The sequence below is a fragment of the Vipera ursinii genome, assembly GCF_947247035.1.
Source record: "Vipera ursinii genome assembly, chromosome: 1".
Classification (NCBI taxonomy): Eukaryota; Metazoa; Chordata; class Lepidosauria; order Squamata; family Viperidae; genus Vipera; species Vipera ursinii.
In genome coordinates this window covers 204,730,862-204,875,040 of record NC_139512.1, presented here as the reverse complement: position 1 = coordinate 204,875,040, position 144,179 = coordinate 204,730,862, and the positions used below count along the sequence as shown (strand labels likewise).

Sequence of the window (144,179 nt, the reverse complement as noted above, 5' to 3'; positions counted from 1 at the left end):
CATAAAATTATATATCAATGGAAAGATAATTTAATCAAGAATGTAATGCAACAAAGTTTGTTCACTTATTTGTACTGTATTCTATGAAAAGTTATAGCCAAATAACCAGAAAAAGGAAGCACAACTTGCTTAGGTTGATATCAGGTAGCTTTCCTTCATCTGATTGTAGCCAATGCGCATAAGTGTTTAGAGAGCCAATCAGCTGTCATCTTGTTTTGGCAATGAGCCAATCAGATCACAGTAGGATTCAGTTATTGATGTCATGTATTGAAGCTGAGAGGAGGACATTTGTCAGTGTGTTATATGATCGCTATCAAGTTGATTGGGGTTTTTTGTGTTTTTTCATTTAGTGAGCTTGTAAAACATAGTAAAATTAAAGTAATGATGCAAAGAGTTGACTGGTTGCCCAGAAAGCGATGTGAAATATTAAGTGAACAAGGCTACAGTTATAAAGAAATTAGAAGAAAAATTGGTGGAAACTTAACCAAAGGTGGCATTTCCACTGTACACTTCTCCCAAAAGACTTCCACAATTTTGGCCACTATTGTATATGAAACATAAGCAATTGAACACATATAATGCCTCTTCTATTGCCTAAAGATGAGAAACCCCAGATTATAGGAAATATTCACACTCTTCGATTATGAAACTATAATAATTTTTTTAAAAGTTGTATGTTTAAGTTGCTAGTAATTAAATTTTAGATTATAAACACAATTTTACTATTGAAAAGAATAAAAAATGCTTACTGATGTCCATTCTTTGTTGAATAGGTAAAGGTGTGGTTTTGCATACAAGTTTTGAGAGACATGTTGCTGCTAACAATTGCGCATAGGATGTCTAGACAAAAATATACACAATTGAAATGGTAATAGTAACATTGCATAATACTAAAGAGTTTTAAAGCAAACAGATAATCTTGCAACAAGAAATTTTTTTCCTAACATTTTGCTATTTAGCGAACCATATCTATTCTGACACAGAGGTCCCCAATCTCTGGGCCACGGTCCACTAGTGGGCCATGAGGTATTTGCAACAGGGCCATGGAAATGGTGGATTAGCAAGCATGAGCATCCCCCCTTCTGTGAGTAGCGGGCGAGCATGTGCATATGTGATTAATTACCGTGTGCGGCAGGCATGCACTCACACTGGAACTATGCGTGGACTTGCTGGCCATTCGCGTGGAACCATCCCCTCTCCCCACTGGTCCGCAAAGCCAGAAAGGTTGGGGAATAATTCATGATTCATTATAATAAGCAAAGAACCCAACACTGTATAAATAATATTAAAAGAACTATTTTTATAATTTACTTATAGTCCTTCACTTACAACCATTTGTTTAGTGACTGTTCAAAGTTATAACAGCATGAAAAAAGTGACTTATGACCAGCTTTACATACATACACACACACACACACACACCACTACCTTACAACGGATAACACTACCTTACATCCATGGTGTATCCGAAACCACAGCGTGCATATTGGCCCCCCATAAAGTCAGTGTTGCCCACAAACCTGATCAAACTCTGCGTGCCCGTGTCATGCGTCCAAAATATCCACTCCCCAATGAAGAGAAGTCCTCAGTTATATACAGGACAGCATGTGAGAACTACCATTGCAATTATACTGGGGAGACGGCGAAACGGTTGGGGACTAGGATACATGAACACGAGCTTGCAGTTAAAAGACAGGAACAACATTCGCAGGTGTGGGCATATATGGCTACAAAAAACCATACCTTTGATTTGGCGGGGGCTGAGGCAATTGCCCAAGACAACACCAAGGGCGGCCGATTATTTAAAGAGGCCTGGTTTTTGGACCATTCCTCAATTAATCGTCATATAGATCTCCTCCCTGCATACCAAGCCCTTAGGAGTTGGGAAGAAGGATGGCGCAGACAACGCGAAAACTCACGGATTATACCGCTGAGCCAACACCAAGATCGCATGATCACACAGCAACCCCGCACTACAAACAGTAGAAAGAAGGAGGAGCAATCTCCAGGGACTTTTGGCATGAGGACAACATGCTCAATGACAATGGCATCGATCATAACTGGAAGAACAAATAATGATCCCCCATTGACAGCAAGCACTCAGAGGCAATCGCACTCCACAAGAACAAGTGCAAAGCAGCTCGAGAGAATACAACCAGTGATGCGCTCCATAAGTGGAGCGCAAAAGCGTCAATGATATAAATGTAGTTTCACCTCTCCAGCAATTTTATCCTGACAATGTTGGCAGTTGATCAAAGAAAGCTCGATTTTATTAAAACTGCTTTGGTTTTTTATCTCATCCCGGTGTTCGTACTTTCGTTTCAATACATACATACATACACACATATATACACATACATATATGACAGCAGCACTATCTCAGGATCATGTGATCACCATTTGTAACCTTCCCAACCAGCTTCTGACCATGCAAAGATTTGTTCAATGATTGCATAATTCACTTAACAACTGCAGCGATTCACTGAACAATTGTGGCAAAAGGGTTGTAAAATAGGGCAAAACTCACTTAACAACTGCCTTGCTTAGCAATGACAAGTTTGGGCTAAATTATGCTCATAACACAAGGACTACCTATATTTATTATTTTATCATTTTAGTAACTTACCATTTATTTATCATTTTACTTATAAAAGAGCCTTTCTTATTTTTATAATTGGTTTTTGTAAATAAAATAATTGCAGGCACCAATAACTATTTTTCAGAATACTGTAATACACTCTGCTTTACATAGCCACACAGACACCATGTAGCAATACAATACACAATTAAGTTATTGTTATATGAATATATTTATTATATGGGTATACGATTACATATAACTAGTATCATTATTTCCAACATGTACTAGCTATATCTACATTATAGATAAGGCTTTTCAGGCATCCATACACATCTGCACGTATCTTATAGCTTCATTGGTACCAACGGGGTTTTAACAAATGAAATGGACATCTGCTATTTCTTTTAATGTCCTCAAGTTTCCATCAAGGAATTTCCAGCTGGCAATATGCCTTTGATTACAAATCCCAAACTAAAAGGGAATAAACTTTGTAGTCCATCAAACACATAAATAAAATACCTTCTAAGCGCAGGATTTTATACTATTTTTTTTAAGTCAAAAATTCAAGCGGTCACTGAAATTTTCTATAGCATATGGAATGCTTTAAGACTGTAACTGAATCCCAAAAAGAATTTGATAGAAGATATACAAGTATTCTAAATTCTAAACAATGTTTAGCTTTCCTTAATTATCAACAAGGTTTTTTATGTAGTTACAACTTCCCACTGATGTGAGAAAGTGTCATTTATTTGTTGTCATTTCATAAAAGGACGCTTACAAAATAACTTTTTTTAAGACAGTCTGTGACACACACAGGACAAACAGTGCTGTACTTATAAACAGGTTATGCTCCGAGAGGCTGCAAAACCATTCTGTAGCAGGGATACTCAACCTCTGGTCTGTGGCCTGTTGGAAACCAGGCCACACAAGCAGTCGGTGAGCACACACAGCCCCATATGCTCATGTGCGGGATTAGGTTGCGCCTGCAAAACCAACACAACCACCTCACCTGCTGCTGTTTCTGGTCTGTGGAACTGGAAAGATTGAGGACTGCTGCTCTATAGCAATAAACGGGTTTAACAACCACCGCAAAAAGGTCATAAAATTGGATCTGGTCACGGGACCTGTCAAGACTTAATTACTGTAATTGCATGGATCAATTACAGTTGTAACTGAGGACTACTTTAAAGTTCCTTATCTACCACATGGTCAATATTAAGCTGACTTTGTAATAATGCCGCTTGGGGGTTGTGTGAAAGCCCTAACAAGCAGGCATATACATAGAATGAAGGCTACTGCTAAGTTTGTAAGCCACCCTGAGTCTTCGGAGAAGGGCGGGATATAAATGGAATTAAAATAAATAAATAAAATATAAAATATACTATCCACCAGAACATCAACAGATTATCTCCTCCCAAATTATACGCAGGTAATCCTCCCTTAATGAATGGTTGCTTAGCGACCAAAATTACCAGACCTCCCCACAAAGGTTCTTATGACTCACATCCTGAATTTTAACAACCGGATCTCTGCTACAATCACAGGATCACATTGTGAGCATTTGATAACCAGCTCGCATTTATGGCCATTTGCACCATCCTGCAATCATGTACTTTCAGCTTTTTTTGCCAGTATTCACCATTTACTTCCAGTTTTTGGCAAAAAATTTCCCACTGGATAAAACGGCTTTGTTTAATGACCATGGCATTCACTTAACAACCACGGCACAAAGGGCTGTAAAAGCAGGCATAGTCACATAGTGACCAACTAAAGAATTTACAACTCACGACTTACAACCATATTTCTGGGCTCAATTACAGTTTTTAGTTGAGGACTATAGATATAGGTCACATCCGTGAACTCATGTAACCTTTTTGAAAACAATATTGAAATAGTGTACAACTGCCTTCTCCCAAGATATTTTCTCAATTTTCCAGCCTAGTCTACAGCTTTGGCCTTTCCTGGTATCTACCATCCAAACACCAACCAAGTCTGACCTTGCTTAACTTTTATCAAGATATACCAGGGGCTGCAATCTACTCTGGATAATATAATCTCACTTGAGGATATATGTCTTTGTTTTGTTTCCTCCTTTGGTCCAATGTTGCAAAAGCTTATGAGTTCTTTATCTATGATCACTAATCAATTTTACTATTGCTATTATAAAATATAGGGATGCGGTGGCTCAGCGGGTTAGGACACTGAGCTTGTCGATCAGAAGGTCGGCAGTTTGGCGGGTCAAACCCTAAGTGCCGCGTAGCAGAGTGAGCACCTGTTACTCGTCCCAGCTTCTGCCAACCTAGCAGTTCGAAAGCACGTAAAAATGCAAGTAGAAAAATAGGGACCACTATGGTGGGAAGGTAACAGCGTTCCGTGCGCCTTTGGCGTCTAGTCATGCCGGCCACATGACCACGGAGACGTCCTCGGACAAGCGCTGGCTCTTTGACTTTGAAACGGAGATGAGCACCGGCCCCTAGAGTCGGAAACGACTAGCACCCATGTGCGGGGGAACCTTTAACTTTACCTATTATAAAATATAACAAATGTACAGCTAAAGAAAAATCTGACAGTCAAATGTACCTTGATAATACGTAGTTGTAGACAGTCTTGGTACCTGGAAGAAGATTTGAGCAAAACTGCGTAACAGATATGTACATCGATAATAAAGTTTAAAGTGCTTACCGTTCCTTGTTCCAGTAAAAGCTGGCACTGACTGAGACATTCAGGACTGTTAATAAGCTCCAAAAGAACTTTTTCTGCTTGTAATCTTTGGGCTAAATCTGTGCCCTCATATAGCTGTTTACAAAGAACTTCTAATTCTGCTAAACTCTGTTGGGAAGAATAAAATGTCAGATATTAAAACTACATATATATTTTCCCTGAATGTTCATGCAAATCCGTATGTCATTAATTTATTCATTTATCATTCAGATGAAACACCTTGGCAAAAAAATGAAACATACCAATATTGTCCAATGGCAAAAAATACCGCATTTAGCATTTAAATTTCCTTAATAATCTGAAATACATGCTTTTTCCCACTTTGCCATCCATGAAGTGAATTACCATAGATCAAACACTTAGGCTAAGCTAGTAATGAGTATCAACATTTTCAGGGTTAAGCTGAATCTGTGCCACTCACTTCATGGATGCCAGGTTCTAATTTTAATTTATTTTTCCCTTAATTTCCTGTTCTATGACAATATTAAAAGTATAAGATCCATTTTCCCAAATATTATCCTAGCCTAGATTCATTTCTATTCCTGACGCACAGGATAATAGTAAGAATAGTTAGAACAGTTATGTCCATTCAGTCAAAATACATTTATTTACTCATCTCAAAAGATTACTAATGCAGTATTTATGTAAATATTGATAATTAACATAAAAATTAATAATTAAGCACATCAAGGCATTAAGTCAAAACGAATTAATTGTAATTGTTTCGATATAGTTACAATTAAGTTATGTTTACTAAACTGCTTCTGACCAAAGACCTTCATTGCAGTTGTGAAGTTAGTGTAGTGATTGTTAAAGAGAATCTGCTTCCCCATTGGGAAAGCCGCAAAAGATGCTCACATGACCCTGGGACAATGCCAGTTGCCAAGCATCCAAATCAAACTGAAAATTTTAAGATAAAATAACAAAAATGTAGAATAACATGGTTGCATAAAGTGTGCACACTCTTAAAATTTTGTTGAAATGCCTTTTGGTTTTATAATAACATTCAGTTTTTTGGAGTAGGAGCCTATCAACATGGCACATCTTGCCTTGGGAATCTTTGCCCACTCTTCCTTTCAAAAGCACTTCAAATCTGTCCCATTGCCAGGGCATCTCCTGCGATCAGCCTTCTTCAGGTCACCCCCCTCCAGATTTTCAATTGGAAAAGGTCTGGACTTTGGGTGGGCCATTTGAAAACTTTTAATTTTCTGGTGAAGCCATTCTTTTGTTGATTTGAAGGTATGCTTTGGGTCTTTCTTATGCTGAAAGGTGAAAATCCTCTTCTTCTTCAGCATTTTAGCAGGTTGTATGCCAAAACCGATTGGTATTTGGATCCATTCATAATTCCTTCTACCTTGACTAAAGCCCCAGTTCCAAATGAAGAAAAGCAGCCCCAAAGCATAATGCTGCCACTATCATGCTCCACTGCATGGTGTACTAGTGGTAAAGCACAACGTTGTTTTTGCACCAAACATATTTTTTGGAATTATGGCCAAAAAAATTCAACCTTGGTCCCATCAGACCATGACATATTTTTCCACATGCTTTCATAAGACTTGATAAGGTTTTTGCAAAATATAACTGAGCTGGGATGTTTTTCTTTGTAAGAAAGACTTGCCACCTACCCCATAGCCCATATATATGAAGAATATGGGAGATTGTTGTCACAAGTATTACAGACAGCACTTGCCAGAAATTCCTGCAGCTCTTTTAATGTTGCTGTAGGCCTCTCTGCAGCCTCTTAGACCAGTTTGCTTTTTGTTTCTTCATCAATTTTGGAAGGTCCAGTCAGATGTCAATGTGGTGCATTTTCTCCACTTGCTGATGACTCTTCACTGTGTTCAATGATATATCCAATGACTTGGAAATTTATTTGTACCTTTCTCCTGACTAACACCTTCCAGAGATCCCTTTGATGCTTTGTAAGCTCTTTGCAGACCATGTCAGAAAAATCCTACAAGAATTGTTGAATTTTATATGGGCTTAATTAGTCACTTTAACTGATGGCAAGTGTGTACTGACTGCTATTTAACATCAGTTTTAAGAGATTGGTTAATTTTGAACAAAGCCACATCCCTATTTATAAGAGGGTGTCCACATTTATTCAACCATATTATTGTACATTTTTATATCCCCCGAAAAGATTTCAGTTTCTTTTGCGATTTGAATTTTACAGCTTATATGTTATATTAAAAGTGAAAAAAAATCTGAAGTGATTTATCGCTGATTTTTTTACATCTCAAAAACCTGGTATTTTAACAGGGGTGTATAGACTTTTTATATCCACTGTATATCCACTGTATATCCATTTTCATTTTGTCCAAAATATTCCTTTTTTCAGTAGAAAACTAGATTTTCTTTTATTGCTTCAAAATGTTCAGGAAATTTTTTATCTCTAATTATTTATACAATGTATGGGTAATAGGAACTCTTCTAAAAGTATGTAGGAAATTATGCTGTCTCAAGACAGTTCAATATGGTCTGTCTTTTAGCAAAACTCAAATCCCAGGTAAAATGGATTTCATCTCCCATCACAAATCTATACCAGAGACCAGGTAACAATTCATGAACATTTCATTTGACACCTCACCTTCTGGTTTTACAACTTCTCCATCTTATGGATTGAGTTGCAAAATTTCCCCATTATTCATACAAAATTCCTATTTCCTTATTTAGTCAACAAAAAGAGCTTTTCTGCACCTTGGTCCTATGATATCAACCATCCAGTCTCTTTCAAAAATTGTCTAATTATATTAGACAATATAATATTATTAAAACTTCCTTCCAGAGGTCATAGGAAGCCATCAGACCCAACTTTTAGAAGAAAAAAAATAACTTTCATTCCCACTAAGGTAAAATAACCAGATGATCTATGGGCAATGGAAGAATAATTATTAACTGCTATGCCTTTTTCCACAAACTCAGATCAGATGATTTCCCCGGGGAACACAAACCAATCAACTACATTTTTGAGGGCAAGCCCTGGCCATGTGGTCAACTGCAAGGAAGCGTCTGAAAATAGGCTAAGCAGTAAGAAATCATCTCTCATTTATACATGTTGTGCAACTCCAACCTGGGTTGTTGAAATGTAGGCACCAATTTGTGCTAGTCATGGGATAATGAACTAGCAGACCTATCTGAGCATCTAAATTCTTGGAAAAAAATGTCTAAATTTGTCTACAAATTCAAGTTATTTTTTCTGTGGATTATGCTCTGCCTGAATCTTCAGTACAGCAGATGAAGAACACATGCTGTCTGTTCACAGGGCTAAAGAATGGGAAATGTTTTTTTTTTAAGAAAGAGTTCTTAATTTATTTCAGCATGCCGGGGAAGAAGAAAACACATTACCACTGGATGCTGTGAATACAGCCATAGGTTCTTTTGCAGCTGAATCTCGGCAAATACTCACACTACAAAATCTTCAGTAGGTCTCTACCACCGCACATGCCACCTACACTCACACTTTGCCTCAGTCACTCCTAGCTTCTACAACACAATTTCCCACCTGCTCTACAAGATGCTCAGCAAAGCTTTCCCCTAGGGCACAGATCTGCAACCCGCGGCTCCGGAACCGCATGCGGCTCTTTCAGCCATCTCCTGCGGCTCCCAGTCCTCTGCCATGTGCAGTCCAAAAAAAAAAAAAAAAGTGGGACTAAAAAAGTTCAACCAATCAATTCAAATATGCAGGGTAGGTGCATATCTCGCCTTGGCTCCACTCTTCAGTCAAACCCTGTTCTGCGCATGCACGCATGTACGCGCATGTGCACACATTTTTTGCGGCTCCCAGTTTTTCCTTTTTTGAGGGAACTTTCACTGTTTCAGGTTGCTGACCCCTGCCCTAGGGGCTTGAAGAAACGGTTCTAGGGGTTTGCACCCAGGTTTTGGGGTTCGTGTCGATTGAAGCTCTCTGTAAGGTCCCCTTTCCTCTGCCACTAGTTCAGACATCCTCTTATCTCTGGGACCAAGCCATCATCACTTTCCAACGAGCCATCACTTTTCGAAAGACCACCTCCCCAGGAGACCACCCCCTAGTTTGCCACCTCTCCAAAACGGGAAAGGGGAGAGCCCCACCCACCCACCCACCGTCCCAAAGGACTGGCCTTCCTCTGCTTCCACCCTCCTTTTTGCAACGCCTCATTTGGGGGAGAGGGAGAGAGATGGCGGGGAGGACGGAGAGCCACTTCTTGCCTCCCCTCCAAACACAGCCGCCACACAGCCCTCCGCCCCCCCCCCCGGAGGCACTGCCTGCCCAGGAGGATGCGCTTCCCTCCTAACGCCCTATTCCCCGGCTCCGGGCGCCTTTCCTCCTCGTCCCGCCCTGCCTCTTCTCTCCCGGCCTATCCGCCCAACGGCCTGCCTGGGCGCCCAACGCCCGCCGCCCAGTTCCCAAGCACACCAACCTGGCCGCCCAGCGCCATCTTCCAGGCAGGAGGGTGACGCCGAGAGGAGCCAGGGCGGGGGGGGGGTGGCGGAGGCGCAGGCTGCTGCGGTGCCCGGGCGGGGAGGAGCGAAGCGGAGGGCAGCGGGGCCCGCCGGGAGGAAATGTTGGCGCTTTGCGGCGGCTTGGGGCGAGCGGAGGGAGGGAGGGAGGGAGGGAGGCCGGGAGCGAGAGAGTTTAGGCGGGAAAAGGGAAGCGATGCGGGGAGCCCCCTGGAAGGAGGAGGGCGAGCCGAACCTGCCCCCATCTCTTTCCTTCCGCTTTTGTTTTAACTTTAGGCGGAGGAAATGTAGCGCGACACCTGGTGCAAACGCTGCCCGGCTTACGAAGCCAGGGCACACGGTGCTGGCCCGGGGTTGAATGCCAACCCCAGTGGAATCAGCCACAATTGAGGCATCCCGCAACCCCCCTTAGCGATAAGCTATTGATTGCAGTCGCGGCGGTTTGGTTGATGTAAACCCTGCACCAAAACACATTATGGCTTAAGCATGGGGCATCAGAGCAGTCTCGTCCGTCGGCATGTCCTCTCTCCTTTCATACCCATAGGAAGAAGCTGGGAAAGAAAGCGAGGGCCGGAGGAAATATCCGTGGCTTTTTGCAGTTTACAGGGACAAACTACTCCCCGGAAGTAAGCAGTCCCTGACGATTCGTGCCATAAGCATGCACAGAATTGGATTCATCTCTCTTTAATTATCTTATGCACTGCTTATCCTACGTTTCCTCTCAGGACTCTGGAGACCTATTTATTTACTTATTTATTTTTCGCCTGCCTTGAATAGAATAGCTGGAAGGGATCTTGGAGATCTTCTAGTCCAACCCTGCTCAAGCAGGAGAACCTGTAGTCCTATACCACCTCAGACACATGACTGTCTAGCCTCTTCTTAAAAATCTCCAGTGATGGAGCGCCCACGATTTCTGGAGGCAAGTTGTTCCAGAGGTTAATTGTCCTCACTCTCAGAAAGTTTCTCCTTAATTGCAGATTGCTTCTCTCTGATCAGTTTCCAACCAGTTTCTTGTCCTGCCCTCTGGTGCTTTGGAGAATAAAGTGACCCCCTCTTCTTTGTGGCAGCCTGTCAAATACTGGAAATATCATGCTATCGTGTCTCCCATATTTTTCTTTTCTTTAGACTAGCCAAACCCAAGTCCTGCAGCCTGTTTTAGTCTCCAGGCCTTTGATCATCTTAGTTGCTCCTCTGAATTTTTTCCAAACTCTCAACATCTTTTTTGTGATATGGTGACTAAAATTGGCTGCAGTATTCCAGGTGTGGTTTTACTAGGGTTTTATAAAGCGGTACAAATACTTTGTGTGAGCTTGATTCTATGCCTCTGTTTATACAACCCAGGATTGTATTAGCTTTTTTGGCTGCTGCTGCACACTGCTGGCTCATAGTCAAGTGATAGTCCAGTAGGACTCCAAGGTCTGTCTCACAGTTGCTGTTTTTAAGCCAGGTCTCGCCTAATCTCTGCTTGTACCTTTGATTTTTCCTGCTTAAATGTAAAACTTTTTCTCCACATTGAAACTCATTTTGTTGGACAGGGCCCAATTGTTCAAGTTTGTCAAGATCTTTTGGATCCTGAGTTTGTCTTCTGGGGTATTGGCTACCCCTGCCAGTTTGGTGCCATCTGCAAATTTGATGCGTTCCCCTTCAATTCCCTCGTCTAAGTCATTTATGAAGATATTGAAGAGTACTGGGCCTAAGATGGAACCTTGTGGTACTCCACTGCTTACTTCATGTGGATGTACAGTAGTGCCATTGAGGACTACTCAGTGAGTAGTTTGCCAGCCTACTGCTTGGTAAGCTAGAAAAAGGTGGAGTAGATTGTGGTCTACTTTATGAAATGCCTTACTGAAATCTAAGTATACAACGTCCACAGCATTTCGCTGGTCTACTAGTTTAGTTGCTTTATCGAAGAATGAAATAAGATTGGTTTGGCATGATCTGTTTTTAACAAATCTGTGCTGGCTCTTTAGTGGACCTACAGTTTCCTTAACTTTTTTCTTGTTATTAATATGTTGGAAGAATTTTTTTATTATCCTTGATTTCTGTTGCAAGTCTTTGTTCGTTCCGAGCTTTTGCTTTCCTGACTTCATCTTTGCATGTTCTGGCTGTCTGCTGATAATCGACCTTAGTTATGTGCCCCTCTTTCCATTTTTTGAACTTGTCCTTTTTGCCTTTCAATTTGTCAGAAAGATCTTCATGCAGCCTTGCTGATTTCTTCTTGAATGTCTTGTTTTTCTTTTTCAGTGGTATTGTGCTGGTCTGGGCTTTTATGATCGCATTTTTTAGAGTTTCCTACGCTTCTTGGGTTGTTTTCCCCTTTAGGATTTTCATCCATGGAATCTTTCCTAGGTTCTCTCTGAGTTTGTTAAAATCAGCTCTTTTAAAGTTTAAGACACTGGTTGGATTGTTTATTTATTTATTTTTAATTTATTTTAATTCCATTTATATCCCGCCCTTCTCCGAAGACTCAGGGCGGCTTACAAGCTTAGCAGTAGCCTTCATTCTATGTATATGCCTGCTTATTAGGGCTTTCACACACACACCCAAGCGGCATTATTACAAAGTCAGCTTAATTGCCCCCAACAATCTGGGTCCTCATTTTACCTACCTGGGAAGGATGGAAGGCTGAGTCAACCTTGAGCCTGGTGGGATGCGAACCTGCACTAATTGCAGGCAGCTGGTGTTACTTAAGGAGGCATTAGCCCACTGCTCCACCAAGGCTCTATTACTATTGCTAGTGTTCGCATTATATTAAATTACAGTATGACGTGGTCTCTTTCACCCAAAGTTCCAGCAACTTCAACTTCCTCTATCACTTCTTCTCTATTAGTAAGAATTAAGTCCAATATAGCTTTATGTCTAGTTCCCTCCTCCACCTTTTGGATGACAGAGTTGGCTAGGTTGGTTAGGAATCTTTTTGATCTCCTGTTCACTGCAGAGTTTGTCTCCCAGTTGATATTTGGATAGTTGAAGTCTCCCATTACTACTGTGATATGCTTCCTACATGCATTTGTTAACTGGTTGGCAAAGAGTTCATCTATTTGTTCTGATTGGTTGGGTGGCCTGTAATATACACCTATGGCAATGTCACTTTTTTCTCTTTTATATTGACCATATACATTCTGGAGAGATTTTGTCTTTGATCATGTGCATTTCTGTAGATATGTAGTGTTCTCTTACATATAGTGCAACTCCCCCTCCTCTTTTTGTAGTTCTGTTTCTTTTGAACAATTTGTATCCATCCATCAGACCATTCCATTCATGGGTTTTGTCCCACCGTACCCACCCTCGTGTACTATTGCTTCTGGTTTGCCCTGTTTGTTCCCCAAGCTTTGAGCATTTGTATATAAGCATTTAAGACTTTTATGCCTCTCTGTGGATATGTTTCCTGCATCTCCTGGTGTTTGAGTTTGTTTTTTCCCCCTCATCACTGCCTACTCCATTGTTTGATTTGTTTTCTTGGGATTTATGATTGGTTTGGGGTTCTAGAGATTCTAAAGATTGGTTGACCTTCCCCCTTGTTTTTAGTTTAAAGCCCTCTTGATAAATTGGGCTAGTCTTTTTCCAAGTACATTTTCCCCTCTTTTCGTGAGTTGCAGCCCATCCCTTGCCATGAGTCCTTTGCGTAGGAAATGCAGTCCATGATCCAGGAAACCAAAGTTTTCTTGGCAACACCAACCCTTTAACCAATGGTTTATTTCTAGAATTCTTTTTTCCCCTCAGTGGGTGTTGGCCTTTTGTTGGGAGTACTGATGAGAACACTTCTTGTGCTCCTAGCTTCTTAACTTTATTGTCTAGGTGTTTATAATCTCTCACTATTATACTCCGGTTCTTTGTTGTGTCATTCATCCCAATGTGGAGAAGGAGGATTTGGGGTTGATTTGGGGTCAAGTCAAGGCCAGATACATACAGTACTTAGTGTTCCTACCTCTTATTATCCCCACAATAGCAACTTTGAGAGGTAGATTTTGCTGAGAGAGACTGGCCCAAAGGCACTCACCTGGCTTTCATGCATACGAGAGGACCACAACTCGCCTCTCCTGTTTCTAGCCCAGCATCCTAGCCATTACACCAAAGTGGCATACTGACCTACGCTGAATGGACTCTATATTGCAACCAGGAGGTGATGTGGCATAGCAATTAAGTGTTAAAAGAGTATGGTGGGGAAAGGGGGGTATGTTTAAGCCCCCCACCCCACTTCTAAGAAGTACCCTGGGTGACTTAGAATCTGTCACTTGCTCTCTGCTCAACCCAATTCACAGGTTTGTTGGGAATAATTCAGAAGTTCGTAGTGCGGATGCTGCCTTGCACTGACCAAAGGTGAGGTAGAAGATAAATAATTTGCTGAATTAATCTATTTTACATAGCAGAGTAAACTCAAATAACCATAAATGCACATCATACTAGAGTAAAATGTGGCTCACAAAGGGACAATTTTACTCCTACAACTCTGCAGGTACAGGTTAGGCTAAAATCGGAGGCTGGCCCAAAGTCTCGCTGTGAAATGAATGAAGGTTAAATCTGCATGTAACCCATCCTCATTAAAAAACAGTCCATTAATGTACATCATAGCTGCCTAGGTTATTTTGGCACATCAGGATAAAATCATACAAGCACTTCTTCCTGTCAGGAAAAATACAGCAATTAATTACATGCTGCTCTTGCACTTAATTTCTGTTACCTGAAGTGAGGGCCTTACATCATTGCAGATTCTGTTGCCCACCTATAAGAATCCCTGATGCTGATGTTGCATATGAAAAGCTTGAATGCCTGTACATTTTTATTTATTTTATTTAGTGTATGGCATCCACAGAGGTCACACAATCACTGAAATACATCATCAGCACACAGACACACAGACACACACAGGTACAGGTATGTAGACAATACAACATAGGGGATAAAATATTGAATTAAGATAAAACCATAATAAAATCACCATAATATAGATCCATAAAATTGCAATAGGATAGATGTTATAATTCAATGTCTAAGGAAGCTAACCATCTAATTGCTTCCAGTGTGGCTGCCATGAGGTCATCCCAGGTGCCCTGAAAATTCCCGAAGGGACATTCGTGAACTATATGTGTTAAGAGTTTGTTCCAGAGCACCACAACTGCATTGCAGGCTCTCAACCATTCCCCACTTAAAAGGCTTAATGCCTGTACATGAGGGAGGGAGAAAATATGGTTGATTTTTGACTTGTGTGTTTCTTAGTTTAAACCTGAGAGACACCTGAAGATGGAAATTATTGCAAGAATGTGCTCATAAAAGGATGTACATACTATCCTTAACAACTTAATGAATTTATGTATTTATTTATTTGACTTGTCTGCTGCCCGTCTCATCTAGAGGCAACTCTGGGCAGCTTGCAAACATTAAAAGCCAGTTAACAGTAATAACAATAACAACAACAACAATTTACAATTAAAAGATGGCGAGGAAGGGAGCAAGAGGCATATAGGTAAAGGTAGGATTATTTCTTAATCCAATAGCCACCTCCAGAATGATGTATCCTCTCTTGGAGCCCCAGGCCAGCTGAGAGAGCCAGATCTTCAGCACTTGGCTGAAGGTCAGTAGGGTGGGTAAAGATCTGACCTCAGGGGGCACGATGTTTCAAAGGGCAGGAGCCACGGCAGACAAGCCTTTTCTCCTGGGACCCTGCCAGCTGAAATTCCTTGACCAATTGGGTTCACAGCATTAATTGTTAATAATATTCCCTTTTAATTCTACTCTACTTTAAAGCTTTTCCCATGAGCTATTACCTTTTGTGATGTAGTCCCAGGATGCCAGTTTAAGAGGGTTCAACCCAAAGAAAATTGCATCTTATTGCACTGAAGCCCAAATCAGTCATGTTTAGCGCTCTGGGTGAAGCCAACCAAAGGCATCCAAATCTTGCTAAATATAAGAAGGCATTATATTGCTTTAGTCACAGACTTGAGATGCATCAACATGGTTAACTAATGGTGATTTCTGTTCCCGTATCAGTTCCAACACAATTTAATTTAATTTAATTTAATAATATTTCTATACCGCCCTTCTCCCTGAGGATTCAGGGCGGTTCACAGGGCAAGAATAAAATACAAAATCACAAATATTAAAAGGAAATTAAATAATTGCCCGAGTTTAAAACAATTGATATATTACAATTATAAAACCCCAAGATAATATTAAGAATACAAAAATAAAAAACCCCACCAATCCCCCATCAGGCTAGGCCGGCTTGTACAAACAAAAACGTCTTGAGATCGCGACGAAAGGAGCGAAGATCGGGCGCCATCCGGAGCTCTACCGGTAACTGATTCCATAGTTCCGGAGCGCCCACAGAGAAGGATCTCCCCCTGGGGGCCACCAATCGACATTCTCTGATCGGTGGCACCCTGAGGAGGCCCTCTCTGTGGGAACGCACAGGGCGCAGGGAGCTTGATGCCGGCAGCAGGTGTTCCCTGAGGTACTCTGGCCCCCTGCCATGGAGGGCTTTGAACACCATTACTAGTACCTTGAATCTCACCCAGAAGGCAACTGGCAACCAATGCAGCTCACGGAGCAAAGGTGTAACAAGTTGATAGGTTATGTCATTTGACATCAAATTGGAAGACTAAATTACATTGGCTTTCTAAAACCAGCCTTCTGTTTTGGCGTGGACAAAGTCATGAAATTCTTTGATGGGAAGATAATGATAAAAAGGAAAGTGGCAGACATGAGGACCAGAAAAATGAAGAATCAATTTGTTTGTTCGGAGCAAAATGGGAAAAGTAACAGAATGAAATGTGTCCTGAAATCCAAAATATTTCAGATTTAATAAGCTAAAAATACAATATTGTAAGTTGTGGTATTAGAACAACAAACATACAAGCAATAAATGTTAAGGAAATGTTGTGAAATATAATTGAAAGCCATCAATGGTATGTAATAATTTCCCTGAGAGCATAGATACGTTCTGTTAAATTCAGTATGCCCATATATCTCTACCTCAGTTGAAGCTTAGATGGACGTGGCCTAATTGCCCTGTTATCAGAACAAGCCAGCAAACATTTTTGGAAGACAAGAATGGGAGCGGTGGGGCGGGGGGGGGGGGGGGGGTAGGAGGGAGAATATATTTATTTAAATAATTATATTGCTAGTGACATACAAAAATCTACAATTGGATAAAGATAATATGGGAAGATCCTAAATATTTATAGTGATGAAGTGAAATAAACATAACTCCCACAAAAATAATAAAAGGAAAAGGTCCAATGTAAAAAACCCTCATAGAATTTAGTTATTGAGCCTAATGTTAAATTTGGACCATATACCAAGATAACATACGATCTTCTCTTCTTCAGAGCATAAAGACTTTTAAAAATAGATAAAATCATTTCCTGGATCTATTCCTGGAAGTCAGGTTGCAGATAAACTTAATAAATTAAAATCAGGAGAGTAACTTCCTTTCCATTTAAATAAGATTATCCTCTTTGCTTTGTCCCAAGCTCAGTCAAACCAAAGCTTTCCATAATTTGACAAATCCTAGAGTCTAAAAATATAATTCAACTTGGGATCTTAATATATAATATCTCACCCCAAAATTATGCTAACAATTTTTAATCTGAAACAATGCAATACAGAACAAGACCAAATCAAGTGAATTAAAGAACTTTTGCATTTCTTCTATTGCCAGGATAAGAAATCTAATGTCCACCTGTTTTAACATTCTTTGAGGAATCCAATAAACTCAAAATAATATTTTCAGATGAATTAGTAGCCACTACCCTTCCATCACAAATGTGCCTTCTGAATGTAATTTTCTGCTACAGTTTTAAAATGTTCTTTTCCACCTTATATCATCTTTAGCATTCTTGTGTATTTTGGCTAGTGTACTGTACTTTATTTGATCACAGCCCAACCTAGTAGTTCATTGCTCACTTTGCAGAGGGAGGACCATCCCCTTAAATGGCAATCAACACTAGTAAACTAACCTCTGCATTTTGATCCAATTGAAGTTTTTAAATTTGGGGTTTTTTAATCTAAGGGAACTTTTTTAATGTGGCCTATAATATTCTTAGACAAATAAAGGCAAATATACATGTCCCAGGATAATGTAAGATCGAATCTGGCTTTGTCATTGGAACCAGAGGTTTATTCTTCCAAGCTTTTGGACTTGTGCTGGAGCCCATCTTCTGAGATAGACAAGGAGACCCGAACTCATTGGTAGCCTCACACTGCAACAAACAAGGACATACATTCAATTTCACAGCTACTAAGATTGTTGGCTGTACAGGTACAAAAATAGCCAGGGAAATGATTGAAGCCTGGGAAATGCACCCCTTGTCAGTCATCAGGAGTGCTGATTTACCATGATCTTACCAAGTACTTTGGAGCCAAGAGCTTGGCAGCACAAGTAAACAACAGCCAATCACCAGCCATCAACAAACCAATCAACCAATAGGAAGGCATCACGTAAACATGACTCACAAAATAGCCCACAGTACATATTCCAGTAGAGAGAAGTTCCCCGAAAATAGACTCCAGCATGAAAGTTCAAAAGAGTAAACCTCTGGTCCTGGTGTCCGAACCATATTTGATCTTGCAATATTCTCAGAGATTCCTGAAAATGTTTTTTTCCAGTCACTTGAAGTAGAAGTTAGAAGTGTTTCATTTCTGCTCCCAAATTCCACCACTGTACCCTGTGAACCATGAATACAGAATTCTTGTTAGCTGTAGGAATCTTCCTGTACATGTGAGGGCTTCCACATGAACTGAAATCCCAATGCTACTCAATTCTAGCTTGAGAAGTTGTCATGTGTACACCAAGGAAAGGCTTCTCATGCAGCTTGTAGTACTCTACCCATGTCTCACTAGGTGCAGTAGTTCACTAATCTCACAAGCAAAATTTAGAAACTGCTCCTCATGAGATAAACATGATATTCAAAGGCATCTCCTAAATGGAGCTCTAGTGTCCCAACAAGGTATCTCTTGTTGGCTTTGATGAACCTATTAAGCGAAAATGTTCATCTTTAATATAATAAAGCAAAAAGAAAGGAAGGTGAAGATTCCATTGAGCTATTTGATTCATGGCCTCACTTTAGCCTCTTTCTTTGAAGTAGGCCATTCTTTAAGACTAGAAAAGGAAGGGACTTGATTGTTCGGCAACTGTCTATTCACAGAGCAAACAAGAAAAAGGAATTTGGACATCCAGAAGAAGATTCACTTTTAAAATTAACATAAGGTTATCTTTCCCATTCTCATGTAAGTAATGAGGCTTCTTTAATGCTTCAAAAAGAGTTCCTTCCTAAGCATTCCTTCTTGTAAGCGATTTGTATAGCTTATTCTTTCTGTGTATGTATGTGCAACCAGAAACAAAAATGTCTTAAGCTGATTCTAACGAAGTACCTTGTGGTGATTCCATCTGGGTAAAAGTGCACAGGCAAACAACAAGCTACAAAGCTCTTGTAACCTTTTATTTAAAGCCTATACCCCAAAACCTATTTTTTGCGAAAGTATCATAAACAATTATATTATGACTATTGTTGTTTAATAGCACAGGTTCTGACTACGTATCCTAAGCCCATTGTACTTTTTCTTTAAAGAACCCAGAATATACGTACTGTAAGTAATCTCACAATATGTCTGTTGTGGGTCAAACTGAGGGAGAATATGAGGGAGATGATGAATATTTTTATTTATTTATTTATTTATTTATTTATTTATTTATTTATTTATTTATTTATTTATTAGATTTATATACCGCCCTTCTCCCGAGGGATTCAGGGCAGTGTACAGGGCAATTAAAATATAACATACAAAAGTTAAAAATAGATTAAATTAAATTTAGCCCCAAACAAAATAAATTAAATTATAAAATTTAAAACCCCAATCCCTCAGTCCAGGCTGGCAAGCTCGAATAACCAGGTTTTCAGGTCAAGGCGAAAAGAGCAAAGGTCGGGAGCCATCTGGAGCTCCACAGGCAGCTGATTCCAGAGGGCAGGCGCGCCCACAGAGAATGCTCTCCCCCTGGGGGCCGCCAGCCAGCACTCCCTGACTGACGGCACCCTGAGGAGACCCTCTCTGTGGGAGCGCACGGGGCGATGGGAAGTTGACGCTGGCAGCAGGTGCTCCCGTAAATAATCCGGACCCATGCCATTTAGGGCTTTATAGGTCATCATCAGCACCTTGAATCTCACCCGGAGGACAACTGGGAGCCAATGCAGCTCGCGGAGAAGAGGTGTTATATGGGAGTATCGGGAAACCCCCATCACAACTCACGCAGCCACATTCTGCACCAGCTGAAGCCTCCAAATGGTCCTCAAGGGCAGCCCCATGTAGAGAGCATTGCAGTAGTCTATTCGAGAGGTCACGAGCGCATGAGTGACTGTACGTAGGGCATCTCAGTCCAGATAGGGCCGCAACTGGCGCACCAGGCGAACCTGGGCAAAAGCCCCCCTGGCCACAGCTCCTATGTGATCTTCCAAACTCAGCTGTGAGTCAAGGAGGATGCCCAAGTTGCGAGCCCTACCTACGGGGGGTAACACCTCACCCCCCCCGTAGTTAAAGATGGAATAGGCTGGATTGTCCGAGATGCCGGTATGTACAACCACTCGGTCTTGTTCGGGATTAAGTCGAAGCCTGCTCCTCCCCATCCAGACCCGAACCGCCTCCAGGCAGCGGGACATCACGTCGAGGGCATCACTGGGTTGGTTTGGGGTGGAGATGAAAAGCTGGGTATCATCAGCATACTGATGATACCCCACCCCAAAACCACGGATGATCTCACCCAGCGGCTTCATATAGATGTTGAACAGGAGGGGCGAGAGGACCGACCCCTGAGGAACTCCACAAACGAGAGGCCTCGAGGCCGACCTCTGCCCTCCTGCCAATACCGACTGCGAACGACCCAGGAGGTAGGAGGAGAACCACTGTAAAACAGTGCCACCCACTCCCAACCCCCTGAGGCGCCGCAGTAAGATACCATAGTCGATGGTATCAAAAGCCGCTGAGAGGTCTAATAGAACTAGGACAGAGGAGAAACCCCTGTCCCGAGCCCACCAGAGACCATTCACCAGCTCATGAAGTTTGGAGTCTGAAATGAAACTGAGTGGGCCATCAGTTCAACATCCTTTTGCCACAGCACGACCAACTTCATTTTTAAAAACTTTTTCCTCCAAAACATTATTTTGGTTCTTGATACCTCTGTTCTGTGCAATGAAGCAAAATATCCCATCTGTTTCTAAGCATGCTTAGATCCCCTCCCCCCCACCCATGATGGCTGTTAATTTTGAACCCAGCATGAAGGACAGTTATAATTGTAAACTGTGTGATTTGCTGCAATTCCACTTGGGCACTAAATTCTATTTTATAACTTTCATTTTGATCAAGCTATTAAAATCATTATGTTTGGGGAGGACACATTTTAATTTAATCACTATGCAGATTTCAATCACACTTTCAGATTAAATGTGTAAAAGACTGGGGCACTGCAATTACAGAGAAATGGAAAAATAAATATTTTGTGGGAATATTTTTCCTTTGAATATTTACAAAATCTATCCTCTTGCCATTAATCTGGCTCCAGTTGGGAAAGTGAACATTGCAAAATGAAAATATTGCTGTGGTCAACTAGGTAGGATATACAGAATGAACATAGTTTGTGTGGAAGCTATTATTTTTGGATATTGTTCCTCCTGTCTCCTCCAAAGAAGCTGCCTTGCTGCAAAGCAAAGGGCCAGGCAGGCTTCAACATAATTTATCTTGATTCCCAAGACTGTTTCTGAGCTCCACTCATGGCTTGAAGAATCAGCCCTTTTGTGGCAGCCATTTTATGACAAAATCCACAATAAGGAAGGGAAGAAACATCTTGTATAGGGCAAGTGTGAACCATGAAAGAATAGAGGCAGGAGTTCATTTGGGAATGAGGTTTTATATTCAGGACAAACGTAAGAGTTTCAGATATTTTTTATTATTGTAAATTAAGTTAATATTTATTAATGGCGGTCTTCAGACAAGTGTATAAATAACCTTCATGATATGGCCTCAATATTTAAATGATATCTCCAGAGAATTGCCTATCTCATGCTGCGAGCAATTCATGGTTTCTCCAAGTATTCAGTAACTCCAGTAGTTGTGGGTCCTTCAGGAGTACATATTAGGGACTGTATGCCATGGAGAAAATCTGTTAAGATCTGACACCAGTTTGATAGCATACAATCAGTTAATCATCAGTAAGTCAGTCAACCAAAATATTTCAAGAAATGGGTTCTTCCTAGCTCTTTGACATTGAGTATTTATTTATTGTATGGGGAGGGTCTATGTTAGGCTTAATAACCCACCCCCATGTGTCCTGATAACCACTCTTCCAAATAACAAGTAATGAGATTCACTTTCAAGCATGTCATGTATAAGATAACTTCCAGAGTCTATTGCTTGAAAAACTTAGCTGTGTGAGGCTCACTGCCGCCTTTAGGCAGGCAACCTGCTCTGGAATTGCTGGAATGTGAGAGCCTTGGGGGAAGGAAAGACGTATTTCCTTTTTCTCTTTCTTGGACTCAGAGCGAGGCAAATTAGGCCTGTATCTCTATGTCTACATGTCGGGCCTCGGGAGCCCGACACTCGAGGGGGGGTCCCTCCACCTCCCCGGCAACCCCCGCCTGCCGCCCGCTCGACCTGCCTGCCTCCCCGGCGGACTGTGAGGCTCCTGGGATCGTGCCGCCGCTTCAACCGCCCTCGTCCGTCGCCGCACAACAGCTGACTTTGCCTGGTGGCGCGGTGGCGGCCCGGAAGGCTCAGGAGGCTGCGCCGCCGCTTCAGCCGTCCTCCTTCCCCGCCGCACAACAGCTGACAGTAGATTTGTTCTCGAAACAAGCCCACTTTATCCCCTGCAAGGGGTTGCCTTCAGCCCGTCGGCTGGCCTGGCTGTTTGTCCAACATATATATCGTCTCCACGGGGTGCCACGACGTATCATCTCCGACCGTGGGGTGCAGTTCACGGCCCGGTTCTGGAGGGATTTCGTGCGTTATATTGGAGCAACACAGGGCCTGAGCTCGGCATACCACCCAAGCACAAATGGAGCTGCGGAACGTGCAGACGCGGCGGTGGAGCGATACCTGCGTTGTTATGTATCATACCAACAGTCCGAATGGGTGGACCTGTTATCCTTCGCGGAAGTAGCCTACAACAACGCAGTACATAGCAGCACCGTGTTCTCCCCCTTTAAAGTGGTCTCTGGTTACGAGTTCGTTCCTATCGCGGGGTGCGACCAGGGGGCCCCGGAATCCTGCACACCTGGGGAGTGGGTGCACCAGTTGGAGGAGGTGTGGGGGATAGCTAAGAAAGCGTTAGAGCGAGCTGCAGGGTCTTACAAAGAGCAAGCAGACAGGAAGAGACGGCCGTTTGCACCTCCTAAAGTAGGTGATCTTGTCTACCTCTCCACGAAATACCTACGGCTACAAGTGCCATGTAAAAAGCTAGGGCCCAAATATCTCGGACCCTTCCGGGTTATACAGGTAGTAAATCCTGTCACCGTCAGACTTCGGCTACCTCCCCTACTTGGAAAGATACACCCCGTCTTCCACAGTAGCCTGCTGAAGCCTGCTACAACTGCCTCTGTGGCGGCGGGGGAGGGCGGCCCAGGGCCTGTGCACGGCGACCACTATGAGGTACAGGAGATCCTGGACTCCCGGAAACGGAGGGGGCGGGTGCAATACTTGGTGCTCTGGAGGGGGTACCCCATGGAGGAGGCCACCTGGGTACGGGATGGGGATGTGTGTGCACCATGCCTTCTCCGCGCTTTCCACCGGAAACACCCGGGGAAGCCGGGGGAGACCCAGGGGGGAACTGCTGATCATGTTACAGACTGCTCACCTCTCTCTCCTTGCATTCCAGGTGGGCCCTTGGTAGAAGGGGCAGCATGTCGGGCCTCGGGAGCCCGACACTCGAGGGGGGGTCCCTCCACCTCCCCGGCAACCCCCGCCTGCCGCCCGCTCGACCTGCCTGCCTCCCCGGCGGACTGTGAGGCTCCTGGGATCGTGCCGCCGCTTCGACCGCCCTCGTCCGTCGCCGCACAACAGCTGACTTTGCCTGGCGGCGCGGTGGCGGCCCGGAAGGCTTGGGAGGCTGCGCCGCCGCTTCAGCCGTCCTCCTTCCCCGCCGCACAACAGCTGACTTTGCCTGGCGGCGCGTCAGCGGCCCGGAGAGCTCGGGAGGCCGCGCCGCCGCTCCGGTCGTCTTCTTCCGCACAGCTGACCGGCGGAGGTTCGGGCCCACTCACGGCGGACTGGGGGGGTTCAGGACCTACGGCGGGTTCGTTGGGAGACAAGCCCCTTCCCGCCGCGGTGCCTGGGTGGCTAGGAGCTGCGGGTGTGGATGACCACAGGGGGTTTCAGAGTTGGGCACGGCAGGGAGGTGGTGAGGGGGTGGAGCACGGTGACGGCAACGCACGGGAAGAGGCTTACCTGGTTGGGCGACGGGCAAAGGGACTTGTAGGGGTGGGGTGGGGAAGTTATAGGGAATGGGAGGGCGTGGGCGTGTTTGGGTGGAGTATGGGTGGGGGTTTCAGGTGTGTATATAATAGCGTTGGCTGCGGATAGCGGCCAACGCTGGCTTTGTTTCTTGTTGCGGCTGTTGCTCTGAAGAATAAAGTGCTTCTAGACTGCAGCAGAAGTCTCTCGTTCCTGTGTTCGGCACCTGCCCTGCTTGTTGCAGGACGAGTTTTGACACTAAGCAGGCAATATAGGCAGAAAAAAATAGGACATTATTCAGAAGTGGTCTTCTATGGAAATCTATATGAGGCCAATGATATGGTTCTATCTAGTCACATTCTCTCCTTTGTCTTCTCTTTCTACTGAAAACCAAACAGGTAAATGCCGTCCCTGGAACATTTTAGAGGTAAAAGAAATAATATTGGGTCTCCCAGCTGCATCATAACTAGATTGGAGCCATGACGGAGGAGAAGCTAGTGGACCCTCATTTGTGAAGGGACCAGTTCCTAAACCATAGGAAGGAAATCAAAGCTTAGCATGCTGAAATAGCCAAGCTGAAGGAACAGGACAACAGCCATGTGATGAGTTGAGCAGTTCCTTGCTAGGCGAACAACCAGACTAGATAAAACAAGAATGACTATTTGATGGGAAAAAAATCTTGCCAACAGATTTTTGTAATGGAATAATGCACATCTCCCTTGCAAACCCTGGTGACCTTAAGCCATTGTGTGCAAACATTACTACTACAATATATTTGGACTAATTATATTATGTGACTGCTGCTGTTTTTAACTTTTTAAAAAATAATCCCATAAACTTTTACTGTTCATTGTCCCATTTATTACCCAGGGTTCTCAGGCATAAGACTCCAAATGCCGCTGAGACCTTGTGTAGTTATATCACCTTCTGTCCTAATACATTTTTTTGATAAGAACATTGATGGAAAATATTGTGCAAAACATTGGAAAATAAAAAAAATGGAAGGCAATGTCCTCCATTCTGACAACTTTGGGTACTTCTAGATAACTTTTTGGCTGCGTGACTTTGGGCCAGTCATTCTCTTACAACCCAATCTACCTCACAGGGTTGTTATTGTAAGGAAAATAAGAGAAAAAAAGGAGTATTAGGTATGTTCACTGCCTTGAGTTATTTATAAAAACAAAGGCAGTCCAATCCATTGCCCAATTCTTCCATTTCCCCTTGGAACTTGATCAGGGTGGAATTGAGTTGTTTTAATTGTTTGCAGAGAACTATAACCACTCAGGGATGCGGTGGCTCAGTGGGTTAGGACACTGAGCTTGTCGATCAGAAAGTCGTCAGTTTGGCGGGTTGAATCCCGAGTGCTGCATAACAGAGTGAGCGCCTGTTACTCGTCCCAGCTTCTGCCAACCTAGCACGTAAAAATGCAAGTAGAAAAATAGGGACCACTACAGTGGGAAGGTAACAGCATTCCGTGCGCCTTTGGCGTCTAGTCATGCCGGCCACATGACCACGGAGATGTCCTCGGACAAGCGCTGGCTCTTCGGCTTTGAAACGGAGATGAGCACCAGCCCCTAGAGTCGGAAATTACTAGCACGCATGTGCGGGGGAACCTTTACCTTTACCTTTATAACCACTCAGCCCTTGCCTTAGTACAGGAGGCTGTCAATCAGTCATGGTTGAGCCACTGGAATACTGTAACTAATGCCCAACAACTCTCTAAAAGAATGCAAATAACCAGCTGTCTGCAAGGAATATAAATCCTTCCATTCCCCACCATCCAGTCAGAGCTGAAGAACCTTTTTGGATGAGAAGTGAAATGTCCTCAGAGAAAAACAAGGAAGTCCAGTTGCCTCCTGAAAAAGCACCTTTGGGACAACCATGACCCGGATGACTGAGAATCTCCATAGACATTTATAAATACTAGTGCACATATATTAGATATTTATTGCTGTACTTCCTTATTTTTATACAAACATATAACACCATTCAGAGCTGTTCAAGATATAGGATACCATGAATTCTAGCAAGGCAAATGATGTTTTCAAAATGTTGTCACAATTTACATAATGTACAGTGTTGTTGTTAGTTGCGAAGTCGTGTCCGACCCATCGCGACCCTATGGACAACGTTCCTCCAGGCCTTCCTGTCCTCAACCATCTTCTGGAATCCATTTAAGCTCACGCCTACTGCTTCAGTGACTCCATCCAGCTACCTCATTATCTGTCGTCCCCTTCTTCTCTTGCCCTCAATCTTTCCCAGCATTAGGCTCTTCTCCAGTGAGTCCTTCCTTCTCATTGGGTGGCCAAAGTATTTGAGTTTTAGCTTCAGGATCTGGCCTTCTAAAGAGCAGTCAGGGTTGATCTCCTCTAGGACTGACCGGTTCGATCGCCTTGCAGTCCAAGGGACTCGCAGGAGTCTTCTCCAGCACCATAGTTCAAAGGCCTCAATTCTTTGGCGCTCAGCCTTTCTTATGGTCCAACTTTCAATGCCATACATTGCAACTGGGAAGACCATAGCCTTGACTATACGCACTTTTGTTGACAGGGTGATGTCTCTGTCTAGATTTGCCATGGCTTTCCTCCCGAGGAGCAAGCATCTTTTAATTTCTTGGCTACAGTCCCCATCTGCGGTGATCTTAGAGCCCAGGAAAATAAAATCTGTCACTACCTCCATTTCTTCCCCATCTATTTGCCAGGAATTGAGAGGGCTGGATGCCATGATCTTGGTTTTCTTAATGTTAAGTTTCAACCCAAGTTTTGCACTCTCCCTCTTCACCTGCAACAAGAAGCTCTTTAGTTCTTCTTCACTTTCTGCCATTAGAGTGGTATCATCTGCATATCTTAGGTTGTTGATATTTCTTCCGGCAATCTTAATTCCAACTTTCGATTCATCTAGCCCTGCCTTTCTCATGATGTGCTCTGCATATAAGTTAGATAGGCAGGACGACAGTATACAGCCTTGACGGACTCCTTTCCCAATTTTGAACCAATCAGTGGTTCCGTGTCCAGTTCTCACTGTTGCTTCTTGACCCGCATATAGGTTCCTCAAGACAAATAAGATGGTCAGATACTCACATCTCTTTAAGAATTTGCCACAGTTTGTTGTGATCCACACAATCAAAGGCTTTAGCATAGTCAATGAAGCAGAAGTAGATGTTTTTTTAGAACTCCCTAGCTTTCTCCATGATCCAATTTGATCTCTAGTTCCTCTGCCTCTTTGAAATCCTGCCTGTACTTCTGGTAGTTCTCGATCCACATACTGCTGGAGTCTAGCTTGTAGGATTTCAAGCATAACTTTACTAGCATGAGAAATGAGTGCAATGGTGCGATAGTTTGAACATTCTTTGGCACTGCCTTTCTTTGGAATTGGAATGTAAACCGATCTTTTCCAATCCTGTGGCCTCTGTTGAGTTTTCCAAATTTGCTGGCAAATTGAGTGTAGCATTTTTACTGCATTGTCTTTTAAGATTTTGAATAGCTCAGCTGGAATACTGTCACCTCCACTAGCTTTGTTGTTGCTCAGCTTTTCTAAGGCCCACTTCACTTCACATTCTAGGATGTCTGGCTCGAGGTCAGTGACCACCTCATTGTGATTATCAGGGACATTAAGCTTATTCTTGTATAGTTCCTCTGTGTAATTTTGCCACTATATGAAACCACTCAACTTCACACAAAAAAGCTTACATTATTCTATAGTCATTTATTTTCATGTCTCAATGCAGAACTGCACTATATCCTCTTTGAGATGCCTCCCAAGGAGCTTGTCATATTATTTGGAATTCTAGTTGCTAAAAAATAAATCATTTGCACATCAAGCTATAAAGTTGGCAGCAGATTAATAATTCATCTGACCATTCAGTTATCATTTTGTTTTTCTCCCACATGCTATAAAGATGCATGCAGAGGGTTGTTTTTTCCTGATATAATAAAATAAACTTCATCCTATTGTGTGGTCTAATTAATTCTGCCTAACACCATAAGGAACTTCAGAGATCTTATTTTGTAAAATTAATCAAAGTATATACTATCCATCTATCTAGGGCCTCAACCTTTCTACTACATAACTCTCCCTATGTGGCCCTTGAAAGGTAGTCTAACCATAATTGCTGAAAATTAGTGATGTTGTTTCTTCCGTTTTTAAAGTCAGAAATAGATGGAAACTAGGATATGCCCCAATAGAGATGTCATAACATTTTTAAAAAAAGAAAACTAAGCCATCCAAAGCTTCCCTGTGGCCAAATTTTTTAATATATAGACATGCAACAATCTTAAACTATTGCAAACATGCAAGATTTTGTATCATTGCTCCACCAACAGCAGCCCTTGGTCCCCTAACTGGGGTTCTGAAAGTTTACCTACCCCAGCTTAAAATAATTTCTACCAAAAATGAATCGTTACATACAGGTAGTCCTCAATTTACGAACACAATTGAGCTCAAAATTTCCATTGCTAGGCGAGGCAGTTGATAAGTGAGGTTTGTCCCCTTTAGGATGCTTTTTGCTGTGGTTCTTAAGCAGTTCATTGCAATTGTTAAGTGAATCATGAGGTCGTTAAGTGAACCCAGCTTCCTGCATTGACTTTGCTTGTCGGAAGCCAGCTGGGAAGGTTACAAAAACTGATCACACGACCCCTGGGACAGTGCAGCTGTCATGCCAGTTGCCAAGTGCCTGAACTTTGATCATGTGACCATGGGGATACTGCAACAGTTGTATGAAAAACCAGTCATAAGTCACTTTTTTCTATGCTGCCGTAACTTTGAATGGTCACAAAATGAAAGGTTGTAGGTCTAGGACTACCTGTATTTGCTTTCATATTTAAAGCTATCTACAAATGGGGGAATATACAGAAACAATGACATTTATCCTAGGAGTTAGATAAACTTAGCAAAGTTTATCTAAGTGATGTGATTGCAAAGAAAGCAAACGCCATTTTAAGCTGCACCAGCTGAAAAATAATTTCCAAATTACAGGAAATAGTTGTCCCACTCTGTTCTGCTTTGGTCATATTGCACTTTATGTCCAATTCTGGGCCCTTCGTTTATGGACTGGAGGAAGAAAATAATGAGTTTGGGGAACTAGAAACTAAGCCCAGTGAAGACAGAGGGAAGAAGCTGGCTGTGATTAACCTTGCAAAATGATATGATATCACTTTTTCTTCAAAGACCTGAAAATATATTATATAAAAAGCAGCCCAGATTTCTCTTTTATACTCAAGATGGACATAGCCTAATGGATTTAAGTTACAGGAGGGCACATGCTTATTCCCAAGCTGTAAGAGGAGCTTGATTGGAACCAATTGTTCCCAAAATATGTTGGAACTCTTTTTCACTGGAAGAGCTAAATTCTAGGATTGCCTATTGCTAAAGAGCACCATAATCTTTTAAAAAATAACCCATTCATCCTTGGGCCTATGAATTATGATTGCTTCATTGTAAAGACGTAACCTGTTAAAGTGACTCTGTCCATATGTTACATGGTACCAATATTTCATGGTGTGGTGTCATTTTACTTTTGAATCCCAGGTATTTCAATAACTGAAAGAATTTCTTGAAGAAAATCTCAAAGGTTATCCTGAAGATGCTGAAGTTGAGAAAACTTACCAAAAGCTTGCCTTGTTTGGTTTTAGTGATTTTGCTTTGCTTTAATGCCACTATAAGCATTTTGAACAGGATTTCTCATTGCAGCTGTTTCTTGTTTCATATGATTGTCATAATTTTTGGTTGTCCTGGATAGAACTTCACGTTTTGGAAGAATAAGAACCAAACAAGAGGGTGACAATGAAAAATGGATGAGATGAGGTCACCTTTATATATGTTGGACCAAAATTGTCTATCTTTCTCCATTGTGTGGGGACAGTTCTTTTATAAGCTGAATTAAATCTGTTTCTTGAATTATATTTCAGCGTTCCTATTTAAATGAAAAATCGTAGTAAACCATGTTGCCAGTGTTTTAGAGATTGTACTCCCAAATGTTAGCGGTATGATCAGAGGATTCTGGGCAACACAGGAAAAGCAGTTCCAGGTTACACATTACACCTCCCTGTTTATGGGAATTTTTATTTAAGAAAATGTCAGCAAAAAAATCAAATGAGAAAGCTCTTAGAATTTGGAACAATTATAAACCTGGAAAAGATTGCATTTCTGCCAATCCCTTTGGACAGTGTATTCTCCAGTTTTTTGACTGATAAATGACTGTAGCAGGTGAGGCTGATAGGAGTTGATGTCCAAAACATCTGGAAGGCATCAGATTAGCGATCATAGCCTTAGGTAACTCAAACTGACAATTTATTCTCCAGTCAAATCAAAAACTGTTCTGCCATTTATAAATGGTTTATCTACCACAATCGTCTTTGGAGATTCTAAGTCATGCAGGTCATAGTTGTCCCAAAGGTGCTTTTTCATGAGGCAACTGGAAAACAACAACAAGAGGAAAGTCCAGCTGCCTCGTGAAAATGCAACTTTGGGACATGTACCTCAATCCCAGTAATAGGATGTAATGACTGTCAGGTTGTTCTGTTGCACACAGACAGAGATTCGGGGATACCCAATTAAAAAAAATCAATGATAGTATATGTTAAGTGTCATGATGCCTTTTCTTTCTTACATTACAGGAAGTCCTCAACGTACAACCATTTATTTAGTGACCATTTGAGGTTACAATGGCAATGAAAAAAGTGACTTATGACCATTGACTGTTGCAGCGCCCCCCTGGTCACGTGACCAGAATTTGGGCATTTGGCAACTGGCATGTATTTATGAAAGTTGCACTGTCCCAGGGGTCATGTGATCACCATTTGTAACCTCCTCAACTGGCTTCCGACAAGCAAAGTCAGTGGGGTAAGCCAGATTTGCTTAACGACTGCATGAATCACTTAACAACTGGAGCGATTTGCTTAACAACTATGGCAAAAAAAGGTGGTAAAACGGGGCAAAACTCACTCAACAACTGCCTTACTTAGCAACGGAAATTTTGGGCTGAGTTCTGGTCGTAAGTCGAGGATTACTTGTACAGGATCCTTTATTGCTTCAATCAATGTTTCTATCCTTTCGGTACACGAAACGTAGAAGAAGGGAGATGTTGCAAGGTTTCCCCTCAAATTCCCCTCAAGGTTTCCTCCGTAAATGTGATGCTTCCCACATCCATTTTGAGCAGTGGATACAGAAATGATTCTCTTTGTCCAACTTGCAGACCTGCTTTTCTGTGCTGCAACATTCTGGACAGCAGCCAGATTGATCTAATATTGTCTCAGCCTGATCATTTGTTAGGCCCAAAGCATAATTTAAAACAGCAGGATCCTTAGTTATCTTCTGAGCTGCAATGACACCAGGTGGGGAAGGGTTGAGCAAGTTGCAGTAAATTACCAGGACAGCTATATCCAGCAGGGATTCGTCCCTTTGGATTGAAATAGCAATAGCACTTAGACTTATATACCGCTTCACAGTCCTTTACAGCCCTCTCGAAGCGGTTTACAGAGTCAGCACATTTTTGCCCCAACATTCTGGGTCCTCATTTTATTGACCTCGGAAGGAGGGAAGGCTGAGTCAACCTTGAGCCGGTGAGAATCGAATTGCCGAGCTGCTGACAGCTGGCAGTCAGCAGAATTAGCTTGCAGTACTGCATTCTAACCACTGCGCCACCATGGCTCAGAAGGTGCAAAACAAAGCTTGTCACATTCCAGCTGGTTTTGTGAAACCGGTTGATAGAAGACCTATAGGCTTTTTAAAGTGATATTAGCATCAGATTTCTCCTGATTCCAAGGTGTGGGGATTGAGCTCGCACCCCATTGCCTCTTATAGGACTGCTCGTGCTTACCAGCTCTGCAGCCCCCAATGGCATCAATATTGCAAGTAAAGCACAGTTTCTGCTTTGTTGCCTCGTAAATGCCATCTCTTCTAGGCTCTAGTCTGGGAAAGGAAAGATTCCCACCCATTCATGATTGGCTTGTCCTTCATAACAGTGCTTCCAGTATATACAATCTTGTGACTTGAAAGAATAGAATAGAATAGAATAGAATAGAATAGAATAGAATAGAATAGAATAGAATAGAATAGAATAGAATAGAATAGAATAGAATAGAATAGAATAGAATAGAATAGAAGAGTTGGAAGGGACCTTGGAGGTCTTCTAGTCCAACCCCCTGCTCAGGCAGGAAACCCTATACCATTTCAGACAGTTGTCCAATCTCTGCTTAAAAACTTCCAGTGTTGCAGCATTCACAACCTCTGCAGATAAGTTGTTCCACTGATTCTAACTGTTCTGTCAGGAAATTTGTTCTTAGTTCTAGGTTGCTTCCCTCCTAGATCCATTAAATTGAATTGAATTGAATCGAACTGAAAACTTTATTTGGCCAAGTGTGATTACATATGCAAGTAATTTGTCTCTGGTACAGAAGCTCTCAAGTGTACATGCAAAGCAACAGAATCATCATCATCATCATAATACCAAAAAGAGAGGGTAGTAAAGAAGATAATAAGGATAAGTAATAATACTACAGCCATACTACATGGGCAGATAAACAAGACATTAGACAGCACTGTGAGAATTAAGTGTTTAGCAGAGTGATGGCATGAGGGAAGAAACTATCCCTGTGCCTAATTATGTTGGTAGGCAATGCCCTATAGCGGCAGCCTGAGGGAAGGAGTTGAAACAGTTTATGTCCAGGATGTGAGTGGTTTGTAGATATCTTCTCAGCCATCCTTCTGACACACACAATATATAGGTCTTTTAGAGAAGGCAGGCTGATTGCAATTGTTCTTTTTGTAGTCTTAACTACCCGTTGAAGCTTGCGCTTGTTCTGTTTGGTTGCTGTACCAGTTACAGACAGTGCTTTTTTTGTTTTAAAAAAAAAGGTGCCGGAACTCACACACGTCATTCAACCCGCCTTGCCTACCCTACAAGGTTCCATCCAAAAAAGGTGCCCTGGTTACAGAAGTACAAATGATAGACTCAATAATTCCTCTGTAGAACTCTATCAACAGCTCCTGGGGCAGACGGAACCTTTTGAGTTGACACAGGAAGAACAGTTTTTGTGCCTTTTTAATAATGGTTCTAATGTTAGATATCCATTTCAGGTCTTGGGAGATTATAGAACCCCAAAACTTGAAGGACTCTAAATAAATATTGTTTTATTGTTTATTGTTTTTATTGTTTTATTGTTTTATATTTTTATTGTTTTCCTCACCCATAATTCCTGTAATTTGGGATTGCCGGGGAGTAAGAGAATACTACCTACATAGCATATGAAAGGGAAGGCCATATGTCTTTACAACATGTGACATTAATAGGTCATAGTGACTACATGATACATAAAACTCAACTTCTTTTTTCTTTGTTGGTTCTTGCTTATATTCTGTGAGATAATCATATATACCACAATGTATATTTTATAGTACTGGATTCCATCTCATTTCTGTTTTCAAAAGACATCCTTCTTGATTTTGATTTTTTTTTTCCTACTCCAGTAAAAAATTTCTGTTCATCGCTTATTACCTAAATCCAACTTAGACAACTAGTAGTCTCAGGAAGTAAGTAGCAAAGTTTCTATACACTGGAACATTCTAGTTTAGCTAAAAGACAGTTCTTTTCAAAATTCTGTAGAAAACAATTAAAATATATAAAGTGGGTTATTAAAATATGTAAAATTTATAATTTAATTATAAGATTACAAAGCTTTATAGTCTAATAACTCTGGTGTATTTTGCATAACAGTGAACAATTGCTTCCTTAAAGCACACAGTAGAATCATTTACTTGATGCTGGAGATTAAGTTAATTATGGATCCCCTGGCTTTGACTAATGGTTTTAATAATCACATTACTGTAAAATTAACTTATTCCTTACCATGCTTATAGCACTAATGATGAGAATTATAAAATTTATGCATCTTCAAAGTAAAATTGGCATGGAAAGCTGCTTCTAAATACAGCAGCTCCTTGGAGAACATTTAATGGGTATCCAATCACTTCTGATTCTTCTCTCATTTATCCTCACCACTCGTTTACTAATTTCTTCTGCTTCCAAAATCTCATGGCAATTACTAGTTTGCAAGCTAAAGTATGAAGTATTTTCCTGAGAAGATGTAAAACCAACTCTTGGATTTGGGAAAGGTCATGCAGGAGTAAAGACAGGCATGACCATAATGTCATCATCAGGAAAGGAGAATTTGAGTCATGTGAAGACATTGTAAAATGATAAGGGGTACTGCTTCCATTTTTCCAGGAATATTCTGAAATACAGTATTCATGGACAATTCAGGTTTCTAATAATTTTGTTAGTTTCCCTGTCTTCATAATTATCCTTCCTCAGTAGTACACTCTGGGCACTAATTTTAAAAAAACAAAAAATAGGCATTGTGTGGTTACTGTTTGAAAGATAATTTCCCCCCCCCCAATTTTTAGAAGTATCCTTTTTAAAAAAACAAACACCTCCTTAAGAATGATGGTGTTACCTAATACTAATACCTTACTATCACGCACAAGATGACTTCATTGTGACTATAAAAGCAATGACACTCCAACTTGATCACTGGAGATATCATTTTGGGAGAGAACACAACTGGAAATGAGTCATACCACATGGAATTTGTAGGGATAATTCCCATCACGATTGATTTTATTAATTTTACTGAAATGTCTTATTCTCCCATGTTAGGATTACCAGACTTGTAATTGGTTTGATTATTTATTTCTGTAAAAGAAAATACACAGATGGGGATGAATACATGCATGAACATCTCTAACATTGAGTCTCATGACATGCCCACTTACCTGGTACAATCATTTCTACTCAGATATAGTTACTTACATAGTTGTAAAAAAGGATTAGGAAAAAGTGTAGCACTGTATTGTTTAATAACAGAATGGAAGTAATCGCAAAATAGCTCACTTCCTGCTACGCATTGCACGATGTTTGTAGAAAGGCTGGGAGAAGCCATATCAATTGTCAATTTTGCTTGTTCTTTTTTCCTCGTATCCCCAGATGAAAACTTGATTAGGCCTTGAATTGATTAGGCCAACCAGCAAAGTCAGATTTTAAGGTCCTTCCAGAAGGCCAAAAGGGTGGCAGTGAACCTTACTTTCAGCAGAATGAGGTCTCAAAGGGGCCATGGCAAAAAAAATAGGCTACTCCAGATTCTGCCAGCTGAAATTCCTTGACTGATGATGTCTGCAGTACGTCCCTGTTGCCATGACAAGTGAAGTAGACCAATCCCATTGGGGCAAGACAGTTTCTCAGATAACCTGGCCCCATGCCATGAAGGGTTTTGAAGGTGGTAACCAAGCACCTTGAATTGGACTCAGAAGCATACTGGCAACCAGTGCAGCTCACGCAACAGCAGTATTATGTGGGCCCCCCTCCAGAACTCTTTGCACTGCTGTGTCAATTGCAGCTTCCAAATAGTCTTCAAGGGTAGCCCCATATAGAGTGCACTGCAGTAGTCCCAAGTTATTTTGTAGTCTTTAGCGATCCCTTCTAATGGATCCGGGCCTTGTGAAGCTGAATCTCTTATTGGAGGAGCAAGCCAGTGCTCACAAACCCCCATATTCACAATACCTCAAAATAAATTTAAAATATTTTTTAAAAAATGTGGAAAAAATTAAAATCCGGAGAGATAATCAAATTTTGGGTGAACAGTAAATTTTAGAAGATCACTTGCAAGATTTCCTCCTTTTTAAAATTATTATGTTGTTATCGCTCTACCAATATATAAGATTGTGAAGTGGCACAAAAATTTTAGATGGTGCATGGCAGCATTAATGGATCACAATATTTAATTCCATGTAAAGGTCATCCTGAATTCCAAGCAAAAGGAATAAGGACCTGGCAGAAGAATAAATCAGGTTTGGGTGAAGCTATGTGTCTCTTTGTGTGTCAGACTTTGGAGATTTAATTTTGAATAATTGGCAGGTGCATTTTAATTCCATTTTGTTATTTTCATTTTTAGCACTTAAATAAGAAACACCATTGTTTCAGATGCTCTGGGCTTACATTATTCCAGAACACCATGATCTTGTTTTAGCTTCACGGACAGGAATTATCTCATAGAGTAAATGAAATTTCTTATGACAACTCTCTTTAGAAGATGAAACAACAAATATCTCCAATAAAAGTCCATTCACATTGTTATCAGCAGAAGTGATGCTTCCCCATCAACACATTTGTGAAACACATTCCTCTGGAACTGCAGTGTCTACATGAATTGTTTAGGAAATTGCATTTAAATTCATTTCTTCCCTTCCACTTGTATTATATTAAGCTTCAGATTCTTTTGAATTATGCTACATATGTAGTGATATTCAGCATGTGACTAATAAAACTATATTTTAACATTAAAAATTTACTTTGACATATACATTAATGTCAAACTTTGTTGACCAAGATACACAAACAAACAAACACTGAAGTCTTGCTAGATTTGAATAAATTTTGTCTAAATAAAGGCTGGACAATGAAACAAAAGCCATGTAGAGCTCCATGCCAGTCCCTCCCTTGAAGAAGGTGTTACTCAGAGCTGGATGGTCAGCCACCAGTGATAATGACTTGAGTTGGCTCTGTCAGCTGTGTGTTACTGAGCTTGTTTACTAGAGTCCTTTGTATTGTGTGTCTGTGACCTTCCCCATTCCCCCTTGTTTCTCTGAACTTTGGAGAGCCAGTACATTCTCAATACCCATAGCAATAGGAGAGTAATAATATTATTTATTATGATGAGTCCCATAGTCAGCCAGATAATTAGACTGGATTTTTATCCACCTATTGAGTCCTTCCCAAGAATAAGCAAATTGTTTGATGGTGTTAAATAGAATGTAAACTGTTCCAAGTAAAGCTGCCTTTTGCAACCAACGGATGATGATTTTGTCAATGCCAATATTTACTATTATTATTGTTTGTAGTACTATTAGTTAAGGTAATATTACATTACTTTCCTGTAATAAATATTTGGGGGTTGATGGACAATCTGAAACTTCATGAAGGGGTTGACGACCTGAAGAGTTTGGGGGCCGCTGATCTAGGAGCTTGAGTTCACCTTACATAGCACCCCCTCCTGCAGTTGTTCCCTGCAATATCCACCCTAATTTGGGATGGGCTTATAGAGAAAGAAAGGGGGGGGTGTCCAAAATCATCCAGTGAACGTCTATGGCTGAGATTCTCCCTGATCCTAGTTCTTAATCACTAAACCACACCTGTAAATCTGGAGTAGATAGACCAATAGAAATTAGAACTCTACGCTTTATATTCTACCCATTTGGACATTGCTATCTCAATTCCTCCATGCTAGCTAGCTTGCTGGTGGGTTTGTAAGGCAGTGATAACGGTGGGCTGGGACTAAGAATGTTTTTGTCCCCAAGTCTTTTTCTACCCTATCCCAATCGAAAGACCTTTATAATGTACAAGATGTTAAGCCAATGGCAGAACTTTAATGGTATTGTGATTGACACAGCTTTGATTTATGCAGATAGGGGCCTTTAGATTCTTTGTTTATTCTTATGTATTCCCCTCCAAATGCATGACATGGATGGATCAGCTATTGGCGCAGGCTGTAGTGCCCATGAAAAATGTATGAGTTTCACATCTTTAGGTGAAACCTTCCAAATTATCAGTTGCTTCCTTAGCCATACAGAGACTTGGATTTGATGACCTTAGCAGTCCTTTCTATTTTCATGATTCTATTATTAGGCATAGAACTGTTCAGCATTTTTTATTTTGGTCTGTTTTGTAGGGAGCCTTCCTGACAATGAAAAGTATGCCAACTATTAGCACATAAGTATGTAATATACTACGCTGATAATATTTAAAGAGGTTGACTTTGGTGAACAAAGAAAAAATGGCATTTGAGATTGAAAAGAGATAATGTAAAGAGCAAGTATCATCACTTTTTTTAAAAAAAATCCATTCTACATTTTATATAACTTATATTTTAAATGACAGGGTGTACAAAGTCCCCTGTCATTACTAGAACATGTGTTTATTCATCTTACATAGCAAGTCTATTTTGGGGTGGTTTCCTGAATGTTGCACTTTATGTAGTGATTGATTTTCAAACAGGCACTTTTGATTTTCACAGTGGATTGTAGGGAAATGGTTCAATAAAATGTTATTACAGAAAAATCCATAATGTTTCCTATATTTAACTCTCTTGATAGGAGGGGTAGGCAGAAAAGTTTGAACCAATCACAGAGTAAACACCTATTAGGGAAACAGATATGTAGCCTAGAAGTTCTCCAGCAACTCAAACTAGAAATTATATTCTGCCACTTTAGGAAGTTGTAATCAGCCAGCTTATTTCTAATCACATTTGGAAATAGTCAGTCTTAACTACTTTATGGATCTTAGAGACCTTAAAAACAGAGAGCTTAATTTGACTTCTGGTGAGTTTATTTTCTTTGGATTTCATGAATTTTAAACAGAGACTAAGAGTATAAAATAATATACAATTGGTAAAAAGCAAAAAAAAGTAGTTAAAAGTTAGGCTATTGGAAGAAGAGGATTTTTTATTTGTAATTTTAAAAGAGGGTGAAAAGTTATATTAGCTTATGCTCAGTATAATGAAATTTGGAAGCCATTTCTTTATTATTGTCTTTGTTGACTTTTTCTTTTCTCTTTTAATTTTTTCTTTCCTGTACCTGTTGTTTACTTTTCTTTTTCCTTCTAGTTACTTGGTATTAGGTTTATTATGTTTGCTAAAAACTTCAATAAAATTATTTTTTTAAAAAAAAGAAATCTACAGAGTCAAGTTGCCCTGTTTTGGTAGAAACCTATGCTGGATTGACAGAAATGCAAAAAATATACTAAGCTACCTACTTCATTACTTAAAATTCTGTACATCAGTATTAACCATGCTTGCAGAATGAATATAGTTAAGTGACTGGAGAATTTCTGGCGGGCCAGAGAATTTTTGAAATCAAGTAACCCCATCCATTTTTTTTATATGGCAAGCATTAATTATTTTATTCACTGCACAATATGCAGTACGTTTCTTGAATTAGACATAATTGATCAGCCTAATGGTTAGTTGCCAAAGTAAATGGCTTAGAAAATTTGTTCAATTGTGAGCCTATATTAAATATACAATAATTCTCAAAGCCTTGGATCCTACTCATGGCACAGCCTCAGAAAATTGGGTATTATTATGTCTTTACTGAAAAAAATAGCAAGAGATATTCTGACACACATGCTGGATTTTTTTCTTCTTGGACAAGTCACAATTGCCATTAGGTCTTACTGGCTTTTCAGAAAGCAGATAGGATCTGCAATGTCCAGATATAAGTGAAGAATCATGTGTGGGAAGTCAACCCCCAGAGAAGGAAATATTAAAAGGGCAGGAAAATATATTTCCTCAAAGGATCTTAAAGAGGCAGAAAAGCATGCCCAGTTTTTCTTAATAGCCCCCAAGTCTCTCTCCCTCAAGCAGAAACCAGCTCTGTAGAAATGCAGATGTAAACCATTCAGGAAGGTTGAAACTAGAAGATTAAGAAGACAAAGACACCTAAAATCTACCTACCCCACCCAAACCCCAAGGCGGGACATAATAGGATTAACCCACAGATGCCAAAGGGGAACACTCAGACTCAGGTCAAAATACATGACACAGGAAATACAAAGCCTCAAACAGGAACAGGAAACAACCTCAAGAGCCACAGAGGGTATAAAAACTCACTCCTTACATGTGCTATCTCTCTTTTCTTCCAGAACCATCTTTCTGTCTGGCTCTCCTCTTCAATAAATTGCAACCTTCTTTCTAAAAAGGTCGCCATGTTGTTTATTCCCAGTTTGGATTGAACCACTTCAACACATGTATTAAAGTAATGGGGCTTAACTCTTGATTCTGTTGCATTCCAGGCTTCATTGGGTGTCCCAGTACCTGTTATTTTCCCTGGAAAAGAGTTCCCATTTGTGCCCACCCTGGTTGCTCTCCTCATGATACCAACAGCAAGCATGGAGGAACCAACTGGGATTGCAATTGTAGATAATCAGTTAACTCCTTGTCCTATCCCACACCACATCAAGTTCTGATCCAAACTAGGCTTCCTATATCTTTAAACTATAAGACACAAGGTATATTGGCTAATTTGGATATGGTTCAGAGAACAATCCTATGACTTTTAATCAGAAACAAATCTTCATTAGTGCATGTGAAAAGAATCTGCATGTGAATCTGCATGTGAAAAGAAACATAGAAAAGCAATATTATTCCTGGCCCACAGTCTGTGGCTTTTGCTCTTCTCTACTTAAGGGCAGAGACATCATAAAGGTTCCCCCGCACATGCGTGCTAGTCGTTTCCAACTCTAGAGGCCGGTGCTCATCTCCGTTTCAAAGCTGAAGAGCCAGCGCTTGTCAGAGGACGTCTCTGTGGTCATGTGGCTGGCATGACTAGATGCCAAAGGCGTACAGAACGCTGTTACCTTCCCACCGTAGTGGTCCCTATTTTTCTACTTGCATTTTTACGTGCTTTCGAACTGCTAGGTTGGCAGAAGCTGGGATGAGTAACAGGGGCTCACTCTGTTACACAGCACTCGGGATTCGAACCGCCAAACTGCCGACCTTCTGATCGACAAGCTCAGCATCCTAACCCACTGAGCCACCGCGTCCCTGTATAGAGACATCATACTTTGGGCCATATCTAAAATATGTTAGTGCAGGCACATTTTGGCATGGTGGGAAGTCAAAACAGATAAGCCATCTGCCCAAGCCACTAGATGACAGGTTCTTAGGAATGTTCATTTCCCTTTCATAACAAATTGCCAGCATTTGCTACATCCATGGAAACATCTATATGAATTGAAAGTAAAATCCTGAATCCATAGTACTGACCCATTTCCAGTTTCTGTTCTTTTCTAGAAAATCAAGTAATAGCCCCAGTAGAACAGATTGACTAATATGAAAAAAAAGGAAATAACCATTTCGAATAGCGATCAATCTTGCTTGGATTTTGAATTGTGAAATAGCTGGTGAATTTCTGAAATTTGTTCTTCAAGAGGCACTGAATTTTGCACTTTGGGCTCAAGGGCAAGCTGTTGCAAAGGTCGTTATCAATATAGACAAAATTTATATTTTGATTGAGTTTGGCAGTGAGTGATGTATTGAAGATATCAATGGTGGTTTTATTTTCAGTTTCTCTGATGGAATCTTTTGTCGAAGTCTAGAATAGACCACAGTTACAGTTAGATAACAGAGGTATGTTGTGAGTTAGCAAATTCAAACTTAAAAAAATAAGTAGTTTTGAAAAACAGGCTTTAATATGACTGCTGATAATGTAACCTCACTTTGGACTTTTAACAAACAATGGAAGTCTTAGCAAAAGCCAAATTCTGATTCACTAGTACTAAGGCCAGAAGGACACCCCCCCCCTCCAAAAGAGAAATAATAATACCTTGTCTAGGTATTCAATCTAGACTCTAAATATAAACATAACTTTGGGGATCACCTTACCTGAATAAATTTAATTCTCTTGTAACACCACAAGCAGCATTGTTGCTCACAAAAACCTGCCATGATCCTCTAGCTAATTCTGTTTGGACTCTGAAACCAGGCAGGAAAGAGGGGAGAATAGCCTTGGCTACTCTATTGAGCTTCATAGTCCACCATATTCATCTTCTAAACCAACCTGCTCTCCTCATGGGCAAGGCAGGAGAATGATCCATCCAAAACTTTGGAGTAAGAATCAGCTGCTAGTCTACTCAATTTGTATAGGGAAGAAAGGGAAGGGCAACGAAGATCCCCTGACTTCCGAGTCCCAAAGGAAGGTCATAGGCTGAACTAAAGAGAGTATTCACCTTATTTCTTATAGTCTGACTTGTTTCTTCAAGAACCATTTCTGGGTTTGGAGGAAAGGAGACCCCGGGCTCTTCCCCCTCCTCCCAGCAAACTATGCAAATCCACTGTCTAATGTTAAGGTTAAAGTCTGAATGCAGCTTTCCCAATTGCTTTACTGTCATATCTCCTAGAGGGAACAAATCCATGTATAATTATTTATCTATATACGTCTCTAGCTATCCACCCATTCATTCGTCCATTGAAAATGTTTGTTCACTACATAATATGACTGAACAAGGTTTACCTTCTGGGTCTCATTAGCTGCATGTTTCTGTGATGTGATGTAATGTGCTACTGCATATTCCACCAAGGCCCCAAATATAAAGCTGAAGCAGATGCCCAGGTAAATGTCAATGGCTTTTATGAAACCATTGGCGTTTGTTATTGACTTTCGGGACCCCATCATCAAAGTTGTCATTGAGAGAACTGTGGTTACACCTAGAAAATGTAATAGGATTTTTTTAATAATAATAATAAAAAAGAACACAGAATACTTTTGCAGGATCCAATCTGGGTTAGCCTTGTGCTGGAGCCATCTTCAGAGAACTTCTCTCTAGCCAGAGTGAGATTCCCTGAGGATGGGCTCCAGCACGACTCCAAAATCTCGGAAGAAAAAAACCCTCTGGTCCTGGTGACCGACCCAGATTGCATCCTGCAAACATTATCCTGGGACATGTATATTTGTCTTCATTCGTTAGTATATTCTTTTTTTTTTGTCTGAAATTTGACACAATAATAGATGGTTCTTCCATGGTACCTTTTTAGGAGAAGCCATGGATAATCATAATCACCTGGTATTTTCTGATATGTGAGAATGCTTTTTGATTTTGTTTTTAGGGCCACATTGTTAAATCCTGAAAGCTTTTGATGAGATGATAGCAGAAAACAGTTCCCCCATTTTTCCCCCCTCAAATGGATAAAGACCCATGGAGAAAAAAAACAAGGGGGGAAAAAGGGGATGTCATGCATTTGGAAGACGGGGACAGCTGTCCTACAGTTCTGCAAAACAGCCATCTAACCAAATAGATTTTCCCCATAGTATTTACACTGTAGAAGTGAGGATGAATTAAAATTTCGATTCAAACTGTGACATTGTCAAAAAATAAAACATCTTTCTTTCTTTCTTTCTTTCTTTCTTTCTTTCTTTCTTTCTTTCTTTCTTTCTTTCTTTCTTTCTTCCTTCCTTCCTTCCTTCCTTCCTTCCTTCCTTTCTTTCTTTTTTGGTCTTTCTATCATTTTCTTTCTATTTTTCCATCTTTTTATCCATCCTCAGTCAGACCTTTCTACCATCCAGCCTTCAAGGACAATTCAACTTGTTTTCAAGAGTAATGCAAAGGGTCTTGGAATAAGTATAGCATGTGCAAGGGCATTATTGAATTTTACTCCTTCTCATATGAAGGAAAAGGATATCCTAGAACATTATATTCTTAATATTACAGAGAACATTCATGATGAACAATAATGTAGTGATGGGAGATACGTCTTTTGTGAAATTTGAATTTTTCAGTGAGTTGACACCCTATTACTAATCATCTGCTTGAAAAATATCTGATAATAAATTTCCAAAACACTTGAGCATCCTCAGAAGACAGTGTAAAATATAAAAACATAATAGCCCATATTTTGATGTTGCTTTAAGATTGACATAGAATAGCATTTTAAGATTTTTATTTTATGTTTTTTTATCCAATACTGCTTTTTCAGATACCCTGTCAGTGATGTTGGGCAATTTATAGCTTATGAGATTCTACATATAAACCATGCCAAAATCAAAATCATCAGGTGATGGCATCCAATATGAATCATGCAATATCTATCATTTTTACATTCCAGATGCAAAATCAAATAATGAATGCCTCTACAACTTCCCATCCAAAATGTGGGGGGGAAATGGAAACTCCACCAATATGAAATTCTGGTGGGTATTCATTTTGCTAGCATAATGTTTTAATTCTTACATGTAACACAATCTGTGTTTTTATCTAAGCAAAGTTTTCCTCAGTCCACCTCTCATTTTTGCATCCGTAAAACCAGTGCTTTTTTTGTAAAAGAAAAAAGTGCCGGAACTCACACATGTCATACAACCCGCCTTCCCCTACCCTACAAGGTTCCATCCAAAAAAGGTGCCGGAACTCCGTTCTGAGCGTTCTATGAGAAAAAAAGCCCTGCGTAAAACAAGTGAGTCTTTTTTCTGTCACTTACCGATACATGTTCTTGCAGGAACTGAATCCAGGGTGATCCAGAAAGAAACCCAAGATAAAATGACAAGTAGACTGCTTGGCACATAAGTTTCCAGAATAAAATAAAGGATATTTCTCTTGAGCTCAAATTGCAAGACTAGTCTTGGATAAATACCTGGTCCAAGAAAGAAAAAATATAATATATTCTTTATTGTTCTTTCAGAGAAGGAAGTAATGTGCTACTTCTCACTAGGCACTAGATTACTCCAAAGGTCCTTGTGACATAATAATATAAGGTAGCGTAAACTGTAAAGGCTGAGCATATGATTTTGATACGGTGTCTTGCAGAAACAGAGGGAGCAGAGCAGAACTAGTTCATATTCCTTGGCTTTGCTGGCACTGGTTTTCTCCTTGTAAATGATCAGCAAAATGAGAGGAGAGTTTTGAAGACCATTTCATAAATCTCTCCTTTACCCTCCAGAGGAACCCTTGGCTGTCAAACTGAGATGTCCGTGACAGCCAATTGGCTTAAAAATAGCTTAGAGGCTACCATCACAACAGCCATGCAACCAGGGTAGAACAGAAGGCTTGTTGATCTATTGCCTACATCTCCTAAAATGTGATATTAGCCTTAAGTTTAGCATTATTGTCAGTGCTGTTTTCAGCATGGCATGTAAAGCGAGAAAAGATGACAAGCCACAAGCAAACCAAAGAGCCCACCCTAAATTTTGGATGCCCAGAATGGAGCCTTTCTACATGCTGTATTTATTGCAATGTTCACCTCCAAATCACGTGGATTCAAGAAGAGTCCTTCCGCAAACGTTGATGAAGCACCTGATATCAGAATCAAAGCTCATGCAATGCAACCAAGCCAGAATTACCCTATCACAGAAAAATCTTTGCAGTGAATCAGCTAGGCCATATACAAATACCAAGACAGATTTTTTGGCATACTGGGTGCCAAAATGGCTATTATAAAAAAGATCCACTGTGAGGATTTGGCAATTCAGGGCAGGGCAGAAATTCTGGTAAATTATGAGGCAAGATTATGGGATATGATAATATGGTGCCATCAATTAGTTCTCAGTGTTACAGCATTCTCTCTTGTGTTGTTGGGATTGGGTATCTTTTCCTTCCAGCTCTAAGGCTACTTTAGTCAGCAAATGCCTTGTACAAACTGTACTGTCATTGTCAGAGAAAGCTTCAGGGGTGATTAGGGCACCAAAAATAGGCATATCTGACATAAATCTTGTTCTCCACACCACCTTGACTTCCACTGCTGATTTGTTACCTGTTTCTTGATGCGACCTGGTTACAAGCGTGTAAAAATGTTCCACTGTGTACTGTGAGAGTCGCAAATTCTCAAGGCCATGGACAGAATCATTTCCCCTCAGCCACATGAAACGTACATCATTTTCATCATATCCCCCTAGTGATAACATTAAAAAGAGGAAAAGGTCATTAAGGAGCTGAGTACTGGTGAGGATCATCCCAGCTATTGGCAAAAAAGAACAAAAGCCAATTAGCAATTTTATGAGAACCTTACTCTTGCAAACATGCAAGCATACCCATGTTCTTTCCTTGACATCAATTGTAACTTTCCAGAGTATTCAGTACCATAGTGGAGAATATATGTGGCTCAAGGTTGAGTTGTTGGGCTTTTTGATATTCTGTGAGCTTGTTTGTCTTCCTGCAGATGATTCATTATCAGTGCACTGCAGTGATGATGGTACCTAGCCAATTAATGAAACATCTGCAAGAGAAGCATTTTCACAGGACGCCAAGAATACCACAAACTTAGGTGCATTTTAAATTGGATTCAGAAGAGATGGGAAGTCCACTTCCACCAGCCCACCTCAGCAACTCCTACTTTTGGATGCTGCCTTTATCTTGAGAGGAGTGGGCAATCAGTATTCCATGAGTGCAGATAATGATCTCAAGCCAGCTCATGGTAATTAATTCAGACTGATTATCCATTGGAAGAGGAGAATTATCAAACCAATTGTAAGTTTAAGATGGAGCAACAACAATGGTTGCATTTAGCAAGAAATTTATCTTCAAGGGTATAGACATAGAGCCTTGGTGGAGCAGTGGGCTAATGCCTCCTTAAGTAACACCAGCTGCCTGCAATTAGTGCAGGTTCGCATCCCACCAGGCTCAAGGTTGACTCAGCCTTCCATCCTTCCGAGGTAGGTAAAATGAGGACCCAGATTGTTGGGGGCAATAAGCTGACTTTGTAATAATGCCGCTTGGGGGTGTGTGAAAGCCCTAATAAGCAGGCATATACATAGAATGAAGGCTACTGCTAAGCTTGTAAGCTGCCCTGAGTCTTCGGAGAAGGGCGGGATATAAATGGAATTAAAATAAAAAATAAAAAAAATAATTCCTCAAAGTAAAAATTCTTCACAATTTCGGACTTCCGGTTTGCCAACACCGACCGCCATTATGGACGTCTGGAGGATGGCTCTTATCTTCCACATCCAGTTTTGCATCGGTGGGGGGTCCTAAAAGGGCCGAACAGTCACCCTGGAGGGATGACCAGCAAGAAACACGGGGGAGCTGCAACTCCCCCATTAGTGCCTGCATTCCCTTTGAACCGGCGGACGAAAGACCGGCCATAGCAACATGGCCGGTTACTAGGCTGCAGACAGCTGAAGTCACACTTACTACCAGGCAACATTAAAGCAATGTGGAAGAGACTGGGTAAGATTCCTCTCTTATACTCCAATCTTCTTCCTTTCACCTAAATAAGCTGCTAAGTACTTTCCCCCCTGTGGAGAGGGAGGGGGGAGTTCAAGCCTCCAGGGGTGTTTTTAAAAAAAGTTGAAAAAACGAATTGACCTCAACTAGAACTTTATAACTTGTGGACTAAAAGCTTTTGACTACCTACTCCTCATTTCCTACTCTTATTTGAAAATTTGGCTCTGCTCTTCTAAAAGAGCAGAAAAGAGCCTTAGTGGAGCAGTGGGCTGATGCCTCCTTAAGTAACACCAGTTGCCTGCAATTAGTGCAGGTTCGCATCCCACCAGGCTCAAGGTTGACTCAGCCTTCCATCCTTCCGAGGTAGGTAAAATGAGGACCCAGATTGTTGGGGGCAATAAGCTGACTTTGCAATAATGCCGCTTGGGGTGTGTGTGAAAGCCCTAACAAGCAGGCATATACATAGAATGAAGGCTACTGCTAAACTTGTAAGCCGCCCTGAGTCTTCGGAGAAGGGCGGGATATAAATGTAATAATAATAATAAAAAAAGAAGAAATAATTGAAAAGAGATTAACAGGTAGTTCCCTAAAAGGAAAGAAAAGAATTTTCTAAGCACTTGGGTGACACCCTGTGGCTAAACCTGAAATTGCAATCTGACAGGAGAGAGAGAGAGAGAGAGAGAGAGAGAGAGAGAGAGAGAGAGAGAGAGAGAGAGAGAGAGAGAGAGAGAGAGAGAGAGAGAGAGAGAGAGAGAAGAGACTTGGCTGATTCCTTAGAAAAACAAGATAAGACTAATCTTGAACACCAGATGTGAGACTCCACCATGGAAGGAATACAAAAACAAATCTATGCTATGATGAAAATAACCTACCAAATTATCAGTTCCTGTCTACAGCCTGTGATGAAATAAGAGCTTTTGGGGGGGGGGGAACTAGAAAGCGTCTTGGAGAAGCAAACTCAAATCGTGACTACAACTAATAATTTATCGGAATAGAACATAACAGAAAAAACTGAACAATCAAATACATTGACAGAATAATTAACTACTCAACAAGCACAGACATTTGAAGATCAAAATGAGAAACAGATGGAAGAAAAACTATACCATTCAGGACAATTATATCAAGAGGTGAAAATAATGAGAAGATTTGGTGCTTTTATTAGACCCCTCAACCCTTCAAAAAGGAAGTTTGGAGGGTCACTTCAATATGATACAATAACACAAGAATTCTTTGATGACCCTGAAGCAAAGAAGCGAAAAATGATATGACAAAGGAAAAAAGCAAAAATAAGATTGAAGAAGAATGGACATGTTTAAGAGGCCTGAAATGTAAAATACTAAAATAGACAGGATTGTACTTGGATTATGAGAGATTGTTATGATGAGTAGATAAAAATGTTGGTTAATTAAAAAAATAACTCAGAGGTATGAATATTATCAGTTGAAATATTGAGCTGTTTAAATGAAATTGATTAAGATGTATATATGTTAAGAATGATATAATGTAATTAATATACTTGGATGTAGTGATATGAAAGGATGTATTAAATGTTGAAATGGGAGAAATTTTAGCTAATTTTCAATATGTGGAAACTATAATGAAAACAAGAATATTATATTGTATTACCAACTTGTTGATATGGAAATGAGATAGATAAGAAGTGTATTTATATTACTAGGTATTGAAGAGAATTGTGTAAAGGGAAGGGAGGTCACCTAGAAATATAAAAATGAGAAACTTCAAATGTTTAACTTTAATATCAATGCAAAATTAAAGTTGGAAAAGTATATAAGGTGTTTGATGTCTTAAAGATGGAATGTTAAAACATAAAATATACAAAAAGTATTGACAAATGTAAGAAAACTACTAAATAACTGATGGATAACAGTAAGAAGTATGTTAATTTAGATAAGAGATAATATGTATTAAAGTAAAAAAGAGAGGAAATTCTGGTTACAACAAACTGGAGATTTGTAATAATATGTATTTGTATGAAATGGAACTATTGTAACCCAGATACCATGTTGCTTTTCAAAGATATTATTGTAACATTGGAAAATCGATAAAAAATCGATTTTTATATTAAAAAAATTCTTCAAAATTTCATAGAAAAATGGAAAACACAAAATGCAAATAGATTCCATGCATTCTTTCTGAGTCTTGGAATAACTCCTCCTTGAATCTCCTAGCTGATTGGGTCTAGGAGCTGTCATGTTCTTTTATCTCTTCTATACCTTTCCTTGATTCAAAGGTTATAAATTATGATGTCCTAGAGTTCTCCCTGATTGCCAATCTCTTGCAGGATGATTCCTATATTTCCCTTGCCTCCTTTAGCATGGCACCTTTAATAGCTCCTCCAACCCTTGCTGCTTCAGAGCAAATGAATAGAAAGTTGCTCAGTTCTGATTTTTAGCTGGTATAGGAATGCACCCCTAATGAATCACTTGGCTGAGTTGCTGCCTATGAAAATTAGGCTAGAACAACAAGGGAAGAAAGAGGACTGCCAGTTTTCCTTGTCATATGAAATATCCTTCATTCCTCCCTCCCTCCCTTCCCCTTCCTTCCTTCCCCTCCCTCCCGCCCACCCCCACCCCCAGGAGCCTCTCCTGAAAATACAGAGCATCCATATAATTGTTACAGATGTCATCATTTTTGTTCCAAGACAGAGACAGAGATTTGTAGTCCATTTCATACTGTAGCTTTTGCCCTCTTAATAATGAGGATAAATACTTTGAATGAAACTCCCTATCCATCTAAAACAGCTATTTCTATAGCAAAATAAATAAAGGCTTAGGATGCAACTGTTTAACCAATTCAGACATTGGGACAAGCCTGCCCCTTCCCTCATTCCTCAGACATAAATCATTGCAAAATCTAAGAGGTGCACAGCTCTCCTAAAATCAGAGTGCAATAAACAAGCAAATACTTTAGTTTCTTGGTAATTTATGTGTGGATCTGTCATTCAATAAAAAAGACAATATTGTCATGTAAAAAGCCCTGATGAATATCCCACAGTGAGAAACTGTGTTTTACCCTAGGCAAACATGAGTAAATCAAGTATCTAATACTACAGGAGGTTTTTATTCTCCTAGTACAATTTATCCAAATCTCTTTTTTTAAAATTTCTGCCTACCTCATAATAGTGATAGCTGCAGTTACTTAGGGAAACTATGTAATAAATGACTTGTTTTTCATCTAGAGATTGTTCATTTAGTATATTTAAATTGCATTAATTCTAGACATTTATCGTACTGGCTTCTCTTGTTGGCAATGTGCATGTAGTTTAATAAGAATAATATTACATGCAAGTTTGGTAGGGGAACCAATTATTTTCTCTCTTTTCTGTGCCAATCTTTTTTTAATGCTAAAACCAGGTACATATTAAAAAGAAAATTAGTCATTACTGTTTTAGTTTTCTGCATTGTAAATAAAATTAATCATGCAAACTAATAGGATTTTAATGTGAAAATAATAGTGACTTCCATTGGAACTTCAGTCTAGTAGCTGGGAACTAAAAATTGGCCCTCATATAATGAGATTTAAGTAATTATTGAACATGTTACAGAGAAGAAGAAAGAGAAAAGTCTTCAAGTTCTTGAGGCTTCATGTGTGTGTCCAAGCAGGAAGCATTGAGAAAATGTCAGAAAGGAAATAGAAGCAGTTAATATTGTGTAGTGGGTCCGACGCAAGGAAGAGATGCCAGCCGGTGTGTGAGTTCAGCTCTTTATTGGAAGGGGGTAGTGAACTGGGGACTGAGGGTTATCTGGCCTTCTTAAATACCCGGCCAGGTAAGCGGACAGCCAATGGGGTTGGCCCTAGGTTTCCCACCGAAACTGGGTTTCCCGCCGAAAACCGTTCAGGCCAACGCCCCCTGGCGGCTGTTACTATGCAGGTGCCTGCATACATAACAGTTGAGGTGGGTATATATTATCAATTAATAAGAGGATGAAAAAGTACTTCCGCTCCATATGCAAAAGGCTGTAATAGATGCAACATAAGAGATGAAAATGCCACCTCTTTGGGACATATTTAAAGATGAAAAATTAGTGGCAAAGTCACAAAGTGCTAACACAGTTGGAAAACCATGCTACTTGGATGAAATGTGCTAAAAATCCCTTAGGTGAAAATGTGGCATGTAACAAGTAAAGCTACTAAGGATCAGAATGATCTTTATTCACTGCCCAGGGCCCTTGTGTGAGGCAGATGGGTGGTTAAAAAGTAACTAGCTAGCTAGATGATAGATAGATAGATAGATAGATAGATAGATAGATAGATAGATAGATAGACAGACAGACAGATGATGTTCAAGCAACGCTGCTTAAATTTAGCTGTAACGTTGTTATCAAAAATGGTATAAATAATACATCTAGACCAACAGAAGAATGGGGATCAGGATCATTGGCCTCCTCTGGAACAAAATTTGTGGCCTAATACTGTAATATTGCAAGTAATACAATTTCAGATTCAGCCCAGTGGCAGAAAATCTGTCAGATAATGTCAATTTAATAGTCACTTGTGTATTTTTTCTGGATTATGATTGAGCTGATTAAGAGCCATGGTGGTGCAGTGGTTAGAATGCTGCATTGCAGGCTAACTCTGCTGACTGCCAGGAGTTCAATCCTGACAGAGCTCAGTGTTGACTCAGCCTTCCATCCTTCCGAGATCGGTAAAATGAAGATCCAGATTGTTGGGGAAATAGGCTGACTCTATAAACCCCTTAGAGAGGGCTGTAAAATACTGTGAAGCAGTATATAAGTCTAAGTGCTATTGCTATTTCCTAAAATACTCTCACTCTCAGCTAGCTAGCTAGCTACTAAGGAAATGTTCTTGCACATGCAGCAAGTTTGTAATTTCTCAGGTTAAAGTAAAAGTTGACAAGATTTTGTTCCATCTTCCTTGTTCAGATTTTTAAAAAGTGACGTACTAAAGTGAAATAAGGTAAAGGTAAAGGTTCCCCCGCACATGCGTGCTAGTCGTTTCCGACTCTAGGGGCCGGTGCTCATCTCCGTTTCAAAGCCGAAGAGCCAGCGCTTGTCCGAGGACGTCTCCATGGTCATGTGGCCGGCATGACTAGACGCCAAAGGCGCATGGAATGCTGTTACCTTCCCACTGTAGTGGTCCCTATTTTTCTACTTGCATTTATACGTGCTTTCGAACTGCTAGGTTGGCAGAAGCTGGGACGAGTAACAGGCGCTCACTCTGTTATGCGGCACTCGGGATTCGACCCACCAAACTGCCGACCTTCTGATCAACAAGCTCAAAGGACTTCAAAACTCCCCAAGTCATGAGAAGACTTTAGATCGATGCTAGGCAGTGTTCCGATGACTAGAAGTTCTAATCTAGCTCTGACACACACTATGTACCACTTCTGTCAATAAAGGTCAGTCAGTATAGTTAAAGTACAACAAATGCTCTGAATCTGGATATTTGGTCCACTTATATTTCATCCCAAAGGAAATTAAATCAGTTTTAGAAAGATTTACAAGTAATAGATTTATCCTGTATCTTATCTGGGTCATAGCTCACAGAAATGTCCCAATCTTCCTCTGAAGTCACAGGTCCAAATTACTGTCTTTGCTGAACCCTAACTAATCTACTGATTAACTATATCATAGTAAGAGGCCAATTGATAAGTAGACATGGTGATTTGGAGCCCCTCCAAGAATGGTTGTTGCTTTACTTGCCTAATCTTCCTGTATCTTAACAATTGTTGAGTTATTTTTATGTGGAACGACAAAATTTCCTTCATTACATTTGAATTCCTTAAGACATTTCCTTAGTTCCTTACTTGCTGTTTTGTTTCAATTGCAGATCCTGCAATGGGTCATGAGTGTTACATTGATACTGACCACATGAGGATTACTTGACTGAAATGGAAGTCATCTTTCAAACCAGTATATTATAGAAGCAGAAGCTTTTTTAATTTTCAGCATCAATCAATGCTCTTCATTATACCCCAAAATGCTGTGGTGGCAATTCTAGAGAACTTGCTCCCATAATAGTAGCTCTGAACAGGGGAGAACTATTACAGGGCCGTGTTTTGTAAAACTTTAACAATGATAGTAAAAGACTATTGAATGCCCTCATCCAAAGTCAAGAAATGTTACTCTGTGGATGGAAGTCTATTGCCATATCTGTCACATTTCCTGAAAGAGGCTTCCAAGACCGTAAGAAGCTGAAAAATATGGAATGATGCAAAACAAAAGAACACTTGCCCCCAATTTAGCTTATTTTTAGGTAGATGTCAGCAAAGTTTTCCAGCACATAACAAGCCCATTCATAAAAGCTGAATGCATAGAGATTGGTGTAAAGTCAAGGTGTTGGCCCGTCTAGTTGAATATGGCACGGCTCTTTCCATGCTTTTCTGTAACATTAGAATGAAGTGAAAAATCTTTAAATAATTCCATAATTAAAAGGATAAGTGGAAACCTTTACAGTCAAAAATACAAATGAGATGTTCAAATTGGTAATCTAATTATGGGTTAACAACTCAGACCAGACAGAAGGAAAAAAATCTTCACTTTCCTCTAGAATGAGATACTTACAGCTTTCCATCTGCAGCTTACAGGTCTGTGTATCCAGTGGATATTTGGAAAGATCCATGTTACATGCAACAGTGGTGGTGATTCTGCAAAAAGAAAGAAGCCACCTGGATATTTATTATTGTGGTGGGGGGGAATGTCCTTGGTGCCCTCTGAGCTTGCTTGTTTTCTTGCAAACGTTTCATTGCCCAAACTAGGTAACATCATCAGGATAGTAAGGGGTGCTGTTTGCTGTCGTTTTATATTCTGGTGTCTTGCCTGTCTGGGTGGATGGGAGCAGACTTAGGGATTCTTTGGGCTGTTTACTAATGGCTCTTTGGCAGTTTCTTGATTGGGGTATTGCTTACTTGGTTGTTGGTCTGAAGGTGACCTTGGAGTTAATCTATGCTGATTTGAGTGCTGATTACTGTTGGGGAGTTGCTGGAGTCTTTTTGTTCCCTTTTGGGCTGGTTGTCTCTTTTGCATAGTCTATAGACGTTGTTAATGTCTATGTGTCTATTGATGGCTGATTTGTCAGAGTGCCAGGCTTCTGGAAATTCCCTGGCATTTTTGGATTTGGCCTGCTCTAAGATTGTCACATTTTCCCAATTGAAACTATGGTTATATCTGTCTATATGTTGTGAAATTAAAGAATTTTCATCATGCCTTTTGACTTCTGTTGATTATGGGGCATCTGTATTCTTCATAGCAGTCCATAGATGGCAATGTTTCTGCTTTTAAGATTAAGCAACTGTTAATACTTATTGTAACTGCAAGTTACACTTTCCTTTGATCTCTATGGAGATTCTCAATCTTCCATGTCATAGTTGTCCCAAAAGTGCTTTTTCCAAAATTGGACTTCCTTGGTTTTTTTCTTTGAAAATGTTTCATTTCTCATCCAAGAATCCTCTTCAGTTCTAACTTAGAGCTGAAGAAACCACTTTTATGAGAAGCGCAATGTTTTCGGGGGGAAAAGAATCAAGAGTCCAGTTGCCTTTTGGAAAAAAGCATCTTTGAGACTTTCCTTTGATGGTTATCATGCATCTAGATAGCTTCACTTACAAAAATAAGAGGACCCAAGATATTAGAACATTAGACACAAACTGCTGACTTTGTGCAAGAATGGGGTGTGCTCTAGTGCAGCTTCCACATAAGTGCCACACAATAGATCCTGGAGATCATGCATATGGTTAGACTATATTTTTATATAAAAATGAATATGAATTGCTTCTTTTTTATTTAGGGGTGGGTGGATGAGTATGACACATTAGCAGAACCAAGTTAGGAGTTTCCCATCACTAGTATTGACTGCAGTAATCTAGATGAGAAGATGTAAGATTGTGGAAATCAAGCTATTTTTACCCAGGTAGGACCTAGCCAACCCAAGCTGTTACAAGCACTCTATGCAAAAGAACATTGATGGAGCATCAAACATGATCCTTTAGGGGAAAGTTAACTCCTTTCAAAGTTAGTTCAGCCACACGTTTCCAACCAGCCCATCCGTTCTCCAACTATAACTTCATCTTACTGGACTAAGCATCTGTTTATAGACCCTTGTGCAGAACTGGTGTATCAGAAGGCAAGCAAGACTTACCGCAAAGCATATAAGACAGTCCCATTAGAGAACAACCTTATAAGCCGATTCTCTACTGTAACTTCATGTAAGAAAGATCTTTTTGACTCCACAATATATGTGTCAGGTACCCATAGGTATTTCACCAGCCGGGCGTCCAGAGTAAAACTTCCGTTTCCCCGAAAAACCAGACGGGGATCGGTCCAGCGTTGCCGCAAATATATTGTTGCAGTATAGTCCTAGGAAGGATGGTGAATCAGGAGAATCAAGACTGTGATTTTTGTAATTTGAATAAAATTTACTAGGCAAGGTCTTTCAGCAAGAAATGGTTCCATCATTTTCTCCAGAATTAACATTAAACATTTAAGAAATTCTGTCCCTTGTCTTAATAAGCACTATTTATAGGTACCCATGCTGAGCTATGTAGTTCTCAAATTGCTCTATATTCTTTCTTTTTTCTTTTTGTCTATACGACCATAGTGTTGGAAGGGGCATAAGAGGTCACCCAGTCCAACTGCTTGCACTCTATTGGAATCAACAGCAAGAGACCTTATAGATAATTATCCAGACTCTGGTTTTTTAAAAAAAAAACCTCCAATGAAAGGGCTATTTATGTACTGTTCCAGGCCATAAATACCATTGGATAACTACCCAACATTGTTTAAATTCATACCTTTGAGGCAGATACAATCTGGGTGTGGATGAATCTTTTTGTCTGTCTACATTTTTAGGTCGTCATGGTTCAAGTCAAATATGAAGCATTCAAATATCAAGTTTTATTTTACTTCAGTACTGGCTGAAAAAAATCAGTAGGTTGTTTTACAGGTTTATGATCTAGGCTCAATTTATTATTTGAAAATGAAATTTTAATGGTGTGTGTGGATTATTTTGTATGAATTAAGACTTTAAAATTGTAGAACACCTATGACAATTTAAAATGTGAATTGTTTTGTATTTTTATTATTAGATTTTCTTTTAGTTAATCTCCTTTTGTTTTCTTTGGTTTTTCTTTGTTTACAAAAACTTGTTTAGTTTTTTTTCCTTAAATAGTTTCCTTCTCTGTACAATTGTTTTTGTACAGATTTTATACAAAAATAATATTTTATATAAAGATAATATTTATCTATGGTCATAAACCAAAATTGCATACAGTACTAAGTACCACAAAACATGAATAAAACTATAAAACTAAAATGGTAGATTATTAGGCATCATGAATATTTATACATAAACCTGTAAATAACCACTATTAATTTTAATGATTTTGAGAAAAAAAATCAATTATAATTTTAAAATATCAATAAAATACACACACACACACACACACACACACACGTGTGCGCACACCCACCCACACGTGCACACATACAGTTGTATGCATGTTTGCATAAAGAAAAAGCATTCACCGTGTAACTCTTAACTACCGAAGACACACTGTGGACTTCCAGATTTTATCTTCGTGCTGTGAGGAAGAAAACCTGTTTACCTAAATGACTGAGATAATTCACTGTTATGCATTTCAGTGCAGTGAATTATTAATCCCTGCAATGAAGGTGAAATCCCCTGAGTCATTTATACTTCAATTATTTATCTAGATCTAGAATACATCTATATAATGTTCTATGTGAGACCTGGACAATACACATGATATACAATAAGAATCACTACTGGATGCAGAAATCATTTGTTGATTAATAGCTCTGATGTATCAGAAAAGTTAGCTTCATGAAAGATTATGTCAAGCTATCTAATGTTTCCTGTAGGTTCAAAACCTCATTAGATCACAACTTTCTACCTGGCACTGTCTTTAGGCTGAAAAATGTGGTGTTTTAAAGGCAAGGCTATTGGCTTTGGATTTTTCCAATGTATATGTCACCCTCATCTCCAGAGCGTTTTACTTTAAGATGATACCTCCAACATTTCAAATCTGAAAGTGTCAGCCATTTTGTTTCATGGAACTGTTTGGTACCATTCTGGATGTCGTACTCCCCAAACTAAATCATAAACAAATTAGCAATGAAATAAAGATAAGATGCTGTTATTGTTAGTGACAATAACAGCATCATCATAAACAAACATAGATGTAGTAGGATCAAAAATAACTCTGAGATATTCCCATGAAACAGACTTATGGAGGTTGGGGGGAAATCTTTCCTTCCTGAGTCTAAATGCTGGGGTATTTAGATACACATGACATGTCTCAATTAGGATTTTCACTAAACAATATAACGCTTCCATGGATGAGGTTTTCTTGATTGATTGAATATAATAAATTGGTCTATGACTAAACAAGTCTTATGCAGAAAAAGAGTAGAAAAACCTATATCCCCCAGGCCAAGGAAGCAGGCACCTCTTCTAAGGAGACCTCTTCATTTGGTCCATTCAGCAGCAATAAAGAAATAAAATATCTTTATTTGGCTCTAGTCCTCACAGCCATTTTCTATTTTTCCTTTCAAACAGTGTTACAGTTCAGAAGTTAAGGAAAGTGATTGGTACATTTTCCAATCACCTTGCTGTCATGGAGGAAAGGGAGGGAGGGTTGAGACAGATAAAAAAAATCTGTGAATAGGTGGGAATCTCTTTTTTTCCCCCAGGAAGCTCCCATTCACAGATCAGATGGTGCAACTCCCACCCACCCCATGACTGATCTCTTTGTGTAAATAAAGTGCCCAACCTGTGCTTCACTATGGGTGCTTAGTGGCTGTTGCGTCCTCTGCCAAAATTAAAACAGTCAGAGAGGGGTGGGAGACTCCCTGTAACAGCTCAGTAGAGCCAAAAAGATGCCAAACACAGTATAATCAGCCCCCTGGTTATTACTAAACACACAGTAATGAATGTGGCAAGGTTTATACTATAAAAAGAGAGAAGACAACACTATAAGACTGAATTAGTTGAAGAGAAAGCCAAGGGGCTTCAGCTGTGGGTTAGGGATAAGATAGAGGAGATGAAGATATGTCTGTCAAGAATGGCTAGTGAATTGTCATCAAGATACAGCTGGAAGGGTTTGAATGAGCCCTAAAGCAACATTGATATCCCATTGTTTCTGTATTATGAAATTTTAAAAATAAAATCTCATGCATAATCAGTAGCAGTACTTCAGACCTTTGAGAGATTTTAGTGAACTGTTTTGCCTGACCTGTTACATCACACTCCCAATGTCCACTCAGAATTTGTACCAATTCCCCTGAGGTGTGGACAAAATGTTCCTCATGATAGAATGAAGTATGATCCTCAAATCCAGAACATGAAGTAAAATCCACTTCACTTAAATGATCTCTCTACCACTTATATAAATGATCTTGAAATTTATTTGGCAAGGAAGGAAAGCCAGAATTAAACTGAAAATGCTACAAGAAGCTAAAGAAAATGGAGGATTTGTACGACCAGATTGGGTCTTATACTACCACGCACATGCTCTAACAGTTAAAAGAATGGATATCCCTTAGAAACAAAAGGTTGCTATATTTAGAAGGACATGACTTGCAATTTGGATGGCATGCATTTTTATGGTATGAAAAGAATAAAATCCATAGATATTTCCAAAACCATTACATAAGAAATGCATTATTATTTGTATGGGAAAAGATAAAACTAAAATCTATACGAAAATCCCAGGATGGCTATCAACAATGGAAGCATTTGTTCACCCAAACTTAGTTAAATTTGAGAAAATTCTAACATATAAGGATATTTTGAATACAGATGGGAAATTAAAATCTAAACAAGAGTTAGAAGATCAGGGTATTGACTTATCATGGTGAACTCAACTGCAAATGCAATCGAGGTATGATAAAGATGTTAAAATATAAATTTTTATAATGACCAGACAATGTTTGATCATATGTTGTTGACTTCTAATATTTTATTAGTTTTCTAATTTTACAATTAAACATTTAAAAAGCAACATGGTGGCTGGGTAGTCAATAATTCAATAACATACATAAATCCTTAGTACAAATCTCAAGTTACAACATCAGATATTTCCTCTCTTTTTCCCTTAATATCTACTATCGCATATTAAGCTAGTATAGTTCTTATTATTATCAACTAAGTAAAACCATCTTTGTTAAATTTTCAATAATTTTTAGCTTATATATATCTTAATTGTGTTTACATTCAATCCTTATATACAATCAATGTCTTGTTATTACTTTTTTCCCAAGCTTTAATTTCCCATCAATATTCAAATTAACATTTGGTATTTATAATTTCCAAGCTGTAGGTAACCAAAGTTTCCCTTATCTCAACTTCTTCCTTTTTCCCTTTTCATAACAAAATCTAATATTCTAAATACACATCTTATCTATTTGCATTTAATCGTTGCTCTGTTTCTCCTGGGTAGTTAGTCGCCACTGTTCTTAGAGGGTGGGGAAGAAATTCCCTTCCCTTTCTCCTCACAGGGGGAAAAGTACTTTGGGCAGCTTTTATAGGAAAAGATATTTAAAGACTTAAAGAGAAGATCAGATCTCACCCAGTTTCATCCACATTGTTTTAAAGGTGCTTGGTAGTAATTTTGATTTCAGCTGTCAGCAGCTTAGTGACGAGCCATATTGCTATGGCTGGTCTTGGTCCTCCGCTGGTTTGGAGAGCTGCCCTGGATCAAGCGGAAGAGTTTCCACCCTCCTGCGAGCACACAGGGGTCCCTTCCTTGCTTGTCGCCCCTACAGGGCGACTTTCAACCCTTTCCAGGGTCCCCCAGTGGGATGAATTCGGGTGCGGAACACAGAGCTCGCCTTCCTGCATCTGCAGGTGCCGCAGTGGCAAACTGGAAGTCCGGTGTTGTTGACTTCTGATGAAATACTGATTAAGAAATTGTATAACTTCTTATTGAATTTGAAAATGGAAGACAAACAAGTGAAAGAAACAATGATAATATGGGCAAATTTTTTTGGATACAATATAGAATTAGAGAAATGGCAAAATCTTTGGGAAAGAAACTATAAATTGACAACGGCAACTTCGTATAAAGAAAACTTATATAAAATGTTTTATAGATGGCATCTTCCACCTGTCAGATTAGCCAAAATGTTTAAAAATGTGTCTAGTAAATGCTGGAAATGTAATCAAAATCCTGGTACATATTATCACCTGTGGTAGACATGCTGGACATGTGTTAAAGCAAAAATCCTTTGGGCAAAAATACATACATAAGATGTTAGGGAAACACATAGATTTTAAACCTGAACTTTTTATTAGGTATAATTCCAGAAAAATTTGATAAACAAAGTGTATATTTAACATTACATTATTAATAGCAGCAAGGATTGTATTTGCCCAGCACTGGAAAAATGAAAAAAATACCATTGGATGAAGAGATAATCAAGAAAATACTGTGCTGTGCTGAAATGGATAGACTTACATTGAGAATCAAAGAAAAAGAAGAGACAGAACATTTTCAGACATGGAACTTATTTTATCAATGGCTGAAAAAATGAGATAGACAGAGAGTAAGAACTTAACTTCTATTATTACTAAGCAAAAAATTAACCCAGACAACAAGTTGTTCATTAAGCACTAATGAATTGTAATAATAGAAAATTAATAAAATACTTTTTTTAAAAAAAAGTTCCTCATGATAGAATGAAGCGTGATCCTCAAATGCAGAATGTGAAACAAAATCCACTTCACTTAAATGCTCTCTCTGCCACTTATATAAATGCCCAATGTTATTTTTAAAAAATGAGGGAATTAAAATAATGTTATTAAAGCCATGAAATTACTTTCAAACTGTCCTTCTTCAGTGCTAAGTACACTTACTAGAGAGTGATGGAACTTAATTCTGGGTCAATCTGGATTGCAAAATATTAGCAGTCTAAGGGACTTCATATTCTCAAAGCTGCAGTAGTAAACTATGCAGTTCTATTTCCTTATATGCACAGTAGGGATTATTTGCTTACCATATCACTTTCTGAAATGCTGGAAATACTAGCAACATCAAGGGTCATTGCTATTGTCACAGGTTTTCCTAGGAAATGGGGAAAAAAGTTCCATTATAATAGCAAAATGATATTTCTTGTTGTCTGCATAGAAACCCAGCAGATTTTTCTCACACATCTCTAATAACAGACACCGATTTCAGGGAACAAGAAGTACAATGAAGGAGTCCAAAAGCAGCATCCTAGCACATAGACATTACTTAGATAACCCAAATTATATCCATTATTTCATTTTCCATCATAATCCCCTGCATCTCAGAAGATCAATATATGGTTCTTTACATTAACCAAAGGGACGCAGTGGCTCAGTGGGTTAGGACGCTGAGCTTGTCGATCAGAAGGTTGGCAGTTTGGCGGGTCAAATCCTGAGTGCCGCGTAACAGAGTGAGTAACAGAGTAACAGCCTGTTACTCATCCCAGCTTCTGCCAACCTAGCAGTTCGAAAGCACGTAAAAATGCAAGTAGAAAAATAGGGACCACTACGATGGGAAGGTAACAGCGTTCCGTGCGCCTTTGGCGTCTAGTCATGCCGGCCACATGACCACGGAGACGTCCTCGGACAAGCGCTGGCTCTTCGGCTTTGAAACGGAGATGAGCACCGGCCCCTAGAGTCAGAAACGACTAGCACGCACGTGCGGGGGAACCTTTACATTAACCAAAGGCATATGTCCCTAATTAATGGATAAAAGCCATATTTTCATGAAAAAAATAACAGAACGTTATAGAAACATATGTTTCTAATTCCACAGTTGAGAGTTGGGAAAATGAAATGAGAATTGGTGACTGAATTGAGCCCTGTTTTAAATGTCAGGCAAAGTTACAGTTCTTCCCACACCTAAAGAGCACTTGTTAATAAGACTTCTGCTCAAAATTGTTGATTCTTCATCCTGTATCCATTTAAGGACAAATAGAACAGACTTAATCTTGTTGTTTTTTAACCACTGAATCCAAACAATACATAATTTGGTTATACATGCACATTAAGAAAAATTGTCAGGATTATGGAAGATAAAAACTTCACCCAGCCTGCCCATACTATGTGATTGAACAAAAGTGCTGACGCTCCCCCATCATAGCCCAGTTCTCCACTCTGGTGCTATCCAGCTGTATGGGCTGGAAATTATGACACTTGATGTCCAAACAATTTGAGAGCACCAGGTTTGCAAATCAGTTCAAATAACTTTTTAGTGGAGATGTGATCTAAGCATTTAGACTGCATGAATCAAAATCTTTTTGCCAATAGAGACATTCACTTCAAGAACTTTTCCAGGTTTTAACTTGAGTTTAAATTAGAATTGAGACTTGAGTTGTTGAAATGAATCATATGGCACAGAGATGGACAAGGAATAATAGTCCAGCTACGGTAGGAACAAATCACACCCAAAAGTCTAATATTAAAGTTATTCTTCTGTAGCAAAGTAAGAAAATAATTTCTCTCTCCAAAGACAAATGATTGCTTTGTTTGACTGAATCACAGAAATGACATACCACCAAAATTTGGCCGGAGATATTTGTTATATCCCTTAGTGAGGTTCCCAAATCCAGGAAGGTAGGATGTAACTCAATAGTCAGTGCTGTGAACTTTTTGACACAAAATAAACTTTCTGAAAAAGGAAAAAAAATAGTATAGTAGTAGCATAGCTTATCTGCCATAAAATTGTTTGTCCTGGCCATTAACTAAATAAAGATTATTTTACTTGACTTAGCTATGAAATTGTAATCCTGCTTCTCACCTGATATCAAGTACCAAATATAAATTTGCAGCATTTGTTAAATAACGGGTTCTTTGGCTCAGGAATGAAGACGAGGTAACTGTGTACAGGGAAACTCATATTTTATTTCGTGCAGAATTGTACTGAGCAAATGGCTGCAACTAGCTGCAATATATAGTCTAGCCCCTAGGCAGCAGCCAATAGGTTTGAAGCAACCATTGCCGCCTAGGGATAGCCAATTGTGGCGCTGGAGACTTGTAGTCTGGGTTGCTGGAGAACTGTTAGCTGCTCCAGCAACCCACATGGTATTATGAGCCCAGTACATAGCAGCATTTATCCACTGTTCTCTAAGAGAGTCCAATATGTTACATTAGCCCTCAACAATATTAAAATAATTGATCACCAAATTAGTAATGATGGTAGAAGAAAAAATGGGACAAACTTAACAAAAGACGTTATTTCACAATATCAGAAACAAAGCAGTCTATGATCAAAGGCAGTCATATATGGACTCTGCAAAATTTAAATAATATTCCTTAAGTATTTTGCAGACTAAAAAGGAACTGCTTTAAATATGTATTGAAATAAAAAGAGCTCCCCCTTTTTTAATAATGTTTAGGGAAGGAGGAAAAAGCATTTAACTGTGATCCTGACAGATTAGGATTGCCCACTTAAGGGATTAAGTTACAGTAATTGATATTGACTCATCAGAATACATTAGGTAGGACCACTTGAAAAGGAGATAAACAAAACGGGATGGGAGGTGATAATTGCAACAGAAGGAGCAATGAAAGCAGGAATGAAGGCTATATAAACAGAGCAAAAGTAACAGCAAAGATAGGATTAATTAGAGGAGAGGTTCCAGGTGTCACTTCTTTGGAATAATTAATTATGAAAATTTAGGGAATGCATGGCTCAGTGTCCTTTTTGTGAGAAGAATATTAATACTTTATTAATACAGGCAAAATATTAATACTGAGTTCTTTTGAGCTTGGAACATCAAGCCATTGTGTCTGCACAAGATACAGCTTCCTTTCTGGCTCCACCAGGATAGAAATAATGGCTAAGTCAGTGGATAATGCAACACAACAAAGAACTTCAAAAGCCCTTTATGAGGACATGGATTAGTTATCCCAACAACAACAACAACAACAACAACAACAACAACAAAGCTTTATTATCACTTTGAATGTACACTAATCAACATATATTAAAATTAAATTTCATTGCATACAGGGTCACCACCTCCAATATAGATTACATAAATATAACAAAAATAAATAAATACAGAATTATGCATATACCTACATATATTATATGACACAGAGAAACAATACAGTCTAGCTCAGATTATGTATACAAGTGCATGGCAAGAAAAACAAATCTTGCGAGTTTACCAGAAGGATGGCATAGGAAACAAAGCTATGACAGAATTTGGTAGCTTTCTGACCAGAAACACTCATCTAGTATTTAGATCAGGGTCCCCCAACCCCTGGTCTGTCGACCGGCACCAGGCTGCGGCATGCCAGAAACCGGTTGGTGTAAACAAGCAAAGCCCCATCTGCGGAATGCAGGCAGTACATGAATCCACACCCCCTCTGTGTGAAAAAACCTCTCTCCACCGAACCGGTCCCTGGTGCTCAAAAGGTTGGGGACCTTGATTTAGATGATAAAGATGCCTTCTCTCATGGTATACATCTCTTGGGTAATAAGAATATGGAAGTAGAAACAAGGATTCTTTAAAAAATGATAATAGGAATATTGTAGGAATAGATAAGTCTTCTTCCAATTTTTGGAGTTTTTGGAGCAAAGCCTAGAAAGCATTGGACTGAAATATAACTTTTATATTAGTATCCAAAGGGACGTGGTGGCTCAGTGAGTTAGGATGCTGAGCTTGTCGATCAGATGGTTGGCAGTTTGGCGGGTCGAATCCCGAGTGCTGCGTAGCAGAGTGAGCGCCTGTTACTCGTTCCAGCTTCTGCCAACCTAGCAGTTCAAAAGCAGGTAAAAATGCAAGTAGAAAAACAGGGACCACTACGGTGGGAAGGTAACAGCGCTCCGTGTGCCTTTGGCGTCTAGTCATGCCAGCCACATGACCACGGAGACGTCCTCGGACAAGCGCTGGCTCTTTGGCTTTGAAACGGAGATGAGCACCGGCCCCTAGAGTTGGAAACGACTAGCACGCATGTGCGGGGGAACCTTTACCTTTACCTATTAGTACCCAAAGGATGCTTGCCCTTTATGGGATGAAGAGTCAGAGTAGAAAATGGGATATTTCTATGTGTGTATGTTCATGTGGGTGGGTGTGGATGAGTAGGATAGGAAAGGCTGTCCACAATGAGAGAAGCCTGTTACTTCTGCATTGTAAGAGTAGTATGTATGCTTCCAAATCAGTGACCCTATAGTTTTATTGGCAAGGTTTAAGAAGTGCTTAGTCATTGCCTCCTTCGTAGGGTTGAGAGAGAGGGACTGGCCTAAAGTGACCCAGCTGGCTTTTGTGCCTAAGGTGGAACTTACAATCTCCTGGTTTCTAGCCTGGTGCCTTAATCACTACAACCAAACTGGTTCTCAATATTGTATGGGAAGAACTGTGATAGTCTATGGTGGTAAAAAAATCAAGAGTCTGACAGCACCTTTTACTCCTCCTGAACTCTTTGCTTGTATTTTACCAGAGTCATACTGTTTAGATAATCCCCAAGGTGGTGAAGGCTACCCATAACTGTTTCCATTGTATGGGAAGGGACTTACTTCTGGCAGGAAACAATAGCAGGCAAGCACTTTGCACCTTTCTCTGGACTAAGAGAACAATCAAAAGGATGGAATAAGTGACTCCCCATTGTCCAAGTTGCCAGAGTTTCCAGGGCTCTGCTTGTTAGAATTCAGGTATTGGCAACAACCACCACAAATACCTAGGACAGGGTATGGTGTGTGTCCAAATGGATAACAAGCATAAAAACATTTCATAATAAATCAGAACCCAAAGATGAACTACTGTAGCCCCCAGTATAAACCATTAGCTTCTTTCGGCCTTACTTCTAATCTCTAAGGAAACAGGGACAAAGTCCACGTGGAAGCACTTTGATCTGAACAATAAAAAACTTTCATTGGGAATGTAGGAGGATTTTGATTCTCTTGCTGCTCGACAATAGCTGCTCTTATTGGCAACAAACACAATCCTAGGTGGACGCTAGACAAAGAAACTGTCCAGATCTTTTTGCATGATGCCTCCCATGTTTTCAAATGGAAACAACTATTCAGATATATGCCTAACATAAGGTACCATTTCACAGCGGTCATTTCAGTGGTTCTACTCTCTGTGAATCCCATGACTGGGATGAAGCACACAAAATTCACTTGTGCTCATTTATGTTCCCAAACATATACAACGATTGGCAATATTCCATGACTATTCAAAGCTATAGAGTCACCAGAATTCTTTCTTTTCTGGGAAATATTCAGTCTTCTTTTGAAAGTTTTTTTTTTTAAATTTTTTGCATGACTGAGATATTTGTAACTAAGAAGCTGGTTCACCAACAAACTGTGCCTTCCTCCAAAGAAGAGCCCTTATCCCTGAACAGTAGTTAGAAAAGCAGAGGTTTTAAAAGAGTCACTCAAAGTAAAAAAAAAATTGACCCTGGTAGAGAAGACCACGTCAACAACAACAGAAAATATTAACAGGAGTGCCTATACAAAGGAGTCATCTTTGAAAGATGTTTGCATCTTAAGAGAAAATAGGGAAATGATAAGCACAGAACATTACATTTACCATTTTCTCTGATTATACTTCCTGCTCAGAAGAGAGCTGAAACTGTAGTCAGACCAGTAAAATACTAGTTAGCAACTTTAGAAAATAAATAGCTGTTTCTATTTCACAATTACAGGCCTGTACTTTCCCATTGTAGCGGTGGTGCAATGGAGTGAGATGAAGTTTATGCCCCTTGCTAAGCTTGGGTTGCAAAGATAGGCCTGAGCATTAAGTGGCATCCTAGAATTACTTTATCTCTTTTCTGCCCTCTAGCGGCCATCTGGATATGGTAGTGTGGAACTTGAACCTTGGATCTCTTCTAGAGAAAAAAAAACGGGGCTTTTGCAAACTGTAACATCATGTATGTTTGTGTCCATCTAAAAGAAAGAATGACTACTAGCGTATCTCGGTGGACAAATATTATGTGCTAACTCCTTATTAATATTCCGTGACATCATAAGCTAAAAATGAAATTCAATACACATTGAGAAAGTTCATTCTTCCATGAAATGTATTGCTAGGTAAATAAGCATAGAAAGAACTCCAGCCTGAAAATGGCATGAATTTGAACTGGGCAATCCTATGCTGCCTACTCAGAAGTATGCTTCTCTAAATTTACTACAAGGAAGTGACTGTAGAATTACAGCCTCCCTCTGTCTGCATATCTGGAGTTTGCATGAGCGATGGCTGTCAGTTTCCATGTGCAAAGGCAGAGAAAATTCAGCTCATCTTGTACAGGCCTGTTAAATGGGAGACAGAATCTGAACAATGAAGTAGGTATGTATGTGGCCATTAGCTTTTCCAGGATCCTGACATTCAACTCACACTGAAATGTACCGTTGCTGTTTTCCAAGCTGGCATTATACATTGCATGTTAAACAAAGATCTAATTCAAAAAGCAGCCAAGCTCTTTGAAAAATTGGTGTTTTGAGAAGTTGATAAGCAAATGGATCATCCGCATCCTTTAGAGATATAATATTCCAAAGAGTGTATGTGTGTGTGTGTGTGTGTGTGTGTGTGTGTGTGTGTGTGTGTGTAGAATTATAATTGCCAGAATATTTCATTTTTAGTTCTGCTGGCTACTGCTGCTGGAACATCTGGTGAGCTGATACCTCCACCCTGATACAAACAGTTGTTTTGGGTCGTCCTGAGCTGGGATTTACTAGTTTGTTATCTTCCTATTAATAAAAAAAAATATATCCCATGGGGAAAAAGAGTTTTCCACATTATTCTTAGTCTGGAATGCTTCTGAATCCTAATCTATAATCTCTATAATCTGGAAACCTGACTTAAAACATTTTAAACTCCTCATATGTCAGCCCCCAAAAACTGTATGGATTATATATTTCATACTGAGTCATCATCCTGGGCTCTAAAATCAACCGAAGTGGTGACTGCAGCCCTGATACCACAAGGCGTATGGCACTGGGAAGAATTGCAATGTCTGGCATGAATAACATCTGAAAAAGACAAGACATCAGCCTCACAACCAAATGCAGATTAGTCAACACAATAATTTTTCCAATTGCTACTTACGGCTGTGAAACTTGCACTCTGAAAAAGGCAGAAAGGAGAAGGGTAGACGCCTTTGAACTGTGGTACTGGAGGCAACTATTACACATCCCATGGATCGCAAAAATAACAGAAAAGAAAAAAGTCCTAGACCGAACCTCACCAAAAATATCTCTTGAAGCCAAGATCGCCAAACAGAGGCTGTCATATTTTGGTCGGGTCATTCAAGCTGACTCACTCGAAAAGTCAGTCATGCAGGAGTGATCTGCGGAAAAAGGGGAAGGGGCCACTATAAAGGATGACATCGGGATGACCATGGAAGATCTGAGGGAGGCGGTGTGAGACAGAGGGGCATGGAGGGTGCTGATCCATAGAGTGGTTGAGGGTTGGACTAAATGACTGATGACTAGGTCATTTCTCCCGAACCCCAGCTATTTCAAAATGGATTAACTGTAGTAAAAGATGAAGAAATGTGCCAATTGTAGTTTCTCATAGCGTCTTATTTTTTCAGGCTAAACCCTCTGTCCTGCTTTTGCATCAATCTGCTCATTTTTCATAGTACAGGCATAACGTGCACATTTTAGCAGCAATTTCCCTAATATAATATATTTCTCTATGTGTCTTTCACTGCCCCATGAATTTTTATACATACTTTTCTCTATTCATTTATTTTAGATGCATGTTTTGATTGGGGAAGTGAATCACAACATTCAGAATAAAGTGAATTTCAAAAGGTCTCATTTCATGTTCAGGAACTGAAGATTAGGAAGATTTGCATTAAAGTATAAACTGAATAAATCTGAATAAACTGAATAGATATACTCTTCCGCCGAACGTATTTCTCAACTTACCCTTGACACAGAAGAAAGAGCCACACAAGGCTGGAGAAATAATAACTGCAGTGCATTTGTGAAGATTATTTGGTGCTGGGTATAATTCTTCAGTTATAGTCTGTGAAGAAAAGCAGAGAAACGACAAATTTAATTTTCCAACAAAACCCTACAGTAGCAAAAGAGGCCATTACATCAACTTACTAAAACTAAGATTTTTAGATTGTTAGATTCTACTCCCACACTAGATATTTCTTTTTTAGCAGTGTTTCTCAATCTTGACAGCTTTAAGATCTGTGGACCACATTGGCTAGGGAATTCTGGGAGCTGAAGTCCACGCATTTTCAAGTTGCCAAAGCTCAGAAACACTGATATAAAGTAACACTTCAGATCATATCCAGTTTTGCTCAAAGGCTATCTCACCTGATTTCTTTCTTCTTCTTCTTTTTGTCTTTCAGCTAAGAGGCCTGCATACCTCATGCTACAGAAAGAATTTTAAATTCAACAGCTAGAATTTATATTTTTAAAAGGGATGGGTCGGTGGGTTACATATATTTGCTTGCTTCCTCCCACAACCTTAGACACATTTATTATAACCTTACCCAGGATGATACTAATTTGCATGTCTGAAAGATCCCCATCGTGCCAGTTATTAATAGACGTAGCACATTTGGATATATTCCCCACTATCAGCCTGAGCCTGATGCAGCATTCTTAAAACTCCAAAGTTGCCTTTAATTTCATACAGCTTGGCCTATCAAAATGTTGCCTCTGTAGATTTTGGATTTTTTTTTTCCTCTATAAATAAATATGTAACAGTCAATGCCTTTTAGGACTGTATCAGCTTGATACGTGCTAGCTTAATAATTTGCATTTCCCCATTAACCTGCAATATCTCTAGCTAACCATCAGTGTTCCATATTTAAATCTAACTCCAAGATACATCTGTATTTAAATACTTGTTTTACAATTTTTTATGTATTGATATCTATCTTAGTTTAGTTTATTTAGATTAATATTAGCAGAGAGTGACTCCTGAAGCATTCTTGCAGCTATGTTTATGGAAACTGATGAAATATTTCTTAGAAAGTGTTCCAAATAACTGTGCAATTTAATTTCATGAAAAGTGTTTTAATTTTTGATTGAAAAAAATATAGTCCATCTCCAGACAAATCTGGTGCTTAAGACTGGATGCTGGAAACTGTGGCTCAAAAAGTCTGGAGTAAAAACAAACCCAGCTAAAGAGGTGGAAAGTCAACAACTCAAGTTATAGTAACCTCTGGGTGAGAGTTGGTTTTTGATGTTGCCACAGTCTGTTAGTTCATTTCTAAAGGTATTGTTATTTGGAACAAAGCATTAAAATGGTGTGTTTTTAAGTGGTTCTGTTGACTTTTCTGGGAGTGGGCATGGCCCCTTGGCTTTAGGCCTAGAAAATATAAAAAAATAAACTCATCCAACCATGAATGGTGTGATACCTGTTGCCTTTGTTTTCTGTTGTTCACCAAGACAAAACAATGGAACAAGATTACCTCAGAGGATGTGTATTTCTCAGACCTTTCAAAAAGTATGCTCTTGAAAAACCCCTATAGTTTTTTGGGAGTGTATTCCTTTCACAAGAAGATCATTAATGGTAGACCAACATCCCTGAAAGCCATCTGGCCGCAAGATTGCTCATCATAGGAACAAATCAAATGCCACTCACAAATCATTGAGAGCCGGAGCTTGAACTGTGTGGTCTATTTGTGCCTTTCTTTAGTTTCTGTGGCACACTCTTAACTGGATAGAAATTTCAACCAGGATTTCTGTGAACTGTTTTTTATTATTATTATTATTATTATTATTATTATTATTATTATTATTATTATTATTATTATTATTATTATTAAATTTATATGCCGCACTTCTCCCTGAGGACTCAGGGTGGCTCACAACAATAAAAATTAAAAAACATAGAGTAAAAAATTTAAAAGAGAATTAAACAATAAATGCAAAATTACAAGACAATTTAACCCAGTAAAAAGCCTAATTAAAAATTGTAGTCAGTCCAGGCCCGCTTGTTGGAACAACCACGTCTTCAGGTCACGGTGGAAGGACCGAAGGTCAGGGGCCATCCGCAGCTCCGGAGGCAACTCATTCCAGACGGTCGGCGCACCCACAGAGAAGGCTCTCCCCCTGGAGGTCGCCAGCCAGCATTGCCTGGCCGACAGAACCCTGAGGAGGCCGACTCTGTGAGAGCGAACCGGGCGATGGGAGGTTGACAATGGCAGCAGGTGGTCTCGCAAGTACCCCAGGCCTAAGCCATATAGGGCTTTAAAGGTTATTACCAGCACCTTGAATCACACTCGGAAGGTAACTGGAAGCCAATGCAGCTTGCGCAGGAGTGGTGTAACATGGGAGTATCGAGATACTCCCATAAGCACCCGTGCGGCCACATTTTGCACCAGTTGAAGCCTCCAGGTGCTCTTCAAGGGCAGCCCCATGTAAAGAGCATTGCAGTAATCCAGGTGAGAAGTGACGAGGGCGTGGGTAACCGTGCATAAGGCATCTCGGTCCAAAAAGGGGCGCAACTGGTGCACTAGGCGAACCTGTGTGAAGGCTCCCCTGGTCATGGCCATTAGATGATCTTCCAAATTAAGCTGTGAATCTAGGAGGACACCCAAGTTACGAGCCCTTTCTGAAGGGGGGCAATACCTCCCCCCCATCAAAAGAGATGGAACTTGTTGGACAATACGAGATGCCGGTATCCACAGCCACTCGGTCTTGGAGGGGTTAAGCCTGAGCCTGTTCCTTCCCATCCAGACCAGCACTGCCTCCAGGCACTGGGATATCACGTCAAGGGCATCACTGGGTTGGCTCAGGGTGGAGATGAACAACTGGGTATCATCCGCATATTGGTGATACCTCACCCCAAAGCCACGGATGATCTTACCCAGCGGCTTCATATAGATGTTAAACAGGAGGGGGGAGAGAACCGACCACTGAGGCACCCCACAAGTGAGAGGCCTCGGGGTAGATCTCTGTCCCCCTGCCAATACAAACTGTGAGTGGCCCGAGAGGTAGGAGGAGAACCACTGTAAAACAGTGCCTCCCACTCCCAACCCCTCGAGCCATTGCAGCAGGATACCATGGTCGATGGTATCAAAAGCCACTGAGAGGTCAAGTAGGACCAGAACAGAGGAACAGCCCCTGTCCCAGGCCCGCCAGAGATCATCCACCAGTGCGATCAATGCCATTTCCGTGCTGTAGCCGGGTCTGAAACCGGACTGGTATGGGTCCAGATAGTCCACTTCATCCAGGAATTGCGGGAGCTGATGCACCACAACACTCTCAACAACCTTCACTACAAAGCAAAGGTTGGAGACCAAACGGTAGTTATTCAACGAGGTCGGGTCCAGAGCAGGCTTCTTGAGGAGGGGCCTCACCACCGCCTCTTTTAAGGCGGAGGGGAAGACACCCTCCATCAAAGAAGTATTGACAACTGCCTGGAGCCAGCCCCCTGTCACCTCCCGGGCGGCTGAAACCAGCCAGGAGGGACATGGGTACAGTAAACAAGTTGTAGTGCTCAGTCTACGCATGATCCTGTCCACATCATCCAGAGTCACAGGGTCAAACTCATCCCAAATGGTATGATCAAGACCTGCCCTCTCCACTCCGCCAGATTCTGCCCAGTCAGAATCCAAGCCAGTCCAGATCTGAGCGATTTTGTCCAGCAGATACTGTACAAATTCCCGGGCTCCAACAACCCGTCATCAAGGAAGATCTTCCGTAAAACAGATAGACGCTCCTGTGAGAGGGGGGAATCTTGCAGCGAGTAAAGTTCTGCTGCAGTGTACACTAGCATACAAAAGGGAAACAGTAACATCAGACAATGAAGGGTGCCAGCAGATGGAATCAATAAAAAGTTCAGTCAGCCTGTGGCAGATCCCAAAGCCAAAATCGTGGTAACGATCGACGGCGGCGACAGCAGAAGCCATAATAAAGGTGGCCAGGGGGCAGCCCGATGACAATAATGGCGGCCCATCACATCGGACCCAAAACAACGGGTTCAGCCACGACGGCAAGAACAGCTGCAGCCTTTGTGGCGGCAAAAAAGGGGGGGAGGAGGAGAGCACAACAGCAGGCACCATGGCAACAGCAACAGCAAGCACCATGGCAACAGCAACAGCAGGCACCATAGCCACAGCAATAGCGCCACCAGGTCCACTGCGTCCATAGAGCCAAGCTCACCAAGTGGCGGAGGGGGGGAGCCACGATATCAAAAGCCCCTTTCCCCGACCCCCCCGCCACAGCCCAGGTCTCATAGCAAAATGTACAAGCAGCATTTGGCTCCGGTTCCAGTTCATTCGACTCAACTCCATTCAACTCGGCTCAGCAAAAGAACAGTCGAGTCGGTCGGCAATGCCCAGCCGCTGGCGTCTTCTCACTGGTGTGTGTGATTTGGATGGCCGGCTTCTCCTCCTCCGTCCTCTGCCATTTCCAGGCATATCCCAATGGGACAGAGTGCTAACGCTCCACCGATAGTTCAGCTGACTGGATGGGGACCAAACGATGGTAAAAAAGTCCCATGGCCACCCAACAAAGCCAAAATCCGTTCCTCCCTAGGAACTCAGAAACAGCAGACAGCCATCATGGTCATGCGCATGTGGAGTATGTTGAGAAAACTGTTATAAAATAATGTTGAATAACCTTATCCATTGACATCCCACCTCATATCTGATTTGTTTTGTTCTCTTTTTTCCACTTCCATTTTAAAGAAAGAGATAATAATTTCAAAACAAACTACATAAGAATAGATGCTTATACTCTCTTCTTTTTTAAGGTGATATTGTTATTCAATATTGATCAATGGGTAAGAAAAAAAAGCTCTTTGATGAAGATTCTCAGTCATCCAGGTAGAATTATCTGGAAGTTGAGTCACGGCAACTAGACTTATTTTCTTGTTGGTTTGAGACATTTTGCTGGAATCCTTGTTCAAATATTCTGGTCAGTTTAGCATACGTGCTCTGCTTGGCTTATGAACGTTGTTGTTGTTGCTGTTAAAGGAGGCCCCGTGCCACTCCCCCAAAACAAACATTTAATGGCATCTCTCAAGGTTCATCCTTAGACCATTAAATGCATTCCTGCTTTTAGCAGACAAGATTCCATGGCTGCATTGCCAATCATTAACAAAACACAATTCAGATAGCAATTTGATCCAGAAAACCATTCCAGTTTTATTTAGGCATTTAAATTGATTAACCAATTTGGTGGGTTCTTTTCTGAATACATGAGAACTAGAATGGGACAGAAGACACACCCCCTGGATGTGTTAGATCATAGCTTCCACACAACTAATGCTGAGTTGATTGCTCAGGCTGCTTGCTAAAAATCATGGGATTTTGACTAGGGCTTCCATACCTTGGCTGCAAAAATCTGCAGTGCAGCAGTGCAAAGATTCAGAAAACCTACTGTTTGCAGCTGTCTAGTGGTTGGCCAGAACTTTTTTTAACCCAGACATCATAGTCTTAATTTACATTCAGACCTATCCGGAGAGTGAGAAGCTATGGGACGCTATATGGAAGGCAGTATTAGTTTAGCATGCCTTTGAAATGATATATATATATATTCTTTTTAGTAAACATGCTTATGTTTGCACCATGTGCTATTTTTGATTACACAAGAATAATAACTTACCCAATGGGAAAAAAATGAAGAAAGCGGCTTAGTATCACAAATATTCACTAAAAACAAGTTATAATTTGAATGTATTCAGCATGACAAAATCTATTTTAACTACTGTATATGCCATGAAATATGCATACACATTACAAGAAAAAGGTTGGGGAACTATATTAAGATGCTGATTCGAGAGGCAAGAGTCTTCTTGTAGGGGAAATGGGTGGCATAGAAATCTAATAAGTAAGTAAGTAAATAAATAAATAAATAAATACATATTTTCAGAGACTTGAGAACATTTTTTTAAAAATTACATCAACATTCCAGAAATCAATGAGATCAACCATTCTGCAAGTGTTTTTTTCTTGGCATTTTTCAGAAGTTGTAACTATCACAATTCTCTCTTTTAAAAACAACCAACCATCACCATAACAATAATCATAGCTAATAGTTTTTTCATCCATATTTGCACATCACAGCATGCAAAAGCTGCCACATGGCCAGGCAGACTTTCAAATCATGTGGCCCCTTGTCTTCTCCTTCTCCTAGGCAGCAGGTAATTTAATCAGTGTTCAATCTCATGCTGATATAATATCAGTTTGTTATTTCGTCCGAACCAAAGATTGTGATTCAAAACCAGCTCTGATGAGTGAATCAGGACAGCTTTATGCCCCTTGTTTCAAATTGTTTGGCTTTGAAATTGCCAGCCCTTCATGGTGGTCCAAATCGGGAAGAAACAGGCCCGGAGTCTGAAGCTGTGTTTAGTAAGGCCAGAGATATGTGAAACTATCTGAAAAGCAAAAGAGCTCAAAGTTGAGCTAATGCATTCTTTGTTCATGGAAATTGGCCATGTCTAAGTCAGCCTTAACAGGGGGTACCGCTCAGCTGATCTGACCCAAATGTAGGTAGTGCTCAGCTTATGACAACAAATGAGCCAGAGTTGTTTCTCTGGTTTCTCTTCAGATCGTATAAATCTTTCGCCTTTAACAAATGAGCCCAAAATTTCTCTTGCTAAGCAAAACAATTGCTAAGTGAGTAATGTCCCATTTTGCAACCTTTGTGCCACAGTTTTTAAGCGAATCACTGCAATTGTTAAGTGACCTGTGAACAAGTACTTTTATAACTCCTGTACCTTATATGCTATGAGCTGTGTTTCCTGTTTATGTAATTAAGTGAAACTAAGAAATATATATATATATATTTTTGTGTAAATTACTAACAAAGAATTAAGGGAGACTAAGATGCATTTCTGACTCTTAGTCTCCCTTAATTCTTTGTTAGTAATTTACACAAATATATGAACTGTCCGGTGTGACTACAGCCTGTTCGATGGCCTTTGAGATAAGGCTGAAAACAGGAAATAAAGATTTGCCCCATGTTTGGAGCCTAGCAAGGTAATCTAAGAGTTTACATATCACACACACACACACACACACACACACACACACACACATATATATACTTAAACATATATATATATATATATATATATATATATATATATATATATATATATATATATATATATATATATATGTTTAAGTATTTGTCAAGGCTTTTTGAATGGACCTTGCTAATTAACTCTTTCATTCCTGTTTTGGCCCGGCTCAGGGCTTATCCACAGGAACTAGTCAACTTATGACAGCTCATTATTTGTGCAAATTATTCAAATTGCTAATAAAGAATTTGGGAGGCTAAGATGATCATTTCGAACTCTGTTATGTTCTCATCAGTTAGTCATACACTTTATCTGAGATTCGAACCCATTTTCATAAATGAGCAGAAACATTTTTAGCCCTGCTGTTGGACAATCTCCTTGGGACTGTCCCTGTCCCAGTTCTCTTGGATCTTACAAGAGGTTTCTCTCCCATCAACTCTGATAGCCTGCTGGCCATCCAACGGACAAGACAATACAGCGATCATAATATAACTTAATCCTAACAGTTGCTATGATGCATGTTCCTTTCTGTAAAACCTATCCTGCAGGCTTCCGAAGAGGTTCAGGTGAATCCCCCTGCTTCTCCCCAAATGCAAGACGTCATGGGAAGAAGTTTTGCAAACGATTTGGAGAATCAATGGGACTTATGACAAGTCCTCACTCTTATGACTGTTCCAGCGTCCCCTGTTACATGACCACAATTCAGGGTTTTGGCAACCAGCATGCATTTACAACAGTTACAGCAGGTGTCCCCAACCCCTGCTCCATGGACCGGTACTGGGCCACGGCATGTCAGCAACCGGTCCACACAAACAAGCAAAGCCCCATCTGCGGGATGCAGGCAGCACACAAAACCACGCCCCCTAGGGTCCACGGAAAAACCCCTCTCCACATAGCCGGTCCCTGGTGCCCAAAACGTTGGGGGAGCTCTGGGTTACAGGATCCAGGGCTGTAACCCTGGATCGTCATTTGCGATCTTCTGAGTCAGCTTCCAACAAGCTAAGTCAATGGGGAGGAGGATTTACTTAACGACCATGGGAGTAACTTGACAACTGCTGTGATTTGCTTAACAACCATGCTCAAAAAGTTTGTAAAATCAGGTGAAACTGACTTAACAATTACCTTGCTTAGCAGCCGAAATTCTGGACCCAATTCTGGTTATAAATTGAGGACTACTTGCACTTGTCATATCTTTAGGCTGCATCCTATTCGTCCTTATCATTCCCTGTTCATCTTGCTTCGTCTATTTCAGGTCCACCGTGAACCAGGCGATCTGAATCAATGGCAAAGAATGGCCAGTTGTTAGGACCCAAGGAAAGGCCGAGACCATCTTTTCATTGTTCAGCTTTGAGTTGATTTTTGATCACAGTACAGAAACGTTCAAGGGATTCTTCCCCCCGCCCCAGTTACTGCAGTTTATCGGGAAGGGCAAGATCATGCTATCCTTCAAGCAAACTGAGATGGGAGACATAAGTCTCACCAGATCTTCCTCTCCTTTCCAACTATAATTTTCATGCCTCCCTTTCTCTCTCAGCCAGCAGCAGTGAGGTATAGCAGCAAGTTGCGATTCATTCTTTCCCATTCCATATGCCATTTGTGTGGATTGGACCGCAACTCCTAACATTGGCAGCCAACATGACCAATATTCAAAGCTGGTGCATACAAAATATCTGGGAAGACAACACGCTGGAGAGGGCTGCTATTGTGCCTGTAAGAAGCCCTTTAAAAATAGATAGAACTCTCAGAACAATACATTAGCTCTTGCAGGGCAATGTGCTGTAAACAAAGGCAGCTAAAATTAAACTACTCAAGAAGACAGATGAAAGGAAGAAGAAAAAAATACTCACGTTCAGTTCATCCTTCTCCTGCAAACCATCTACTTTTCTTCCTGAAAAAGAAAAGTCCATTTATTGGTAGCTTCAGCCAAACTAAAAAGCTGTGTGCAAGTGTCTCTGCTTTTCAAACACTTATATAAATTGGATTCTTCCAGTGAAGTTCTCACAAACAAATGGTCCCCTTTTTTGGCTTCAGCTAATCTGCTTCCAGTCTGACATCAATCAGCTTCTAACCTTTCTTAAAAATGGATTTTGGTCCTTTAGTTGCCACCCAGTCAGGTGGAGCCCCTTTCCGCAGAGGGGCACAAACTGCAGTTCAAGTAGCAATCTGCAGGCTTGCTTAGAACTTAAACCTGTCACGCTATTTGCACGGCCGCACCTCTTCCCTCTCCTGTTGCCTTGACCCATTCATCATTTTATGTCCCAACATTTTCCCCCAAAGAATTTTTCTCTCTTAGATCATCAGAAACTGCTCACAGGTGGATTTAAGTTCTGTTCTTAGGCATGAGTCTGCTGCCCCTTTTATATGATCGTATGCACACTGTTATATATGTTAAGTCCTTTGCCACTCTGAAGCTTTCCTCCCCATATGTTGGTCTTGGAGGCACATACGACTAACTCTGATCATCCCCAGATGGCTGCTAGGAGTCATAATCAGCACATCTCACACCATCAACTGGAGGTGGGCTGATAAATAGCCTATGGAATGCTTGTCTGTCACTAACTTGAACACTCTATTCAACTATTGTTATTTTGTTCTGGTGTCATTGACAGATTTACAATATGAGTGGCTAGGCACGTTTACCTGTGAAAACAGTGGGTCTTCCCTCTACCCAAACGGGCATTGAGTTGTACTCTAAAACTAATAAGAGTAAAGAAATATTAGCTTCTCACATTGAGTACAGGTTTTAGTTGAAAAATGGCCTACCATTGCCGCTTATTGTTGAAGGCAACAGCTGGTAAATGAGTTACTGGCATTTCAGTTGCCATACCCCTGGTGAGCTATGTTCTGAAGGGGGGAAATGTTGATCCTCCCTCATTCGTATTTCACACACACATTAAACAAACAACCTCGTTGAAATGGGCTCATAGCTCACTATCTCAATAGGGCAGAATTTGGACTTGACACACAGAGTACCATGTGCTTTATCCCAATGATGATTAACTCTTTGGGGTTTTGCTATCTTGCCCGCTTTTGATCATCTTACATGCTGCTATCAGAATGAGGACGACTATGTTGTTGCTGTTGATGATGATGATAAAGAATACAATGGCAAACTGCTATTGGCAAGAAAATGACATAGAGTGTAGTCGCCATGAGTCAAGTTTGACTCAAGGGTGCTTTCACTACTGACACTAATACTACAGCTGTTACTGTCATAATACAATGGACACTTGAATCTGACACGGATGAAGACCATCAGTCCAATTGTCCTTGTCATGGCTTTCTAAATTGAAGTAACTGTGTATTTCTGAAAAGATTAAAGGGAACAAAGAGACACGGATATAAAAAAAATCCTCACTTTATATCAAGGGTATCATGGAGCTATATTCCCTAAAAAAAATAATGTATCTCTTTAAGCAGAGACACTGGACAGCCATAAATGAGATGGGGGGGGAAGGGGAGGTCTGGATTATTTGCATTGAAAACAATGTCAAAGATCCTTGCACTTCTACAATTCTCAAACTAGTCCCCAGCAGCTGCTGAGAGCAATATTTATTTCCTGCTTAGAATTACAGCCATGGGTGAATCTTTCAGTCTAGGCTTTAGCATACTTGAATAAAGAAGATCTTCTTGAAGCGCAAAGTTGTTTGTTATAATAAGAGTGTTGGGAACAAATGCATTTATTCAGTTTTAATGGTAGCCATGTGACCCACATATCATCTCCCAGCCTGGCTTCCACAGTAATATACATGACTGCAAGCTTCTGATTTGTGATAACCGTTCACATACTGCATGAAACAATTTTGCACATTACAACACACAACTTATGATTGCAATGAGTTTGAATTTGTCCTATGTGTCTATCCTGGTATTTAACAGTAGCTCTCAGTTTAAAAAAAAATTAAGAACAGGATCAAAGCACAATTATGATGCTTACATATAGAATATTAATATGAATTCAATGATGAATATTTCAACTCAATACATTCAAGAGGATTTTTCTACCATGAAGGGAGAAGAGGTTCCATAGATGAGCATTAACCATTTTAATTTAATTTAATCAGACTGATTTCTCCAATGTTAAGGTTAGGGACATAATTTCCTGCTTAGAATAGCAACCTAACAATATATGCTTGGTTTTCTGTAGTTACACTGGGTGAAAAATGTTTTTCCTGAAACTCAAATTTCTCCCATGCTTTTGACTGTCAACTCAGTGAAACTGAGCTGTTGGCCAAACAATCTCTATTGTTTAATCCCCATTTTTTACTCTTGAGCATTTGTCGTTAAACTTCAAAACGAGAGAGGGAATTATTCCTATAGGTTCAAAAGATTCCCATGTTTTTTTATTTTATTTTTCATATATGTGAGAATCAATGGGTCAAAAGATACATATCTGTACAACTTTCTTCAATGAAGAGCAGAAAGCAGAAAGGAGTCCAGGGGAGAGAGAGGGGCTGCTTCATTCCTGGGGGGAAAAGATATTTTGGGTATTAACAGGTGTGAACTAATATTCCCACCTGTAACACAATTTATGTACCGGTATTTCCTGGTTGTTTGAATAAGAACCTAAAATCCATCAAAACTACTCATGCTGCTACAAAGATGGATTTTCCAAATGATTTTAAGATTTTTTTAAAAAAAAATCAACCGACAAACACTGCTTTCAGTTGCAATTAGAGAGAAAAATGGACTGATTTATCAATACTAAGGAATTTCTTTAGGTGTTATTCAATAGCAATAAACTATTGCTATTAGTGAAATATGCAAGACTGTTTTTGGAAGATCCCTCCCCGCAAAGAAGTAATCCATGAATTGAAATGGTGGGAAATACTTGCATATACCATGGAAACTGTCACATCTAGAAGTGTATGAAACCTAAACTTACCTTAGCAATTTCTTTGCTATATCTTTAAAAATATGTGATATAGAGGGAATAGGTTGGTAGGGTGATTTTGGCCAATGGCACAGGTGATTAGATCCAGAAGCAATGGAAGGTGACCATTCCATTCATGAGAAGGCTGTTTTCCATCTTGCACTATGGTATAATAATGGTAGCCAAACTGGTGCTCTGAAAATATTTTGTACTACACAGTCCACAAATTCTAGCCAATATTTTCGGCCAATGGTAATTGCGGGAACTATAATTCTGAATATCCATTGAGCACCAGATGATTCCACTTTTGGTGGAGTATTGCAAAAGAACACTCAGTTAAGACTAAACCTGTGGAGATTCTTACACAAGGAGAAGCGTCAGAAAAACAAGGAATTGTTGGACCTGTAATCTAAAAGTCTTAGAAAATATAAACTGCTTTCCCCAGCCTACCAACTTGCAGGATAGTACAGAATGAATGAACCTTTATTGTCAAAGTACAACCGGGTATACATTGTGATTGGCTGAGCCTCCCTTCGTGCCCTTCACCACAACTCACAGTGACAACAAACCCACCATCTTGTTACACCATGTGAGCTAATTGCACAACACACCAGCCTCACAAGTCAATCATATATAAAATTATAAAATTATTTCCCATTCAACAGCTTGACAGCCCATGGATAAAAGCTGTTCTTCAGCCTGTTGGTATGGCTGGCTATACTCCTGTATCTCCTACCCAATGGCAGGACAGTAAAGAGGTACCGACCAGGGTGTGAGTCATCCCTGAGAATTTCCCTCACTCTTCCAAGGCAACAAGCCCAGGCGATGTCATCCAGTGGTGCCAGGGGACAGCCCACAATGTCTTGTGCTGTGCTCACCACCCTCTCTAATATTCTCCTATCCGCAGCTGTCAGACCAGTATACCAAACCACAATACAGTGCGAGAGGACGCTCTCTATAGTAGACCAGTAAAAGAAGGTCATTAGCTGATGTTCTACCATGTTCTTCCACAAGACCCTGAGGAAGTGGAGTCTCTGTTCGGCCTTTCTGGCCACCTGGGTTGTATTAACTTTCCAGGTAAGATCTTCACAGAGGTAGACTCCCAGAAATTTAAAGGAGGAAACTCTCTCCACACAGCCGCCCCCCCCCCGATGTAAAGTGGGGCAGGTTCCTCTCTTTTCCTCCAGAAGTCTAGCACCATCTCTTTTGTCTTGTGATGTTCAGGTGCAAGTTGTTGTCTGAACACCATATGGATATTTTTTGTACCTCCCCCTGTATGCTGTTTCATCTCCACCTGTAATAAGACCCACTATGGTGGTATCATGTGCGAACTTAATTATTGCAGTAGATGGGTCGGACGATACACAATCGTATGTGTAGAATGAGTACAGGTAGGGGCTAAGCACGCAGCCCTGTGGTGAGCCAGTGAAAAGCTTGAGAGTTTTTAGACAAAGTTCTTTATTTGAAGTTCACTGAAATAATATTTTGAAGTGAAAATGGAAAGGGGCAATCCTTGTTCTAAGTTTATGCAACATGAAGCCAAAGCTTCTTCACTATTTATCAAATATGAGGAAATCTTCAGTAGGAGAGGAAGATAACTGACACACTGCTCCTGAGCTGATATTTTAATAAGAAAGACACCTGCATATCATTGTGCCCTCTTCTCATAGAATCCCACTGTTTATCATCCCTATTTCATCAGGATACGGTTGTCTGCTACTACTGAGGCTGTGTTTCCACTTGCACTTAACTCAAGTACAAACCTCCTCTGATACTAGCAATTTCCTCCCCTGTCCTCATGATGTTTCCTTCATTTCATCTATGCCTCAGAAGATTAGCATTATTGGTGTTAAAGTAGCCCTCCCCCCCATTATAATACTATTGAGCAATAGCCTCAAAATCTATAAAATATGTTATACTTCACTGCCACTGGTGGCAAAAGCCAAGTCGAGGAACCAATAGAGGAGATGATCAAAGAGGCACCTATTACACATCTGGATATGTTCCCTCTCCTCTCATCCTTAACCAGCTTCTTCTGTTCCTATTCTATTGTCAACACCCAGAAGTCCCAAAACCCTATTTCACATTAATGCTATTGCAAAGAAAACTACATGGACATTGCTTGCTAGTACTAATGGTAGGATTAGACTTAAAGGAGACTTTGTGTTATTTTGGAACCTACTTTAGGATTAGGCAGAGGGGCTGTTGAGTGGATTCTTTGCCGTAGCCTAGCTGGTATTGTAGGAAATGCTTTTTCTATTGCCCTTTCCACTTTTGCTGCAATAACGAACAGTGAAATAATGGGACCAAACACTGCTCTTGGGAAAGGTCACAAGAGACTCAGTTCTCTTTATGAGTCCCATTTGGTTTTTTAAAACACTCTGTTAAACTTGTGTTATTCCAGAATGGAAATAAAGGCTGGGGCCAGCAAAGCAGTCTAAACTGAGGCCACCAGAATCCTGGTGTCAGATGCTCCCTGCTCTCGCTGCAACACCATGACTGGCAGATGCTGACATATTAAAGAGGACAAGAGACAAAGCTGTAGAACTCGACCAACTGCTCTGCCAAATCTGTACTGCATACTCCTAATCAGCACTGCAACATTTGGTGCTGACTCAGAACTAACATTTATAGAGATAGGGTTAGGGATCGTCAGTGAAAGCAAATAAATTGCATGACAATAATGTTTTTGGCAAACAAGAGTAGAAGTGCACCTCAGTTGAGAAATGGAGAAAGGCCTAAGGAGAGCTGTTGAAGAACTCCAGCATCTTCCCCTTCTTCTTTTAAATGAACATTTTACTTCAAAATAGTTTCAGACACCGCACTCTGAGAGCTACAGAAACAACTGGGTTTCTAAGGTTGAGTATCAGGTTTTACTTCCATAGTTTTCACATGTTAGTTGCGTGTGGAAGCCTTTTCTTGGCTTTTAGATGAAAGCTATTTTAATTGTATGATCAATATTTATATTGTTTGGAGAAACCCAGCTCACCAACACATCCATTTCTTAACACCCATGGTTTGTTTTGGGTTTTTTTACTGCTAGGAGCCATAAATTTACTCAAAGTAGATGACATATGACATTTGACAGAATCTTTGCACTGCTTCTCATATTAGTAAAATGGCACAGAGAACAAGGAAGCACTTTCTCAAAACCAGGGCCCAATTTCCCTAAGAGGGGAGCAGCTGCCTTGTTTCCTCACATAAAAAGGAGCACACGAATAATGGGAAATGAAACATGGCCATAACCATTTAAAGAATTAACTGTAAGGTTCAAGTTCTTCACAGAATGAAGCAGCCTTAGCAGTTCCATGATGTGCCCTTTTTCACAAAATATGTCTCTTATTTTAAAAATGTTTAAGGGTGTGAGAAAGAAGGTTAAAAAGGTTTCAGAAAGGATAACATTGCAACACTATAATGATAGAGTGCTTCAGATGCTTCCTAAGATATGTTCTAGGGCAGAGGTAGGCAACCTTGGCTCTTTTATGACTCATGGACTTCATCTCCCAGAATTCCTGAGCCAGCCATGCTGAGGGGAAAGGCAGAGGTTTCCAAGCTGAGCCATGGCTGGCTCAGGAATTCTGGGAGTTGAAGTCCACGAGTCATAAAAGAGCCAAGGTTGCCTACCCCTGTTCTAGGGTCACTTAAATGAAAACTGCCATGTCAAATTTTCTTTTTACATCTCAAAAATTGAGATAGCCATTGCTTTCGGTATAAAGACATCCAACAGCTCCTTGGAATAGTGGTAAGATTTTGCCATCAGCTTGATTTAACAGGCATTTAGCATTGGTGAGCAGAAGTAAGCTCTTCCCATCGTACGACATCACTATTATGTGTAAAAATGCAAGCAGAGTACTGTATTAAAGTAAAAAATATTTATTTATCACATTTTTTTATACCTGTGTGATTCTGTGCAGCCACATTGAACCAATGCTTCCTTCCCATAGTGCTATCAGCTGCCTCAGTAACATATACTGGGAAGGTTGCATTAAGAAGATCCATGATGAGTGATGGTGCCAAACATCTGAACTCCCACCTCGAGAATCCTGCAAAGTATTACATACCATTCTGAAATTAGAATGTCTCAGGCCCAGCAATAAATCTCCTCTCTTCAGCAACTCAACCCCCACCCCCGTTCAGAAGCTTTAAGGACATGCTAGCTAAGTAGCTTTTATGCTGGCTGCAGAGAGGTCATATAATCACAGAAGATTAACTTGTTTTCAGTCAACAGATACTTAGCCATTTGTTTCTCAGCCTTAAAGGCCAACCTTTACTTCGTGTTAACATAACAATTTTTAATTCCCACGAAGTAAGCTCCAGCACATGGTGCCCTAAACTTTCTGATTTGAGTTTCCTGTATTTTAAACATGTGGTATAGCTTCCAACATGTTTCTTTCATCATATTAAATCTGTCTTTTCCACCAAAATTTGCTTCCAAAATAATTTAAAATGAACATCTATTTAAAGGTCAGACAATTGAGGATATATTGAGAAGGGAGGAATAAGGCAGATCTGATTCCAATTCCAATTGCGATTTCTAGTTGCTGGTAATTCTGTCCAGAGAGTTGGGTGTCACTATGAGAAAGAAAAGGCAAAAGGATCTTCAAATGTACTTTACAAGCTCCATACTAACACTAAATGCATAGAGTCTAAGTGTTTCATATGCATTATTTTGCTATAATTCTGAGATGAATTGCAGTCACTGCCACTGTTGCACAAATAGCAGCGAAGTCTGCAGCTGAAGCTTGGAAATCTTTCTTTCTTTCTTTCTTTCTTTCTTTCTTTCTTTCTTTCTTTCTTTCTTTCTTTCTTTCTTTCTTTCAATTTGTTCAATTTCTTTGGCCACCCATCTTACAGTTCATAAAACATATTACAATTAAAATTAAAAAAAAACATTTTAAAACATTAAAAACATTCAATTGAAGATACACAAGAGCAAGATATTTGACCTCTTAGCAATATAGCCAAGAAACGGGGCCCTTGGCACATTCAGCATCTCAGGCTCAGGAACGTAGCCCGGGTTTTAAGGCCTTACAAAAGGCATACAGGGTTGGGGCCATCTCCGAAGGGAGGATGTTCAATGGAGCAGGGGCCACCACATAAAAATCCCATCCTCTGGTCCCCGCCAGCTGATATTCTGCTTGACCTAGTTGGGTGGGAATCCTGTCAGTGAAACAGTGGCTCATGGACTTTAATTTCATAAAGTCATTAAATACTAAGCAGTCTAGTAATATCAGTCTGTTTTTTCAATACTCCAAAAAATACTTCTTGCCATAGAATCAAATTAAGCTTTTTCTGCTGATTAGTTCAGCCTAATGAGGGTCAATTTTCATCCATTTCTCTTCTTTCCTTCACACCTCCACAACCCCCTCCCTGCAATCCTTCCCAAAAGATTCCTGATAAATCCGGAGAATATAGAGGAGAAATCGTTAAAAATCGCATCCTTTATTTTATCGAGAAGACTTTTCATCTTTGGATGCAAACTAGTAGGATTCTAACCTTTCTTTCCAATACAAAACCTTGCAGCAAAAATTAGAAAGAATATATCTAATATCTTAATCTCTTATCTGAAAATGATAAACAGTTGTGATTATTTTATGCTTGAGAGACTGATGATTTATCTACTTGAACTTTCAGAGGTTCCTCTCAGACATGGTGCCACAGAGTACCTCTGTTTTAATCTCCGGAGAAAGGGCCTCAAGGACTCGCTAAAAGAATGCAAATAACCAGCTGTCTGCAAGGAGTATAAATCCTTCCATTCCCCACCGTCATGTCAGAGCTGAAGAAGCTTCTTGGATGAGAAGCGAAACGTCCTCAAAGAAAAACAAGAAAGTCCAGTTGCCTCGTGAAAAAGCACCTTTGGGACACATTGACTGTTCTTTCCCTTTTTGTCCAGGTAAGCATATGACTCATCTACCATCCCTGGATGACATGTTCACAATGTTGGTATGTTTGCTGTATCTGGAAATGGGCCAAACCACCATATGCAGAGGACATAGTGCCTGAGGGAAACCAAGGCACGACCTCAAAGAGATCACGTAGTAAACACCATAGAAACCACCAAATTCGGAGACAACTATCTTGAAGATGGATGTCCAAAATAAATCTTCATATGCCCCCAAACATCAGTAGAGAGTTTTGTTATGTGACATTTGGGTTACTAAGATTAACAAGTAAAATGCCTCTCTCACATTACGTTGAGTGTGGGAAAGCTGAAAACAATTTTCACTCCTCACAGAGCTTTTGCTTTCTTTCAAAAAAGTCCATTTCAAGGAAATAGATGCTTTGTCTTCCAAAACAGACTAGATTTCTACAGTGACATTTACTGTAATTGTTTATAAGACCATGATTTTTTTTCCCATAGCACTGAAAGATCAATTCTCTGTATAATTCCAACCCTGGCTTCAAGAAAGAAAATTTCCTGGATGCAAGTGGAAAGAGAAGTGATATTTCAAATTGTAGCTGGGGGAAGGAAGAGAATTAAAAGACAAAATAGTTATGTTAAGCCACTAAAAAACGCTTCAAAACATTCACTTATCCTGATGACCCAACATCCCCAGAGGACACATTTGCAAAGCCTATTCATGAGGTGGTGCCTATCCTTTTCTTTCTGACATGGATACCCCCTAAATTAGGCTAAAATATAATTGGCTTATAGGTAAATTATATGTGTAAACTGAGACAACTGAATTAGATTAGTAAACCATAGTTCGGTGAGCAATGGGCAAGCCTGTCCTATGAACATATTTTTGGGTGATTTCTAACTTAATTATGATCTTTTCCATAAATTTTGGCATACACTCTTACAGCCCCCACCTCTCCTTCCTCATCCATTCTGACTCATACCCCATTCCACCTTTCCTTCTCATGCTCACCCATACACAGAGACTTACTCAAGTGTAATGCTGCTTTCCATCTCTCCAATTGTGGCCGTTGCAGTTTCTCCTCCTTCTGCAGGCCTCTGGCAGGCAAGAAAGGCCTACAAAAGTATGGGCTATTTTCAGAAAGAAACAAAAAAAACCCACCCTATCTGAGAAGGATATTTTCTTGCCATGATACTGTTAGGCTCTCCTGGGGTGAAAGGCGAGACAGGAGACAAGAGGCCTCATCTCACCTATGGTGAGAGCAGCCTGGTGTTGAAGCCCAGGTGTCCAGATGACCCTGGGACAGTCCCTAGGAGGTAAAGAGCTTCCAGTTTTGTGTTAATGTGACAAGATTACCTATGGAACCATCTTTGTCCCGTTACGTCAGCCTGTCCCACCCTATCAGGCAGAGAGTTTATGTTGCCCCTTCCTTATGAAGTGTTCTGCCCCCTCCCCTGGAGGTGAAACAGTCCCCCAGTCTCGTGGTCTTCCGGAAAGGAGTGAAAACGTGGCTGTGCAGCCTTACATGGGAAGCCGAGAGGAGCACCCAGCTGTGGGGCTGGCCGGTGCCTGGAGGGACCTTTCTTCATTTTTTAACCAATTTTAACAGTGTTTAATCACTCTCCTCTTAAATTTCTAAGTGTTATTTTTTGTATATTCCCTGTCTAAGGGAGATAGGTGGTTCAAAAATGTGAAAAATTAATCAATATATTATAGCAAGTATTGTGTAGTGAGTTCTTTGTGCAGGAAAGGAGACGAGGCAAATGAGTTCAACAAAGTTCATGGTTTATTGCTTGCAGGATCTGAACTGAGAATTGGGCTGCAGCCTGCAGCAATTTATAGCCTGGCCCCTAGGCAGCAGCCAATAGGTTTGAAGCAACCCATTGCCGCCTAGGGGCAGCCAGTAGCAGCTCTGGAGACGGGGAGTCTGAGCTGCTGGAGAGCTGTTAGCTGCTCCAGCTAACCACGTGGTGTTACAACTCAGCCCAATACATAACAGCAAGTATATGTGTACGTGAGCAAGTTTATATATCATGGGTCTTCAAACTTGGCCCTTTTATGACTTGTGGACTTCAACTCACAGAATTCCTCAGCCAGGCACACTGGCTGAGGAATTCTGGGAGTTGAAGTCCACAAGTCATAAAAGGGCCAGGTTTGAAGACCCATGCTATATATTGTTGGTTGTAAAATCCAGCTAAGTACTATTCAAACAGCAGGCCTCAGTGAGTGGACTAGCTGGAATATGAAGGTTCCTTTCTGATGTAATACTTGTCCACCTTGGCAAGAGATGGACAGGTATAATTAGGCTGAGGGAGATATGGCAGGGAGCATCAAATGGGCTATTTTACTGTAAAAGAGATCTTCGATTTGTTAGCAACCCCAACTTAAAATCCAATAGGCCATCCAGGGAGGCAGGCAGGTAGATTGCTGGGGACCTTGGCTTCAAGGTAATGATGGCCAGTGCCAGATTTATCTACAATAAGACCACTTTTGTTCCCAACTTGGTGATGGTTGAGGCACATATCATTGAAACTTGCCTGGGAAATTCTACTTTGTGTGAAATCTGCCCAGTTCATTTTTGGATTCTTTAGCCAAAGCTGAAATGGTGGTGTCTTCAGTTGTGAGGGGAAGTTTGCCTATAATTAACAAATCTGTTCCTGAGATATCAGGATGGGAGTGCCTGTGTTTTGGGCTGGGCCATAGAAACAAGCTTGGATCATGTTGTATAGGAATGTAGAATGACCTTGGGAGGCAGGAGAAGAGCTACAGCCAGGGGAATAGTCAGATAAGAGGCAGCTTAGTCTGCAAAAAATTTGTGGGCATGGCAAATGTCTCAGAACAGATCCTCTATAGAATGCTTAAGCTGTAAAAGCCAATGGGGATAAATATACTTTCAGACTTGCAAGATTCTGTTAATGTAACCTTATACTAAAGTAGAATTAGTTCATCTGGGTGTGCTTTCTGTCTGCACTATCTCTCAGGACTGACACCTGTTGATATATTGTCAGCCTTGCTCACCTGCAGGAGCATTCGCTGGTTGTTAGAATTGGTGTCTGGGCTAGCAAGGCAGAACAACCTGTCTTTTGATGCTGGGAGACTTTAATCTCCATGCCCTGAAAGCCAGCTCAAGTAAAGGCTGGAGGTTCATGGCCCACCACAGATAAGATGGTCATACTTTAGATCTCGTTTTCATCTCAGAGCAAATTATATGTATTGTATAACTGTATTTTATACAAATTCTAAAATCCTGGCTGTAGCAAGGGGCAGGTGGAGACACGACCATCTGGGTTCAGGAGATAGACAACACCTCTTTATGAGAGGAAGAGCTACCAGCAGTTTTGAAATAAACTGGGTTGCGGTATGAAAAACCACTTAAATGACTTTGGAGAAGGAATGTGATAGTTTAGCAAAACAGGATTTAAGACTGGGAAAAGATGGAACATTAGAAAGAATCCTACATGAGATTAGTCTTAATTTTCTTTAATAAAAGAGGCAGGGAATGAAAACACGATCAGGTTTTCAGGATTCTGTACTACTGTAGCCTATACCAGTAAACTAGAGTTTATTCTACAATCAAAGTTGTGGAATCTGTTTGCTGACCTGGTCTACTTTAAGAGGCTGGCAGATGTCCCTTCAGGCTCTTCAATCACCCCCAATATCCCTTCTTTTAGAGAAAGCTGTTGAGTTGGAGTATATCAGCTCTTCAACTCCCTGAGCATCCTATAAGAATCAAATTATTTGGGCTCTTATTCAGGCCCAGTTATGGAATTGAGATGGTCCTGGTTGCTTTCCTGGATGACCTGCATTTTGGACTTAGATAGGGGAACGGTTCCCTCCCCATGTCTTCTTAAACCTCTTGGCAGCTTTCAGCCATTGTATCTTGCTGGGGTTTGGAAGCTATTCTGCAGTGGTTCCATTCTTTTCTCAGTGAGCACTCTGAGGAGGAGTGGTTCCCTCTGGTGAGGAATGAGAGGTGACTAGTGGACTCTGAACTTGTGGACGCTACAGGATTTGTACTCTTCCTCGCACTTTTCAATGTCTACATAAAGCCACTGGGACAGGTCATCCAGCAATTTAACTTATCATTGGTAAGTTAGGTAAAGGTAAAGGTTCCCCCGCACATGTGTGCTAGTCATTTCCAACTCTAGGAACCGGTGCTCATCTCCATTTCAAAGCCGAAGAGCCAGCGTTTGTCCAAGGATGTCTCCATGGTCATGTGGCTGGCATGACTAGACGCCAAAGGCGCACGGAATGCTGGTACCTTCCCACTGTAGTGGTCCCCATTTTTCTACTTGCATTTTTATGTGCTTTCGAACTGCTAGGTTGACAGAAGCTGGGACGAGTAACAGGCACTCACTCTGTTAGGCGGCACTTGGGATTCGACCCGCCAAACTGCCGACCATCTGATTGACAAGCTCAGCGTCCTAACCCACTGAGCCACCACGTCCCTCCATTGGTAAGTTAATTGTACCCAATTATCCATTATTGAAGAGGGGATGCCATCAATGTTGTCCTTTGCTACTTTAAGGCTGCAAGTGTCTGGATGGGACAGAACAGTCTGACTCTGACCCAGGTAAGGAGTTGCTATTTGTTCATTAGGGATCTCTCTTGATACCAGGATTATCTCTAGACGGTAAGCACTACCTGCAAAGTAGCAAGTCTTAAGCAGAAGCTGTGGCTAGAGGGACTTTCATCCAGCTTCATCTTCCATGCCAGTTGCAGTGTTATTTAGTGCAAGGGGGTCTGGCACCTTATTCTCTCATTATCATCTGGATAGACTATTGCAACAAGTTCCACATAGGGCTGATTTTATCTTTAAATGGATTACAGACAGAAATTCAGCAAGTTCAACTGCCTCAGGCTTGGAATTGCTATGAATGAGCTCAATGAATTGCTTGCTACTGAAGACTTACGATGCTAGTGATGCTAGAGCCAATCAAATTGCTATTTGTTGCAAGGGCACTATATTTCCTAGAGAGCAGTAGCTTTTGCCAGGCTCAAGAAATTGACAGACGACAGTTTTAATGTTGCTCTTTACCAGGATTGCATACTTCACATCCAGGCCCACAAAGAATGGTTTTGGTGACACCTGGTGCTTCAAGTGGGAAATGCAGCAATCCCATTTTTGCAATTGTTCTAATTATTCTTCCGCGGATGGAAAATGGAATGATTTTAAGAGGAGAGATGACAAACTAAACACATCCACAAGTGGAGTACAGGTAGTACTCGACTTACAACAGACCATTCAAACTTACAACAGCACTGAAAAAAGTGACTTAGGACCGTTTTTCACACTTACAATCTTTGTCATATCCCTAGGATCATGTGATTAAAATTCAGGTGCTTGGCAATTGGTTCATACTTACGACCATTGCTGTGACCCAAGGTCACATGATCACCTTTTTCAACCTTTTGGCAAGCAAAGTCAGTGGGGGAAGCCAGATCCACTTAACAAACATGTTACTAAATTATCAAATGCAATGATTCACTTAACAGCTGTGGCAAGAAAGGTCATAAAATGGGGCAAAGCTCACTTAACAAATGTCTCTCTTGACAATGGAAATGTTGGACTCCATTGTGGTTGTAAGTCGAGGACAACCTGCCATGCAGTTTTATCCTAAAGGTAAAGGTAAAGGTTCCCCCGCACATGCGTGCTAGTCGTTTCCAACTCTAGGGGCCGGTGCTCATCTCCGTTTCAAAGCCGAAGAGCCAGCGCTTGTCCGAGGATGTCTCCGTGGTCACGTGGCCAGCATGACTAGACACCAAAGGCGCACGGAACGCTGTTACCTTCCCACCGTAGTGGTCCCTATTTTTCTACTTGCATTTTTATGTGCTTTCGAACTGCTAGGTTGGCAGAAGCTGAGACGAGTAACAGGCGCTCACTCTGTTACGCGGCACTTGGGATTTGACCCACCAAACTGCCGACCTTCTGATTGACAAGCTCAGCGTCCTAACCCACTGAGCCACCGCGTCCCTAGTTTTATCCTGGCCAATAATTAGCTAAGGAATCTTAAGTTTGAAAACATCTTGAGGTTCAAATTCAGATTCATTTCACTATGTACAAGAAAATACGTTTTTGGGAAAATAGTTTTTGGGTGGTGGATCTACTTCTGTCAATCAGGGTTGATGCTCCCCACCAACCTATACCCTCCTTTCAGGAGAGCTTCTTCTGACTTTAGAATTGCTTTCCTGCATTCTCTGACAAATAGAGAGGCAATAGGCCTCACCCTCAGTTGGATGGTCAGCTCCTCAAATGGCTGCTTTACTTTGCCTAGAGATAGGGGAAGATGGGCCAAGGTAAATCATCCTTTTTTGACCGGCAGGCATAGCTGCAGTTTGAACAGTGTGCCTTGGGCATGGCCACAAAATAAATGTCAAACTGGCTTCTGGTTTGCGCACGTGGCACTTCCAGACGTGCAGGAACAGCCTGCTTCCTGCCGTCTGTTTCTTTCTTTTTTGGAGAACCCTGAAAAGGGTCAAAAAACGCCCTGGAGGGGCGATTACTGAGAGGAGGACTTTCCTGAGATCGCGGAAGGGTGGCAGCCCTCCGCTGGAATCCAGAATCATCTCCTTTGGCCTGAAGAAGAGGAGACCGACCATAAAGATGGCCGATCATTAAGCCGCTCCCTGCCGAAAGCCAAAGCACTACCTAGCACTAAGAAGCAATCTGGAGGACCTGGGTGAGCTTTCACCTTTCTTATTCCCTAACCATCTTCCTGTGGGACTTTCCTGAAAACCTCCTTCCCCATTTTTTGAGAAAAGGGCGAATATCTACTCTGGGAACAAATCTTAAAGCCTCAAAGCTACAAAAGAACATTGATTAATTCAGCAAAGAAATTAAGTAATTTCATCTGTATTTACTAAAAAGCTTCTATTTGTTGCTGGGAATCCACTACCCTATCTTTTCTCTAAGCTGTGAATTAAGGAAAAAATTTGGACTAATCCTACAAAAGTTCTATATTAATTTGGAAAAAGAAAAGAAAATACCTAAAGTTCTGCTTGTGGCTCAGCTCAGAGACTATTTTTAATAATAATAATAATAATAATAATAATAATAATAATAATAATAATAATAAAGTTGGAAGGGACCTTGGAGGTCATCTAGTCCAACCTCCTGCTCAGGCAGGAAACCCTATACCATTTCAGACAAATGGCAGTCCAGTCTCTTCTTAAAAACTTCCAGTGTTGGAGCAGTCACAGCTTCTGGAGGCAGCTTGTTCCAATTGTTCTAACTGTCAGGAAATTTCTTCTTAGTTCTAGGTTGCTTCTCTCCTTGATTAGTTTCCATCCATTGCTTCTTGCCCTGCCTTCAGGCACTTTGGAGAATAGCTTGACTCCCTCTTCTTTGTGGCAGCCCCTGAAGTATTGGAACTCTGCTATCATGTCACTCCTCTCCCTTCTCTTCATTAAACTACACATACCCAATTCCAGCAACCGTTCCTTATATGTTGTACCCTCCAGTCCCCTAATTTTAAAAGGTTATGACTGAGGGTGGAGGTTTGCTTTATAGCACGCCCATTTTCCATTTTATTTTTAATTAAATATAATAGATCCTTTAAAAAGATAGGTGGGATAAGAAACTTGAGGGGGCACCAAAGATCCTTTGGTCAAAAGTCAGAATTTCAAATCTTCTCTAGGAGTAACCCTCACCTTTTCAATGGACCGGGTAAGATTGCACTGAATCCAAGTTCCATCCATTCAGAAGGATATGGACATACTATCTTTACAGAAAAAAACAGACAAACTTCTGTTTGATGGGTTTTTGAAGTACAGGCCAGATTTAAGAATAAAGTCTGTTTTAGAGAGATATAATTAAAAAATGAATAACAAATGAGAACTGAGTCTTCAAATAAGATGTACATGACACACTAGAAGTGATTCTAGCTGTATTTCCCACTAATAATAATCATTTCCAAAGTGGATTTTTTCGCAGCTTAAGCTTTAGATATTTCTGATGTAAAAGATATGAAGTTGCTGTGTAGGAAAAAATAAACCCCTTCTAAAACGTGAACAGCTGCTGGCAGCAATTCCCTAGCCTACTTGGACCAAGAAATCACGTATCACGAAAGACATTCAAAACCCACAGCTGAAAAATCTAAAAAGGTGCAAAGGAAGAATGGAGGAACAAAATAGTCAGTAAAGTCTAGAGGGCCAGGTCTAAGAAGCTAGAAAAAAAGCTGTAGCAAAAAAGAAAGGGAGAGAAAACAAAGTAAAGTAGAAAAGAACATGTTAACAAGCAGTCAAAATAAGTCTGCCTCTCAAAATTTGAAATGCAAGATGATGTTGACTGGACACTTGAATGAATGAAAAAAAGAGTAAAAGGCAGTAAAGTATTGCCATCAGTGGACTATATTATCTTGTCTGTATTATCACTATCTCTTGCTGATGGGATCCAGATGGGCTAAAAAAAATCTAGGAGTAAGAGTATATTAGTGAGGGTGCATTATCTAGCATTACTCTTAACTCTGCCTGAGCCTGTTGTAAGAACTACAACCAGGGCTTTTTTTGTCACAGAACGCTCAGAATGGAGTTCCGGCACCTTTTTTGGATGGAACCTTGTAGGGTAGGCAAGGCAGGTTGTATGACATGTGTGAGTTCTGGCACCTTTTTCTTTTACAAAAAAAGCACTGACTACAACAGTATTTTTTTCAAACTTCACAACTTTTAAGATGTGTGGACTTCAACTCCCAGAATTCCCCATCTAGCATGTTGGCTGGGAATTCTGAGAGTTAGTCCACACTAACTCCACACTAAGTTGTCAAGTATGAAAAACACTGAACTACTGTACAGTGAGGGAGAGTGGGAACCAAGAGAGTTAAGTAAAGAATTATATCATACACAGAGTATTAGTAAGTCAGAGATCAGGTTCTGCAAACAGTCTAATTGTGAGAAAATGAATTATTTTCCTCCTTCCTTTTTGGTCGTACAGGCGTCTGTTTTATGGCTCTCTGTTCTTCTCTACCTTCTCTACTTATCCTCATTACTAAAATTCCTTAACATAAAAGGCATAAAAAGGCCATGGGTTTCCAAATGCCCTTTAGCAAGAACGAAGATCAGACTGCCTAAACCTTGCTGTGTCTAAGGATCAATGACAATGGAGGTTGGATTGCTATCCACGGTTCCATTTGCAGTTTGGATTAAACATGTTGTGCACGCCTGTGTGTGTACACAGATGAAATCTGTATCGTTAAAGTGTGGCTTTCACAATTTTATAAATCAAACTAAATAAATAGCAACTTCACTTTGAAAAGAATAAGAACTCTAATACTGTTACATAAGCATGAATGTTTTATGGGCTATCACCAGTGAGAAATTATGGCATTCCGTTGCTTGGGCTGTTCGCCTGGGAACGCTCCCTGAATTTTCATTAAAACAGATGAAGCCTTATATTTTAACTAAACATATTCATGGCAAATTATTTAACAGCAGTTGGATTTCTCCCACCCACCCCCAGATGTAATTTATAGCGCGGATTGCATCTCCTCTGTCTGCATCTTGGTGCTCTTTAATTTTTGAGCACTTCTTTTGTCCTTGCTGTGTTTGAAAATGAGCAGATGTCAGGACTGGTTTCCACCTTGTAAATGAACTGAAATGGATTTTACATTTCCGCCAGCCTCCTGTGGCAAAGTAAAAGTTCTTTGTGTAAATCTCAGCCTAACCTCATGTTGTCAGACAGGGTACATATATTCTGACAGCATCCATGGATTTTACTGGCTTCATCATGATGATAAAACATACCACACAAACAACAGATATTACTAGGGCGGAGACAACTGCGAGGCAAGATTGTTTGTCTTTTAAAAGAAAAGAATGGTAAAAATACAACAACTTTAGAAAGTAATCCTGTTTTGTGCAAAATCCAATCCATCTGGCCTGGCCTGCACTATTATCTTGACGTAAATTACTCTTTAAGGATAATTAGTTGCTCTGATAAGGCAATATCTCCCATCATAATTTTGAAGGGCCAATAACAATTAGATTAATTAAGTAGGGCAACACACCTCTGCTTTAAAATTTCAAAAGGAAAAAAAATACACCCAGTCTGATTACAAATTCAGTGGCGATAGTTTACTAATCAGGCAAAGACTAAAAGAAGAGGGATTGGTGTTCTCCGGTAATAGTCTTAGAAATGCTTCTCTGAGATAATGCTTGGGATACGTTGATGCTTACTCAACATTTGGAAACATCACAGTAAATGCTGCAATTCATTTATTAAACTAGCAGCTGTCTAAGAAAAGGGTTATCACGTGGTTGCCCAGCTTTCTGGACTTGCCACGTCTTCTTTTTGCTTTTTCATGGAATCAATCGTCCTCTCTTAATTACCACCCTAGTATTCATGCCAAAGATTATCCTTTTGCTTCTTTGTTCTCTTCATCCTTTTATAATATAACCTTTAGGCCAATGTTTCTCAGCCGAGTGGGGGATTCTGGGAGATGTAGTGGGGGATTCTGGGAGATGAAGTCCTCACATCTTAAACTTGCCAAGATTGAAAAACTCGGCTTTAGGCAGTCAAATGAGTAGGCTAATAGTAACTTGGAATGGATGTTTTTAGCACATTTCCAACAATCTTTTTCCTTTGTACAATCAAAGGAAATATTCTTATGAATTCTAAATTGATTGTGCTTGCTCAACACGTAACAACAGAGCCAATTGAAAGCCAAATGACAAGTTTACTGTAGGAACTCCAATCTTTTTGGAGCAGTGGGCACATCCGACATTTTGATAGCACTTTTATGAAATGGTTGCCATAGTGAGCATGGCCCAAAACAAAATTGCCAATTACCAGAAGGCAAACTGGTGAGTTTCCCAGGAATTCGGCTACCTTTCTTTTTGTACAGATGGAGAACTCACCATAATATTTATTTATAAAAATATTTCAGGTAATATATAGCAATAAAAACATTTTGGACATTGGAGGCTGTGTTTTATTTTGCAACACATTAGTTTCACATGTATCTTTTTTTAAAAAAAGAAAAGAAAAAAAGCTAGAATAATTTTAAAGCAAATTCAGACAGGTCATGGACACCAAGTGAGGTTACTGGGTCAGTAGTGCGCCCACAGGTACCAGTTTGGGAATCTAAATCTTATTATATTGTATAAGCCCTGACACTATGAGTAAACAATGGTAAATATATATTAATGTATGAATGCAGCCAACTATGGTTTATGCACAATGTTTATTCAACAAACTTCACCATTCAAAGTAAAACTCACAATGTATTCATGATTGATTCAGTATACCGTGATCAAGTAATGATGGGTATGAATACAGCCAATTCACCAATCAATGTTTAAAACTGCTTAGCTTCACCAACTGGCTAAAATAATAAAATGCAACATAAGCTGTGTTCACAAAACATACTAAATCTTAATTTATTAGCCATAACAGCTAAATTCTCATAACCTGCTAGCCATATGGCTTGTTTTCATAATCCATGATTTAATGTATCTTCCCAGCATCATCCAGTCATCACTGCAGTGATATAAAGACTGTCCTTGTTACTGTTATTTTGGAACAACCATGGTTGGATGATTCTGGAAAATCTATAAATCATAAATATTAAAATACTGAGGAAATCAGGCCTTTTTACTGTAAAGACTTTTCAGGGTTTCTATATTATTAATTAAAAGTTTAGTTCCTTCCCTTGTCACCATTCTTTGCTCCAATTTTAGCCTCTTCTTTTTAAGAACAAGCAGGTACAGTGTAAATATAGAAGAGAAACATGATAACATGTGAATTACAATTTAACATTTGCATCAGTGTTGGAACACAAAATACACTGTTGTGAATTTGTGTTAGGGGTTTTGTGAGAGGACATCATTCTAATTTGTTATGGACACCACCAGGATGGAACTATCCAACTTTCTTTTCAAATTATCCAATTATTCTTTCTTTTCTTTTCCTTGTTTAATAGGAAATCCTGTGGAGTCTTACTTTTAATTTGCTATCCCATTAATGGCAAAAGCAACATTTGCAGAAGAATGGACCATCAAGTCCATAGGCGTTCACACCATAATAGACAAGGGCAAAATTATATTATGTGGCTTATGGCTATTTCTCTATGCACAAGTATGGAAGAAAAAAAGCTTTGGGAAGGAAACGTATTTTAGGTGGCGATAAATCTCAGTGCATCCCAGAATAGAATAGAATAGAATAGAATAGAATAGAATAGAATAGAATAGAATAGAATAGAATAGAATAGAATAGAATAGGAGTTGGAAGGGACCTTGGAGGTCATCTAGTCCAACCTCCTGCTCAGGCAGGAAACTCTATACCATTTCAGACAAATGGTTGTCCAGTCTCTTCTTAAAAACTTCCAGTGTTGGCGCATTCACAACTTCTGGAGGCAAGTTGTTCCACTGGTTAATTGTTCTAACTGTAAGGAAATTTCTTCTTAGTTCTAAGTTGCTTCTCTCCTTGACTAGTTTCCATCCATTGCTTCTTGTCCTGCCTTCAGGCACTTTGGAGAATAGCTTGACTCCCTCTTCTTTGTGGCAGCCCCTGAGATATTGGAACACTGCTATCATGTCACCCCTCACCCTTCTCTTCGTTAAACTAGACATACCCAATTCCAGCAGCCGTTCCTTATATATTTTAGCTTCCAGTCCCTGAATCATCTTTGTTGCTCTTCTCTGTACTCTTTCTAGAGTCTCAACATTCTTTTTACATCGTGGTGACCAAAACTGGATGCAGTATTCCAAGTGTGGCCTTACTGGTATTAACACTTTTTTTAAAAAAAAATCCCATTTATATCCCGCCCTTCTCTGAAGACTCAGGGCGGCTTACAATCTAAGCACAAATCAATGTGCTTAGCAATAGCCTTCATTCTATGTATATGCCTGCTTATTAGGGCATATACATGATCTTGATTCTATTCCTCTGTTAATGCAGCCTAGCACTGTGTTTGCTTTTTTGGCAGGTGCAGCACACTGCTGGCTCATATTGAAGTGATTGTCCACTAGGACTCCTAGACCCCTCCCACAGTTACTACTATTGAGCAAGGTACCACCTATACTGGTTTTTGTTGCCTAAATGTAGAACCTTACTATTTTCACCATTGAATTTCATTTTGTTAGATAGCGCCCAATTTTCAAATCTGTAAAGATCCTTCTGTATCTTAAGCCTACCTTCTAGACTGTTGGCTATTTCTGCCAGCTTCTTGTCTGCAAATTTGATAAGTTCCTCATCTATCCCCTCATCCAAATCATTGATGAAGATGTTAAAGAACACTGGGCCCAGAACAGAGCATTGGGGTACCTCACTGCATACTTCCTTCTATGTAGATGCAGTTCCATTGAAGACCACACATTGAGTGCGATTGGTCAGCCAGCTACGAATCCATCTGGTGGTGATGTTGTCTAACCCACATTTTTTTAATCTTATCAAGTAGTAGGTTATGATCTACTTTATCAAATGCCTTACTGAAATCCAAGTAAATTATATCCACAGCATTCCTCTGGCCCGCTAATTTTGTTACCTGGTCAAGGAATGCAAAATGATTTGTCCGGCATGATCTGTTTTTGACAAACCCATGTTGGCTTTTGGTAATGACTTTGCTTGCTTCTAGGTAAGACATGTCAAACTCGCGATGTCACATGATGTCATGCTGCGTATCGGGACAGTTTTGCCATTGCCGGCAATGGGGTGGGTGCGGCTTCCGGATGATGCATCCGGCCCGTGGGCCAGCAGTTTGACACCCCTGCTCTAGGGGTTCACAGATTCATTATTTGATTATCTTTTCCAAAATCTTGCCAGATATTGAAGTCAGGTTGATAGGTCTGCAGTTTCTTGGATCTATTTTTTTTCCTTTTTTGAAGATGGGAACTATATCAGCTCTTTTCCAGTCACCTGGTAATTCTCCAGTGCTCCAGGATCTTTGACAGATATAGTTCAGTGGTTCTGAGATCATGTCTGCCAGTTCCTTCAGAACCTTTAAGGTGTAATCTATTTGGTCCTAGAAACCTGAACTCGTCTAGGGTGGAGAGGTGCTCACTTACCATTTTCTTGCCTATCTTAACTTCTGTTTCTAATCTATTTTTACGGTACTGTTTTTGATATGTTGGACTGTTTTTTTCCCTTTGTGTAAAGACAGATGCAAAAAAATGATTTAAGTAGTTCTGCTTTCTCCCTGTTGCTCATCACCTTCTTACCAGTTTCTCGCACTAATGGAGTGTTTCCTTGACTTTTTTTCTTGTTTCTTACATGTTGAAAGTAGCTTTTTTTGTTATTTTTGACATTTGCCGCAAGTCTTAGTTCATGTTGAGCCGTAACTTTCCTCACTTCATATTTGCAGGCTCGGGCTATCTGCTGATATTCTGCCTCAGTTATGTGCCCCCCCTTTCCACTTCTTATACTTGCCCTTTTTGTCTTTCAGTTTATCAGAGAGTTCTTTATGCAGCCATCCTGGTTTCTTTTGAGAGTTGCTATTTTTTTTTCTTCATTGATATTGTGCTAAACTGGGCTTTTATAATTTTACTTTTCAAAATTTACCAAGCTTCTTGTTTTCCCCTTGACTTGAGGATTCTCATTCATGGAATACTTCCCAAACTCTAAGTTTATTGTAATTATTTTTCTTAAAGCCTAAGGCCCTAGTTTGACTATGTTATATTGATTGTGCTTACATAATGTTGAATTCCAATATTGCATGATCATTTCCCCCCAAGGTTCCTGTGGCTTTAACACCTTCTATCATTTCATGTCTGTTAGTAAGAATTAGGTCCAATATGGCTGATCCCCTAGTTCCCTTCTCTACTTTTTGGGAGACAAAGTTGTCTGCTAGATTTGTCAGGAACCTGTTTGATCTTCCACTTGGTGCAGAGTTTGTTTCCCAGTTGATGTCAGGGTAATTAAAGCCCCCAATTACTATTGTGATGTGCTTCCTACATACCTTAGTTAACTGACTAGCAAAAAATTCATCTATTTCCTCTGTTTGGTTGGGTGGCCTATAGTATACACCTATGGCAATGTCATTTCCCCCCCCCCCTTTTATATTGACCCAAATGCATTCAAGGCAGTTTTCCTTATTGTTGTACTCTATTTCTGTTAAGAGATGCAGTTATTTCTTATATACCGTATTTTCCGGCATGACTGGGCGTATAAGACGACCCCATTACATTTCCTGTTAAATTATAGGGTTTGGGCTATACTTGCCGTATAAGACTACCCCTCTTCCAACACACACCAAATAAAAATTAAAAGACATCAGATTTGATTTTAATATGGTAATTTTAATTCAAATGCTTATGACATGCAGGTACTTAGTAGGAAAACTGTCACTTATAAACATAAGGCTGTTTGTCATCAAACATGTAAACATAAAACAGTGCAAGTGGATTAAACTTTTCCTAATTCACTCTAAAGCTTTCCCTGCGCAGACCAAATGGGAGATCCGCTCCAGGTTTTCCAGCCCACCCGCCAAGCTCCTGAGTCAAATGTGTCCTTAGAGCTAAGCAGCTGCTCTGACTGCTGCATTCCCACCTGCCTTTCAAGTTGGGATAGACTACAACTGCTCTTCAACTTTAGAAGGAAAGACGCCCAGACCCCAACCTGTAAAAAAAATCACAGACTACAGCAGACATGTAAAACACAAGGCCCGGGGGCCGGATCCGGCCCATGAAGTGGTTTCATGCGACCCGCGAAGCCATCCTAAAAACAATGAGAGAACGGCCCCCACTGCCTTGGCCCTGACCCGGAGACGCTCCTCCTGCCAGAAACCCTCAGATCTGTCCCACTCCTGCCCAGGCCCCCATAGGCACCCTTGATGCAAATGATGTAGAGCTGGCCATGCCCACCCAGTAGGCCATATGCACTTTAGCCATGCCCACCCAGTAGGCCACGCCCACCCGGCCCCCTGAGGGCAACCGCAATGCTGATGCGGCCCTCAATGAAATTGAGTTTGACACCCATGGACTACAGCTTCTTCTCCAATTGGTCCCGCTTTCCCTGCGCAGACCAAATGGGAGATCCGCTCCAGGTTTTCCAGCCAGCCCTGTCCCTAAAGTTTCAGCACGCCCCCTGACTTTTGAGAAGATTTTCATGGGTTATAATACGCCAGAAAATACAGGTATAAAGCAACTCCACTATACTGTGGAGTTTTATGACCCTACACTGCTTGCTTACTCGTTGTTTCTCTCTGCCGCTGTTTTTCTATCTCTCACCAAGTTTCGTAGAGGCCACAAGCTTAACAGGGAAAACAACACTACAAAGCGAAAGGCGACCCAGCGCGGATGCGAGCTTCCAAACCAATGTATTGCTTTTCGTAAACTCTTCCTTTCTCCAACAGGTGGCGCGAGCACCCCAAGTAAAGAGCCTACTCTAGCGCGCTTCGCTAAAGGTGGCTTCCGAGGCTTCCTTGCCCGCCAGAAAGATGGCGGACTGCTCTGGCTCAATGGAATACCATTGATGACGGCGAGGGGGCGAGGAGGGGACGAGCTCAAACCTCCAGCAACCCTTATTCCTGGGTAGCCCCTCGGGCACGGGCCTGCGTCTCTACGGTGGCCGCCACAAGTCGCTGCAAGCTGAGTGAGAATTCATTCGGCTCGCCTCCCGTCCGCCCGCCGCTGAGCAGGTGAGTCGAACCTCCCGGATTCGAGCCCGAAACAGATGCTCCGGAGCATCGCTCCGATTGGTATTTGCGCCAGGCAAGCTGGGTGGGAAGATGCGCCACATCCTCTTTGTTTGCCCGCGACCGGGCAAGGGCTAGGCGCTGCCCAAGAATAGGTCTCGTCACTCAAGGGTGCTTGCCGCACGTCCTTTTTTTTTTTTCCAATCTGAAACTCTGTCCGGTCTTAATGCAACCAGCCTTGTTGTTGAGCGTGGCGACCTCTTCGGGTAGCCACTAAAAGCCAGGCAGCTTTCTCCAACTTGCTGCTTTCTAAGGAGTTGCGAGGACTATACTATATTGTAACGCCGTTATCCTCAGTCAGCGGGGAGCAGGAGACATATCTGGAGGGTTGTTGGTTAGGACAGGGGTAGGCAACCTCGGCTCTTTTATGACTCCTGGACTTCAACTCCCAGAATTCCTGAGCCAGCCGGCTCAGGAATTCTGGGAGTTGAAGTCCAGGAGTCATAAAAGAGCCGAGGTTGCCTACCCCTGGGTTAGGAGATCGCTTCCTTGGATTCCTTAACATGTTAAGGACCACGCTGCTTTTGTTTCATTCATCCTGGATCCCTTTCGGTTTTGCTAAATCTTTCCCCACTTGCAAGATTAGGAGATAAAACTTGGGCAATCTTGGAGAAATAGCCTTTATGCCCACTCAGTTTTTCTGAGAAGTCAACCCTCGGGGCTTACAAGATGTTCTCCACTCTAGTCATCCTCACAATCAGCTTGTGAGGTAGTCTGGGCTAAGGGAGGGCGAAGATCCAAAGCTCTGTTGAATGGAGGCCCTGAACCTCAGCCTCTCCAGTTGCCATTACTGCTGTATTATACCTGTATTATACAGTAGGCCCTTGGAGAGTATAGTTCAAGATATTAATACATTCCTCTGTTGCTACAATTGACAGAATTTGCGGTCTAAGCTAATGAGGAGGAGTATAGTGTAGGAAGAGAAAGCCTCCATCATGGTTCCTCCAAGTGGGGCATAAACATGGCAACTGCTTTGGGAAGAAGGTTGTAGTTTATTGCAGAGGAAAGGCAGACAGAAAGATGGATCCAACAGGAAAAGAAGGGGTGAGCACATGTGGGTAGTGGGTTTTTATACCCCTTGGACTCTATTGTCTAGAGTTATTTCCTGTTTCAAGCTTTGTATTTCCTTTGTCATCTATTCTGTCCTGAGCCTAGGTGTACCACTCTAGGATTCTTGCTGGTTGACTGTCCAAGCCCACCTCCCTGGGGCTGGGGTATGTAGATTTCAGATTTCTTCTTAGGTTCAACCTTCCTGAATGGTTTACATCTGCATTTCTATAGAGTTGGTTTCTGCTTGGGGGAGGGAGACGTGGGGCTATTAAGAAAACCTGGGCATGCTTTTCTGCCTTTTAACTTCTATTTAAGAAATGTGTTTTCCTGCCCTTTTAATATTTCCTTCTCTGGGGAGATGACTTCCCACAATAGGATAGTAATGCCTGGTTTTGATCATTCTCTGTCAGTCCAAAAAATGAAATAAATACTCTAGAGTACATCAGCTTTCTCTTCTGGGAAGCAAGGGCAAATGGGTAATTTTCCTAGAAACAGATCTAGGGAATTCCCTGTTAATTATCTGTCAACTATTCCTGCAAATTGTCATCCATTTAATGCATTCAGTCAGATGAAGGTAGGCAGGTTGTATTTCTGAATATTCTTTTATTTAAATAAAAACAATTTCCTTGCAAGTAGAAAGATAAAAGAGTTGGGGCAAAAGTCTGATTTAGTATTTTCTCTTTCTTGTTTTATTGGGTGAATCAAAGAAGCTTCCTCCTTTCCAGTTTGGCTGCTTTCATACATAAAAGTAATATTTCACAAAATTTCACACTATAGTGCAGTGTAATAATTTCAATGGATAACAAAGATTTTGCTTCTTGTACACTTTTGGTTGTAATCTTATAGATTTGTGGCAGCTATTCATGAAAATAACCTGTAATTTACACATCCCATTTTATAGAAATCTTGTTTTTGCCACCTGCACTCTTCATATGTTTGGCTTTGCCGCAAACATGAAAGAAACATATAAGAACATGAAACTGTTGTTGAAGCACACCCAACTGAAATATCTGTGGAGATCTAAAGTAGTGGCTCTGCTCTTGGAATGCAGCACTGGTATACCAAGTAGTGTGGTTACATATGCAAATGGGACAGCCATGCAAGAAAGTCACAATAAAAAGAAATGGCACTCCGAAATAATTTGGTTCCAGGACAGAAAAATGTGTCATGTGAACCACTTGTTGACCGAGAAAGTTATTTTTGCCTCCACTTCACATAAAACTCAGACTGAGCAAAAAATTTGTAAAGCGATGAACAATGAAGGTAAAAGGTTTCCATTATTTGAGACAGATGTTTCCATGAATAACTAATGCCAAGCTTAAGGAGAACATTTTTATTGGTCCACAGAGCAGAAATGTCATCAGTGACAAGCAGTTTGAAGTCCTGACAATGGGGCTAGAGAAAATTGCTTGGAAAGCACTCAAGGTGTCATTGAGAATTTTCTTGGCAACCATAGAGCACCAAACTACATTAAGCTAGTTGACAAACTTCTTCCAGCATGCAAAACCATAAAGTGCAAAATGTCATTGCAGATTCATTTGCTGCATTCACACTTGGATTTCGTTCCTGAAAATCTAAGCACAGTCAGTGACGAAATTGGTGAAAGGCCCCGCCAGGACATTGCTGCTATGAAAAAATGGTATCAGAGCAACAGGAATCTGTCAGTGCTGGCTGACTGTTGTTGGACACTGTAGCAAGAGGCATCTGACACCCAAGTGCAAATGAAAATCAGCAGCAAAACATTTTTAGCCCTGCTGAACTCATGCAATTTGTCAGAAACATTACATAACTAAATATGTTGTAATTATTATTATTATTATTAATTTTATTTGTATACCGCCCTTCTCCCGAAGGACTCAGGGCGGTGAACAGGGCAGTACATGTTAAAAGACAAAATACAAAAATTAAAAGAGATTAAACAAAATGCCCACAACTCTTACAATAAGTTAAAACACATTAAAAATAGGTTAAAACACATTAATAAAACCCAAAAAGGTTAATTTCATATTTTTGAAGACTCCTATATAATGCAGTCTTTCTGAAATTATATTTGCGTTTAGTTTGAAGGGCTATGAATATCATAATCACCTAAAGTTTTTCTGGAAGCAAAACATTTGAAAAAACTTGCTGTCTAGTGTTTACTTAGATCTGAATTATGTATACATCACCTTCATGTTTCTGTTTTTTATATGCTGGTTGTCAAAAAGTCATCCTTTTAGCTTTACACAATTCACAATTGTAGAGGACAGAGGCTAGAATATAATGCAACTTAAGTAAGCATAGATGGTATTGTAACCTTTAAATTAAAAAAAAACTTTTCCTCAGTTAATTTACCATTGTCTGTCTGGCTATTGATTGTAGGAATTTTAAATATTGAAAAGTTGAATAAGTCCTTAGTGTGAATATGGAAGATCTGACATTAAAACTAATTTTGACGAGAAGGGTAATTTATACAAGCTGACAAAATGTTCTCAACTGTATTTCTGTTTAATAGGATGGAAAAAAAGAAAATTTTAATGAAATCCAGTGTTGCTGCCTCCAACCTCCTGAGAACATTACATTCTCTCTATCAATTTGGACATTTTTGTGATGTTACAATATACACAGGCCAGCTGGAAATCCAACAAGAATTTTCTGTTCACAAAGCTGTTTTAGCAGCTTCTAGCAATTACTTTAAAAGCCTTTTTCTCAATAATGAAATGAAGAACGCCAAAAACTGCACAGTGATCCTCCAGGATATTCATGCCGAAGAATTTGTCTCATTCCTCAAATTTGTTTACACCGCAGAGTTAGAAGTTGAAGTGGACAGACTGCATCAGATGAAGGAAGTCGCTGAAAGATTTCAATGCAAGGATCTGCTTGAAATTTTTGAAGAAATGAAGGCTGTAGATGGAAACTTGGAACCACATGTTCATTTGAAAAAAAATGGAAGTGTTAGATTGCCTGGGAATCAAACAGGACTCGGAGGAGAAAAAGTACATGTTTTGGCTGCTGCACCGATGAAGAATCATTTGGGGAAGAGAATGAACCATTCAAAACCTACCACCAATTTGGATGATATTAAAAATAAACGTGTAAACCCTAATGAAGATAGGATTGTGAGTTGCAATTCCAAAGATGAGTCAGTGATGACATCTGAGCGTACCAATGAGACTGACTGTCCTTCATTAAATGAGGAGGACTTGAAGGAAGCCCACATCGCTTTAAGCAGGACATTGCCTGACCAAAAGGATGAAAGTAGCTCGACATTCTGTAAGGCCAAACTCAGAAAATCGACCCGCAGTATATCAAAAGTCTTGCCAAGAGCATATGCCGGTGACAAGCGTAATCATTTATTCCATTTGGCTGAGCAGCACCAATCGCACGTTGATCTGGAGCATAGGACAAGCCTGGGAATTAAGTATAGCTGCAATATTTGTAACCAACTCTTTCCCAATCGCCACAATCTAAGGCAACACAGGGTCACTGTCCACAACCGAGAGCAGACCTTCCCTGGTGACAAAAAGTTTCAGCACCAGAAGGATATCAGCGCTCATAACCTCGGGGTGCACGAAAAGAAGCAGCATCCGCAGCAGTGCCCCTACTGTGACAAAGTCATCAGCTCCAGGGGTGGCCTGACCGTTCACATACGAACCCACACGGGAGAGAAGCCTTATAAATGTCAGTGCTGTCCAGCCAGTTTTGCTCAGAGATCAGCCTTTACTAGTCACGTAAGGTAATCCCTTTTTTTAAAAAAAAATAATACATAAAAAGTAGACAACAGTGCCAAAGATAAGTTTGGCTTGCAAGCTTTTAAGCTTTTGATTTTGTAGCAGAGTTCCTACATTATGCTCAGCCCTAGTGCAGCTGGTTTGGGTTTGGTTTACTATGGGGACATTTTTTTGGTATGAATTTTATTAAAAATTTACAAGGAACATAAAAAGTAACCCAAAGTAATAAAGTTACTCATAGGAAGACTAAGGAAGGAAGGAAAAATATTAGGAAGCAAAGTAAGAAAGAGAGAAGAAGAAAATGTAAAAAGAAATAGAAAAACCTTCCATTTTGTTCTGCAGCAAATATAAATAGAATTACAATATTAGCGCTTATAAAATTCACTTTTTTTCTATTATCCAGTTTTTTCTAATCATAAAAACCACAAATCCATGAGCACATTTTTTCTATTTCATGCAAAAAGTCTACAAGCAGTTTCCAGTCAGCCACAAATACAGATACTGTTTTTTCTTTAATCAAAGAAGTTAATTTAGCCATTACAAGTTCTATCATCTTCACCAACCCACTGCACAGTGGGTAATGTCAATTTTTTCTTTTTCTGAGCACATAAGAGTCTTTCTGCAGGTATCCTATATAAAAACAAAAGTTCCATGGTGGTTTTTTTTTCAAATTGCCTGTCCATTAGCCCTAAAAGGAAAATCTTCTGGATTAGTGCCTGTATTTATTATATCCATTTTTTAAAGCTTTTTCTGTGCCCACTAAATATCGTAAAGCAGGGGTGTCAAACTCAATTTCATTGAGGGCCGCATCAGCATTGCGGTTGCCCTCAGGGGGCCGGGTGGGTGTGGCCAGGGTGGGCGTGGCCTACTGGGTGGGTGTGGCCAGAGTGCATATGGCCTACTGGGTGGGCGTGGCCAGCTCTGCATCGTTTGCATCAAGGGTGCCTATGAGGGCCTGGGCAGGAGTGGGGCAGATCTGAGGGTCTCTGTCAGGAGGAGGGCCTCTGGGCCAGGGCCAAGGCAGTGGGGGCAGTTTCCAGGATGGCTTCGCGGGCCACATGAAACCAGTTCGTGGGCCGGATCCAGCCCCCAGGCCTTGTGTTTGACATGTCTGTCGTAAAGTATCCCTTCAGTGTGTTTACATTTCAAGCAGAGATTCAAAGTACTTTAATATATTCCAGAAGTTTCTATATACTAATGATATACCATTTTATAAAAGTTCTCGTTGAGGCTAGAACATAAAATACAATTAATCCCCAACCTACTGTTGAAAGAAAAATCTTCATCAGGGTCCAGTCCAAGCTGGGAATAAACAAAATGGAGACTGCTATAATAATAATAATAATAATAATAATAATAATAATAATAATAATAATAATAATAATAATAATAATAATAATAATAGTAGTAATAAGTTGGAAGGGACCCTGGAGGTCATCTAGTCCAACCCCCTGCTAAGGCAGGAAACCCTATACCATTTCAGACAAATGGCTGTCCAGTCTCTTCTTAAAAACTTCCAGTGTTGGAGCATTCACCACTTCTGGAGGCAGCTTGTTCCACTGGTTAATTGTTCTAACTGTCAGGAAGTTTCTCCTTAGTTCTAGGTTGATTTTCTCCTTGACTAGTTTCCATCCATTGCTTCTTGTCCTGCCTTCAGGTACTTTGGAGAATAGCTTGGCTCCCTCTTCTTTGTGGCAGCCCCTGAGATATTGGAACACTGCTATCATGTCACCCCTCACCCTTCTCTTCGTTAAACTACACATACCCAATTCCAGCAACCGTTCCCTATATGTTTTAGCCTCCAGTCCCCCAATCATCTCTATTGCTCTTCTCTGTACTCTTTCTAGAGTCTCCATATCTTTTTTACATCGTGGTGACCAAACCTGGATGCAGTATTCCAGGTGTGGCCTTACCAAGGCATTGTAAAGTGGTATTAGTACTTCACGTGATCTTGATTCTATCCCTCTGTTAATGCAGCCTAGCACTGTGTTGGCTTTTTTGGCAGCTGCAGCACACTGCTGGCTCATATTTAGCTGATTGTCCACTAGGACTCTGAGATCTCTCTCACAGTCACTACTATCGAGCAAGGTACCACCTATACTATACCTGTGCATTTGATTTTTCCTGCCTAAATGTAGAACCTTACTTTTTTCACAATTGAATTTCATTTTGTTAGATAGTGCCCAGTGTTCGAGTCTGTCCAGATCCTCCTGTATCCTCCTGTAAGCCTATCTTCTGGAGTGTTGGCTATTCCTGCCAGCTTGGTGTCATCTGCAAATTTGATGAGTTCCCCATCTATCCCCTCATCCAAATCGTTGATGAAGATGTTGAAGAGCACTGGTCCCAGAACAGAGCCCTGGGGCACCCCACTACACACTTCCTTCCATGTAGATGCAGTTCGATTGAGGACCACACGCTGAGTACGGCCTGTCAGCCAGCTACGAATCCATCTGGTGGTGATGCTGTCTAACCCACATTTTTCTATCTTATCAAGTAGTAGGTTGTGATCTACTTTATCAAATTCCTTACTGAAGTCCAAGTAAATTATATCTACAGCATTCTTCTGGTCCACTAGTTTTGTCACTTGGTCAAAGAATGCAATAAGGTTTGTATGGCATGATCTGTTTTTGACAAACCCATGTTGGCTTTTAGTGATAACTTTGTTCGCATCAAGGTGTTCGCTGATTTGTTGTTTGATTATCTTTTCCAGAATCTTCCCAGGTATTGAGGTCAGGCTGATAGGTCTGTAGTTTTCTGGATCTATTTTTTCCCCTTTTTTGAAGATGGGAACTACATCAGCTCTCTTCCAGTCCTCTGGTAGTTCCCCAGTGCTCCAGGATCTTTGAAAAATATAGTTCAGTGGTTCTGAGATCACGTCTGCCAGTTCCTTGAGAACCTTGGGGTGTAATCCATCTGGTCCTGGTGATTTGAACTCATCTAGGCTGGACAAGTGCTCACTTACCATTTTCTTGCCTATCTTAACTTGCGTTTCTATTCTGTTTTTTATGGCACTGGTTTTGGTAGGTTGGACAGTTTTTTCCCTTTGTGTAAAGACAGATGCAAAAAACGAGTTAAATAGTTCTGCTTTCTCCCTGTTGCTTGTCACCTTCTTGCCACTTTCCCCCACTAATGGACCAATCATTTCTTTAACTTTTTTCTTGTTTCTTATATGTTGAAAGAAGCTTTTTTTGTTATTTTTGACTTTGGTCGCAAGCCTTAGTTCATTTTGAGCCTTAGCTTCCCTCACTTCATCTTTGCAGGCACGGGCTGTTTGCTGATATTCTGCCTTAGTTATGTGCCCCTCTTTCCACTTCTTATACTTGTCCTTTTTATCTTTCAGTTTATCAGAGAGTTCTTTATGCAGCCATGCTGGTTTCTTTTGAAAGCTGTTATTTTTCTTCTTTGTTGGTATTGTGCTAGACTGGGCCTTTATTATCTCACTTTTCAAAATTTCCCAAGCTTCTTGAGTTGTTTTCCCCTTTAGGATTCTCATCCATGGAATTCTTCCCAAGGTCTCTCTAAGTTTATTGAAATTAGCTCTTTTAAAGTCCAAGACTCTAGTTTGGCTGTATTCTATTGCTTGTGCTTCCATAATGTTGAATTCCAATATTGCATGATCACTTCCCCCCAAGGTTCCTGTGGCTTTGACACTTTCTATCATTTCATCTCTGTTAGTGAGAATTAAATCCAATATGGCTAATCCCCTAGTTCCCTTCTTTACTTTTTTGGAGAGAAAGTTGTCTGTTAGGTTTGTCAGGAATCTGTTAGATCTTCCACTTGGTGCAGAATTTGTCTCCCAGTTGATATCAGGGTAATTAAAGTCCCCCATTACTATTGTGATGCGCTTCCTACATACCTTAGTTAACTGACTAGCAAAAAGTTCATCTATTTCCTCTGCTTGGTTGGGCGGCCTATAGTATATACCTATGTCAATGTCATTTTCCCCCCTTTTATATTGACCCAAATACATTCAAGTTTACAGTTTTCATCATTGTGCTCTATTTCTGTAGAGATAAAGTTATTTCTTATATAGAGAGCAACTCCACCTCCTCTTTTGTTTAGTCTATTTCTTTTAAATAATTTAAATCCCTCTAGCTGTGTGTTCCATTTGTGGGTTTCATCCCACCATGTTTGTGTAATGGCAACAATATCATATCCGCCCTCATTTACCTGAATTTCTAGTTCACCCTGCTTACTGTTCATACTCTGCGCATTGGTGTATAGACATTTGAGTCCTTTATGACTGACCCTGTGTTTACTTGCTACATAACTTGTGTGGTGCCTAAGTTCTCCTATTTTCTTAGATTGCCGGGGACAGTGATGTTCTGTATCAATTAACTCACTGTCCCCGTTGTTTAGTTTAGAAAGAAGGTTGTAGCTTATTGAAGAACAAAAGCAGACAGAAGCGTGGCTCTGGGAAAGCTGACCACATATAATAGAGAGTGGTGGGTTTTTATACTTTTTTGAGGTTTTGTTTGGAGTTCTTCCTTCTTTGAGGCTTTGTATTTCCTGTGTCATGTACTTTGATTTGAGTCTGAATGTGCCTTTCTGGTATTATGATGGTGGTGGTTAATCCTATTATGCCCCAAAGGTCATATCCTGCTTCCCTGGGGGTGTGGCTGATGGCTGTGGGATTTTTGGTGTGAGGGATTGTTGATTCTAGGGATCTTTGTCTTTCTAATCCCATCAGCTCTAAGCTTCCAGGTGCCAGTCTTTCTGAAAGGATTATGATATCTGCATTTCTACAGAGCTGGTTTCTGCGTGGGGGAGGGAGACTTGGGGCTATTAAGAAAAACTGGGCATGCTTTTTTGCCCTTTCAAGATCTTTTGAGGAAATATAATATTTTGCCCTTTTTAATATTTCCTTCTCGGGGGGGGGGGAGCTGACTTCCCACACTACAACCAGTCACTTTGCAACTGTTCAAAGTTACAGCGCCCCCCCCCCCAAGTTATTTACCACCCATTCTCAAAATGTTGACTTCTGTAGTAAGTCCCCCTCATTCCTCCCATTGGGCCCTACACCCTCCTCCTTATCCAGTGTCACACAGTCACTTTTTGAAGATCTCTGGAGCTCAGATTTGGAAAGCAAAGCAAGCCGCTTTGTTGCTGGACTGTGCAGCACAATCCTGGAAGTGGCTACCACGAGTGGCCGCAATTGAGTGCTGCCACTTAAAAAAATTTGGTGGCCACTTTGGTGATTATACCACATGGGCCCAACTATGGCATGCTTTGCTTTGCTTTCTTAATGCAACCTGTGCATGTTCCACAGTGTTTATATTATATCAAATAATCTCTAATAAAGGCTTTGCTGGCATTTCAAACTATCCTCTTGCCGGTTCCTTTATTTAAATTATTTTCAAAAAAAATTCCTTCAATTTTTTACAATCCTGGACAACTTCATCTACTACATTTAATCTCTGTCCTCATTTTTAATACAACAAAACAAGAAGTCCTAAGAAAAATAAAACAGACTAGCCCCTGCCTGGTTGTTGTTTTTTTTCCTCTCTCACTTTAGTCCATCTCGGTAACCTTCACTACAGCAAAGCTTATGTTTCCATGGCAACTGAGCATCCATAGTTTACCTTTAGCTTATTTCTTTCTATGCAAACTTCACCAATCACTTCACCTCTTTAAAAATAACTAGTATCATTCCCATGCCAGGCTGATCTTATTAGCTGGCTTAATGAAAAATTGTAGCAAAGCACTTTCATCAAAAGTAAAATTAAAATAAAAAATAGAGAAGAAAAAGACTGTCCCCTTGTGTGTGTTTTTAAAACATTCTTATAGCTTCTCTTAGTTGAGCTTTCTGCAAGTAAATCTTAAATCGTTAAATCAAAGATTTTGAAACTCCTTATGTGGGAGCTTGAGGCAAAGTTACTGAGAGTGAAGCTTTGTTTTCCGAGATTGTGGGTTGGTTTCCGAATGTTTCATTACCAGGCTAGGTAACATCTTTAGCAAAGTTTTTGTTGTTGTTGTTAGCTGTGAAGTCGTGTCCGACTCATTGCGACCCCATGGACAACGTTCCTCCAGGCCTTCCTGTCCTCTACCATCTTCAAGAGTCCATTTAGGCTCACGCCTACTGCTTCAGTGACTCCATCCAGCCACCAAATTCTCTGTCGTCCTCTTTTTCTCTTGCCCTCAACCTTTCCCAACATTAGGCCCTTCTCCAGTGAGTCCTTCCTTCTCAGTAGGTGGCCAAAGTATTTGAGTTTCAACTTCAGGATCTGGCCTTCTAAAGAGCAGCCAGTTCTTTGTTCTTCTGTTTATAAGGGCTTTGTAGGGTCAGTATGTCTTGTGATGGGTAGGGTGTGGGTATGTCAAGTGAGAGTCTTGTGATGCATCTTGTGATGGGGAGCTTACATCAGGTGAGGGTCATGGGAAGGTGAAGTGCTGGTTGAGGGGGACTTGGGTGGGTTGGTTGAGGGTCAGTGCTGTCTCTGTAATTGGTTTGGATTCTGAGGGGTTCATAGGCTGGCTGTAGGTCAGTATATCTGTTGATGGAATCGCTTGTGGAGTGCCAGGCTTCGATGAACTCACGAGTGTGGCAGGTGGTAGCATGGCCGATTTGGGGGTTCTCCAGTCGAACTGGTGTTGTTTGGTGTCAGAATCCAAATCAACCACACAGCCAACCAGAGACAGCACCAACCCTCAACCAGCACTTCACCTCCCAGTGACCCCCACCTGATGTAACCTCTCCATCACAAGACTCTCACTGATGACCCACGCTTGACCCATCACAACACCCATTACAAGTCCCTCACGTGACACAGCCATACCTGACCCATCACGAGACCTGTTGCCCACACAGAGCCCTTGAAGAACACTGATACTGACATCTCCTAAACTCCGCTGAGGATGTGACCTAGCCTGGTAACGAAACATTTGAAAACCAACCCCATAAGCTCGGAGAACGAACATTCGCCCTCATCCTACCCCCAAGCTACAGATATTCACCAGTTATTGGGCAAAATCAGGCTTTGTTGTTGTTGTTAGCTGCGAAGTCGTGTCCGACCCATCGCGACCCTATGGACAACATTCCTCCAGGCCTTCCTGTCCTCTACCATCTTCTGGAGTCCATTTAAGCTCACGCCTACTGCTTCAGTGACTCCATCCAGCCACCTCATTCTCTGTCGTCCCCTTCTTCTATTGCCCTCGATCTTCCCCAGCATTAGGCTCTTCTCCAGGGAGTCCTTCCTTCTCATTAGGTGGCCAAAGTACTTGAGTTTTAGCTTCAGGATCTGGCCTTCTAAAGAGCAGTCAGGATTGATCTCCTCTAGGACTGACCGGTTTGATCGCCTTGCAGTCCAAGGGACTCGCAGGAGTCTTCTCCAGCACCACAGTTCAAAGGCCTAAATTCTTTGGCGCTCAGCCTTTCTTATGGTCCAACTTTCACTACCATACATTGCAACTGGAAAGACCATAGCCTTGACTATACGCACTTTTGTTGACAGGGTGATGTCTCTGCTTTTTAGTGTGCTGTCTAGATTTGCCATGGCTTTCCTCCCCAGGAGCAAGCGTCTTTTAATTTCTTGGCTACAGTCCCCATCTGCAGTGATCTTGGAGCCCAGGAAAATAAAATCTGTCACTACCTCCATTTCTTCCCCATCTATTTGCCAGGAATTGAGAGGGCCAGATGCCATGATCTTGGTTTTCTTAATGTTAAGTTTCAACCCAAGTTTTGCACTCTCTTTCTTCACCTGCAACAAGAGGCTCTTTAGTTCTTCTTCACTTTCTGCCATTAGAGTGGTATCATCTGCGTATCTTAGGTTGTTGATATTTCTTCCGGCAATCTTAATTCCAACTTTTGATTCATCTAGCCCTGCCTTTCTCATGATGTGCTCTGCATATAAGTTAAATAGGCAGGGCGACAGTATACAGCCTTGCCGGACTCCTTTCCCAATTTTGAACCAATCAGTGGTTCCGTGTCCAGTTCTCACTGTTGCTTCTTGAACCGCATATAGGTTTCTCAAGAGACAAATAAGATGGTCTGGTACTCCCATCTCTTTAAGAACTTGCCACAGTTTGTTATGATCCACACAATCAAAGGCTTTAGCATAGTCAATGAAGCAGAAGTAGATGTTTTTCTGGAACTCCCTAGCTTTCTCCATGATCCAGCGTATGTTGGCAATTTGATCTCTAGTTCCTCTGCCTCTTCGAAATCCTGCCTGCACTTCTGGTAGTTCTCGATCCACATACTGCTGAAGTCTAGCTTGTAGGATTTTAAGCATGACTTTACTAGCATGAGAAATGAGTGCAATGGTGCGATAGTTTGAACATTCTTTGGCACTGCCTTTCTTAGGAATTGGAATGTAAACTGATCTTTTCCAATCCTGTGGCCACTGTTGAGTTTTCCAAATTTGCTGGCAAATTGAGTGTAGCACTTTTACTGCATTGTCTTTTAAGATTTTGAATAGCTCAGCTGGAATACTGTCACCTCCACTAGCTTTGTTGTTGCTCAGCTTTTCTAAGGCCCACTTCACTTCACATTCTAGGATGTCTGGCTCGAGGTCAGTGACCACCTCATTGTGATTATCAGGGACGTTAAGCTCATTCTTGTATAGTTCTTCTGTGTAATTTTGCCACCTCTTCTTAATCTCTTCTGCCTCTGTTAGGTCCCTGCCATTTTGGTCCTTTATCATGCCCATTTTTGCATTAAACGTTCCCTTCATTTCTCCAATTTTCTTGAAAAGATCTCTGGTCCTCCCTATTCTATTGTTTTCTTCTATTTCTTTGCACTGTTCATTTAAGAAGGCATTCTTATCTCTTCTAGCTATTCTCTGGAATTCTGCATTCAATTGGGTGTATCTTTCTTTTTCTCCCTTGCCTTTCGCTTCCCTCCTTTCCTCAGCTATTTGCAAAGCTTCCTCAGACAGCCATTTTGCTTTCTTGCATTTCTTTTTCTTTGGGATGGTTTTGGTTGCTACCTGTTGTACAATGTCACGAACCTCTGTCCATAGTTCTTCAGGCACTCTGTCTATCAGATCTAATTCCTTAAATCTATTTGTCACCTCTACTGTATATTCAACAGGGATATGATTTAATTCATACCTGACTGGCCTAGTGCTTTTCCCTACTTTCTTCAGTTTAAGCCTAAACTTTGCAAGGAGAAGCTCATGGTCTGAGCCACAGTCAGCTCCTGGTCTTGTTTTTACTGACTGTATAGAGCTTCTCCATCTTTGGCTGCAGAGCATATAGTCAATCTGATTTCTGTGTTGACCATCTGGTGATGTCCATGTGTAGAGCCGTCTCTTGGGTTGTTGGAAAAGAGTGTTTGCTATGACCATCGTATTCTCTTGACAGAATTCTATCAGCCTGTGCCCTGCTTCATTTTGCACTCCAAGGCCAAACTTGCCTGTTATTCCAGTTATCTTTTGGCTTCCTACTTTAGCATTCCAATCCCCCATGATGATAAGAACATCATTTTTTGGTGTTAGTTCTATAAGGTGCTGTAGTGCTTCATAGAACTGGTCAATTTCATCCTCTTCAGCACTGGTGGTTGGGGCATAGACTTGGACTACTGTGATATTGAATGGTTTGCCTTGGATTCGAACTGAGATCATTCTGTCATTTTGAGGATTGTATCCCAGTATTGCTTTTCCTACTCTTTTATTGACTATGAAGGCTACTCCATTTCTTCTGAAGGATTCTTGCCCACAGTAGTATACCTGATGGTCATCTGAATTAAATTCACCCATTCCTGTCCATTTTAGTTCGCTGATACCTAAGATGTCAATGTTCAGTCTTGTCATCTCTTGTTTGACCACGTCCAGTTTTCCTTGATTCATGGATCTTACATTCCAGGTTCCTATGGAGAAAAAATCTTTACAGCATCGGACTTTCCTTTCACCACCAGACACATCCACAGCTGAGCGTCCTTTCGGCTTTGGCCCAGTCGCTTCATTCTTTCTGGCTCTACTAGTACTAGCCCTCTGCTCTTCCCCAGTAGCATATTGGACGCCTTCCGACCTGAGGGGCTCATCTTCCAGCGTCATATCGTTTTGCCTTTTGGTACTGTCCATAGGGTTTTCATGGCAAAGATACTGGAGTGGGTTGCCATTTCCTTCTCCAGTGGATCACGTTTTGTCAGAACTCTCTGTTATGACCTGTCTGTCTTGGGTGGCCCTGCACGGCATAGCTCATAGCTTCATTGAATTACGCAAGCCCCTTCGCCACGACAAGGCAGTAATCCATGAAGGGGAAATCAGGCTTACAGCTCTCATTTGGAGAGATATTATGTACAAATGGGTTTTTGAAGTCTCTGTAATGCTCAACGTTCCATTTTTCTACCTATAAATTCTTTTTTTTTCTCCAATAGAAAGATACATGAATCCAAGAAAGGTGAAAAATGCAAGCCTGCTTACTGGACAATAGTTCCACCAGCAGAAAAAGTAGATGTGGTAGATAGTAGAATCAATAGGAATAACAAAACACAACCCAAGGTGCCAAATCATGATCTGCAAAGGGAAATACTTGGCAAAGCTACTCAGGAGCCTGAGGAAGAAGCTGGTAGATCTCTTCCAGAGGAAGCGCCACCTGACAAAAAAAACAAGAAGCTGGCACTAGGTGCTGAAACTAATGCTAAAAAAGGGGACACTTGTAGGCAAGGGACTGTGGATGCGAAAGGAAACGGAGAAAAAGTTTGTGACGCAGGCGTAGGCAGCAATAAAGGCAAGGAGGCCTTCTCTTCAGATGATAATCACAGTGAGGACTCAAACGTTCACGATACAGAAGACTGCGAGCAGGACGTAAATTGCGAGGTTAACAAAAACAAGGTCATCCCAGCATCTACTTACATCATAACTTGTACCAAATGCACCGAGAAGTTTCCATCACAGAGGAAATACGTCATCCACTGCAAAGAAATTCATCGTTCCTTGCCCGGGAAAGTATATCAGTGTGATGTTTGCGGCAAATCCTTGGCAAGTCACAACAGCTGGAAGGAGCACCAAGCCTGCGTTCACACAGAGGACCGGAAGTTTGCCTGCACCGTGTGCAATGCTACTTTTAAAAGAAAGAGGGATGTGAGGACTCACTACGTGCGGAAGCACGAAGGCCGAGTGAAGCGTCCCCTTTGCTCCGTCTGTGGAAAAATGCTGAGCTCCAGAACAGCCCTCGTCTTCCACATGAGGACCCACACGGGAGAGAAGCCGTATCAGTGTGGCGTTTGTGGCTCAAGATTTGCTCAGCCATCACAGCTCAAGATTCATACCAGGTCAGCTTTCTACTGCCTCTTCCTTCTCCTCCCCACACATTTTGTTTTAAAATATTTAAACCTACTTGTTATGTAAATTGAATATTTCTTTCTTTTTTTTTTAAAGGCAGAGCCTTAAGATACGTTTCTTGCACGTAGCCCTAGGCTCAGCCCTTATTATATCGAATCTGAACCAGGACACCAATTCTTTCCCCCTATTTTAATAGAATACTATTTCCTTGAATTGGGTGATTTTCTTTCTCTCTCTCTCTGATACTTCTCATCAGCTCTTAAACATGTAGAAAAATAAGAAATCTTTATTTCATCAGGCCAGGATTTCAACTCCAGCATTACATCTCCCTTCATTTTGCCCTAGTCAAGAGAGTTACGTGATGAACCGGCATACTTCCTGCCGGTCCTGGATTTGGCCGCTGCAAAGTTACTGCCTAATTGTAATTTATAATAATAATAATAATAATAATAATAATAATAATAATAATAAGAAGAAGAAGAAGAAGAAGAAGAAGAAGAAGAAGAAGAAGAAGAAGAAGAAGAAGAAGAAGAAGAAGAAGAAGAAGAAGAATTGTAGTAGTAGTAGTTGGAAGGGACCTTGGAGGTCATCTAGTCCAACTCCCTGCTCAGGCAGGAAACCCTATACCATTTCAGGCAAATGGCTGTCCAGTCTCTCCTTAAAAACCTCCAGTGTTGGAGCATTCATCACTTCTGGAGGCAGGTTGTTCCACTGGTTAATTGTTCTAACAGTCAGGAAGTTTCTCCTTAGTTCTAGGTTGCTTCTCTCCTTGACTAGTTTCCATCCGTTGCTTCTTGTCCTGCTTTCAGGTGCTTTGGAGAATAGCTTGACTCCCTCTTCTTTGTGGCAGCCCCGGAGATATTGGAACACAGCTATCATGTCACCCCTCACCCTAATAAGATGGAGGGCTAAATTATTAAATACATATAGAATGATGAAATAAACACTATGGATTTAATTAGAATTCTGTTATATTTTACTACAATAAAATACAGTTTCTCTTTAGTTTAGTATAAGTTAAAATAGAATGAAATCAACTTTGTGTGTGTGTGTGTGTGCTTGTTCTACCCAAAGTTTGCCAAAAATCAGTTTAAAAGTCCTTGGCCCTTAAATGTTGTATGCCTCAAAAAAAAAAAACACCTGGAAATCATTTTGCCCAAATCAATAAGCGGAGGCAGCTTCTTTTGTAGTGAGTTGCTTTCCTGTATACTTTTCATTTGTAGTATAAGGTCTGGTTCAGGGGCCTTCAAACATGGCCCTTTTACCACTTGTGGACTTCAACTCCCATAATTCCTCAGCCAGCATGCCTGGCTGAGGAATTCTGGGTGCTAAAGTCCACAAGTGGTAAAAGGGCCATGTTTGAAGGCCCCTGGTATTGATGAACATCTTGCAAAGTTTGCAAAGCAACATTTGGTTTTAAATACCTTTGACAGTATTTCCATCTCCCTCTGAATGCAGGTCACACACAGGTGAAAAGCCATACATCTGTGAGGACTGTGGGGCGTCTTTTGCTGATAAAGGCAAACTTACCGGTCATAAGAGGAAACATACAGGTAAGGCTTAAATTAATTTCCTGAACCTGACAAAAGGCCACATTTACTTACAAAGAAGAGATATCATATATATATCAAATATTTATTTATTTATTTATTTATTTGATTTATTTGATTTATATATGTATGTATGTATGTATGTATGTGCATGTGTATGTATGTGTATGTGTATATGTATATATTAATGAGAAGAAAATCAATAGTAAGGTACCTTGATTCAAACAATTCAACGTGTTCTCTGATAGTCACATAGAGAACAGCCTGGGTCTGATTGCACATGGGTGCACATGTTCCTGGTTTCCTACTGCTTGTAGCAGTGGGAAAACGGATCAGTTATTCACTGGAAAGCCTTTTTTTTTTTGCCCAGTGGCTAGTAATGAAAAGGTTCCCTACAGTTCCAAAAATCTACATATAATGTAGGCAAATGTTGGAAGTTTCCCACTCATTCTGCAAGATCAAGCTGTTACATTGCAACTTTGCCTACTGTTAGTCCAGGGGTAGGCAACCTTGGCTCTTTTATGACTTGGGGTCTTCAACTCCCATGCTGGCTCAGGAATTCTGGGAGTTGAAGTCCACGAGTCATAAAAGAGCCAAGGTTGACTATCCCTGTGTTAGTCCAACAGCCTTCTGCCTCGCAGAGATCCTTCAGGAGAAAAGGAATGCTTAACTCTTCCCCTGAATGTCATCTTTTCTTTTTTGCAGAATTTTAGGAGAAATGAAGGGGTAAACTTAAACTGCCTCTGTCCATTCATACTTTTGTTTTACAGAAGGGATTGTTTGCAAAAAAAAATGGCTGTCGGGTGACAGTTTTTCAGTGTAATAGAAGAAAAAGAAACAAGAGTACAGGTAGTTCTTGGTTATTGACAGCCCTCATTTAGTGACCATTTTTAATTACACGGTGTAAAAAAATAAGCTTTGCAAGCAATCCTCACATTTATGACCATTGCAGTGGTCCCATCATGGGATTGCTATTTGGACCCTTCGCAACTGGCTTGTGTAAAATTGTAAGTCGTGGTCTTGTAATGTTTTGTTTAACAACCATGGTGATTCGCTTAACAGTGGAAAGGGAAGTGAGGATATAAACCTATCATGGTCGTGTGGTGTTTCATTGAATGACTATGGTGCTTAGCAATAGAGTTGCCAGTCCCAATTTATGGTTGCTAAGTGAAAACTACTGATAGTCCTTGACTTATGGTTTTACATCATGCCAGTCATTAAGCAGGTCATTATGTGACTGCATCTTTTTTTTCTTTTTCTTTTTTTTCATGGTTGTTAAATCCATGGCGTGTAATGGGCATTGCTGGAAATTGGAAGTAAACTCCAAAATGCAATCACGTAACTATGGGGGGAAGGGGCAGGCCATCAGAACTTCAAATCTGTATCGCAAGTGCCTTTATCAGGTCCTGTCATAGTTTCAAATGGCTTGCCAAGGGACCAGTTGTATGTATAAGGTAAAGGTAAAGGTTCCCCTGCACATGCGTGCTAGTCGTTTCCGACTCTAGGGGCCAGTGCTCATCTTCGTTTCAAAGCCGAAGAGCCAGCGCTTGTCCAAGGACGTCTCCGTGGTCATGTGGCCGACATGACTAGACGCCAAAGGCGCACGGAACGCTGTTACCTTCCCACCGTAGTGGTCCCTATTTTTCTACTTGCATTTTTACGTGCTTTCGAACTGCTAGGTTGGCAGAAGCTGGGACAAGTAACAGGCGCTCACTCTGTTACGCAGCACTCGGGATTCAACCCGCCAAACTGCCGACCTTCAGATCGACAAGCTCAGTGTCCTAACCCACTGAGCCACCGCGTCCCATTTATAATGTTATAATGTTACAAATATAATGTTATATAATGTTATAATGTTATATAATGTTACAAATAAGCCCTTGGGCATGTGAGAATTAGGATACAGCAAACTGACAGAAGTTCAGATTCTTCATGGCTTCACATAATACTGTTCAGCAGGGCTTTCTTTTGTCATAGAACGCTCAGAACGGCGTTCCAGCACCTTTTTTGGATAGAACCTTGTACATTTTTCTTTTACAAAAAAAGCACTGCTGTTCAGTATTATGAGCACTAAAATTCCTGGAAGGTTTTTAATAGTTACAGGGAAGGAAAAGAGAAGTATATTAAGAAAAGCTCGAGCAAACATTATTTTGGAAAATCTCCGATGGGTGATCTTCAACTTGGGCGATCCTGCGTTAGAACGGAAATATTCATTCATTATCCCTTTTCTGTCCTCTGTGTAACATTGCTTACCATAAAAGAGAATATAGTGATGGCTACAGCAGATACATTAGTGCATGTATTTTCTTTACAGGAGAACGCCTCTTCAGATGTGATGTGTGTGGGAAACATTTTGCTACCAAGGAATATTTAAAATGTCACAAGCGTTGTCACATGGGAGCTAAGCCATACAAGTGTGACGTGTGTGGGAAAACCTTTGGATTGAGAGCTTCGTTAGCCCAACATAGTAATGTTCATGCAGGTAGGGAACAAATGGTGTATTGGAGAGATGCAAATGCAAAGCAGGTGTCTGGAAATTGGTGTTCACAATTACCATCATTCCTATATATGAATCACGTAAAGGAAACTAGGACCCCCCTTAGTTTTCCTGTCCGTTTTAAAAATAATGTCTTTCTGTTCATTAATTGCACTTAAAATAATTTAGTTTGTAAGCCAAACATTTAGGCATCTACATAGAGCCCTGGTGGCACAGTGCTTAGAATGCAGTATCTCAGGCTGGCTCTGCCGACTGCCAGCAGTTCAATCCTCACCGGCTCAAGGTTGACTCAGCTTTCCATCCTTCCGAGGTCGGTAAAATGAGGACCCAGATTGTTGGGGGGCAATAGGCTGACTCTGAAAACCACTTAGAGGGGGCTGTAAAGCACTATGAAGGAGTATGTAAGTCTAAGTGCCACTGCTAAATGCTCTGCCAGTTCAATACCTATGCAGGCATGATCTACCGTAGCCTGTCTTCACCTCTTACAGGCCACAAAAGTCAGAAATCAAGATAAACGTATGTTTTAAAAAGTGACATTAGCATTGGAATTAAACTAATAACTGGTTGGTTTCTTCAACATTCCTTCTCTTCCCAGAGACTCCTCCTTATTTCTGTGAGCAGTGTGGAAAGACGTTTACTCAGCAAGGAGCCCTAAGACGCCACCAGCGTATTCACTCTGGAGAAAAGCCATACAAATGCAGGGCTTGTGAGAGAACCTTCACAGATACGTCTACCCTGAGGAGGCATGTATTGGTATGTTCAGTGGTTTGTGCTATAACTTTTTTTTAAATATACTTTATTAAACAAGTTTTAAATAAAAACAACAAAAACATTATTACAAAGTACTGAAAAGTGCGTCAAATAGAAAAACACCAAAACATCCTATACATCAAAAAAACAAAAACAACAACATTAAACAAGACCGGGGTGTGTAATACTACCCCTAATTTTCTCTGTCTTCATACATCCCAGGCTAAGTAACCTTTAATTACCAAATATTAGAAATCTATAATTGTATATATCTCCAGATTCTATACCTCAAATAATAATACACAATCATCTGGTATTTCCCCCGTTGAAATTAAATATTCTATTTTGTAACCATGAATACCAGGAATCCCAACTTTTATTGAAAAGTGATTCACTTTTCCCTTTGAGAATATATGTCATTCGATCTGACTCTGCGCATAGTAATACTTTCTCTATTACTTGATAGTCCGTTGGGATTTCCTTCGTCTTCCAATATTGTGCATAAGTCATACGCGCCGCTGTTGTGATATGTATTACTAGATACCAAACATTTTTTGGTACTTCTTGTGGCTTCATCCCCAAGAGGAAAATAGCTGGGTACAATTGAAAATCATATCCTGTTATTTGAAATAACAATTTTTTATATTGGTCCAGTAACGCCTGACCTTTGGACAAGTCCACCATTGATGGCAGAAAGTGCCCCTGGCAGAATCACATTTCCAACATTTGTCATTTGCATTGGGAAACATTTTTGAAATTCGTGCGGGAGCTAAGTACCATCTATACAACATTTTGTACATATTTTCTTTAAATGCCGTTGCTAACGTTAATTTTATATTTTTCTTCCAAATTTGTTCCCACTCGTCTAATTCTATAGTGCGACCAATATTTCTCCCCCAAGCAATCATTACATCATTTATTGTTCCCCCTTCCATCCCATGGAACAAAAGTAGATTATAGGTCTTAGATAAAAATTTAGCATCACTTCCCCATAAAATCTTGTCTAATTCTTGTGGGATTATATTGATTCCAAATTCCTGCTTATCCCTATTAAACCTTGAGCTTTTGTCTGCAGGAATAGAGGTCGGTTTATGTGCTGAGGTCATTAAAAAAAAAGTTCTCTCACGGAGGTTTTTTTTTTTAAGCCATGCATGACATTGTAATCATTTTTCATCCTTCTGTCACTTTATGCATTGTGGTACAGCTGCTGGGGTAGGGAAGCAAAAGCACCTCTGCATGGGCAGAGAAAATTGACAAAGCCCCGTGATTTCTGCCCTGTTTCCTTATAATACAACTCTGTAATGCACAAGGATTACACAACTTTGGGAAGCGGAAGGGCCAGCAACAGTCACACGGCTTGTGGTTTCAAAGCAACTTTGAAGTTACCTTGGGTTAGATCCGTGGTGGTAAACCGATGGCACGCGTGCCACAGGTGGCACACAGAGCCCTCTCTGTGGGCATGCGCGCTGTCGCCCCAGTCTTAGGCTTTCAGCTGGGTGTTATAAAACCTTTTCGCTTTAGGCCGCCACCACCATGTGCAAAAAAAAAAAAGTGCAATCAATCAATCAATTTCAACTTCTTGCGGGCAAAAAAAAGATCTTGCAAACTTGGAATTGATTGAACTTTTTAGTCCCACCCAGTCTGCCGTTACCATCGCAGCCCTGCCCACTCAATGGGCCAGACCCACCTGGCACCCGGCGATACATCAGTGGGTTTTGGGTTGCAGTTTGGGCACTCAGTCTCTAAAAGGTTCACCATCACATGGTTAGATCAATGTGTTTTAAACTTGGCAACTTTAAGAGGAATCAACCTCAACTCCCAGAATTCTCCAGACAGCATGCTGGCTGGGGAATTCTAGGATCTGGTCCACATATCTTAAAGATGATTGTTAGATTCTTCAATGTAGGAGAGAAAACTCTGTAAGAAGGGTAATATACTTGTCTTATTGTGGCTAAATAAAGAATGTTAGGAACTCAAGTCACTGAACTGCGAATGCTTTAAAAAAATCAATAAACTAATAAATAATAAACTGATCCAGATTTCATTTTTTAAGAGTTAATGACCCTATTTATAAAAGGGTTTTGAAAATACATTTTTATGTTTCACAAGCCAAATGAGACCTTGAATAGTAAAGTATTTTTATTTCCTTCTTTCATAGGTCCATGATCGGAATGCTCATTGGAGAAGTTTCTTAATAGATCTTACTATCAAAAAGGATCATAACTGGTCCAAAATAGAGACTTTGCCTACTGTTTCTATGCAAGAGAATTCTACTAGAGTTTCGTCTGATTGCCAAGAAAAATGCCACACATCAGAAAACACCAATGTAAAAAAAGTAGAACAGATACCAAGCAATACTAATGTGAAAGAATCTGAACCTACCCTCATGCATTTATAACTGTCAACAATTAAAGTTCAATATGGATATAAACTTCTCATATTATTTCAATGTTTTTCCTTGTATAGGAAGATTCTCCAAATGCTTGCAGAATCTACAGACATGGCATCAGCTTGGATTCTGATATGGAATAGTTTCTAAATGTGCTCTTTCTCTTAACTTAAATGCTGATGTTTTAAAGAGCTTTTGAAGACTAGTCCAGGGGTAGGCAACCTTGGCTCTTTTACGACTCATGGACTTCGACTCCCAGAATTAGGAATTCTGGGAGTTGAAGTCCATGAGTCGTAAAAGAGCCAAGGTTGCCTACCCCTGGACTAGGCACACATAATAAGCAAGTTCTATCAGGTTGCCTGCGATCAAACCACTATGGGCCATACTGAAGGTCATGTACAGTCAGAGCGCATTCCTCCTTGTTTTAAAGGAAAGATATGGCCAAAGTTGAAAAGGGTAATAAACATAAATGTGTAAAAATACAGAACACCCACCTCCACCAAGAGGGATGTGTGGAATATTGTACATGGGAGCATGATATTATATGTCTTCTTTTAAGAGCTTAGGGAATGTTGATTGGGTATACATTCTGGTATTGTTTCAAGATATCCCTTTCTGCAACTGTTGAACACAAGGACCAGCCTCTAAAGCTAATGAACCTTGTGTAGTTTAGAGTGCGAAGATCTCGGAGTTCAATTCCTAGTAGAATCTGGTCACCCGGGTCTGAAGAATTTCAATAAGTCAATAAAACAAGACTTAGAGCAGCAAAGTTCAAACCCTTTGGTCTCAAGACCTTATGTCCTTACAAATCATCCAAGAATACAAAGAATAGGGTATAAAGCAAAGAAAAGTCATTGTTGAAGTGAGGATTTTGATGTGAAATAGACATTAGGAAAAGGCAGGATCTTGACATTGATAGAATGCCACGGAATATTGGTGTTCAATCTCCAATCCAGGTACTGCAGGAAAACTGTTAGATTGGCACTGGAAAATATTGTCTAGACTAGAGCATCAGCAGTATGCTTGTTAACATACCAGATAGGAGGTTGCTTGGGATAGTAAGTGATTCATCTGCCTGAGCAGTAATCAACCAGTTTTGGAGAGATAAACTTGATTAGAAATTCTTGTCCAGATACAACCTAATATAGTGTTGTACACACTCTGAAGAATATATTGATGCTGTAGAAATGCAATAAATAACAATAAGCAAAAAACTTTAAAATAAGCATTTTGAAAATAGGGGAGGAGTCTTGTATTGTGCTTAGACTTAAATGCATATTAAATAAAAATGTAAATGCTAAAGTTTTACTACTCATTTGAAGACGTTTGTTTCAGAATAAACAATAAATTGCTTATTTTCAGTGGTCTTTAAGTTTTTCATGTACAGGAGGCAGCGAGTTCATGGGGGCTACCAGCCCCGCCCCCCATGCAGGCAGGGGCACAAGGGGGGGAGAGGGGAGGAGTTGCCGCCACCCACATCTCCCGCCATTCAAAGGTGAAGCATCACTGCCTGTTTTAAGCTCCACTTTTCACTGGTGTTTTGGAGCTATCCTGCTGCATTGGCAACGAGCGTTGCTACCGCTTGGTTTCAGTGGCCGTGGATTCTTCCTTCCTGCAGTTGGAAACTCTGCTCCTTCCTTCCTGCCACTACACAGTGAACGCTGGTCCCCACTTTCTCACCATCCTGCATCGCCCCATGTCTCCCTTCTCTCTTTTGGAAAAGGCAGCCTTGTTTTCTGCCCCTTCTCCCGGTGTTGTGTCCTTCCTTTGTATGGAAGCACACTAAGCTCCGGGAAAACTGTGCCAGCTGGAGCTGGGCAAGGAAGGCCAGGCTCCCCTTCCCCTTGAGTTTTTTCATGGAGAAGTGGATCTTCTTTCTGCAGGGTTGACCTCGGCACCCGCATTGGTTGGCAAACACAAGAGCTTTGCTCTTTTTCTCCAGGGTCTTTGAAATTGCCCCCTCCCCTTTGTGTCAGATGAGACCAATTAAATTAGAATTGTGAGGCTAGACTGAGGTTTCCTGAAAGAACATGTTTATTGGGTTAACAAAGTATCAGCACAGTGAAAAGTGAAATCAAGTCTGAAATTCCCTCCAAAGAGTTACACTATTACAGAGTGAAACTTTGCAGCCTGATGCTATGCAATCAGCTACTCTTCCCAATAGATTGACAAGCTTTCTAACAGAATGCTCAGCCCCACCCACCCAGTCTAGCCGGCAGGTGACCTTGGTTCTCACAGGACAAAGAATTTTTAGGCTGGCAGAAATTCCCCGCTTCCCCCCTCCCATTCTTGTGACAACCAAGACCGAGCAAGGTGGCTGCAGCCAGTTTTGTTGTAGAGTTGACATTTTGCTTTTCTGCCTTAAAATACAGAGCAGACATATTTTTCTCCTGATTACCTGAGGAGAGCTATGGTTTTTATAAGTAGCTGAGTGTATGCGTGAGTCCAGCCTCTTGGAATGGGCCGGGCCTGTGGGAAGCGGATCCACTGCCAAGGGAACAAAACACAGGCTATTGGCAAGACCAGAGAGTCAATGTCCCATGGTGGCAGTGCCAGAATCGAGGCACGCAGGCCCTGGGAATATCAGAACGAGAGAAGATACAGTGGGGAAGTTGGTGGCAAGGAAAAGCAGTCGCACTGTCACCACTCTCTGAACTTGCCACTCTTTGTCTCTTAAGTGTTGTCTGCCTTTTGTTCCCTTCCTGGAGTTTGGTGCCGTCATTGCTTTTCCTTGCCACTAGCGTGCTCGCCGTATCTTCTCTAGCTCTGATGTTCTCATTGCCACCTGTGGGCATTGACTCTCTGAATTTGCCACTCTGTCTTTTTAGTGTATAATCGACCTGATGCTTTCATTCCCTTCTTTGATTTTGGTACCATCATTGCTTTTCCTTGCCGCCAGCTTACTTTCCGTATCTTCTCTAGCTTTCTTTTTTTTTTTTTAATTTTTATTAAATTTATTATTTAAAAACATTGGACACAGTACCAGCGAGCTGACAAACCTTTTTGTCTACAATGTTTAAATATATATATATATACATGTATATATGTACATCAAAAATACACTTAAATACACTTAGATTACAAATCGGTGAAATACCACAATATTTAAAACAGTGAGCTAGTCTGTAAAACCTAATAGAGACCTTTCTTTTTATCCATCCAAAGATACAATTTGTTCCAAATTCTATAATAGTCTGATTGATCTTTATTCTTTAATTCCAAAGTTAATCTGTCCATTTCAGCACAATCCCAAATTTTCCTAATAACCTCTTTTTGTCCTGGGATCTCATTCTTTTTCCATTTTTGCGCAAATGATATTCTAGCTGCTGTGATAATATGGATCGTTAAGTATAGCACATCTTTAGGATATTTCTCTTTCGTGATTCCCAACAAGAAAAGTTCTGGACTAAACTCCAGATCTTGTTTCAATATTTCTTTCAGCCAAATCCAAATCATTCTCCAAAATTTTTGTGTTTTACTGCAAGACCACCACGTGTGGAAGTATGTGCCTATCTCTTCAGAACACTTCCAACATTTGGGAGATACTGTTGTGTACATTTTTGCTAAGCGGGCTGGGGGAAGATGCCATCGGTAAAACATTTTAAATAAATTTTCTTTATACGATGAGGCCAGTGTTATCCTTTTATTCCTATCCCAAATTGTTTGCCAAGTATCTAGGTCGATGTTATGTCCTAAATTGTTAGCCCAGATCAACATGGGGTCTTTCACTTGCTCTTCAAACAGCTTATATCCCAAAAGTAATTTATAAAAATTCCTTATTTGTTTAGAGTCCGGTCCCAATAATATTTTGTCCAATGCTGTTTCAGAGGTATATATCCCCCATTCATTTTTATCCTTCCTAAATCTCGATTGGATTTGTAAGTAGGCCCACCAATCGAGTTTTATACCTTGTAATTCTAGTTCATTCCTAAGTTTCAATTCCCCCTCCTCATTCAGAATATCCTTGTATGAGATTATGTTACCCAAATCAAACAGATTTGGGTAAACTATCGCTTCAAGGGTGGATAGCCAGACCGGTATTTTGGTGTAATTGTGAGATCTAATTTTTTTCCAAGTATTGAGTAGCGCTTGCCTGATCCGGTGTCTTTGAAAATGCGAGAAAAGACCTTGTTTCTCCGTCCATAGGAAAGCATGCCAGCCATATTGCAAATCGTGACCCTCTAAAGTTAATAGTCTTCTATTTCTCAAGATTACCCATTCTCTAATCCAGCTCAGGGCCGCGGCGTGGTAATATAATTCCCAGTCTGGCAATCCAAAACCCCCATTTTCCTTCGTGTCTTGTAAATATTTCAATTTAATTCTTGGTTTTTCCCCCTGCCAAATAAAATTTAGTGATAATTTATCCAAATTTCGAAAAAATTTAGAGTCGAGTTGAATTGGGATATTCTGAAACAGAAACAGGATTTTAGGCAGAATATTCATCTTAATGACAGCGATTCTTCCCAATAATGAGAGTTTTAGGTTTCCCCATCTTTCCAGGTCACCTTTTATTTGATTCACTACACTATCATAATTATCCTTTTTGAGTGAAGTGCATCTAGCCGTAATGTTAATCCCTAAATATTTTATTTTCTTGACTATTTCTATATCCGTGATTTCGGCCAGATTACCTTTTTGTTTATTGGTCATATTTTTAACAATCATCTTGGTCTTATTTCTATTTATTCGCAGTCCGGCAACCTCACCATATTTAGATAATTCTTCCAATAGCTTTGGTCCCGTCTGACATGGATCCTCCATAATAAAAACTAGATCGTCCGCGAAAGCTTGCAATTTAAAGGTTTCCTTTTTAATGGTTAATCCTTTTATCTTTGGGTCGTTTCTTATAGTTCTTGTTAATACTTCAAGAGTCAATATAAACAGCAACGGTGATAAGGGGCAGCCTTGCCGTGTTCCCTTTTGAATTTGAAACTTGCTAGATGCTTCCCCATTAATAATTATTTTTGCTTCCTGATTGTCATAAATTGCCCTAATTATATTTATAAATTTTTCACCCATATTCATAAAGCTAAGCTGTTGGCACAAAAAAGACCATTTAACATTGTCAAATGCCTTTTGGGCGTCTAAGAAAAGTAATGCCATCTGTTGTTCGCTATGTAATTCATAGTACTCCAATGTATCTAATATTATTCTAATGTTGTGCTTAGTGTGTCTCTTAGCGAGAAAACCATTTTGATCTGCGTGTATGAAATCATTCAGAAATCGTTTCAATCGTTCCGCTATAATTGATGTAAATATCTTGTAGTCCGAGTTAAGAAGTGATATGGGTCTGTAATTTTGGATTAATGTATGGTCTGTGTTATCTTTCGGAATAAGGGTTATGTTTGCCTCTAGCCAAGATTTAGGCGTCCTTGCGCCTTCTAATACTGCGTTAAATACCTCCACTAGGGGTTGAGCTAGGATATTTTGTAATTCTTTATAAATCTCTGATGGAAGACCGTCGGGTCCCGATGCTTTATTATTCTTTTGTGCATTAATAGCTTTTATCACCTCAGATAGTCGAATTTCCTCGTTTAACATATTTCTGGTATCTTCTGTGACCTTAGGTAGTTTGGCTCTTTGAAAATATTCCTCCATTTTCTCCACACTTGCCTGGCTATCTTCTTTATATAAACGTTCATAAAATTCCTGGGCTATAATTTTTTTTTTTCCTCCTGGTGGAATATTCTCCCTTCCTCATCTCGTAGTTCGTGAATCCAGTTTTTCCCCTTTTGTTTTCCCAATTTGTATGCGAGCCACCGGCCCGGTTTATTTGCATTTTCAAAAAAATTTTGTTTCGTGTTTCTCAATTGTTGTGCCAATTTCTCTTTGTCTAGAATGTTAAGTTTGTGTTTAATCAGATCCATAGATTGCTTGATATTCTCTTTTTGTGGATCTTGTTGGAGTGTAACTTCTAAGCTCTTATATTCCTCTTCTAATCTTTCCCGTTGTTGTCTTTTCCCCTTATTTTTATATACCATATATGCCCTCGCTACCCCTCTCATCACAGCCTTAGCTGTATCCCAATTGTTTTGTACTGAGGTGTCTATAGCTTTATTTTCCTTAAAGAAAAAACATAGTTCTCTCTCCATCTTAGATTTGAATTCGTCTTCTTTTAAAATTGCTCTTTGAAGCGTCCATCTGGATATTTTTTTGGAACCTTTCCAGATAAGTTTAATAGGATTGTGATCTGCCCAAGTACCTGTCGCTATATGTACCTCATCTATTTCTGAACTAATTTCTTTCGTCATCCACACCATGTCTATTCTAGACCATGAGTTATGTCGGTTGGAGTAATATGTATATTGTCTAGCCTTACGATTTCTTTCCCTCCAGACATCTTGGATATTTAGTTCCTCAGCCAAGTTAAGAAAAGATCTCGGTAGAGTTCTTCTCTTCTTTTTCCTAAGCGTCTTTCCCATATAATCCAAATTTATATCTAGGATAGCATTAAAATCTCCTATTAAACAAATCTCCTCATAATCAATGCTACATATCTTATTGTGAAGTGTTTTGAAAAATTGTTCTTGGTTATGGTTTGGGGCATATATCTCTACCATCATGACCTTCCTGTGATTTATTATAACCTCGACTATCAGTATTCTACCCTCTTTATCGTTATAAATTAGTTTTGCAGTCAATTTTGGGTTTACATATAGTACCACTCCTCTCTTTTTCTTGTGTCGGTCTAAGGAAACGAATAGGTTCCCTATTCTTGGTTGTACTAACAAATATTTTTGTTGTTCCTTTATATGGACTTCTTGTATTGCCACGATATCCAATTGTTGGTGAATAAGCCTATTAAAAAATTTCCGCCTTTTCACTGGCGAATTCAATCCATTAATATTCACAGACATAATACTACACTCACCTCCCTTCATCTTACTTATTTCTGGTTTTTGTGGATCTCGTGATTCGGGGCTCTCTCTCTTCCTTGTCTCTAGTTCCATGTTTCTCTGTTAACTCACCGGATTTGTTCCTTCTATCCTCTGTAGCTAAGATCTTCCCATCCATTGCCACACGTATTGTATCTCTTTCTCTTACCTCCCTTCCATCTTGATCTTCTAAATCTACTTCCTCTTGGCTATGGAAGTGGCGTTTGTAAAAATCTTCTGCCTTCTCTATCGTGTCCAGTCTATGCCTTCTATCCTGCCACGTAACAAGAATACCCTCTGGAGTTAGCCATCTAAAGTTTACATTTTCTCTTATTAGTTTGGATGTTAAGAATTGATAGCCGCGTCTCAGATCCCTCATCCTTTTAGGTATCTGTTTAAGGATGGTGATTGGTTGGCCCCGAAATTCTAATGGTTCCTCTCTAGATCTATGCAGAAGCTCATCCCGAATTGATTTTTTAACTAACCTTACATGTACTTCTTTTGGGAGGTTGTGCCTTCTCGCATAATTAGTTTGGACCCTGTATGTTTCATCAATTTCCGCCAGCATTTCCTCCTTCCCTACACCGAGTGCCTTTGCCATCAGTTCTGCCATCATGACCAACAGATCTTCCCCTCTTTTTTCTTGAACGTTCTGGAAGCGTAGATAATGAGCAGCCTTTTCTGCTTCCAGAAAAATGACTGTTGTTTCTAATTCCTTATTAGCCTGAAGGAGTGTTTCATTTAAATCATCTACTCTCTTTTCCTCTTTTTCCATTCTAGCTTCCATATCTTGAAGTCTTTGTTCATTTTTGACTAATTGCTGTTGAATCCCTTCAAATTTATCATCTATCGCTTGGATTTTCCCCTTTAATTCACCAGTGTCGTTTCTTATTTGGCCTATTTCTCTCTTCATCTCCTCGTGGTTTTTGGCCATTGCCTCGTGTAGGTTTTGCAAAAGGGCATGTAAATCTTTAAAGGAATTCGAGTTAGATCTTTCCCTTTGCAGCATATCCTCTATAGATTTCTGATTGGAGGGACTTGAGGACATCCCCTGTCCCTGTGCTGCTGCCTTTTTGCCAGCGCTAGGCTTAGTTGCTCCCGAGATACTTGTCATGTTTCCCCAATTTTAACAGCGTTTTATCAATGTATAATACCCTGAGTCTTATATAAACCTTTTAACTCTATGACAAAAGATATATAAAACAGTTACCACCAGATACTTATTACCAACTAAGCAATTTATATAATAAAATTCTATAGTATGAATATAATCAAAGTCACGTTCTTCTTCTTTTTTCCCCCCCCCCCCCGTTTCCGGCGCAGAAATTGGCACCTTTTCCGTCTTCCTCTGCTGTCAAAGACCAGTAGGTGTCCCACTAAACAAACCTCCAGTTACTAAATTGCTATATCAAATGGCCGCCCGTGACAAGTAGAGTAGAATTTCAAAAGTTTCAAAAGTTCACAAATTCAAAATTTACCAGGATAGACCAGACTAGACCAAGCTGATCGCTTTCCACGCCCGACAATCCAGAGTTCAGTCTCTAAGGCTCCAAAGCTCAGACTTTGACTTGTTGTAGCTTTTCTCCAGCTAGAATACAGTCATATAGTCTTCGGCTTTCTTTCCCTTGCTGTTTTTGCCAAACGCCTCCCTCAAGACTTCTATCGCCGCTTATTCCCTCTCCGTGAGGCTCCCACTTCGAACCAGTACCTCTTTCACAAGCGCTTCCTATTTAATATTCGGATACACTCTCCGTCAGCTCCGCTCTACCGTTGTCCCGCTGCTTACGTGCTAGCTCCGTCCCTCTGTCAGATCTTCATGTCGGCCATTACTGGCCTCCTTCTCCCCGGTTCGCTCGCATCAGACTTTCTCCGGATCTTCAACACGAACTGCCGCTCATGAAGGTTCTCCGGGCTGCCTGCAACTTCGGATGTCCCTACAGGACCTCCTGAAGCTCCGAAAAGCCCCCGCGAACACTGGGTGAGAGGTTGTGCGAGGAGAGAGCTCCGTTCACACAGCCGCCCGCTCTGACAGTTGGCTCCGCCCCCCCGTATCTTCTCTAGCTTTCATGTTCTCATTGCCTGCGTGCCTCCACTGTGGCACTGCCACCACTGGGCATTGACTCTCTGATCAATGGTGGCACTATTGGAATTGAGGCACATAGGCAATGAGAACATCAGAACTAGAGAAGATATGGCGGGTACGCTGGCGGCAAGGGAAAACAATGGCAGCACCAAAGTCAAGGAAAAGAATGAAAGCATCAGAGGGTGGTAGTGCCAGAATCAAGGCACGCAGGCCCTCTGAAGATCAAGAGAAGATACGGCAGGTACGCTGGCAGCAAGGGAAAACAATGGCGGCACCCCAGTCAAGGAAGGGAACGAAAGCATCAGATGGACTGTACACTAAAAAGACAAAGTGGCAAGATCAGAGTGTCAATACCCAGTGGGAGAAGTGCTAGAATCGAGGCACGCAGACCCTGGGAATATCAGAACGAGGCGGCAAGGAAAAGCAACAGCGGAACCAAAGTCAAGGAAGGAAGCAAAAGGCAGACTACACTTAAGAGACAAAGAGTGGCAAGATCAGAGTCAATGCCAAGTGGTGGCAAGGCTAGAACGGAGCCACAGAGCCCCTGCGAACATCAGAGCTAGAGAAGATACGGTGGGTACGCTGGCAGCAAGGAAAACCAATGGCAGCACCTGTGTAGTGGCAGGAAGGAAGGAGCAGAGTTTCCAACAAACCTGCAGGAAGGGAGAATCCACGGTCGCTGAAACCAAGCTGTAGGAACAGTCATTGCCAATGCAACAGGATGGCCCCAAAACATCAGTGAAAGGTGAAGCTTAAAGCAGGGAGCAATGCTTCACCGTTGAATTGCAGGAGAGATAGATGGTGGCAACTCTTCTCCTCCCCCTGTGCCTCTGCTTCCACCTATTGCCGGTGCTGCCACCCCACCTGCAACAGCCCCATCGAACCAGAAGGGCGGGGAGCCCTGATTCCAAAGTGGCAGCTAGGGCTCTGCAGCCCATGCAGTGTACTTGCCTCGCCTCACCTCTGAGGCTTGCAGGTGAAACTCAAAAAATTAGAATATCGTGCAAAAGTTCATTTATTTCAGTAATGCAACTTAAAAGGGGAAACTAATATATAAGATAGACTCATTACATGCAAAACAAGATAGCTTGAACTAAGCCGTGATTTGTCATAATTGTGATGATTATGGCATACAGCTCATGAAAACCCCAAATCCACAATCTCAGAAAATAAGAATATTGTGAAAAGGTGCAACATTCTAGGCTCAAAGTGTCCCATTCTAATCAGCTAATTAAGCCATAACACCTGCAAAGGGTTCCTGAGCCTTTAAATGGTCTCTCAGTCTGGTTCAGTAGGAATCACAATCATGGGGAAGACAGCTGACCTGACAGTTGTGCAGAAAACCATAATTGACACCCTCCATAAGGAGGGAAAGCCTCAAAAGGTAATTGCAAAAGAAGTTGGATGTTCCCAAAGTGCTCTATCAAAGCACATTAATAGAAAGTTATGTGGAAGGGGAAAGTGTGGAAGAAAAAGGTGCACACGCAGCAGGGATGACCGCAGCCTGTAGAGGATTGTCAGGAAAAGGCCATTCAAAAGTGTTGGGGACTTTCACAAGGAGTGGACTGAGGCTGGAGTCAGTGCATCAAGAGCCACCATACACAGACGGATCCTGGACATGGGCTTCAAATGTCGTATTCCTCTTGTCAAGCCGCTCCTGAACAATAAACAATGTCAGAAGTGTCTTACCTGGGCTAAAGAAAAAGAGACCTGGTCTGTTGCTCAGTGGTCCAAAGTCCTCTTTTCTGATGAGAGCAACTTTTGCATCTCATTTGGAAACCAAGGACCCAGAGTCTGGAGGAAGAATGGAGAGGCACACACTGCAAGATGCTTGAAGTTCAGTGTGAAGTTTCCACAGTCTGTGTTGATTTGGGGAGCCATGTCATCTGCTGGTGTTGGTCCACTGTGCTTCATTAAGTCCAGGGTCAACGCAGCCGTCTACCAGGAGATTTTGGAGCACTTCATGCTTCCTTCCGCAGATGAGCTTTATGGGGATGCTGACTTCATTTTCCAGTAGGACTTGGCACCTGCCCACACTGCCAAAAGCACCAAAACCTGGTTCAATGACCGTGGGATTAAAGTGCTTGATTGGCCAGCAAACTCGCCTGACCTGAACCCCATAGAGAATCTATGGGGCATTGCCAAGAGAAAGATGAGAGACATGAGACCAAACAGTGCAGAAGAGCTGAAGGCCGCTATTGAAGCATCCTGGTCTTCCATAACACCTCAGCAGTGCCACAGGCTGATAGCTTCCATGCCACGCCACATTGAGGCAGTAATTGCTGCAAAAGGGGCCCAAACCAAGTACTGAGTACATATGCATGCTTATACTTTTCAGAGGTCCAATGTTGTTCTATGTACACTCCTTCTTTTATTGATTGCATGTAATATTCTAATTTTCTGAGATTGTGGATTTGGGGTTTTCATGAGCTGTACGCCATAATCATCGCAATTATGACAAATCACGGCTTGAACTATCTTGCTATATTTGGTGCTTCCCATGCAACTATTCCACATAGTTGCATTACGTTGAAAACAAATTGTGGAAGTTAATTCATATTCATGTTAGGCTGTTGTTCTAAGTTTAACTTGGATGCTTTGCATCCTAGTTGTTTGAATTCCCATGAGGACAGGTGGAGCCATTAAATAGTTTTCTCTTGTTTGAAAAATTATTCTCATCTTTTACAAGGTTTATTACTTTTAGACTGCTTACAAAACACACCAACAAAAGTTTATTTCTTTGTGACTTAGCAGAGAAACACATGTTAACAAAACACAATTCACCCAATATGCAATGAATGCCTTGCCTTGTCTGGTTTACCCTGTGATGTTGCAGGGCCAAACCATCCATTCACATTGTAGCCTAGCCAAGTTGTTGAGTGAATCCAACTATTATTTTCAACCAGGGTTTACAATTACTATACTTGGAATGGTCAGCGGTATAAGGAAACGAGGTCGCCAAAAAGCAGGTGGCTAGACACCACCAAAGGCAACACCAACTGGCATTACAAACCACAAAACAAGATGGGGAAATACGGAGAGCTGGCCCATAGAATCACTGAAAACGGGACATGATTCAAAGGATATCGATACCATCATCATCCTATGTAGTCTCAATGGAACATGGGCAAGCCAGATGCTGTTGCCTTATTTTTGTAAGATTGTGTGCCCACTTTCAAAATTTTGCCCAGGTTCGCCTGGTGCGCCAGTTGCGACCCTATCTGGACTGAGATGCCCTACGCACAGTCACTCATGCGCTCGTGACCTCCCGTTTAGACTACTGCAACGCTCTCTACATGGGGCTGCCCTTGAGGACCACTCGGAGGCTTCAGCTGGTGCAGAATGCGGCCAGGCGAGTTGTGATGGGGGGTTCCCGATACTCCCATGTAACACCTCTACTCCGCGAGCTGCATTGGCTTCCGGTTGCCCTCCGGGTGAGATTCAAGGTGCTGGTGATGACCTATAAAGCCCTAAATGGCTTGGGTCCGAGGTATCTGAGGGAACACCTGCTGCCGGCATCAAGCTCCCTTCGTCCAGTGCGCTCCCACAGGGAGGGTCTTCTCAGGGTACCGCCGGTAAGAGACTGCCGGCGGACGACACCCAGGTATAGGGCCGCCTCAGTGGGTGCGCCTGCCCTTTGGAACCAGCTGCTAGTGGAGCTTAGGACCGCCCCCACCCTCCGTTCGTTTTGCTGGGACCTGAAGACCTGGCTCTTCGAGCTCTCTGGCCCAGGCTGAGAATTTTAATTTTAATTTTAACTGGGGTTTTATTTGTTCAGGGACGGATATAATTTTTTTTAATCTGTTTTTAACTTTTGTATTTTTGGTTTTAATCACCCTGTAAACCGCCCTGAGTCCTTCGGGAAAGGGCGGTATATAAATATAATAAAATAAATAAAAATAAAAATAAAAATGGGCTAGTGCTGGCCTCGGCTCTTTTATGACTCATGGACTTCAACTCCCAGAATTCCTGAGTCAGCATAGCTGACTCAGGAATTCTGGGAGTTGAAGTCCATGAGTCATAAAAGAGCCGAGGTTGCCTACCCCTGGGCTAGTGTGAGCAGCCAAATCAGGTAACTTTTTCTCGTTGACACTGCTAGTACGGTACGCTGGCACGCATCCAGCCAACAGTCATGAAACGCCTGCAAAAACAGTCAGCTGGGACTAGTTAGCTGTGGTTAAGATCTGCAGTCCTTCAAACCAGCATTCGACACCCGGCGACTACCTGGACTATTCCCCGCAGCTTTCTTGGCAAGGGTTTTTTTTGGGATTTTTTTTTTTTGCAAAGGAAGTAATTGCCATTGCCTACTTCTTAGGGCTGAGAGAAAAGGACTGGCCCAAGTTCAACCAACTGGCATTTTTTACAGTTAAAGTATGCGGGCAGACTCCGGATCGGTACACGTCTCCTCCCTGTATTGTGGGAATCCAAAAAGCGGGGCTAACCAAGCGAGTAGGAAAAAGGGTCAAGCAATCTCAAACATCGCGAGAAAAACGCTGGAGGAACGAGACTCGCTATAGAACCGGGACTTTGGCTGAGCGCGAAGAGGCTTTCGCCTTTCCCAGTCCTTAGACGTCTCTCTACGGTTGAAAGGCCTTTCTCTCTTTTTTTTTTTTTTTTTTTAAGGTAGGACAATAGAGCGGCCGCAGGAGCAGGGCGGAAGTCCCGAGGAAATCTGACTCCTCCTCCTCCTCCCCCTCCCGCCTTCTCCGGGCAAGGAACGCCATATAGGCGTGCTGTGACGTCATCGGGGAGGAAGGGGCGGAGGGGGGGGGCAGCCGTTACCGGATGTGGAAGCGTGACGGGAGGGGGAGGGCCATCCTGCCCTGAGGCTGCCCAGCTGCGGGGCTGCCCGGTGAGTGGGATGGGATGGGAGGGAGGGGGAGTCGAATTGGGAGGGGCATGGCCGGTCTGTAGCGCTTGGATGGCAGGTCGGCCGCAGTGGGGGTGGAGGGGGGGCGGCTGAAGAAGCAGGTCTGCCCTTATGAAGTGGGAGGGGGGAGAAGGAAACGAAGCGAGACAAAGTGGTGCCCCTATTGCAGGGGTAGGCAACCTCGGCTCTTTTATGACTCACGGACTTCAACTCCCAGAATTCCTGAGCCAGCGTAGCTGGCTCAGGAATTCTGGGAGTTGAAGTCCGTGAGTCATAAAAGAGCCGAGGTTGCCTACCCCTGCCCTATTGTTTTCATTCTCCTTCTCCCTCCTGGTGGGTCTCCCCTCCAGAAAAAAAAAAAAAATCGCAGTGCGGAACTGAGGACGAAAAGGAAAGCGCCGTCCTCTCCCAAAGATGAGTGTGTGTGTTTGTGTGTGTGTGTGTGTGTGGCTGTGAGCTGGCGACGGATTCGTGGCTTCGCTCAGTAAAGATGGGGAGGAATTCGTGCCTAACGTCAACGCGCTGGACAACAAACACACACACAAAAAGCCAAAGCAGATGTCAAGCGGTCCTCCCCCTTTAAAACAGCCTTGGTGTCTCCCCAGTGGGTTTCTGACCATGCCCAGTTCCCCTTCGCCGTTGGCGGTGCTGCCTAGGGTGAAATGGGACTTGTAGTCCCATATCTCTGTGTGGGTGGGTGGGTGGGTGGATGGAGTTAGAACAGGCTAATTTAAATTTGTACAGGAGGGCAGCAGACAAAATGAGAGGAAATCAGGTGAAGTTCGGCTGAGAGAGAAGTGTGTGTGTGTACACACACACACACACACACACATGGAGGTGGGTTGTTTTTAAACCGATAATAAGAATTGTAAGCAGTCTGTGTTTAAAATGGCTTTGAACTAGAAGCTGGAGAACATTTTAAAAAAATGCTCATTTGATACTTTTGTAATAAGCTCTGGGCAGATTTGTTAGCAAAAAAAGTAATAATAATGCCAAACAGCTGGGCTTGGAGTTGGGAGAATGAAATTGCTTGATTGTTTGGATAAAACTTGACTTCTTCTTGTCTCTCTGTGAATAAAACTGGGAGGGGGAAAAAAACAGACGCCTATGGGACTCTGCATTTTTCTGTCAGATCTTCTGAACCCCTGTATGTAGCTTGTCACATATTTCATTTCACTTGTATTTGCCTAAGCAGGATGAACAACTCAAGCTTTACATCAGGGTCAATCTAAACAAACAAACAAACAAACAAACCTTTTATTGTCAAAGTGCAACATGTGTACATTGAGATTAGCTGAGCTTCCCCCCTGCTCCCTCCCCCAACACACAGTGACAACAAACCCTCCATCCTATCACACCATGTGAACCAACTACACCACACACTGGCCTCCCAAGTCAATTCTGCATAAGTTCACAGAGATTATATCCCATTCAAAAGCCTAACAGCCCACGGATAAAAGCTGTTTTTCAGCCTGTTGGTATGGCTGGCTATACTCCTATATCTCCTACCAGATGGTAGGAGAGTAAAGAGATACCTTCCAGGGTGTGAGTCATCCCTGAGAATCTTCCTCACTCTTCCAAGGCAATGAGCCTTGTATCTCAATGTATACATGGTTGTACTTTGACAATAAAGGTTCATTCATAAGGAAAACTGAAGTTTGAGACACACAAAACCTATAAAAGGTAGATTGTGACAAAGAAATTTTATTCTGAGTGTCAGAATAAAAAAAGTGAATTATTTTACTTAGAAGTAAATAAATATATACTTGGAAGTAAATAAATACATGTTAGGAAATAATAGAGGTGGGTGCTTTTTACCCTCCTCAGTCAGAATAGATTTCAGAACAGCTTGTATAGGCTCATGTTAGTTTATAATCTAAATGAGATCATGTGAAAGGAAAAATGGTGAGGAAAACAAGCAAGTGTGGACTCCAGTCCTTGAACTGAATTTTCAGGATACCATAAGCCCATGGCTATCAGATGGGCAGGTTTTCCAGAGTCACTATGGATCAAACTCTGGTTAAAGCGCTAATTTGTTGTAGGTTTATTTACCTTAGCCATAGGTCTGTGTGTCATCTCAATCGAGGTTGGATGGTTAACTGTGATTAACTTCTTTCCAACTTCCAAATGAAAAGATTTGAGATGTGAATGTTAAAACAGTTCAGGAAGACTGTCAAGATGGAGGGAACTGGATGGATAGGCAATGTATTGAAAATTGTAAGAAAGCTGTATATGGAAAGTGCAGAATGCTGTGTTATTCTAAATAAAATAAGCATTTAATAGGACTTTCAATGGGACTGAGAAGAAGGGAAAGGATGTCAATGAACTTCAGTTAGTTGAGCTTTGCTTCAAAGAGGGCATAAATCCTACCTCCCAACCCCAGATTCTTGTATCATTAGTGATCTGAACTAAGCAGTTTTGCCTCATTGCAAGTATTTAATTAATAAATTTGTTGTCTACATATTTTTCTCATCCTTCCTGTTGTAGGTATATGTGAATGAAAAAAACTCAGATTCCTTGGGATGCCATCCTACTCAGGAATGCTTTTTTAATCTCTTTTTTCTGCTTTGAGCTTCTAGTGGCAGAAGAGCATGACAGCACTGTAAAACAAAATCCAGTAGAAAATAACTTCTCCTCTCTTGCTGTTTATATAGGTAGTCCTCATTTAGCAACCATTCATAGTTACAGCAGTGATGTAAAAGTAAGTCCATTTCCTGCAATTACGACCTTTACAGGTCTGTAAAGCAAAGGAAAACCGAAGTAAGATCATAAGCAGAGTTGCAGTTTTACTTAGCGATCAATGTGCTTAATGATTGAGTTGCTGCTCCCCATTGTGATTGCTAAACAAGGACTACTTGCATATTCCAAGCACCTTAGGGAGATACAGTTGCAAAGCGCAGGCAGTTTATCTTATTTTAAACTTATGTAAGCTCCGACTACAAAGGAAATGGTTATTACCATTCATTGATTGGAAGGGTCAGAACTGGATTTTGTAGATTTTACAGATTTATTTCCTTCTTCCAACTAGTCAGAAGAACATTACTTTTTGGGGGTCTTAATTTTATTTGTGGGGCAGACTATTAACATGTAATAATGTATTTTTAGAAAGGAAGAAGATGGAAAGTAATGCTGTTCTTCTGGAATCCAAATCCTCCCCAATCAACCTTCTGAATGAAATGCACCAGCTGCGTCTCCTAGGCCACCTCTGTGATGTCACCGTGAGTGTAGAATATCAAGGTGTCAGAGCCGAGTTCGTTGCTCACAAAGCTGTGCTGGCAGCCACAAGCAAGTTCTTTAAGGAGGTCTTTCTTAATGAAAAAGGCATGGACGGACCAAGGACTAATGTGTTACTGAACGAAGTCCAGGTAGCAGACTTTGCATCTTTTCTGGAGTTTGTTTATACCGCCCGGGTAGAGGTGGAAGAAGATCGGGTACAGCGCATGCTGGAAGTGGCCGAGAAGCTGAAATGTTTAGATTTGTCAGAGACCTGCTTTCAGCTAAAAAAGCAAATGCTTGAATCGGTATTGCTGGAGCTGCAAAATTTTTCTGAGTCACAGGATACCGATGAGGATGGTGGGGCCCATCCTAGCACTTTAACCGAGCCTAAAACAGTCACCAAATCGCAAGGGGACAGTGTGGATTATTTTGCAAGTTCTGCCCTCAGAAGACCCAGGACCGGATCGGACGTCGAGTCCCCCACCCTGAAATTAAAGGAAAAGTTGGACAAAAAAAAAGAAGCCCTGAAGGCCCCCTGTGCCAAAATCAGGCGGGCGAGTGGCAGATTGGCTGGCAGGAAAGTCTTTGTGGAGATACCCAAGAAGAAGTATACAAGGCGCCTGCGAGAGCAACAGAAGTTTGCTGAAGCCGTCGAGGAAGAGAGCCGGCTGTCCAAAGAGCAAGGCACCCGTGAAACGGGCGGGGGGGAGGAGTTGACAGATCAAGCGGTGAACAGCGTGAAACTAGAGGAGAAAGGGTTTGATGGCGCTGAGGACCACCGGGAAGAAAACCTGACTAAATTGGAGGAGGATAAAAAG

The 144,179-nt window shown here is 40.9% G+C and overlaps 4 protein-coding genes across 4 annotated transcripts in view; 2 read left to right on the top strand and 2 right to left on the bottom strand.

Moving 5' to 3' along the window:
• The window catches only part of RANBP17 (RAN binding protein 17), a gene marked incomplete at its 5' end in the record, with an annotated part of 211,841 nt that extends 202,121 nt beyond the window's left edge, over positions 1-9,720 (bottom strand). The window contains 3 exon segments of the mRNA XM_083349823.1: positions 750-840; positions 5,264-5,410; positions 9,703-9,720. Of these exon segments, the coding sequence (XP_083205949.1) occupies positions 750-840; positions 5,264-5,410; positions 9,703-9,720 (256 nt within the window).
• A 32,437-nt stretch (positions 9,721-42,157) lies between these two features.
• Positions 42,158-68,774, bottom strand: GABRP (gamma-aminobutyric acid type A receptor subunit pi; the record flags this gene model as incomplete). Its single annotated transcript, XM_083349822.1, is given in 9 exon segments — positions 42,158-42,423; positions 44,188-44,340; positions 45,457-45,594; positions 53,414-53,496; positions 54,984-55,201; positions 60,860-60,927; positions 62,387-62,459; positions 62,463-62,502; positions 68,719-68,774. Coding segments are annotated over 9 exon segments (1,095 nt in total).
• A 34,190-nt stretch (positions 68,775-102,964) lies between these two features.
• Positions 102,965-126,407, top strand: LOC310632568 (uncharacterized protein). The gene is made up of 7 exons (XM_083349818.1): positions 102,965-103,092; positions 106,694-107,914; positions 118,225-119,121; positions 120,590-120,684; positions 122,996-123,163; positions 123,774-123,931; positions 126,087-126,407. Exons 2-7 carry the CDS (start codon positions 106,695-106,697, stop codon positions 126,324-126,326), a joined length of 2,778 nt encoding a protein of 925 aa, XP_083205944.1. The 5' UTR covers positions 102,965-103,092; position 106,694; the 3' UTR covers positions 126,327-126,407.
• A 13,657-nt stretch (positions 126,408-140,064) lies between these two features.
• The window catches only part of LOC310632059 (GDNF-inducible zinc finger protein 1-like), a 16,984-nt gene continuing 12,869 nt past the window's right edge, over positions 140,065-144,179 (top strand). Inside the window, exons 1-2 of the mRNA XM_083348946.1 lie at positions 140,065-140,127; positions 143,251-144,179. The exon at positions 143,251-144,179 is cut by the window's right edge and continues 431 nt beyond it. Of these exons, the coding sequence (XP_083205072.1) occupies positions 143,262-144,179 (918 nt within the window). The 5' untranslated portion in view covers positions 140,065-140,127; positions 143,251-143,261. The remainder of the gene's footprint in view (positions 140,128-143,250) is intronic.

What these genes read in the sequence shown, in the direction of transcription:
- LOC310632568 (XM_083349818.1), top strand. Translation starts at nt 106,695, where the DNA reads ATGGAAAAAAAGAAAATTTTAATGAAATCCAGTGTTGCTGCCTCCAAC. An exon ending in GCCTTTACTAGTCACGTAAG is followed by an intron (nt 107,915 to 118,224) that starts GTAATCCCTTTT and finishes TTTCTCCAATAG; the next exon opens with AAAGATACATGAATCCAAGA. An exon ending in TCATAAGAGGAAACATACAG is followed by an intron (nt 120,685 to 122,995) that starts GTAAGGCTTAAA and finishes TTTTCTTTACAG; the next exon opens with GAGAACGCCTCTTCAGATGT.